The following is a 144,179-nucleotide window of genomic DNA, read 5'->3' as shown; positions in this document are numbered from 1 at the left end:
TTCTACTTCCTTGAGGGTTATGCTGGTAACTCTTCCTCTAGCTATGGCTATGTGACGGCCTCTGGTCGTTATGGAACTTGCTTTGGTGTTCATTCTATCCGAGTTTTGGGCATCTCCTTTGGATGTGGCTAGGTTCATTACAATAATAGCACCTGAAAGTATCCTTATCACCACCAGTAAAGTTCTCTGCCACCATGACATCTTAGTCTTGTCGCTATTAGCAGATTGAAATTGACCTTGGGCTCTTTTTGCATAGCCCCTAGTTATATTTCTATTTTAGAACTTATTATTCCAAGGCTTATTGTTTCTTGGTTTGGACTAGAGTTCCTAGATGCATTGCTTCAAGCCATGTGTTTTAGGGGATTATCCAATCCGTGGCAAAACTTGGATACTTGCTGCACAATATCCAAAGACAGTGCATACTTGAGAAGTGTTACATCATGATAGAGTTTTCTGAATTAACTTAAGGAATCTAATGATGGATTTCAGATATATCTACTAACTCGTAATTCTTAATTGCTAGAATGGTAACCAATTTCATATTCAATGGATAGACAAAATAATTTCTTATGCTGTAGGAAAAAAATACATGATTTATTTTGGGATGGCTAGTTATTTGGGAGAGAATATTTCCCTAACACAATCTAAGCATGGCATTTCGATACATCCATTGGGTAATAGTCGGGCTTTGAAGAATGGATATCTAAAAATTGATACTTTAAAGGAAGATCAAGAAGTCCATCTTTGATGTAGTTGCGACGTTTAGAGTGACCAACAACTATAATTTGGTCTGCTCAGATGACCTTTGTCACTTCCTTGTAAATATATCGATTTAGTTTAACCTCTCGGCCTCTAGTGAATAAAGTTGAATTCACTCTAGCTTCGTGGAATAAATAAACCTTCACAACTTTAAGGTTTTCCATCCATCTTCGGTATAGTGAAGAAGGATCATAGATGTGATCCAGAATCCGCATTACTTGCATTCTCCATCCATAATCTGTAGAAGGCATTGCCAATGTAAACATTGTTCGAAAGACAAGGAATTGCTCCTAATCTTCATCTCTCTGGGTAAGATTTAAAAAAACACATATCAACAAGAGAAAGGGAAAAATATCTCACATCTCAGGCCACAATTACTAAGTTTTTTCTTTTCTTTTGGCTTTGATACCACTTGCAACGTACATGTCTTGATTACATGACAAGTAACATTTTAGTAGTCACCCAGAGTTTACCTTCCAATCGTCGTCATCCGTACTCTAACCAGAATGATCGGATTTTGTCTGGCTAGTTAACCCTAAGTCTACCCTGTAGGGCAAGCGTCTTGTCGTTACCCACAGAGGACCGATCTAAAGATTCCTACTTGATCTAAAAGTCACCTATCAATAATTAGCTCACATCCAAATGTGTCCTTCGACAGGCTTCTTGTCTGGAAGGAGCAAATGCTATTACCCTTGGTTCATGGAGTACAACACTATTTTCTAATCGTAGACTAAGGATTTATGAAATCCCTCATAGTGCTCTGGCAGCCATCATAGCTTTCCCTTAAGATAATTTACAGTTCAGGTTCTAAGACCAAACCCTAGGTAAGTCAACGAATCAGACCTTCTTGGAGTTTCTCCCTAGCTTTTTTTTTTTTTGGAAACCTCTCCGCTAACCAAGACTACCCTACTATAGGACTGGATTCATGGGGAATCCATCTATCTATTTCCCTCTATGGAAGTTATTAGTTATCTAATTACCTACCACATTACATGAAACATATTGAAAAAACTTTATTAATTAAAATTACTTTATGCACAGTTGTTCGTTTACGTAATTTACTCACAGACATTAAATGAGAATAAATAAAATTTATTAATTTTGTTCCCTAATGTGTGTTCTACCATCCATACAAGAGAAAAATTACAATTTCACATGCTTCCTCATTCGGCACATCTACACTTTACCAAGATCAAATCCACCTATAGCTAGTGTTTATAGGTGTCCGAAGTAGGACTCGGGTCATACAAGGGACCAAATAGTTTCTAGGTGCGTAAAGGATTTACTAGCCAAAGCCCCCTCGCATCTTTCCACCTCCTACTTAATATGATCCCTGCTAGGAGATCTCTCGCCATTGGAGCCGGTCCATGCTTCTGCGGTGGTAAAAACATCCCCACTTGGTATGGGGATTCGACACCTTTCCTTGGGGGAGGCATAGGAATCCTCAATTTTTATATGTTCCAATACTTAATTCAATTAAGATCTAATCTAGAAAATCACAAACAAGATTGATGTCTTTAAGCAGTTATGACTTCAATCAAGCATGGAGCTTTCAAGTGATGATTAATCTAGTAGCAATCGATACTTGAGTTTCACATAATGAACTCTTCCCCTTGGAATTTAACTAAGGGTATCTAGATTTTGGGGTCTCTAACTTCCTAGTTCTTGTAACCAAGTTTCTTGGCCTTAAGTCAGTTTCTTCAACTTAGAGATATTTTCAGTCTTTAAATTCTTCTATCAGAGCTTCTAGATTAAAACTATATCCTTTGCTAGTTTCTTCAAGATTTCTTTCTTAGTAAATTGTCTTGAATTCACTATTTTTCTTTCTTACGGGGTTAACCATAAAATTCCTCATGATTTCTCTTGAGTTTTAGGTTTTCATAGTTCCCCTAACAGTTTCTAGCCTATGAGATGTTCTTATCTTATTCCTATTGAATTTGAATATAATTTTTTAAAGAAAAACCTGTGGTATCGTGATTGGTAAAGGGTTGTTATCTGCACCCGTGACTCTATTAGTGACTCCCATGCTCACAACTCTAACTATTGCTTCCACATTAGTAGGGTCATTTGCGATTTCTACTTTTCAATTCTTTTTCTTTGGGGCCATCATGGAATTATGATTCTAGAAGAAGAACACAATAATAATACCGACTAGCAAAGGCATAAGACTCATGATGATGATGATGGTTATTGTGAGATTAGATGATGTAGGCCTCACAGATGGTTCTTCTTGATTCGTGGAGAGCAATACTTCTCTCTCTCTCACCTTGGCAAGCAAGGGTAAGAACAAGGGTAGCTCTTTCTCTAGTATAGAGCAAGGGCGAGAGAATAGGTATGATCTCTCTCTCTCTAGTAGACGGAATAGGGACGAGAATAGAGGTATGACTTCTAACTGGATTGATAGAATAGAATAGAGTTCTTCAATGTCTCCTCTCCTCGAATTAGAGTAGAAGAGAATGAGAGATCTTCAGCATATGCCCTTCCTTGGGTTGAATGGAATGATGTCTCTTTGTCTCATTAGGGATGAAAAACGTTAAAAATGATACTTTTGTTAATCTGTGGATTAAGAAAAGGGCCAAAGAGATTTTTCCACGTGGACAAAAATATGGTATTCTTGTCTCCTCTTCTTTTGAGATAGTAGAGTTCATTTTGTGGTTATCCCCTCCTATTTAGCTGAAATCTTCAAACCCTGACAAGTTTTGGCCTAATGTCATAGAATAGAGTCTCCTCCTTCTCCATCAACATCTCATTCACATCAAGATTGCTCTTGTCCCTCTCTCTTGGTATAGAGCCAGATGTCACACAAAATTCGTATCGGGGTTCGTGAAGTCACTCGTCGAAGGGATGGAAATCTGTTGTCAATCTTCAAAAATAGGAGAGAATCTTTAAGCTCAACTCATGGAAATCTCCATAGTGACTCCTGATGTTGGAACTTTGATGTAGGCGAGGGGCTTAAAGCACATCCTCAATCTCAAATCTTACACACACTTGTGATTTTGATGGCCCTTTTTCCCTCCTTGTCCTCCCTTTTATAGTTTTTCTCCACTCCCTCTCACGTGTGTTTTTGTTTTTCTTTCTCATAAAAGCTTAAGGCGTTTAGCTTTAAAGCTTATGTTTTTTTCACTATTTTCGTTTTTCCTACATTGTGCATGTCTGCAACTTGTTTGGATCATAACTTCATTATATGAACTTCAAATATAGTCATCTGAGTACTCAAAACGATCGGAACACACTTGGTCAATAAGTTAATGCAAGCAAAATTGCAAAAAATCATTAAAAAGAGGTAAAAATGATGATTTTTATAAATTGTGTTATTTTTCTTCATCTTTTATCTTGGACCACTTTTTTTCTTCAAAGTAAGTCACGGTATATGTTTGTATCTATCTAAAGTGGAAATTAAGTCATCTAAACATGATACTAGAGATTTCAGACTATTCTAATAAACCAATCTTGCTTTCCATAAATCCTAGAGAGATTCTAGAGTTTTTTCATGTGTGAAAAACACCATGTATACGCACATTAAAGTAAACTAATTAATGGGGACATTACACCTGCAGTATCCCTATCTTTAAAAAATCGGCTAAGGAGGGAGTTGAGCGTAGAGTGACCCAAGGAGAATAGGGCATCCGTCTCACATCTTGACTCGGTACCCAAGAACCTACCAAGCTCTCGCGAGGTTACACTTAATCCTTTATTAATGCTCACTTTTATTTTTGCTCCAACCTTCCTTTCCTTTTCTTCTTGTAGCAAGAGGTCACCCCAAGGAAGGGCAATGCATCTCATCCCTAGGAACCTACCAGGCCTTTGCAAAGGTGATATACACTGCACTAGTAATTTTTCCCTATTCTTTTGTATTTTTAGAGGCATTAGAAACCCTTTTTACACACCTCTATGAATATTTCCTTTCAGACATTCATGGTTTTTCTTGTTTGTATATGTTTTTCTTGACAGGCTTTTTTAACTACATTACAACTAACAGAAACTCCTAGAAGGGTTGCCTAGCAAGTTAGTAGAACAAGGTCACTAGAACTACCTTCTAAAACAAGTCTTTTAAGGCTTGACCACTTCTTTGAGAGGAGGCAATGACTACTCAGACCTTCCTCAAACATACCTAACCTAAACCTAGGACTTCATGCCTTAATTGTCAATCTCCAACAAGAAAAGAAATCCCTCACAAGTACACAAACACATGCAGCATAAAACAAGGTACTCGTAAAATAAAAGATATCACATAGATTGAGTCACAAGAAGCTCGTCATGACATCCATCCCCTTCCAAACTTGTACATCCTCCGGATGGGCCATAGCTACCCATCCTCATTACCGCCAAGTTGAAAGATCAATGCAATCTCCTCATATTCTGCAAATTCATCTATAAAATCCACATCCTCATCAATATCATCTCTTAGTTTAGGTTCATCATAAATCTCATCATCCAACTCCTCAACTACATAGGCTGTTTCATCTCTTCTCTTCTTGAATAATTTGATTCTCTTTCTTGCAATCAGAATCTGCAAGGTGTGCCATCAAGCTCTTCCAAGGAATACATAGCATTGTCATGGACATGCTGCACCAAATAAGGCCCAAACCACCATCTCGAAACCTTGCAGATAGCACTATATTGATTGTTTAGACTATTTTCATACACCAACACCCAATCTCCTTCCTCAATCTCTCTAGGTCTCAACCTATATCTTCAGTTCTCCTCTCCAACAACTAATGAATACGAAGAGCTAAAAGATCCTCTCTAGTCATCTCTTTTTGCTGCCATGAATATGCACTTCAAGTGTACAAATCTCTGTAGGCACGACTAGATTCTGCCCATACATCAACTCGACTGGCATATATATTGTAGTCACACTGTGAGTACTACGATCAAAACCCCATAAGGCATAAGACAACAACCTAGGCTACTCTTTGACCTGCCCGTCCACCACAGCATGCTTTGGCTAAGGCTTTCACAATTCGACAAATGGCCTCTTTTGCTATTTTCGTTGCCTTTTGGATTATATGCTAAAGTCAAATCAAGTTTAATGCCAATGCGAGATACAAAATCCCTAGCCTCATCAACATCCAACTCACCTCTATTTGCAGTAATTTTTCCAATGCATTCATACTTGCAAATAACATCCTCCAATAGAAACTTACAAACCATTGAAGTTGTCTTCTTCCTCAATGCTCTTGCTTCCACTTGATTTGTGAGATCTTCTCCTGCCAATATAATGTAGCGCATATGCCATAATCCAGCATGCATAGTAATCAAATTAAGAACCCACTTGTAGTGAATATATAGCAGGTAGGTAGGATGAAGCTCATTTCTATCCCTCATTGAAGAAAACAACTGACAATCAGTGCATGTCTCAACAAACTGTGAGATATCTCTATACATGCCTCTCCCCACTAGTAGCGTTCTTTATTATTCTCATAGGTTGCCCAAACAACTCTATGTCCAAACCAAAGACTTTCATGAAAATCTTTCATGATCTGCACCTGTGAAGCTCTTTCACACACAACTCTCAATGGATGTCCTCCTCGCTTTCCTAGATGCTTTCAAAGTAGCCCACTTTGTAAGAAGAAACCATAAGGTTTTCTACTAATATTCTTGAAGTCTGCATCAGTCCACCCATTTTGTCTAGACAAGGTACTCAAATAATGACCAATCTATAAATACTCTCCTATATACAAAGACTCATCAAAGCTCTCCAAAGCAGATACATGGCAAATATGATCAGCATGCATGGCTAAAAGATTAGCCCCATCATCAACATTATCAATACAAGAAAAATTCATATCATCATACATCGCTGGTGAAAGCATATTACCTATTGGGTTTTCTTTACCTGCTATGTGCCTCAACTCAGAATTCATGGATTTTATGTATCCAATCCACCTAAGCATGGCAATATCTAGAGTAGAACAACTCGTGATGATACCTAGAAGAGGAAAAAAATTAGTCTCAACCACCACAGTAGCACCAATGAAGTACTCTTTTTCATTCTTGAGAGCCGTGACAACTCCCTAGAGCTCCCTCTTAATCTATGGATACCTGCACTACCGCTCATTTAGGATTTTCGCCCCAAACCAAACAGCATACATAATTCCATCAGCATTGTCTTGGCCAACATCCCATCCAATGCCGATAGGACTAATATCAAACAGTAAGAACAATAGGTCTCCCACACTCATAATCTGCTTTCTGAAGAGTCGGAGCACCTCTCAAGAATCTCTTCAGCTTCTGCATAGATTTAGTATGCCTCATCTCCTAAGAAAAACATTGCCCTTTACTCGAGCTAGTAGAGATCATCTGCAATATGAGAAAAATGAGGAATCAAGATAAGATAAAACACACAAGATCCAAGAAACCTGCAAACCTCCAAAGTAGAAGAGTAAGTCTCCGCAATCTTCTCTATGGCATCAACCTTTGTAGGGGAAGGCTTCCTGCCATGATATCCACACATATGGCACCAAAAATAGACTTTAACCCTAAAAGGTCAAATTCACTTCCTCTAGCCTGCAAAGAATCCTCTCAACATCTCTGATATATGCCACCACAAAGAACCTTCATCCATGATCATTTAAAGTCTCCTCCCTCTCTTTCTCCAAACAACCTTTAATAGGTAGATCATATGAAAGGCATGATAAGCTCTGGAGTAAAATATTGTAAGACCTTGTTCAACCCATTCATCATATGAGCAACCTAATTAGCAGCTCCTTGCAAAAACGTACACATTTAGGCAACGCCTAAAGGTGTCTTCATCATAGTCAAATCTCTACTCTCAAGAGCAAGCTAGAACTGGTCATAATCGGAATAAAGATCACCAAGTGAATAGATAGCACGTGCGCGCTACAAGATATAGACCTTATAGCGACGTTTAAAGCGACGAAAATACAAACAACAAAATTTGCCCCCGTCGTCGCAAAAAGCGTCGTTATTGACGACGCCATAGAATCGTCGCTATATGCGTCGCTATATACGTCGCAAATAGCGACGCATATAGCGACGGTTACAGAGAATTTGCGACGCTAATAGCGACGACAATAGCGACGCGTGCAGTAAATTTGCGACGCAAATAGCGACGGTAACAGAGAAAAAAAAATTTTGTGGCAGGGCAAATGTGCTGTATGAGAGCCATACAAAATAGTTTCTGCACTGCTGCATACAAAGCGTTTGCAAACAAAAAGAATGTATATTGAAATCATAAAACTGATAGATGAAATAAATACATGATATCGCATAAAATGCGATTGGTACAATCATAGAACAATATCACTAATACATAGAAAATGTCTACATAGATCGGGCGACTAAAAACTAAAGGTATGTGAGCTCTAAGGATCCAAGGGCGAGCTACAAATCGTCGTCCCCCGAAAGCTCTTCCCGCTGTAAAGGAGCATCAAACGGATTCTGCAGAAAAAGAAACAACATATCAATCCACCATACAATAATGCATTCAAATATCTCATGGTAACTACGGACAAGAAAGATGAGTGACTTACTGGGCCGCCGCGTCTATACAATCGGTCGATCAATGATCTGAGACCGTGCCTCTCTGCATATCAAGTCTCAAGGCCTTGCGGATCGCGATTTGTAATGGAGTGCTGCAAAGAAAACAAAATGCTAACTGTTAGAAACATGATTGTCAGTACAAAGAATATCTCAAAAAAACAAATAAGCAAAATGAAAGAGAAACTTACAAAGTCCTCCAAATATGTCCTGTGGCCGCCACTCCCAAGATGATGTACCGATCTGGCCTCAATTCGTGCCCTCGCCGCCTCCTGCTGCTGACTCCAACGTCCTGGCGAATTTGTAGCCTCCTCCCTCAGTCGGCGCCAGTTGTCTGCATCTAACCACTCGGGCTTTGGAGCCCCACTCTTGATTGCCTTGCGTACGTCGGATCGTCTATGTGACATGTATGCACGCATGCAATCCATCATCCATCCCGTAGAGAATCTATCCACTGCGGCTGGCACCGGGAACTCCTCGTGCAAGGATGCTACTATGTACTCCTTGCTCCCCTCCGGTATGTTCCTCCAATGATCCAGGACGTTGTGCCGAAAAACTTGTTGGCACAACTCCCTCATGCGAGCCATCACCCTCCTCCCCTCATCATTCATGATGATGGCTCCTGACCTGCCATCCACTAGGTATCCATAATCCCTAGGAGTGTGCCCTGTATGGGCCCTCTCCCATCTCCGTCCACGCTCCTGGGCATATCCAGGAGACCCCTGAATATCCGGTGTACCGACTGGGGTACCCTCTCCCGGAGTGCCACTCAAAGGGGTGCCACCAAAAGGAGTGCCACCAAAAGGCGTGACATCTGCCGACGGCTGCGCAAAAGCCGGAGTAACTGGAGTGGACGTCCCCACAGGTGTGACAAATCCTAGAGGTGACCGAGCTCCAGCTGAACGACGAGACGGAGACACCGCATCCGTGTCTCCACAACAACACCCCCCTGATCCTCCTGCAATCGCAGTCCCTTCCTCTGGCCCAAGTCGCGAGCATCGAGATCGTCTGCTCGAAGCTGAAGCATCTGATCGCGCTGAAGCTAATCTAGCAGAGCGCCCTGACGAAGAACGAGACAGCTCCTGATCTGCCATCTCTCTGAATCTCGCGAGCTGATCTGGAGACATACGTGCCATCATCTCCTGAAACTCCTCATCGCTCATCCCTCGACTCATCCTGAAAATGTCGATACCTGCACAGATAAAAAATAATGTTAGAATAATCAATTTAAACTATACAAAGCACATTAATATAAATCATTTTTGAAAAATCCCTCTTAAAATGCATATCTTATCTACCTTTATGGAAGATCTAAACAACGAATTGAGTAATACAATTCTCCAAGAATGAAGTATTCTATGGTTCCATGTTAATCTCCTGACACAACTCTGCATACACTGGAAGGTCGATAGACATGTCACCACAAAAGAACGAGTCTGCCTCGTTCTCAAAAAATTCTACGACTTCTATATTTCCATCATTGTTAGCCAATGCGGGCTCCAAGCTTGCGGTGGCCTCCACCCCTTGTAATTTCGATCCCTCTATTTGCATATTTTCTTCATCTATACCTAGAACATCGCTTTGATCGTATACTCTCGCACCTCGAGGAGTTGAAGGTATAACATACCACCATCAAGGTTGTCGGGGATTTGGATAGAAGATTACCTGTTCACAAACACTTACAAATCGTCTTCAAACCATTGTGACATAAACCATATCGTATTACAATTAGCAAGCAAATGACTAGTTGTACCTGTTCACAATGGGCCAGCAACACAAAGGTGTCGCGCAAATCCATCCATATTTTTTCGGAATCTATTTCGAGAAATCCAGATGGGCCTCGTTGAACTGTTGCGCCAGCTCCTCCAAGTACCACTTTGAACCACTGCACATCGAATATTATCATGGAGAAGCTACGGTAATCCACCGTAATAATACTTTGCAAATTCCCAAAATACTCCATCTCATCCACAACCGTGTTCGGATCCGTTGCTTGTCACCGGCTCTCTTGCTAAAACCTTGCCATGACACCACAGTCCATTGTGGAGCGCATTTTGTCAATACGCTGTCGTATTGCTGCGCATTCGAGGTGTGAAAACCACCCAAAAGTCGTGTGTGTGATTTGATACTTTGTACATACTTAGTTGTTATGTTTGCTCTTTTATTCTATGCTGAAGACGGAGAAGAATAAGGAGTTTTGGTAGAGTGGCAACTCAAGATGCAATCTCATGGGCTACACTTATTTCAAGATATGTCGATTATGGGCTTCGTGAGGATGTTTCTAACATCTACAACTGGATGGGCACAGAACCAATTGATCATGATGAGTCTGGAGAGCTTATCAAAGCGTATCTTAGCAAGATGTGCGAATGTCTTCCGAATCTGAATGGAGAGAGTGTTGTGGAGTGTGATTAAGTTTCTTCCATGCTCACAGTGACCTTTATGATAGGAGGGAACATTTTGATCTTACGCTTGAGTAGTATATCTTGAAAGTTGGAGAGCGTAATGAAATGTAATGTGTTAGTGGGTTTATGGGTCTGGATGTTTCTTCAAGGCCTCTATGGATTCTTGGAGATGTTTTCATGGGCCTTTTTGGGAGGTTTTGAAATGCTTTTATGCAATGCAATTGGAGGAATTCTCTCCAGATAATTACACATTCTCTTGCATCTTGAAAAGTGGCAGCCAACTAAGAGCAAAAGACCAGGGCAAAGAAATGCACGTAGAAGTAGTAGAACAAGCATGTTGAGTTTTCCAGAACTGTGTCTAACTTTCTGCAAATGTTGATCTGTGAAGATATGTTTACTACGACAAAGACTTGATACTTATGTTGAGAATGCTCAGATGTTTGGGTCGTATGACATTTGTGGTTACAAATAGTCTGTGGGATTACACGTATGTGGTAATGAACTTTCTTTGTGGCAAGTGTCGTTGGCACAGTCTGTTTTTTTTTGACATACCAGTTCAGGAAGCTTTTCGGGGACTGCTTGATTAGGCGGAAGGCGAATTTAGGAGGCGACTACTATTTTGGGGGGGAAAACGCAGCAAAGGAGTCGGACGGCTAATGCTTTGAAAGGGGCGGAGCCCTGTTCTCTCGAGCAGTTCTGCTTTAAGCCTGGTGAACAGTAATGTTTCGACTATCCAGCTCCTTCTCATTCATGGATTCGATTTCATCTATCACAGACTGTTCCTCAGCAAATGTTACAAAGCCAAAACCACGAGATCTACCGGTCTCTCTACCATTGATAACCTTGGACTCGACCACTTCACCAAAAGGATAGAAGGCATCTCTGAGGCTACGATCATCAGTGGACCAAGCGAGGTCTCCAACGAAACACCGGTACTCGACAATAGTGGATATTGGACAATGATGATTGAAGCGAAAAGTGGTGGCTAATGTAAGCTTTGGGGGATTCAAGATCGAAGGTACTCGAGGACGGCTGAACTTGTGGACTCTGTGGCTTAACAGGGAACTGGTTTTCTGGACGTCTTCGAGGAGCAGTGGGTTTTTACCGAGAGGAGGAAGGGACCTCGATTGAAGACGTAGGCTGAGAGTGTGGCTCTGAAGGAATTCAATGAAACAAAGATAAACCAAAGAGGACTGTACAGGCGTCTGTGCTCGCATAAGTCCTGCAGAGGACTGCGCAGGACTTTGTTCAGCTTTGAACGATTACATGTTAGATTAGTTCTCAAGCGACTAGAGATTTGCAGCATGATCGCAGGTCGATGGCCGTACGCACCTTACTCTAGTGTCCTTGACAGAGCAGAACCCTTGTCAAGAACATGAAAGCAGCGTCAGCAGACAGCATAGAGGAGGATATGCCGAAGTCCAGTACTAGCAATGTACCCAGCAATGCCGATGAAGCTGTGGTTATGGAAAGCTGTAGTCTGAACCATTAAAGGAAAGTTTTCCAATCGTTGTGAAGACTCCATGGATGAACTATTGCGGCATTCCTGTAAACAGTGTTACATTGAAGAAGACATCTGAGGATTGTGATTCCTTGTGAGGTCTACGAACAATTTCTGCTACTGGGATCTTGGAATGTTGCAAGGCGAGGATCACCAGTGAACAGATTGAAAGCAACACCACACCACTGTTGTTCTAAATGCATCAGAAACATGTGGAAGCATTGATTTTGATGATCTCTTGGAGCACCTTAAAAATGATGTTCAACAATCTGAAGAGAAATCCAAATCTGTCTTCATTGATTGAGTCTTAATATATCTGAATGACAAAGAATACTTTCATAATCACTTTTTCTTTGGATATCCATACTCTTGCTAAAATTGGGAATTGATTAGGTTGTTTCCTTTCTTTCTTCATGCAAAGCCTCGTATCTATGATAGTGAAGACAGTAATATCAAGTCAGAGCTTGTATCACATACCCCAAAGAAACTTAAACAGTCTATGATTGAGGAGTCAGATTTGTGACCTTATGAGGATGTTTGTGATAAACAAGAAGGATTGAATTCATAAGAGATCATTGACAATTCAGAGATTGATCCATCGAGCCACTATAATTAAAACTTGTGGAAAAAGCAACTCTCCTTTTTGTTCTTATAGACTTTATTGAAGCAACTATGGAGCTGAACAAAAGGGTGGAGTCCCTTTTAAATGCTCAAAAGAATGCAGGGTGTCCTGAAATTATAACAGATTTGACTTCATTTTTCTTGCTTGATCTTCTAGCCTGAAATTATCAAGGACTTCTGAAGTTGCGACATTGCTTTCCAAACCCTTCGACATCTTTGGTTAACCCGACGTGAAAGTGTCGCAGAAATTTCAGGATGGGAGATACTTCAGCCTCTATTTCAGCTTCTTCTACAATTCCAGCCGCCTCTACTTCAGCTCCATCAATGATTGCTGCGTCAAGTACTTCAACGGAGGATCTAAAGTATATTTTGCAGAATATGTCCATGTATATGCAGCTCCAAAATCAGCAAACACAATTGTATATGCAGCAGCAGCAACAATTGCATCAACAGCAGTTGTCTTAGCAAAGGCAACTCTATTCGGAACAGGAGAATGCAAACAGCACGACTAAGGCTATTGAAGCAGTTGAGAATGAGAAGAAGCTATTTGATGGGCGTAATGTTTCAGCATATTTGAAGACATATGAGATCAAGATGGGGTTTTTTGGAGTTCCTGCTGGACTTATGAGAAGTACTTCCTTCGTCTTGTCACACCTGCTTTGAGGACAAAAGTGACTGATCTTTTTATTCAAAATACACATTGGCAAGATTTTAAGAAGGCCTTGAAAGAAGAATACTTCCTTGAGGACTTTGGTATGGCTACTCGGCGATCATTCCGAGAGTGGGTCTACATGCCAAACAAAGGTCTTGCTGCTTCGGAGTTGATTCAAGAATTTGAAGAGAGGTATAGTCAGCTTGATGCCATTGAACAAAGAGCATTGGATGTTGAAAAAGTTGAGCTTTTCTTGCAAGCTGCAGATCCTGCTCTTCAAGAAGAATTGGGTGAGCTTCTTGAAGATCGCACGAAGCCTATGGGTCTTAAAACTGATTGGCAGGATGCTCAGGATGCAGTCTCGACTTTGAGGTCCAAGAGGAGGATATGGAAGACTCGCCTACAGAATGGTTCCATGCCACCTACACCATCATCAGCTCCTATGCCTACTTCTATCCCTGTTATTTCTTCTCCTCCTCAGCCAGTTTCTTGGCCTATGCCAGTGCCTACTGTTTCCACTCCACCTATTCCTCCTGTTCCACGACCGATGCCTACACCTTCTGCTCCAAAACCATATGCTCCATCGGTGCCTACCTCTCTTGATGACATAATCAAAGGCATCACAGATTTAACACTGGAGTCAGTCAAAGCGGAGTTGGTGGGAAAGTTGAAGGAGCAGTTTGCTTCAATTGCGCCTACTACTTCTTCTAGTGCTCCTACTGCACCTAGGAGTACTCCTAGTGCACCTAGGAGAGATCGGAGATGTATTTGGTGTGATAGTACGGACCATCAGCATTGCAGGGATTGTGAGTCTTTTCAGGATGCAAGGAGGAAGAATTTAGTCTATTGGGGGCAAGATGGTAAGATTTGGTTGACTGAGATAGGAGCTCCACTTGCTACCAACTTTGGTAAAGGTGGAATGAAGAAGTTAGTGGAGGACATGGCTGCGCGTACTTCTTATGTGGCAGCTAGAGGTGATGCTTCTGCATATGGAGTCCAGATTGAGAAGGGATCAGAGACTCAGTCTGCACTATGGACTTATGCTATGGAGACTGCAAACAAGGGGAAAATTCAGCAAACTGTTTTGACTAGTGCAGGCTCTAGCATCAGATCAGAGACAGGATGGGACTCGCCTGTTGACAGGTATTCTATTTATGCTTATTTGGCTAAATCTCATGGTGCAGATGTATTTGTTGAGGAGAAGTGTAAGAGGGATGAAGAAAATCCAAGTGCAGCTAAGAAGACTAGAGGGGGTGAGTTTGTTACTCCACCTAGTGCAGGATCGTCTTCAAGACCATGGCCAGATCGACAGATGGAGGATGCTCAAAAGAGAGAAAAGAGGCAAGAGTCTAGAGAGAGAAAGCAGCCAGGATTCAGATTGATGTCCGATATTGAGACATCTACGGGCATGAAGAAAATCTTTAATGATAAGATACTTGGCAGTGAGGTGACTTTCACTATTTCTGAGATTTTGGGCATCTCAAAAAGAGAGTTTCAGGATCAGTTTCAGGAGGTCTTGAAGAGAAAAAGACATGCATTGTCTACTACTGATACACAGGGAGTTTTGATTGGGGAGTTGGATGAGGATGATGATGAGGTTATGGTTGATAATGCTTCTTTTTATCCACAGGTAGAGAAGAGGGTTCAGCCTATGCATTATGCTGAAATTGATGAGCCTGTCATGATACCGCGTAGTCACTTTTCGCGGAGCCATTAGGCTAGGGCAACTATAGAGACGATGGTAAAGATTGGAGAGAAACAGGTGCCTTATGTTGCATTGGTTGATCATGGTTCAGAGATTAATCTCATAGTTCGTGGAGTTTATGAGAGTAACAGATGGCCTATGGATGTAGATCATGGGTGGCGTATGAGAGCCGCCAATAACACTGCAGGTGATTTGTATGCTGCATGTCCTAGTGTCAAGGTTTCTATTGGTGATGTAGAGGAGGATTTTCATTTCTTTGTGCAGGATTCATGCTCTTATCCTATAATTCTTGGTCAGCCATTCATTACAGAGATGCGCATGGAAATAAAGGTCATGGATGATGGATCTGCTTATGCACGGATTCGCAGTAAAGATGGTATGAGAGCAGTTCAGTTTATGACTGTATGTGTGAACCATGTTAGAAACAGAGATACTCTTAGAGATGCACCTTTGCCCATTGTGAGGGATTCGGGTTTTCATTAGGTACCGCCGTTTCGCGAGACGACGGTGGTACAGAGGAGAGGAGATTGGAGTTCTCGCCTCCTATCAGCAGTGTTTTCTCCTCCGGTTTTGTTGCGATTTCAACAAACAGTTCGATGAATTATCAGAAGACTTCTAGGTTGCCTAGAGCTGCCAGGCAGTATATATGCAGGAAGGAGAAAAATTTGAAAAATGCAGGAATTTTGGAGGATGATGAGCACATAGATGGGATGTATGACAGTGTGATTTGTGCAGATACGATGACAGAGATGGGAGATATGCTGAAAACTGATATGCTGAATTGTCATGGTAATGTATTAGTGCAGTCCCTGGACATGTTTCATGAAATTGCAGATTTTATGTCACAGATTGAGTCAGAGGCTGAGGTAACTCAGCAAAGAGTATTGAGTGCTAAAGAAATTCAGCAAACAGAGTTTCCAGTTGGTTATGATCAGCTTTCAGAGAGAAAGAGGGCTGAAAACTTTCAGCCAACAGAGTTTACTGCTGAAATATTTCAGCATTCAGAGTTTGGAGCTGTTTCTATGCAGTCCATAGAGCAGAGGGCTGAGAATATTCATCCATTGGAGTGCAGAATTGCTGATTTACAGCAAGGTTTATGTAATGTAGAAGAGAATAATGAAGCCAGGGTTGACACGAAATACAAAACTGTGGATAAGAAGGTGAAGCCGGTTGCTGTACCGCTTCCATCTGACAGTGATCAGCAAATAGAGAGGGCTGCTAAACAGCAAATTTTGAGGAATCTGAAGCATATTGGTCATAAATTTTCTGCAGAGACTCTTGCTGAATTGAAAATTGGAAATGGTGATTTCTTGTTACCCATAGAGAAGCAATGCTTTCAGGAGATGCTTGAGCGTCATGGAAGGGGATTTGCTTTTTTCCCACATGAGATTGGATGTGTGAATCCTGATATTGTTGCTCCTATGGTCATTTTTACTATTCCTCATATCCCATGGAATCTCCGACCTATTCCAGTGCCTAAAGCACACTTGCCAAAGCTGATTGATTTATTGAATGAGAAAATCAGGATGGGAATCCTTGAGCCTTCATCTGCACCATACTCAAACAGGTGGTTTACAGTTCCAAAGAAGAATGGTACTCTCCGATTTATTCAGGACATGCAGCCAGTGAACAGAGTTACTATTAGGAATGTTGGTATAGGTCCAGTTGTGGATGAGTTTACAGAGGCATTTTCTAGACGTGCCATCTATTCTTTGGGTGATTTGTATTCAGGGTATGATCAGTTTCAGCTGGCTTTGGAAAGCAGGGACATAACCACCATGAGAACTCCTATTGGGCTTGTCAGGATGTGTACCTTGCCTCAAGGTGCCACTAATTCTGTTGCGCATATGATGAATGCCATGCATAAGGTCCTTCGTGATTACATACCTCAGCTTACTATGCCTTTCTTAGATGATGTGCCCATTAAGGGGTGTGCAGAAGAAGAGAAGAATGAGAGTCTAAATGAGCAGGGATGTAGATACTTTGTGGCTGATCATATTTCAACATGTGAGAAGATTTTAGCCAGGTTAGAAGAAGTGAACTTGACACTTTCAGGGCAAAAATCTATTTTTGGAGTGAATGAGGTTGTCATTGTTGGACATATGTGTGGATATTATGGCAGGAAACCCTCACCTGATAAGGTGAATGCTATAGGCAAGATTGCAGAGTATTGTTCTACTACTTCGGAGGTACGGAGATTCATTGGTGCTTGTGTATTTTATATGATTTGGATACCTCATTTTGCACACATAGCAGATTATTTGTATCAGCTGCTTCGAAAGGGGCAGAAATTTTATTGGGATGAGAGCCACACTAGAGCTATGCGGAAATTGAAGAAGTTATTACAGAATGCTCCTACTCTTGGAAATAGGTATGCTATTCGGTTTGGGGCGAAAGTCCTAAACGAGAGACAGAGAAGATATCCGCAAATCAAGAGGGAGTTATTGGGGATTGTCACGGCTCTCAAATGTGACAAGGAGTACTTTATTGGAGCTTCTGTTGTGGTAGAGACAGATTGCTTGCCATTGATTGGTATGATTACGAGTTGCTCTACTCCGGATATAGCTATGTTGAGATGGATTGCATACATCAAGTCATTAAATCCAGAATTTAAACACATAGCAGGGAAGGATAATCCAGTGGCAGATATGTTGTCTAGAGCCAAATATGATGATGAGGAGACTCTACTTGCAGAAGAGGATGATGCAGAAATTTCAGCCACTATGGTTGATCATGTTTGTCATGTCTATGATATTGTGGCTTTCACAAAAGAACTCTATGTTGGAGATTGGTTGCAAATTGGTAGGTACCTTAGTACACTAAGCAAAAGAGATGAATGGACAGATGAAGAGTTCAAGAAGATCAGAAGGAAAGCCTATGGTTATTTTCTCAAGGACAGATTTCTTTGGAAGCATCCAAAGAAAAGAGGCGGATTACCTTTGCGGGTTGTCTGCGATAGAGAGACACAGTTACAGGTGATGAGGGAGTTTCATGAGAGTCCTTGGGCTGGTCATAGAGGAGTGTGGGCTACTTATGAGAAAATCAAGGAGAAATATTGGTGGAAAGGCATGTATAGAGATGTTTCTCACTTTGTTGAGACTTACAGAGACTGCCAGATGTATTCAGTAGTGCATCATAGAGATGAGCTTCATCCGACCTATCCTCTATGCATTCATTATAAGTGGGTAGTTGATTTGGTTACCATGCCTATGGGTCTATGGCAGATGAGATACATTGTTTTGGCTAGAGAGGATCTTACCAATCATGTTGAGGGCAGATCTTTGAGAACGAAGACCACTAGTGCAGTGTGTAAGTTCTTATTGGAGGAAATTTTCTGCAGGTATGGTTGTGTGGGTAAGATCACTGCGGATCGTGGTGAATTGGATGCAGATGAAGCTAGGGAGTTTTTCTCTCAGCTAGGAATCAAGTTGGCTCTAACCACAGCATACAATCCAGAGGGAAATGGAAAGAGTGAAAGAGGGCATCCGCCGATAGTGAAAGCATTAGCCAAAGCATGCAGAGGACGGATTGGAGAATGGCCAAGACTTCTACCATTTGCTTTATGGGCTGATCGTACGACTCATAGTGTTACCACAGGATATATGCCTGCAGAGTTGATGTATGGTCAGAAACCTGTTATGCTGATTGAGACTTGTGCTTTGACTTGGTCAGTTTTACCTTGGCAGGAGGATTTGACGAGAGAAGAGCTCTTAGCTCTTCGGATTCGACAGTTGAAGAGGAGACCAGAGGATATTCAGCTAGCTATTGATAGGTTGAAAGTTGCTAGACTAAGGAACAAGGACAGGTTTGACAGCAGGCATCGCTTACATCCTAGAGCAATAGAAGAGGGAGACTGGGTATTGGTCTTTGATAGCAGCCTTGAAAATCAGCATACTGCACTTCGGAAGATGGTGAAAAGATGGTTTGGGCTGTACATAGTTAGACATGTCTTTGATAATGCAACATATGAGCTGACTGAATTGGATGGAACAGTGCTTAGAGTGCCTATTGCTGGAAAAAGAATCAAGATTTTCAAGAAAATGGATGACGAGGACTATGCATTGGAAGAATTTGCAAGAGAAGAGCAACGAGAAGAAACTCCAATGGAAGAAACAGATGATATGACAGATAATCTTGTTGATCTACCGGAAATGCATAACGAAGAGATTGATCTATTTGTGGATCTTGATGATAATGATCATGGGTAGTTGGCCCATCCGGAGGATGCGCAGGATTAGAGGGGGTGGATGTCGTATTGCTGCGCATTCGAGGTGTGAAAACCACCCAAAAGTCGTGTGTGTGATTTGATACTTTGTACATACTTAGTTGTTATGTTTGCTCTTTTATTCTATGCTGAAGACGGAGAAGAATAAGGAGTTTTGGTAGAGTGGTAACTCAAGATGCAATCTCATGGGCTACACTTATTTCAAGATATGTCGATTATGGGCTTCGTGAGGATGTTTCTAACATCTACAACTGGATGGGCACAGAACCAATTGATCATGATGAGTCTGGAGAGCTTATCAAAGCGTATCTTAGCAAGATGTGCGAATGTCTTCCGAATCTGAATGGAGAGAGTTTTGTGGAGTGTGATTAAGTTTCTTCCATGCTCACAGTGACCTTTATGATAGGAGGGAACATTTTGATCTTACGCTTGAGTAGTATATCTTGAAAGTTGGAGAGCGTAATGAAATGTAATGTGTTAGTGGGTTTATGGGTCTGGATGTTTCTTCAAGGCCTCTATGGATTCTTGGAGATGTTTTCATGGGCCTTTTTGGGAGGTTTTGAAATGCTTTTATGCAATGTAATTGGAGGAATTCTCTCCAGATAATTACACATTCTCTTGCATCTTGAAAAGTGGCAGCCAACTAAGAGCAAAAGACCAGGGCAAAGAAATGCACGTAGAAGTAGTAGAACAAGCAAGCTGAGTTTTCTAGAACTGTGTCTAACTTTCTGCAAATGTTGATCTGTGAAGATATGTTTACTACGACAAAGACTTGATACTTATGTTGAGAATGCTCAGATGTTTGGGTCGTATGACATTTGTGGTTACAAATAGTCTGTGGGATTACACGTATGTGGTAATGAACTTTCTTTGTGGCAAGTGTCATTGGCACAGTCTGTTTTTTTTTTACATACCAGTTCAGGAAGCTTTTCGGGGGCTGCTTGATTAGGCGGAAGGCGAATTTAGGAGGCGATTGCTATTTTGGGAGGGAAAACGCAGCAAAGGAGTCGGACGGCTAATGCGTTGAAAGGGGCGGAGCCCTGTTCTCTCGAGCAGTTCTGCTTTAAGCCTGGTGAACAGTAATGTTTCGACTATCCAGCTCCTTCTCATTCATGGATTCGATTTCATCTATCACAGACTGTTCCTCAGCAAATGTTACAAAGCCAAAACCACGAGATCTACCGGTCTCTCTACCATTGATAACCTTGGACTCAACCACTTCACCAAAAGGATAGAAGGCATCTCTGAGACTACGATCATCAGTGGACCAAGCGAGGTCTCCAACGAAACAGCGGTACTCGACAATAGTGGATATTGGACAATGATGATTTAAGCGAAAAGTGGTGGCTAATGTAAGCTTTGGGGGATTCAAGATCGAAGGTACTCGAGGACGGCTGAACTTGTGGACTCTGTGGCTTAACAGGGAACTGGTTTTCTGGACGTCTTCGAGGAGCAGTGTGTTTTTACCGAGAGGAGGAAGGGACCTCGATTGAAGACGTAGGCTGAGAGTGTGGCTCTGAAGGAATTCAATGAAACAAAGATAAACCAAAGAGGACTGTACAGGCGTCTGTGCTCGCATAACTCCTACAGAGGACTGCACAGGACTTTGTTCAGCTTTGAACGATTACATGTTAGGTTAGTTCTCAAGCGACTAGAGATTTGCAGCATGATCGCAAGTCGATGGCCGTACGCACCTTACTCTAGTGTCCTTGAAAGAGCAGAACCCTTGTCAAGAACATGAAAGCAGCGTCAGCAGACGGCATAGAGGAGGATATGCCGAAGTCCAGTACTGGCAACGTACCCAGCAATGCCAATGAAGCTGTGGTTATGGAAAGCTGTAGTCTGAACCATTAAAGGAAAGTTTTCCAATCGTTGTGAAGACTCCATGGATGAACTATTGGGGCATTCCTGTAAACAGTGTTACATTGAAGAAGACATCTGAGGACTGTGATTCCTTGTGAGGTCTACGAACAATTTCTGCTACTGGGATCTTGGAATGTTGCAAGGCGAGGATCACCAGTGAACAGATTGAAAGCAACACCACACCACTGTTATTCTAAATGCATCAGAAACATGTGGAAGCATTGATTTTGATGATCTCTTGGAGCACCTTAAAAATGATGTTCAACAATCTGAAGAGAAATCCAAATCTGTCTTCATTGATTGAGTCTTAATATATCTGAATGACAAAGAATACTTTCATAATCACTTTTTCTTTGGATATCCATACTCTTGCTCAAATTGGGAATTGATTAGGTTGTTTCCTTTCTTTCTTCATGCAAAGCCTCGTATCTATGATAGTGAAGACAGTAATATCAAGTCAGAGCTTGTATCACATACCCCAAAGAAACTTAAACAGTCTATGATTGAAGAGTCAGATTTGTGACCTTATGAGGATGTTTGTGATAAACAAGAAGGATTGAATTCATAAGAGATCATTGACAATTTAGAGATTGATCCATCGAGCCACTATAATTAAAACTTGTGGAAAAAGCAACTCTCCTTTTTGTTCTTATAGACTTTATTGAAGCAACTATGGAGCTGAACAAAAGGGTGGAGTCCCTTTTAAATGCTCAAAAGAATGCAGGGTGTCCTGAAATTATAACAGATTTGACTTCATTTTTCTTGCTTGATCTTCTAGCTTGAAATTATCAAGGACTTCTGAAGTTGCAACATTGCTTTCCAAACCCTTCGACAACGCTCCACCCGAAAATGCCGTCCGCGCGACCACGCTGCACTATATATTTTGTACTGCACATTGAAATACTCAAATTAGATGTAGCAAGAAAATTTAGATACGACACATTCTAAACCCCTCACTACCTTTGGACTACATCCCCTCGAGAACTCCCACTCCTCCATTGAGACCTCTGTCCCTTCGCTGGATGCTGCGGTCAAGGCTCCATGCAACCATCGTGTTGACATAAACCACGGCATCTCCTCCATGCCTTCGGGATATCGAATCGGTCGGTGACGCGTACTGCATCGGAATTCAGCTTGCGCTTCCTCTCGATCTTGCCTTGCAATCTGGTACTTGGCGAGCCACATCTCCATGGAGGCATGGTGCAACATACAAAAGCGATTCACCTTCTCTTCCATTGAGGCATCCATTCTTTTTTCTACCCCATTTCCAACCACCACATCTCCAGTCAGCCTGTCATCGTCCTTCAGCGTCCATAGCATTTCATTGTCTGGTTCCACCGTTGGTAGCCATTGTGAGATATGCACTAACGCCTCTGACACCAACCAACCTTCCGCCATGCTACCTTCCGGACGAGCTCGTTGTCGCACAAAGCCTTTCAGGGTTTTCATGAAGCGCTCCAGGAAGAACATCCATCGCGTATGGACAGGTCCAGCAATCTCCACTTCATCCATAAGATGCACAAGAAGGTGAACTTGTATCGTGAGCATGCTAGTGGGCAGGTATTTCTCAAAGAGACAGACCGTCTCAACTGCTCCCCGCCTTGCAGATTCAATAGAGGACGTCTTAATCTCTTTCTGTGAGATCCATTGCACCAAAGTCGACAGCTTGTAAATGGCCCCGCGAATTTCTGGAGTTAGGCATCCCGCGATCGCGATCGGTAGGACAAATTGCCACAAATGAGAAAGCATTAAGAATAATGGTCACTTTTCAAATTTCAAAATGTCCACGCTAATTAAAATCCATTCTGTTCACAAACCTGACATATCTTATGCCAATCATGGGATTTTAGCCCAGACATTTGGTCATCTTTAGAAAATGCGGACCTAAGAGAACGCATCATACCCGTCGGAGTGCGGATAGACTTGATTACTCGCTTCACAATGCGCTCTTCTTTGGTAGACAAAACCCAGGGAGCGCGAGGAAGCTGCACTCCCCCTTCAGCACTCGACTGCGGCCAAAGCGCCTCCATCTTACCTACCTCCTTTAAATCCATTCGTGACCCTATAGTGTCTCTCTTTCCTGTGATGTGGTCCCATAGCAAGCTGCCCACATTTTTGAAAATATGCATGGGATCCAACAAGTGGTCGACCTGTAAGTGGGTCCAATATGGCAACTCGTAGAAAACTGAGAACCGTCGCATTCCATTTGGATGTGATTCCGGGTTTACCATTTTCAGCTCGTACCAGCTTGCAACGTTCATACGTGCTAGAGGTCATCCAAGAAAACCTTCCCTGAGTTCATGATCCTCCGGAAAGAAAGTGGCGTGTCCTTGATATACCATCTTCTTCATGGTTCGTGACCTTCGGGAGTCTAACTGTGGCCCACACAATGGACATGCATGATAACCTGAGGTAACGAGACCTGCAAGGCAATCCACGACCTAGTGAATACTTGATTGAATGAAATAAAATATAGATATTACCGGCGAGAACAAAGGTCTGCTCACCTGAGCACTCTCCCAATCCCGGAAAGTCATGCATCATCCACATGAGAATGGCTCGAATGTTGGCTGACCGCTGACCATTGCGCCTGCTCATATCTTGCACCGTGAGCCCCTCCTCCCACAAAATCTTAAGCTCGTCGACTAATGGACGAAGATACACGTCCATATTTTTTACTTTGTAGCGGCCCGGGACGAGCAAGCTAAGGATGAGATGTCCTTTCTTCGTAGAAATCCATGGAGGAATGTTGTAGTTGACAAGCACTATAGGCCACACACTGTAAGAAGTCGAGTGCAGACCGAATGGGTTCACACCATCCATGGCGAGACCGAGCCGAAGATTCCTTGGCTCTCGCATAAAGCCTGGGAAGGTAGAGTCAATGTGGCTCCATGCACGTGAATCTGCTGATATTCGTTGCACTCCATCCGTGGACCAATTCATCACATGCCACGTTGTCAAGCTTGCCATGGCAGACGTGCGAAACATGTGGTTTATGCGGGGGATGAGCGGAAAGTGTCTGAGGACTTTTTGAGGGATGGTCTGCCCTTGCAAGTCCTGTCGATACCTATGAGCACCACACTTTGGACATGTCTCCATAGTCTCGTATTCATCTCGAAACAATATGCAGTCGTTGATACATGCATGGATGTTATTGTAGTCCATGCCAAGCTTCCGTAAAACATGTCGTGCATCATCACGAGACTCAGGCATGGTGTTTGCAGGTGGCAATATATGATATTTCAATAACCTAAAAAAATCATAAAACACCTTGAAAAATCCATCCATGTTTGCAATAATACTATTTTTTAAAAAAAACAATGAAGTCTATGTGCAAGGTACCTGAATAACTCAGTCACACTCGTATCGCTCCAACCGTATTTTGCTTGCACACTTAAGAGTGCAAGCAATGTCTTCAACCGAGATACTCGGCACCCATCATATAATGGTATGGATGCTTCCTCTCTAAGCGGGTCAGATGTCTCAACATCCATGGGAATCAATGCATCGATCATTGCCTCCATCTCAGGCTCCAAGATTGTAGGCAAGTCGGGAAGGTTGTCAGTCTCCTCTGGCATTGATGGTATAGATGGGCCTTGCGAGTGGTCGATTGGCTCCTGCAATCCATCCATCGCACGTCCACGAACTCTTCTAATTGGCCGCAAAGGGTGCATTCCCCCTTGGGTCGAGACATCACCCCCCTGGATACAAAATTTGTCAACAAGACCCAATCTTATTGTGTATGGTTTTCAATTAGCTTGAGAGTACAATGCATGAAAAATGCTAACTTCAAATTACCGTTTGCTGAAAATCTGCAATCGCCTGATCAATGATCTCAGATTGAAACTCGCCAAATCGTTGTACGTGTTCTATAGACAATCGGCGTTTTCGTCTAATTGCCAACTTGCATTGAGAGCAAGGACATGGGACACGTTGATTAAGATACGACTCGCGGTCTTGAACAATAGGACCTTCTTCGTTTGCCATCTTATCTACATTACAGCAAACGAGGCTTAAATGGATAGCTTTATGGAGATGTACGTCAAGTTGCAAGTTGACCATAGACCTTGCATTGTATATAGTAGTCGAGAGATTTTCCGACGTTATATCTCGGCCTTGTATCATGCTCAACGATTGTTTGTCCCGGTAGATAATTTTTTGTTATATCTCGGCTTTGAGTATAAGTAATCCATTTTAAAATTAATGCGCGCCATCTATGAAATTTTATAACTATAGTAATAAAATTTATTTCAATCAATTCTACTCATAGTCATAAGACCTGAGAGAAATTATCCTATACTCAATTTAAGGGTTTCTTCTTCTATAACAATAATTTTGGGTTCATTTTGATGAAGTACGTGGCCGTATGCAAAGCACATTGCATACCATTATCAATACGTATATTATCTTAAATTTCCTTCCCTTCCCTCTCCCTCTCTTTCTCTCCCTCTCCCTCTCTTCCTCTCTTTCTCTCACCCTCTCCCTCTCCCTCTCCCTCTCGTTCTCTTTCTCTCCCTCTCTCATTTCCTCCCTCCCCCTCCCTCTCCCTCCCCCTCCCTCTTTCTCCCTCTCCCTCTCCCTCGCTCCCTCTCCCTCCCCCTCCCTCTTTCTCTCCCTCTCTCATTTCCTTCCCCTCCCCCTCCCCCTCCCTCTCCCTCTCCCTCTCCCTCTCCCTCTCCCTCTCTTTCTCTTTTTCTCCCTCTCCCTCTCTATCTCTCTTTCTCTCTCATTTCCTAAACAAGCAAAAAATAAAGTGATTTAAACATCCTCAAAGCAAAAGGGAGAGGGAGAGATACAATGCACTCTCCCTCTCTTTCTCTTTCTATCCCTCTCTCATTTCCTTCCCCTTCCTCTCCCTCTCACTCTCTTTCTCTCTCATTTCCTCTCCTAAACAAGAAAAAAATAAAGTGATTCAAACATTAAACAAGCAAAAGGGAGAGGAAGGGAGAGAGAGAATGCATTCTCCCTCCTTCTCCCTCTCTTTCTCTTTCTCTCCCTCTCCTATTTCCTCCCCCTCCATCTCCCTCTCCCTCTATTTCTCTTTCTCTTTCTTTCTCTTTCTCTTTCTTTCCCTCTCCCTCTCCCTCTCCCTCTCTTTCTCTCTTACTCTCTCGTTTCCTCTCCTAAGCAAGCAAAAAAGAAAGCAATTTAAACATTAAACAAGCAAAAGGGAGGGAGAGAGAGAGAATGCACTCTCCCTCTCTTTCTCTTTCTCTCCCTCTCCCTCTCCCTCTCTTTCTCTCCCTCTCTCTCCCTCTCCCTCTCCTTCTCTTTCATTTCCTCTCCTAAACAAACAAAAGAGAACGATTTAAACCTTCAACAAGTAAAAGAAAGAGAGAGGGAGACTCACCAATGAGATATGGCGAGCGTGGGCGGCTTCTCTTTGCAACGAGGGCTCCTCCTCTCCTTCGCGAACAACGACGGTGGCGGTGGTGGCGGCGGCGGCGGCAGCAAGTCTCTTCCTCCTCTTCTCTGACAAAGCCTTGGCTCTCTCCCTTGCTCTCTCCCTCACTCTCGCTCTCAAAAGGCGAAGAAAAGAAAATGAAAACGGCGCTCTGGTTTCGGGCGCGCTTTTTTTCCCTGCGGCATCGCAATTGGCGTCGCTATATGCGTCGCAAATGCGACACAAATAGCGACGCCAATTGCGACGCCAATAGCGACGCCTATAGCGACGCCGATATCCGCCGTCGCTAATCGGCGTCGCTATTGCCCCATTCCCTTGTAGCACATCCAACAAAAGTCTCTACAAACTCATCCACAATAGGTCGTGCACCAACATTTCGAATATTGACCCTGTTCACTGGCTATAAGTCTTGTATGAATCTAGTGTCCCATTCTTCTTAGGAACTGTGAACCATCTATTATAAAATGGAGCTTAAGATGGTTCTCAAATTCCCATCATGATTCGCTCATTCAAAAGCTCTAACAATTTGGGAAAGTGAGCCTTAGCACAGGAATAGGCCATAGATTCCAAGGGACATGTGGAATGGTAAAAGTAACCATAGGCGTCACAACCCTAGGATCAACATATCCAATCTCATGTGGGAAAAAAGTAAAAGCTTTCCCATGTCTATACAACATCTCTTCAAAATATCTCACCTCTTTTGGAAGTAGAAAATCTTCAGTCCCAATCTTCATCTCTTTCAATGTCTCAGGTGAAAACTTGTGTCCAATACTTATAGGATCTTGTAAAGGAGACTACATAGTGGCTCTTCTAATTATCTCATCATTGTCCAAAGGTAATGGTCCTGCAATTGGTCTAACCTTCTTGTCAACTATCTTATATTTTGTTTTTACTCTGGCCTCTTTGCTAGAAGCTGAAAATTTCAGTCCTTGTTGTAAATACCCTAGTAAACACAAATCTTCCTATTTATAAATAATAGCATTCAGCTCTTTTTATTGAAATGTAATAAAAATAATACTTTTTTCTAAGAAATCTCAGCACCTAAATTTTCTTGAAGCAAAAGTTAGCAATTTCACAATACATTGCCATAGAATGGACCTGTAAGACATGCGACAACTCTTGATTATCAATTTTCAACAATGCTGAAAGATCTTCCATAGTATCTGAGCATAAAAGCCCATCATAGAGACCATCTACCCTGTCTTCTTCTTGTAAACACCTACAAGCTTGAATTCTTTCTCTTTTCTCATCACATATTGCCTGGTAGCTATAGGCATATCAGAAATATGTTGAAAACACAAAGTACTTTCAGTAGATATACCATAAACACATGAGGAAAAACTGTCCCTTCTTGGAGGCGAGAGCTTCCCTTATCTTGTACCACCATCGTCTCGTAAGACAGTGGTACCTAACAAAAATTGGCCTCTCCTGTTGGAGGAGGGGATTTCCTCAAGGAATCCTTATTCCACTAATGGTTAATACAAATGATCATGAACTAGACAACCCTCTTTCCATCGTTGCGTCGGATCCGTGCATAAGCAAACCCATTGTCGAGAACCTTAGTCTCCATCTGAGACCTAGAAATAAATGGATACCCCAAAATAATAGGATAGGAACAAGATTTCTGCACAAAGAAATGATAAGACTCATCCACATCTCCAATAGAAATCTTCAAGCAGCATACAAATCTCATGCAGTGTTATTGGCCGCATGCATGCGCCAACCATGATCCACATCAACTGACCATCTACCAGTATCATATAACTCTCATACTACGGCATTAATCTCAGAGCCATGATCCAAAAGAGCAACACAAGGGGTCTTTGTCTCACCAAGATTGACTACAATCTCCGTAGTCACATGAGCCCAAAGGCTATAAGAAAAATGGCTACGAGGCACCAATCTAGGCACATCATCACTTTGAGCCTATTGTACAGGCTGAAGTAAAGGCTAAAGAGTCTTCTTGGATTGCATACATAAATCTCCATCTATAGACTCCTCAATAATCTCCTCTCATCATAATCAATCTCCTCAATCTGCAACCCATAGATAATAGCCTCAGCAAATGCTAAAGCCTCTCGTTGGATCATATCTTGTGTCGGCTCTTCAATAAGCTACTGTTTTCTTTTAGTGATGTCGATGATAACATCATGAGATTCTCTTTTGGCAATCCCTAAGACTTCTCCAAGAGTAAATTCAATTTTACAGTTAAGAATCTGATCCTCAAGTATCTTTTTCGAGTTTGTAGTCGTCTCAATGTCAGAAAGCAGCTGGAATCTAGGTTGCTTTTTCAGCTTTGGATCCTTTGTCTTTGGGACTTTCTGATCTTCGTGTACTTTCAGCTTCTGAACATCATCCATACTTTACTCTGGGCCTAAAGAAGAAGTTTGAAGAACTGGATCACTTCTCCTAGTCACTCTCTTTGATCCTTTAGGCTGATCATTATCTCTTTTTCGCTTCTCCTCAACAAGCGCTTCAAATCCTTGAGATTTTTCCATACAAGCATAGATGGAAAAGACACCAACTCAATCATCCCAACCAGTTCCTTTTCTGATCGCTTCACTTATGGCTGTAAGTTCAGAGATGATGAAGCTTTTTCCATCTTCTCTGCGTGCAGTGCATAGGACCATAAATGAGATTTGTCCTTTAGAAAACTTCTCTAACTGAAGGCCATAGGCAACAACTTGTCCTTCCACCTCTCGCATCACATAAGAAGAGTGCAAAAGAGACTCCTCCAACAATTTCTTCATACCACCCTTACCAAAATTTGGTTTAATCGGCTATGCTATATCCCCAAAACATATCATCTTGTCCGTCTAGGCCACCAACTTCAGCCTTTTTGCCTCTTCAAAATCTTCACAGTCCTTCCACTCCTGGTTTGGACTATCATACTACATGCAATGTCAAATATGATCATTCCTAGATGAATTTGTAGGAGTAGAAGAAATTGAGGCTGAAATTGAAGCTAGACTAAGTGGTTATTGCTCCATTCTGGTCATTTGGATTTGTAGGTCTTTTAAGTTCTTTGAAATTTCCTCCACCATATCTTTGACATTGGTTTTGTAGATGTTCTGATGACCACAACAGGAATAGGCATTGGCATAGGCATAGAAGTAGGCATAGACACAGGCTGAGAAATAGGAGTAGTGGATGGAGCAACAGGAGAAGTAGGAGAAGTCAAGGTAGGAGAAGACATTGCTGGTGGTGATTGCATGCCATTCTGCAAGCTAGCCTTCCATCTTTGCCTCTTTGTCAATGTTGACAGCATCCTGCCAATCCATCTTCAATCCCATAGACTGCGTATGATCTTCAAGAAGCTCTCCCAACTTGTCCTGAAGTGCAAGATCAGCTACCTGCAAGAATAACTCCACTTTCTCTGAGTTTAGAGCTCTTTGCTCTAGTGCATCCAACTGGTTCTATTGCTCTTCAAACTCCCACAACAACTCAGAAGCAACAAGTCTTTTGTTGGACTGATAGACCCACTCTTTGAATGTCTTCCACATAGCAATACCTTAATCCTCCAAAAAATATTCATCTTTGAGCACTTTCTTGAAAACATTCTAGTTAGAGTCTTGCACAAATAAATCTATCACTCTAACCCGTAAAGCAAGTGTGACAAGTCGTAAAAAATAATTACTCCACTTTGTCGGAACTTGGAAGAAGCGTATCTGTGATGCCAGGAGGCATATTCCACGGTGGATTCCGTGAGGTTTTACGGTGGATTCCGTAAACTTAGATGACCGGGGCTCATACGCAAAGAGGATTCTTTGTGCGAGAAGTTGATGGGGACGCCTGTCCTTTTCGGGCGTTTCATTAATTTAGTGTGTACATGGGTGATTCCATAGCGGGTGATTCCGCAAAATGCATATTAAATTAATAAACGTTTATGAGTTTAGAGTGCGCACTCGTAATAAATTAAGGTTAGGATTTATTTCTAACCAGTTGATTTATTTATGTAGCTGAAGACTGCTAGGTATTCACTTTTGTCGGTTTAATTGTGTTATTTTACTAACGATTGTGAATGCTTCAGTTGATGTGTAGAGATAGCAGGAGTGGCGGAGGAAAGCATTGGAGTCTAGCGGGTTTCCGACCTTTGGATATATTTTGATAGGCGCCACGCCTATATTTTGATTATGTCTATAGAGACATCGATTATTTATTATTATTTTGTATGCGCTTATGCGCCTGGATATGTTATTTTTATTTGGACATTGAGATTGGGCGTGCCAGACTCTTTGGGCACCGTCCATTAGCTTTATTTTCCTATTTTTGGTAGAAAGCAAACTCAAAAGCTAAAAGCTTGTATATTTTTGTAATTGGGCTATTTTTGAGCAAAAAGATTGAAAATATATATTAAATACATGCTTTGTGAAGCGCTCACACAAGGCATGGGGGAGATTCAACCCAATTTGTCTCTTGTCTCATGTCGTGCTTGCTTTCACATTGATTTTTGTGCTAAAAAGTAGAGTGCTTTGTTCTTGAGGACCTTTGGGAATTCACTACGGGAGCTACCTGCGTCCGATCTGCGCACCAGTGGTATCAGAGCGGAGCAGAGATCAAGGGCTTCCAATCGCTACCAATCTCGGGCGAAGGCGGAGCTCCAGGAACAAACGACCTCTACAGTCAATCTCGTCGCGAACCGTCGATACAGGCAGACTTCTGGCGATCAAGAACCCCTGTTTCCACTCTCAGATCGCGAAGGACCACTCTCTGTCGGCGGAGGACCACGCAAACATCTTCTTCACTAAAATCGTGGATAATACAGTAAGAAGCCATAACTTTTGCTTCAAAAAGCTTAGCCTTGAAGTTTAAAAGCTTAAGGAATTAAAGAAGTCCCCAAAACTTGTCGACGTGCTGTCTGAGGATGTCCGAAATTTGCGCGACGTCATCAAAGACATACTCTTGTCCTCCACGATTTGCGCCGTTTTCTGACGGCTCTTCATCTCCCCAAAGCTTAAGTTATTAAGCTTATTAAACTTAAGCTTAATTCCTTAAGCTAAGTCACACAATCCTCTGCAAGTCACACTGGGCAGACAAGTTCAGTAACTCCGGGTCCTGCGCATCAGAAGTCAAGTTTCGCAAGTCGACACTAATCAAGTACTGCAAGTCCTGCAAGTCAGCTAAGTTCAGCAAGTTCACAACCCTGCAAGTCTGTTAAGTCTGCAACTCTGCAAGTCAGACTAAATCAGAACTGACTAACGCTTGAAACTCCTAGAAGACTTGTTCGTTTGCAAAAACTCTGAACTGGAAAGTTGTTCGCAGCAAGCTGTTTTACCTATCTGCAACTTCGTTGAAGTACTTTCAGCAAACAGAGACAGAAATATTTCAGAATTTCTGAAAATTGAAGAAGAAAATACCCAAAAATACATAGCCTTGTAACCCCAAATTTGAGCTACGCTCATCCCGCTAACTGATTTTGAGTGAGAAAGGTTTGTTGAGTTTTACAGGATGACTTCCCCACATATGGATGATCCTATGGCTGAAGACGATCTACCCGAGCCTACCATGGAGCAAAAGCTGGATCTTATCATGTTGCAATTGGACGAAGAGCGAAGAGCTAGGCAAGCCTTGCAAGCGCAATTGACAAAGCTACAAGGAGCGTCCACTGATAAAGAAGAACCTCAAGCTGAAGATTTGATACGCCGTACCATCGACGCCACTCTTGAAGCACAAACCATTCGCAAGGAATCCAAGATAAGTAAACGAAGTTTCAAGTTTCGCACTTTCAATGGCATAAGAGAAGGAAAGACTGTTTTATCATTCATTAGCCAGTTTGATGACTATTTCTATGAGGAAACTTATCCTGAGAAAGATAAAATCAAGTGTGTTACTAATCATCTGATAGATAGAGCATCACTTTGGTGGACTGTCGTCCGCAAGAGCATAGAATGTCCTGCTACATGGAAAGATTTCAAGAAGAAGTTTATGCAAAATTTCCTACCACCGCAATTTCATGAGAAGGCAATCAAGCAATGGGATTTACTGCAACAACGCGACCGTGAGCCTATTCCACAGTATACAGAGCGTTTTTGGAATGCACTCCTACAGCTACGCATGCTTGAAGACGTACCAGAGACGACACATAAGCGGAAGTATATGTCTGGACTTCTTGGACATTACTACGCTGAGGTGAATATGTTCAAGCCTGCTACCCTTGAAGATGCCATCTCCTTAGCTCACGACACTGAAGATAAGTTACGTGGAAGAGATCGACGACCACAGCCATTCCAAGCAAACGGTAATTATGGATCTAAACAATTCAATTCCAATTTCAGAAGGTTTAATCCAGGTCGTTTTTCATCACCATCTTTCCGCAAGAATTGGCCTAAACCACCTGCATTACCATCCACTGTCAATCCAAATCCTAAGCCTATCCAACAAGCAAATCCAAATATACCCAGACTCCCAGCCATTGCAAATAATGTGACCAAAGCCAAGCCCATCGTATGCTACAAGTGTCACCAGCCAGGCCATCTCGCAGCAAATTGTCATTCAAAGAAGCCATCAGCACATATCAACTACCTTGGAGCTATGGACGAAGAAGAGCATGAGGATATGCCGGACTTCACTGAAGAAGAAGATGATCCTACTACTATTTCCGACACTTTACCAGGTATGCCTACTTTACATTCATTGTTGACTATGAAATGTATGGTGCATGGAAAAGAAAGAACTTTATTGCATGATGACGGTAGTACGCATGACTTTATTTCAGCAAAATTGGTAAAGGAATTGAAATTGCATACAGTACCTACGCACTATCGCATAAAAGCTGCATTTTTAGGCACTAGGTACAATGGCACACAAGAAGTTCAAAGTTTAGAAATTCAAATTGGTCCATATATTGAAAGAAGAAATTTCTTAGTTGTCCCATTACAGTCTAGCGACATTATTCTAGGAATGCCATGGAGACACCAACATAATCCCAATATAGATTATTCCACGCACACAATGAATATTAATTTTCAGGGAAAATCTATTACATTATTTGGTATGCATGCATCTCATATGTTTCCACTGCTTTCGCATACTCAAGCAAAACGTGCACTACGAAAGAATACTAAATCATATCTCATTTGGGTGAATGAATTGCACGCAAAAGAAACTCATATACACCCTAGGCATAAGGAATTTCTTGCATATTTTAAGGATTGTTTCGCAGAAGACCTACCACCAGGTTTACCTCCATCACGTCCAGAAGACCATAAAATTGACCTAATACCTGGCACACAACCACCTTGCAAAGCCCCATATAGGCACAATCAAATAGAGCAAAAAGAAATCCAGAGTCAAGTAGAAGAATTACTAAATAGAGGTTTAATTCGACCTAGCAGTTCCCCATTCGGTGCACCTGTGCTCTTAGTCAAGAAAAAGAATAATACTTATCGGATGTGTATTGACTACCGAGCATTAAATAAGATCACTGTAAAGAATAGGTATCCTATACCTAGAGTTGACGACCTTATGGACAAACTGCAAGGATCTTCTATATTTAGTAAAATCGACCTTAAATCTGGATATCATCAGGTGAGGTTAGATAGATCCGACATATTTAAGACTGCATTCAGGACACAGTTTGGCCATTACGAATTCTTAGTTATGCCATTCGGATTAACTAATGCACCTGCTACTTTCAGTAGAATGATGAACCGTATTTTTCTAAAATATCAATATTGTGTGATTGTTTTCTTTGATGATATTTTAGTATTCAGTCAAAGTGAAAAAGAGCATTACGAGCATTTATCAATAGTTTTTCAATTACTGAAAGAAAATCAATTGTTTGCAAATCCTGACAAGAGTGAATTCTTTAAGACAGAAATAGAATATCTAGGTCATATTGTATCAGAAGAAGGAATAAAAGTTGATCCTAAGAAAATTGACGCAATATTGCATTGGCCTATTCCTAAAAATGTACATGACTTACGCTCATTCCTTGGTCTTGCTAGTTTCTATAGGAAGTTTGTACGTAATTTCTCATTACTTGCTTTACCATTGACCAAACTTCTTAAGAAAGGCATTGTTTATCAATGGACTGAAAACCAGCAGAAATCCTTTGATTTACTTAAACGTGCATTGACCAATGCCCCTGTTCTACAATTGCCTGACTTTAACCGACCATTCTTTTTAGTTGTGACTGATGCTAGCGGATCAGGAATAGGAGCCGTGTTAATGCAAGACAACCATCCAATAGCATATTCTAGTTCTAAGCTGAAACCCTCTGAGCTCAAATATTCCACTTATGACAAGGAACTCTTAGCAGTTGTCCAAGCATTGAAACAATGGAAGCATTATTTAATGGGTTCAGAATTCATGATAAAGACTGACCAGCAAAGCATTAGACATCTACTTAGCCAACCCCAAATTTCTGACCGCCATATCAAATGGGCTTCATTCATTCAAAGTTTCCATCCTATCATTCAATACCAACCTGGAAAAGAAAATGTAGTTGCCGATGCATTAAGTAGAAGACCTACAATTTATAACATTTCTATCATATCTTTTGATTCTTTGATTGCTATGAAAGACACATATCACGAGGATATTACTTTTCATTCTGATTGGCAAAAATTAGTTCAAAATAATTTCATTCCTGTTGATTCATTGTCATATAATGATGGATTCATGTTCTTTGAAAAGAGACTGTGTGTTACTATTCCATTCCGATCTTTTATCTTGAATGAAATTCATTGTCCCCCATATCAAGGTCATAGAGGTATCATTTCTACATTACGCATGTTAACTGAAGATTTTTATTGGCCGCATATGGATGCAGATGTGTCTAATTTTGTTTCTGAATGTCTGATTTGTCAAAGAATAAAGAGACATCATGGTAAACAGTATGGGTTATTAATGCCTTTATCTATTCCATCTAAACCTTGGGAACATATATCTATGGATTTCATTACTGGCTTACCAAATACTAAATCTAACCATGACATGATTTGGACAATTGTAGATAGATTTAGTAAGCAAGCATATTTCATTGCATGTAAGAAAACTTTAACAGCATCACAAGCAGCACAGTTATTTTTGAAAACTATTTTTACTAACCATGGATTGCCGAAAGTGATTATTTCAGATAGAGATTCTAGATTTTGTAATAATTTCTGGATTACACTGTTTGCAAATCTAGGCACAAAGATTGATTTCTCATCTGCATTTCATCCAGAAACAAATGGACAAACAGAAGCCACAAATAGCACTATTTTAGATCTTTTACGTGCATACACTATTTCTAAACCTCAGACATGGGATACTCATTTACATTTATTACAGTTTGCATATAATAATACACCTCACACATCTACAAAGAAAGCACCTTTTGAAGTTATTTATGGACATAGATTATCTACACCTGTTGCATCTTTGTCTAATAGAATACAGAGTGCCGATGATATTGCTGTTATGCATAACACTATTTTTGATGAGGTCAAGGATATGATTGCTAAAGCCCAACAATCATATACCAAACAAGCCAACAAGAAAAGACAAGCCATGAATTTCAAAGTTGATGATTATGTTTGGCTTAGAATAGAGAAACGTAGACTGCAAAGTGTAGATAGACATCCAGTTGTCAAATTAGCCCCTAGATTCTACGGACCATTTAGAATCATTTATAAGATTAATGACAATGCATTCAAATTAGAACTGCCATCACATTGGAAAATTCATAATACATTTCATATTAGTTTGTTGAGACCATTTAGAGGACAATTACCTATCCACCCTGTCTATGAAAACCCACCTTTACTAGAAGAAGAGACTGAAATCCTTGAACCAGAAGCCATCATAGACACTGACTACATGACCACTAGAACTGGCCGAAGGTACTCTAGATATCTCGTGAAATTTAAGAACCATCCTGTAGAAGAAGCACAATGGATGCACGCTAGAGACCTAAATGCTTTCCCCACTCTGTTAGCTCCACATTGAGCTAATAGCAATTGAGGTCAATTGCTATCCCACCCCGGGGGTATGATGCCAGGAGGCATATTCCACGGTGGATTCCGTGAGGTTTTACGGTGGATTCCGTAAACTTAGATGACCGGGGCTCATACGCAAAGAGGATTCTTTGTGCGAGAAGTTGATGGGGACGCCTGTCCTTTTCGGGCGTTTCATTAATTTAGTGTGTACATGGGTGATTCCATAGCGGGTGATTCCGCAAAATGCATATTAAATTAATAAACGTTTATGAGTTTAGAGTGCGCACTCGTAATAAATTAAGGTTAGGATTTATTTCTAACCAGTTGATTTATTTATGTAGCTGAAGACTGCTAGGTATTCACTTTTGTCGGTTTAATTGTGTTATTTTACTAACGATTGTGAATGCTTCAGTTGATGTGTAGAGATAGCAGGAGTGGCGGAGGAAAGCATTGGAGTCTAGCGGGTTTCCGACCTTTGGATATATTTTGATAGGCGCCACGCCTATATTTTGATTATGTCTATAGAGACATCGATTATTTATTATTATTTTGTATGCGCTTATGCGCCTGGATATGTTATTTTTATTTGGACATTGAGATTGGGCGTGCCAGACTCTTTGGGCACCGTCCATTAGCTTTATTTTCCTATTTTTGGTAGAAAGCAAACTCAAAAGCTAAAAGCTTGTATATTTTTGTAATTGGGCTATTTTTGAGCAAAAAGATTGAAAATATATATTAAATACATGCTTTGTGAAGCGCTCACACAAGGCATGGGGGAGATTCAACCCAATTTGTCTCTTGTCTCATGTCGTGCTTGCTTTCACATTGATTTTTGTGCTAAAAAGTAGAGTGCTTTGTTCTTGAGGACCTTTGGGAATTCACTACGGGAGCTACCTGCGTCCGATCTGCGCACCAATCTGGCTTTCAAAGGCTTTGATGTAGGTTGAAACATTCCGACCATCAAATAATTTGCACTCACTAACCATAGCCTCGATTGCCTTGGTTGCACCTTCCCGTCACTATCAACGTTGTTATTTCCGTCACTAGCGATGGTTTGCATTGCTAATAGCGATGCATGCAGTAAATTCGCGATGCTAATAGTGACGATTATAGAGAAAAAAAATTATGGCAGGGCAACACATGTAGCACTATGTGTTGTATTTAGGCCATACAAAAGGGTTACAATAAGGTGTACAATGGTCATCGAAATGAAGGCAAAGTATACTTGAATCCACAAGACTAATACATAAAATAAATACAATATCTCTTAATGAAAGAACTCATGGAATCATGGCAAGATATAAAGTATGATAATAATATAGTGCATAGAAAATGCCTACATAAATCACAATACCAAAAAAGAAGAAAATGGGCACTCCACAGATCCAAGTGCGAGCTATAGATCCTCGCCATCCGAAAGCTCGTTCCACCACAAAGAAGCATCAAACAAACTCTGTAAAAAAAGAAACAACTATACATCAGTCCACCATACAATAATGCATTTTCATTAGAATTAGTAACTACGGACAAGAAAGATAAGTGAATTACTGGGCCACCGTGTGCATACAATTTATCGATCAATATAGTGAGACTGTGTCTCTCTGCATATTAAGTCTCTATGTTGGTGGAATTGCGGTTTGTAATGGAGTGCTGCAAAGAAAACAAAATACAACTGTTAGAAACATGATTGTCAATATAAGAGATATTGCAAAAAATAAGTGAGAAGAATAAAAGAAAAACTTACAAAGTCCTCCAGATAAGTCTTGTGGCTACCACTCTCAAGATGATGGACCACTCCTACCTCGAATCGTGCCCTCGCTGCCTCGCGTTACTGTCTCCAACATCGTGGAGAATCTATAGCCTCCTCGTTGAGTCAGTGCTAGTCATCTGCATCTAGCTACTCCCGCTTTGAGGCCCCACTCTTAAGTTCCTTGGATGTATCCAATCATCTGTGTGACATGTACGCATGCATACACTCCATCATCCAGCTTGTGCAAAACCTATCTGCTATGATGGGTACCGGAAACTCCTCAGGCAAGGATGATACTATGTAGTCCTTTCTCCCCTTTGGTATGTTCTTCCAATGATCCAAGATGTTGTGCCGAAAAACTTGTTGGCACAACTCTCTCATACGAGCCATCGGCCTTCTCTCCTCATCATTCATGATGACGACTTTTGTCCTATCATCTATAAGGTATCCATACCTCTCTGGGGTATGTCTAAGATGTGTCCTCTCCTATTTGTAACCGCACTCTTGGGCATATCCAAGAGACCTCTGTATATTTGGTGTATCTAGATGGGTGGTATCTCTCAGAGTAGCACCCATAGGGATGCTACCGACGGACCGCTGACTAGAGTGAGTGGAATAGACGTCCCCACAGGTGTGAAAAATTCCACATGTGACACAACTCTAGCAGAATGAAAAGACAAAGACATTGCACTGGTACCTCCACAACAACCGCGTGAGCCACCCTCTCTTGAGCATGAGAGCGAGGAGTAGCACCTCTATCTTGAGTCAACCGCCAGCTCACCGCATCCACATCTCTGCAGCATCCCCCAGAACCACTCCCTTCATCCGACCCACTTTGGAGCATCGACCTCGTCTACTGGAAATAGAAGTATTAGAGCGTGCCAAAGTAGATTTTACAGAATGGCCTAATGGTGTCCGAGATAGCTCTTGGTATACCATATCTCTGAATCAATCCATCTGATTTGGAGATGTACATGTGAAGATCTCATGTAGCTCCTTGTCACTGATCCCTCGACTCATCGGGTTGTCAAAATATCCACAAAGGTCACCTACATAGACAAAATTTGATGTTAGCATAATCAATATAAAGATGCAAGAAAAGCACGGTAATATAACTCTTAAAAAAATGATCTTACTTAAAACGCATATTCTAGAGCACCCTTATAAGCGATTCATCAAAGAATTGAGTAGGTGGATGCTCCAAGTATGGTGTAGCCTATGGTCCCATGTTAATCTCCTGACACAACTCTGCATACACTGGAAGCTTAATGGAAAGGTAACCACAAAAGGATGAGTCCACCTTGTTCTCAAAGAATTCTTGGCCTCCTATCTTTCCATCATTATTCCCCAATTCTGCCTCCTCTACATGCTCCAAGCTTTGGGCAGACTCCACCCCTTCCCATATCGACCTCTCTATCTGCATAATGTCCTCATCTATATTGGGAACATTTCTTTCATCATATACTCTCGCGCTTCAAGGAGCTGAAGGTACAACATACCACCATCATGGTTGTCAGGGGTTTGGATAGAAAAATACATATTCAAAATCACATACACGAGAGATTTAACATTTGTGACATATACTATGTCGTAATAAAATTTTTAGAAAATGAGTTCATCACCTGTTCATAATGGATTGGAAATACAAATGTATCACGCAAATCCATCCATATTTTTTCAGAATCTATTTCAAGAAATCCTGATGGACCTCATCGAATAGTTGCTCCAGCTCCTTCTGGTACCACTTTGAACCACTGCACATCGAATAGGATAATGGAGAAGCTACGGTAATCCACCGTGATAATACTTTGCAAGTTCCCAAAATACTCCATCTATTCTATAACGGTGCTTGGATCCGTGGCTCATCGTCTCTCTTGCTCAAACTTTTCCATGATACCATAATCCATTCTGGAGTACATTTTATTGATACACTCCATGTGGAAATGTCGTCCATGCGACCATGCCGCACTGTATATTTTTACTATATTGAAATGGTTAATTAGTTGTCACATATAAAATCTAGATATGACAGCTTATAAAACATGTGGTTACCTTTGAACTACATCTCCTCAAGAATTCCCAAGTCTCAGTAGAGACCTCCACCCCTTCAGGAGAGGCTACGATCAAAGCTCCATGCAACCATTACATAGAAATAAACCGCGGCATCTCCTCCATGCCCTCGAGATATCGAATCCGTTGATGGCACATACTACATCAAAATTTGGATCCCGCTTCTTTCCTATCTTTCCTCACTTGCTCGTATCTAGCAAGTCTCGTCTCCATGGAGGCATGGTGTAACATACAAAAACGATTCACTTTCTCCTTTATTGCAACTTTCATCCTTTTTTCTACTCCATTTACAACCACTACATCTCCAGTTAGTCTATTATCATCCTTCAAAGACCATAGCATACTATTGTCTCAATCTATCATTGGTAGCCACTGTAAGATATGCACTAATGCCTCGAACACCAACCAACCTTTAGCTATGCAACCTTCTGATGAGCTCATTGTTGCACAAAGCCTTTCAGGGTTTTTATGAAGCACTCTAAGAAGAATATCCATCACATATAGAGGACAGGTCCTACAATCTCCACTTCATCTACAAGATGCACTAGGAGGTGGGTTTGTATCATGAGCATGCTAGTGGGCAAGTACTTCTCAAAGAGACAGTCCGTCTCCACAGCTCCCCGCCTTGTGGATTCAATACAGGATGTCTCGATCTCCTTCTATGAGATCCATTGCACTAAATTTGACAACCTGTAAATCACCCCACGTATTTCTAGAGTGAGGCATCCTGTGATCGCGATCGATAGTACAAACTTCCACAAATGAAGAAGCATTACGAATAATGACTACAATCCAAATAGCAAAATTCATAGGCCACTTACAATCCATTCGTAGTACAAACTTGACATATCTTATGCCAATTATGGGATTTTAGCCTAATAATTGGTTATTTGTAGAAAATGCAGATTTGAGAGAACGCATCATACCCGTTGGAGTCTGGATAGACTTGATAGTTTGCTTCACCAAGTGCTCTTCTTTAATGGACAAAACCCAAGGAGCACGAGGTAGTTGCAAGCGACCATCAACACTCAATTGAGACCAAAGCACCTCCATCTTGCCTTTCTCCTTCAAATCCATTTGTGCCCCTGCAGTGTCTCTCTTTCTTGTGATGTGGTCCCATAGTAAGCTGCCCACATTCTTGAAAATATGCATGGGATCCAAAAAGTGGTTGATCTATAAGTGGGTCCAATATGGTAACTTGTAGAAAACTGAGAACCATCGCATTCCGTTTGGATGCGACTCCGTGTGGACCATTTTCAGTTCGTACTAGCTTTGGGCATTCATTTACGCTAGAGGTCCTACAAGAAAATCTTTCCTTAGTTCATGACCCTCTGGCAAGAAAGCAGCGTGTCCTTGATATACCATCTTCTTCATGATTCATGACCTTTGGGAGTCTACTAACTGTGGCCCACACAATGGACATGCATGATAACCTAAAGTAACCAAACATGTCCCAATACCTCTATCCTATGAATACAAACTTGAACGAGCTATGATAGATATTGCTAGCAAGAACGGAAGCTTACTTGCCTGATCATTTTCCAAATCTTGGAAAGTCATACATGGTCCACATGAGAATTGCTCGTATATTGGCAGACCATCAACCATCGCACTTACTCATATCTTCCACGATGACTTCCTCCTCCCACAAGATCTTAAGCTCATCAACTAATGGATGCAGATAGCAGTCCATATTCCTAACTTTATAGCAGCTAGGAATGAGCAAGCTAGGAATGAGCAAGCTAAGGATCAGGTGTCCTTTCTTCATAGAAACCATGGTGGGATGTTGTAGTTAACAAGGACTACATGCCACACACTGTAAGAAGTTGAGCGGAGACTAAATGGGTTCATGCCATCCATAACTAGATCGAGCTAAAGATTCATTGGCTCTTGTGCAAAGCTTGGAAAGGTAGGGTCAATGTGTCTCCATGTGCATGAATCCACTGATATTTGTTGGAATCCATCTATGGATCTATTCTGCGCATGCCATGTTGTCAAGCTCGCCAAGCCTGATGTATGAAACATGTGATGTATACAGGGGATAAGTGGAAAGTGTCTAAGAACTTTCAAAGGGATGGTTTGCCCTTGCAAGTCCTGTTGATATCTATGAGCACCAAACTTTTAACATGTCTCCATAGTCTCATACTCTCCTCAAAACAACACACAATCGTTGACACATGCATGGGTGAAGACAGTGAGATAGCCATAAAAAAGCTAAAGACTGTAAGGATCAAGAATAAGAAGAGGTTTGTTGGCAAGTGACACAGACTTTGACCCCGAGCTATATAAGAAGGGGATTGGGTGCTGGTTTATGACAACAGCTTGGAAAATCACATAATGCTAGTTGAAAGATGGCAAAACAGTGGTTTGGTCCACATGTGGTAAGGCTTGTTTTTTATAATGCTACCTATGCATTAAATGAGATGGATGGGATAGCTCTAAGTATTCTAGTGGTGGGGCTGAAAAATGTATAAAGCTCTTTAAACTTAGGGATTTGGATACTGAGCATAAACATGAGAATATGGAAGAAGAAGAAGAGGTAGAATGTGAAGACATTGACATGGCAGAAGATACTTCTTCTTACACAACAGATCCGTAAGACTTTGGCACATGCCAGAGGATGTGCAGGTTAGGAAGGGATGGATGTCTTGTCACTACATGCACATTGTGTGAAAAACTCTAGAGTGCGGCTTTCTTATTAATCTAGAGAGCCAATGCCATTTTATACATTAGTGTTAGTGTCTGCTGTGTGGATGGTTCAAAGATATTAGAGTTTTGGACAAGTTCAACCAATTTTTTATATTATCTCTTGTAAAAAAAAATCCAAAAAACTTTAGACAGCTTCTAGATTAGGATGACATGTAAAAGAAATCATGTAGCTTTTAACTATTTTGTGAGAATTTTATGTAAAAAGAGGGATTGTCAAAATTGTGCGGCGCATGATCGCAGTTTTTAGGCAGTGAATAGCACTTCGAATGGGGAGAAGAAGGAGTGATATGGGAGTATTCTGGTCAAGTGTATTGGTATTTTACCCCTCTTTTAGAACCAATGGAAGCATCAAATTGGTGATTTGAGCAGCATAGATGAATGTATTATTTTATGTATGTTTTTTTCTACAAGAGATTTATTTTCTCATAATGCAAAAATAAATTGGCATGCTTCACCTTTGTGAGTATTCTTCTACATCTTCTATTTCTTTTTGTGAGTATTCTTCTACATCTTTTATTTCTTTAAATCCCTTCTCTTTCATCTACACCTCTCCCTGAATCTCTCTTCATCTTGTTGTCTCTTACCCCCACGATAGACTTTCAACCCTAAACGCTCCCACAATGTCCACACATGGAAACACTACAGAATCTCTACAGGATTTATAAGAAGCAAGATTGGTTCACTAGAATAGTCTGAAATCTTTAGTATTATGTTTAGATGACTTAATTTTCACTTTAGATGGATCCAAACATATACTATGACTTATTTTAAAGGCAATAGATTGTCCAAGATAAAAGATGGAGAAAAATAATAAAATTTATAAAAATTGTCATTTCCACCTATTTTTTATGGATTTTTGTAATTTTGTTCGTGCTAGCTTGTTGACCACATGTGTTCCGATCATTTTGAGTACCCAGACTACTATATTGGGAGTTCATATGGAAAAGTTATGATCATGATATGGACAAGCACAGTGCAGAAAAAATGAAAAAAGTGAAAAAAGCATAAGCTTTAAAGGTAAACACCTTAAGCTTTTATGAAAAAAGCAAACAAAAAACACATGTGAGAGGCAGTGGAGAATAACTATAAAAGGGAGGAGAAGGAGGGCAGAAGGGCCATCAAAATCACAAGTCTGTGTAAGGCTTGAGGTTAAGAATGTGCTTTAAGCCCCTTGCCTACATCAAAGTTCCAACATCCCAAGTCACTATGGACATTGGCTTGAGTTGAGATTAAAACTTCTCATCTATTTTTGAAGATCGACAACAAATTTCAATCCCTACAATGAGCAACTTCACGAATTCCTGCATGAATTCCATGCGACATCAGGCTCCATACCAAGAGAGAGGGACAAGAGCAATCTGGACAAGAATGAGATGTTGATCAAGAAGGAGGAGACTCTATTCCACGAGATGAAGAGACATCATTCTATTAAACCCAAGGAAGGGCATACGCTGAAGATTTCTCACCCTCTTCTACTCTGATCTGAGGAGAGGAGACACTGAAGAACTCTATCCTATTCTATCAATTTGGTTAGAAGTCATACATGGACTCTTATCCCTCTTTCATCTACCAGAGAGAGAGAGAGATCATACCTATTTTCTCACCCTTGCTCTATACTAGAGAAAGAGATATCCTTGTTCTTACCCTTGCTTGCCAAGGTGAGAGAGAGATAAGTATTTCTCTCCACGAAGCAAGAAGAACCATCCTGAGGCCTACATCATCCAATCCCGCAATAACCATCATCATAATCGTTAGTCTTATGCCTTTGCTAGCAGATAATATTGTCATGTTCTTCTTCTTCTACAAATCATAATTCCGTCATGGACCTGAAGAAAAGAATTCAAAAGCAGAGATCGCGAATGACCCTACTTATGTGGAAGCAATAGTTGGAGTTGCAAGCACGGGAATCACTAACGGAATCATGGGAGTGGATAACAACCCTTTACCAATCGCGATACCACATGTTTTTCTAAAAAAAATTATATTCAAATTCAATAGGAACCAGATAAGACCATCTTATAGGCTAAAAATAGTAAGGGGAACCATGAAAACCTATAACTGAAGAGAAATCATGAGGAGTTTTATGGTTAACCCGAAGACTAGTGAATTCAAGACGAATTTACTAAGAATGAAACTGTGAAGAAACTAGCCAAGGATATAGTTTTAATCTAAAAGCTCTGATAGAAGATTTTAAAGACTAGAAATATCTCTAAGTTGAAGAAACACACTTAAGGCCAAGAATCTTGGTTACAAGAACTAGGAATTTAGAGACCCCAAAATCTAGATATCCTTAGTTAAATTCCAAGGGGAAGAGTTCATTATGTGAAATTCAAGTGTCGATTGCTACTAGATTAATCATCGCTTGAAAGTGGCATGATTGATTAAAGTCATAACTATTTGAAGACATCAATCTTGTTTGTGATTTTCTAGATTAGATCCTGCTTGAATTAAGTATTGGAACATATAAAAATTGAGAAGCCCTATGCCTCCCGTAAGGATAGGTGCTGAATCCCCATACCAAGAGGGAATGTTTTTATCCCCGTGGAAGCATCGACCGGCAGCTCCCAAGGCAAGAGGTCTCTCAGTAGGGATTGTATTAAGTAGGAGGTGGGAAGGTGCTATGGGGCTTTAGCTAGTAAATCCTTTATGCACCTAGAAACTACTTAGTCCTCTATATGGCCTAAGTATTACTTGGAAAACCTATAAATGCTAGCCATACGTGGATTTGATCTTGGTAAAGTGCACATGTGCCGAATGAGGCAACATGTGAAATTGTAATTTCTCTTGTATGGGTGGGAGAACACACATTATGGAACATAATCAATGAATTTACTTTATTTTGATCGTATATCTGTGAGTAAATTACATAAACGAACAATTGTGTATAAATGGATTTTAATTAATGAAGTTATTTTTATATGTTTCACATAATGTGGTAGGTAATTAGATAAGTAAGAACTTCCATAGAGGGAAGCAGGTGGATGGATTCCCGATAAATCCAATCCTATGGCAAGGTGGTCTCGATTAGCCAAGTGGTTTTCCCAAAAACAAACACTAGAAAGAAACTCTAGGAAGGGTGATTTGTTGAATTACCTAGGGTTTGGTCTTAGAACCCAAACTATAAATTTTCTTAGGGGAAGGTATGGTAGCTATGCAAGAGCACTGCGAGGGATTCATATATCCTTAGTTTGCTACTGGAAAAAAGTGTTGTACTCCATGAACCAAGGGTAATGGTAGTCGCTCCTTTCGAACAAGAAGCCTCTCAAAGGACACCTCTGGATTTGAGCTAGTTGTTTATAGGTGGCTATTAGATCAATTAGGAACCTTCAATTCCATCCTCCATGGGTGTAACAGCAGGAGGCTTCCCCTGTGGGGTAGACCTAGGGTTAACTAGTTAATCATTGTGGTTAGAGTATGGATAGCAACGACTAGAAAATAAACTCTGGGTGACTACTAAAACATTACTCGTCACGTAATCAAGGCGAGTACATTACAGCAGGACTCCACTACTATGGCAAGTCATAAGAGAAAGAGTAAGGCCAGGATGAGCATGCTCAGCAAATTAGAGATTCCATGCTAGAAAATACACCTCAAGAGGGCCCTAAAGATCCTCAAACGCAAGGAGAAATCATTGCAGTAAATAATACCATGTGTGAGCATGAGAATGTACAAGCTCAAAGGCATTTTGAGCTATTATCTAGAGTGGAACACATGGTATCGTTTACTAATCAAATGAAGTCTTCCATTGAGAAGTTGGTGGATTCCACTACCCAAACGAAGGCTTCAATTGATAAATTAGTAGAATCCAATGCTCAAATAATGGCTCAATTCTCCCAATGGATGCAAATGGAAATGGGAACCGAGGAAGCTAATGAGAAAGCTCATTCAAACAATGAACCTTTAGTCCCACTTCATCCACCTAGCCAAATTGATCAAGGTCATGGTATCATTAGACGAATGGATATTCCCAATAGTCAATATAAAGTAAATGAGATTTCACAAAGGCATGATGACTATTTGTGTAGTTTTAATGATGCTAATTTCCAAGATTATGGCCTGAATTCCCAACCTCCTAGAGGTCCTCTACCAACGGGAAGGTTTCACACTAGTTCTCAGCCACCTATTGGAAAAGTACCATCTTATTTTGGAGGTTCAATGTTTACTCACCATGAGCAGTCCATTTTGGGATAGAAACCCTTTCGTGAGAGGAAGTTGAAGGAGATCATTTTGACAAAGTACAATGGGCAATCATCTTCACCATCTGGTCTAGTGAAATGGATTTCAAAATTGGAATCCTATTTTGATATATTTCCTAGGACAGATGATATGAAGATTCATTTTGCATCTTTACATTTGGAAGGATTTGCAAATATACTTGGTGGAGATACATCAATAAAGAGAACATACTTGTAGAGAATTGGGATGCATTCAAGACACTTATGGTTGAAGTCATTGTATCACCTCTTGAAAACTAGAAATTGGCATGGAGATGGTATGGATTAGAGCAAAGAGGTCTAAGTGTACTAGATTATACAAACCAATTCCTCAATATTACTATGTATGTAGAGATTATTACTGATGAAGCTAAATTCCACAAGTATATGTATGGTTTAGAATCTTCTTTATCAACAACTAATGTTATGGTGTAAAACCATACAAATCTTTTCAAAGCTAATGTGCTTGTGGAGGGTTGAAATGAAGTATAGAAGGGAGTCTTCATTTCAGCCTAGTTATGGATAGCCAAGGATTGTTTTAAAAAAAGGACAAGTTGGCAATGTTTGTGGAATTATTCATGCACCAAATGGGAGCTTAAGAGTGTCAACTTATCCATCATTCAATGCTTCAAGACCTCAAAACAATTTCAGGGTAGCAAACAGTCCAAGAGTAGATTTTAAACAAGGGGATAGTAAGTCTAAATCTACTTTAGCTAATATGAATCCAAAGTGTATTCCCATGGATCTCTACAAAGAAAGGAAGGAAAAAGGCCTATACTTTAAATGTGGGGAAAAGTATACAGTTGATCATGCAACAAAGTATGTATACAAAAATACAAAGGCTAAGGTTCATAGTATGTTAGTCTTTGAAGATTCACAGGATGACATTGATGAGGTTAATGCATTTGTAACTACCATTAAAAATGAGGATCTTGAGGAAGAAGTTGGGCAATAACATTTTTAGAATCCTATCAATACTTTTCCTTTTTGATCTAGGTGGTAGCATTCCTTTTGATGCGAGAGGAACTCATGATGATCCACTTGTTGCTACTAATTGTTCCATTTCCATGGATTATTGGACATGATCTAAGAGCCCTAATACACTTCGTATGAAGGGTAATATTCATGGTGGGAGGGATGTGTTTATCCAAATAGATAGTGGTAGAATGCACAATTTTGTGAATTAGTCCATTCTGGATAAATTGAATTTTCTTCCCACTGATTTACAACAACCCATAAGAGTTCAAGTAGCCAATGGTAAACAAGAAATCAACACTCAAATATACCCATAGGTTTCTTTACATTTGGCTGAAACTTATGAAGCAAAAGTAAACTTGATAACTTTGAAAATGGGGCCCATAGATGTTATACTCGGGTGTGATTGGCTTAATATGACATTGGGAAAAATTAATATGGATTTCTCATAACTATATATGGAGTTTATCTTTGATGGTGGATAGATCATCTATTTACAATCAGATTTTCACCTTATCAACATTCAACAACTCAAGGAGGAGTACAAGAGGCCCTCACGTATTTTTTTTTGCACTTGAATGAAGAAGTTGAAGATAAGTCCACAAATTCAGCAAATCATCCAACTTTGAAAGCTCTTCTTGAGGAGTACAAGGATTTGTTTGAAGTACCTACTTCATTGCCTCCTAAGAGAGTAGCAGATCACCTAATTGATTTTGACCCCAACTCAAAGCCAATTAATAAGACACCCTATGGATTGTCCAAGTGTGAGATATATGTGGTGGTGAATAGACTCACCAAGAGAGCCCATTTCATTCCAATTAACTACTTCTCAAGTGGCCAGTCAGTTTATGAAGCATATTTTTAGATTACATGGATTACCAAAGGTGATTGTTCATGATAGGGATTCAAAGTTCATGAGTAACTTTTGGCACGCAATATTCACATCCTATCATCCACAAATTGGACACTAAATTGGCTCCTTCTACATCCTATCATCCACAAATGGATGGATAGAGAGAAAGAGTAAACAAGTGCTGGAGACTTATCTTTGACATTTTTATCATGATGTGCAGAATTCATGGGATTCTTGGTTTCACTTGGCTAATTTTGCCTACAATAACTCATATTTTGCTAGCATTGGAGTTTCACCCTATATATGTTTATAAGGTGCCCTTACCCACAATCGTTTTCAATGAGAAAATCAATCCTCATGGAAAAGAAGAATTAGAAAGAATGTAAATCATTCTTCAACAATGTAAGATGAATCTTAGGAAAGTCCAAGTTTAGATGAAGATGTATCCAGATGGGAAGAGGCGACCCTTAGAGTTCCAAGAAAGAGAATTAGTTTTGCCAAAAGTGCCCAAGTCTTGTTATTCTACCTTGAAGTATGAATCTAGTAACAAGCTTGCTCACACATTTTATGGATGCTACAAGATCCTAAAGTGCATTGGAAACTTCGCATATAGATTGGAACTACCCTCTTCTACTAATATTCTTAATGTATTCCATGTTAGTTAGCTCAAGCCTTTCTATGGTGCTCCTGATATGCTTGATGAGCTTCCACCTATTGATGATGAAGAAGGTCTTATTTAGTACATCCCTGAGGCTGTCATAGATTTGAGTGAGAAGAAAATTTTCTCCCACTCTATCATTGAATATTTGATTAAATGGGGTTGTTTGCCACTTGAAGAAGCTTCTTGGAGGCCTGATTCTATACTAGATGAGTTTTCTTACCTATGGGACACATTGATGGGGCTGAAGCATATTGGCTATGGAACCAGTTATAGTGCAGAAGACAAAGTCCCAACACGAGATTATTTTAGAACAATTTTTATTCTACCCAGTTTTTAGAATTATTATGCCATCTACATAAGTTCAAAGTACTTTTGAAGAGCTACATTTTGACATGTGGCACACTTTTTTTTGATACTTCTACAAGAAGTTATGGCAGATTTGGTTTAGCAGGGTTTGTTCTTACAGTAAGCTGTCTTCTTCATTTTGAGTCCATCTCTTGAAGACTTTAAGACCCCAAATACTTTTGAAGCACTCCTGATCATGTATATAGCTGAGGCTTGCTCTCATTCCTTCATTTCAATCCATATGTCTTTAATCTTTCATTCATTTTCCTACTTGTATAGTTGAAAATAGAGTAGTATTATGTTTCATCCATCCTTTTCAACTTTTGTAAGTTTTTTTTTGAGGGAAAAAACCTTTAGGATGGGATAGATTATAAGAAGTTGGGAAGAAGAGATGTTTAGTGTAGAAATAATAGTAATATCATGTCACACTAACATAGGTTTAAAAGGAAAGACATGTCATTTTTCACATCTTTTTGAAACACTAATACATTACTGTCTCTTTCCTCATCACCTTACTCAACAACTTCTATGGCTTCTCACCTCTTTCTATCTTTCTCTCCTTTTCTAGTATTTCTCTCTCCTATTCACTCTCTTTCTCTATTCTACAGTCTTCTCTCCCCTCTTTCTCTCTCTCCAGTCTAGTTCTTGATAGTGGTAGCCGATCTATGGTGAAAAGCGATCATAGGATCCTTAAATAGTTTGTATGCCAGTTACTCCAAATCAATGCAGATGGATAGCTACATTACAAAATTATGACTTTGATATCACACACACTAGGGGCAAGGATAATATAGTTATTGATTCCTTATCCAAGATGTAGGCACATATGATTTTAGCCATCTTAGAACTTCATAGTGATTGGATAGAGGAGATCCAAGAGGCCTATCTTTTGACTATGAATTGAACCCTACATTTCATAAATTACAACAAGGCATTATGGATGAGAAATCCTATTTCTAGTTGAGAAATAGTCTCATATGGTATCATGGCAGGATTTTCATTCCACATACTTGCCCATGGACGCAAAAATTTATCTAGGAGATGCATTCCTTTCCTATATTTGATCATTTTGATGTCTTCAATACTTATGATAGGATTGCTAAAAGTTTTCATTAGAAGGGCCTTTGGAAGGATGTGAAGGCTTTTGTCTCTATTTGTGTACCATGCCAACAAACCAAGGACAAAAAATTGAAGCAAAGAGGTTTATTGCAACCATTGCCTGTCCTTAAGGGTAAATGGATTTATATTACAATGAATTCTATCACTGGCTTATCTTTGTCCAAGAAAGGATGGAAAACATTTATATGTTGGAAAATAAAATCACCAAGGTAGCCTTCTTTATTCCCACAAAAATTCAATCAACAACATTTCAAGTAGCTAGTCAATTCATGGAGCATGTTTTCAAGTTATATGGGTTATGGTAGGTTATAGTGTATAAAAAGATAGCAAGTTTATATTCCATGTGAGTTAGTTGAATCCTTTTATTGAGTCCAATGTGAATCATGTAGAGAAGCTTCTACCCATGGATGAGAAGGGCATCACTGAATATTTGCTTGAGGATGTCATTGGCTAGTGAGACAAGAATCTTAGATTAGGAAAAATAAATAAATATTTGATTAAATGGTGATGATTAAACTTTTAAGAAGCTTCTTAAATATCAACATCACTTATGGAAGACTTTCCTTATGTCAAGGAAGTAATCATGGCTAAATACTTGTCATTTATGGACGTGTTTTAGCTTTGATAGACTATAGATAGCTCTTTGCTTTAAGCTAGGTTTTATTTTATGTTAAGCATAGCAAACAACAACTTACATGGCTAAAAGTATCCAAAAAGAGCTTCGTCTGATATCTAGCACAGCACTCGATTGAAGCTTTCTATAGAAAGTTATTTCAGATTTACTACACTCGGGTACTACAGTAGACAACATACTATTCCATATCTATAGCTCTCATTTGGCCAAAGATTTGTGATCAAGTTTTGGGTTTTCTCATTCTCCATATATGTATATATAGTATACTTGATTTTAATCCTTTATTATTTTCAAATTCTTGAAATGTTCATTGATTCATCCTTTGTAATTGCCAAAATAAAGTAGTTCTCTATTTTGCTTTATCCCATACTTTGTAATGAGTTACAATTTTGTTTTTGGGGGACATAAACATTTTGGTGGGGATATAATACAAGAGATTGAAAATAATATTCTAGGAAAATAATACTACACTAGCTTGTATATAAGATATAATAGACTTTTATTTTTCACCATTTAGTTAATACAAAAGTTTCTTCATCTTACATCTCCTTCTCTCCCCTTCCATGAGTTCCTTCCCTCTTCCTATCTTTCTCTCTCCATTTTCAATATTTCTCTCTCCTTGACTAGTCTTTCTCTCTCCTCTGCACTCATCTTCTCTCTCTTGTGCCTTTATCCCTCTCCTTTATCTCTCTCTTGTCTCACCTCTTTACACTCCCTAGTCTCCTTCATGTGACAATTGGTATCAGAGCATTGGTCTTTTGCCTCACTTACTCACAATTCAACCAAGCTTTTCCTATTTCTAGTCACACAATCCAAGGTCACTCAATTACACGAGATGTAGGTCTTGAAGAGAGTGGTGTAGTGATTAGTGGTCCTTCAAGTAAAGAAGATAGCCTATTTGAAGACTCTTGCAAGATATGTTGCAAAGGTGGAGACCTTATGGATAGAAGAGAAGGTCATCATCAAATTGCAAGTCATTCTAGTGGTCTTTTCCCAAGAGTTAGTAATGGTCTAAATTCCAGTTACTTTTTTGATAAATTCCTTCTTTTCTTTTTCTTCAAGTTTTTTCTTCAATACTTTCTCCTGCTTCAAAGATGACTTCTCTCCTTCCCTAACATATTTCAAAGCATTCCTTTGATCATGGCCAATGAGTAAAGTAGCCATTGGAAGCACTTTAAACATTACATGTGTGTCGGGGTTTAAATGCCACATGTCTCTAGTTACCTACATTTATTTGTACTTACTAACTGTACACCTATACACTATAGGTGGTGGCCACCCATCACTATCACTTTATCCTTTATTCTTTACATGAGAATATAATAAGGGAAGGTAGGTAATATGTTATGATTGTCAGCGTTTCCACATGTCTCTTACTCTCTCTTGCTTAAAACTCCATGGATTTCGCTTCTCTCTTGCTTATGTTCATACTTCCACTTCCAATCCACCTTTGAATTGGTATTTCGGTAGGCATTTGAGGGTCTTCGCTAGCAAGCTTTCTTGAAGCTTTCATGGCTTCCCCAATCCTACACTTCCAAGGTATGCATTAACATTTCCTTTGCTTCAAGTTACTCTAGGTATAATCCAAAGCTTTTTTGAAGGACTCATTCAACCTCTCTAAGTGGCCAATAATGCTAGGAGAAGCCCCTAATCTAGCAATAGTAACCCACACGATTGTGGTTGCTATCTACAACCCTTGTCCTAACTTCCACAAGTCACCTACAACTCATGCTTTGTCGTTGATGCTTGGACAAACACTTGGGCATTGTTATGGCATTTGAAAGCTTGTACTTGAGTTCTATTTGGAGTCATTTAGCTCAGCCATTTTATTGTGGATACGTGGAAGTTTTGATGTATACTATTTATGCTATGTTCATTTAAATTCCTATGGCCTATATGATGCTTATGGGACTAGTTTTGAACACCCAGATGTTGGTTTCATGCTTAGGTAATCTTCTTGGATCAATTATAGACCAAATAGCTCAACATTTGAAGAGCTCTTTGCTATAAACAAATTTTGGATATCAAGTATTCATAGTGAATGTCTATGTATTGAATGCCTACATGAGATTTGAGTATGCTATAGTTATGTTGATGCTTTTGGTATTGATCATTGTGCCCAAATATGCATATCATTAGGAAGAATATGGACTCGAAAAGATCCCTATAAGAAATCGATTAGAACCTTTAATCTTGGATTAGTCCCTCTTCAATGGTCATCATTGCGTGTCTTTTGTCTCTTGGCCCCCCTACATTCCTAGGCTCCACCCCACTTTTTGTGGTAGACCCTACCAAGAAAGGAGGGGGCCCTTGGGAGATGCATTATAAAGAAATATCTATATAATATATTTTTCAAAGGGTATTAAACAAGATCATTTCTTTATATACTATCAAGCCATAAAATGACCCCTTTTACTTTACTAAACTTAATTTTTTCAAATTGTAAGTAACATTTTTGATTTTGTTAATATAATCTTGTATATTTCACTAAATAAAATATTATTTCTTTTGAACTCATATGGTATCTTACATTTCTATAAGGTGCACCCTATGAGAGGAGGGCTTTCCTTTCTTTTCACCTTTGTAACTAGCATTTTTCATCCTCCAAGTAGTTGAGACTACCACTCTCCCAAAAGTACCACATCATCAACTTGTATTTCTTCTTTGCCTTGAAAAATGAATTAAAATTTTAACAAAAAATATCTTCTCTTTTTCTCAAAAGCTACACAATGATTTTACGAGTGAAAATTATGTGTGTGTGTGTGTGTGTGTGTGTGTGTGTTAAATGCCCTCTAAATTAGTTCATTCTCTAATATGGAACCACCACTCTTTCAAAAGTATTACATTAGCAACTTGAAAAAATTTAATCAAAAAATAAATTTTTAAATTTTTCATTAAAAATAGATTTCTTTTTCCTCAAAAGGTATCCAATCATATTGCAAGTAAAAATACTCATTTTCTATACACTTGTATCATACGGTATGTGGGACCCTAGGGACGTAGTTTCATACCCATGTTATGCTCCACTACTCCTCCTAAGTACCACACTAGCCAAATAGGCTAATTATAATCCCAAAGTGTAAACATTTTTAAACCCTCTCAAAACATGGTATTTTCCATCTCTAGCGATGCCTAACCACACTATCTATGGATCCAAGAAATTTTCATGCTCTCTCTTGTCCTCTAACCCTTATAAATCATTGTTAGACTGAAAGCTTAATCTAATTCATTTTCTCTCATGCGTTGCATTTCCTAATGAAACCACTCAAGGACATAAGCAATTGTAAGAGGTAGGTGGATTTGTATATTGTTCGTGTAAATAAAGAGTATGCTATTCCAAAGTCCCCTTATAGCAAACATAGCCTAGATGCAACAATTGCCTACCAATATCATTTAGAACGATAGAAAAATATTGATCTTTGGATAGATGGTTCCTTGTATCCTAATGACCCCAGCACTAAGCTAAATCCACCTTTCCATTTCACTTCTTCATTGCTCACTTTTGTCCAGATGGTGAAAATGTTCTAGTAGGTTATTGTAAATGCTTAGGTAAAAATATTTTTATGCATCAATATAATCAATCAATGTCATATAGCACTCATAACTGTCTATTACAATCCCAAGGTTCTTCAAATGTATTGTAAAAAGCTCTACATGCTCAAGAAATCAAAGTGTAGAAGCTTGAAGAAGAATTGAAGTAGTGTAGAGACAAGGGACAAGAGATGGTAGAGGAGACACAAAGAAACGGAACCTTGGAAGAAGAGAATGCTTCACTAAATCTAAGTTTGGAGCAAACAAAGAGGGATAAGAATATTATAAAAGTAAAGTTGTAAAAGTGCAAGAAAACTCTTATTGGTTATAAGAAAATGAAACATCAATTACTATCATTATCCTTGAATAGTGGAGCATGAAAAAGATATTTTCAAGCACCAAGGTTTGTCGTTTTGTATTGAAATAAAATTGAAATTTACTACATCTCTTAGAAATGTCTATTTCTTAAAGAAACATTTTCAATGATATTAGAGGCCAAGATGAGTGTCAATAGATGGAGCTTGTAAAGGAATTCTTAAAAACTAAGCACTGAGTTGGAATTTTGAGGGACCTCTAAAATCTAGCCCTCGGATTTGGGTGCTTTAAATAAGATTTTACAAATATTCTTAATACTTTATCCATGGAAGAAGTTCAAATAAAATGTGATACAACTAGGATTGATCAATAAGGCCATGAGGCCATATAGAGTATAATAGAAAATGCATTGGCTCATAGCAAAATAAATCATTTGATTTTTTCTCATCTATTCTAGCTTAGAGGTATAAGACAAGCACAAAATATATCCATTGTTGAGCCAATAGGAGACCATTTTTTTATTGACTAACAAAATAGAAGTGAAGGAGACTAAAGCTAGAAAGATTTCTTATGACTATGATAAACTTAATAATTTTTTTATTGACCTATTTAAGTTGCAATGTACCATGGCTTGCTATTAGAAGGTGCAATGCTAAGAAGGTATTGAGTTATCCAAAGATAATAGTATAGATTCAATATAGTATACTTATTTCTACTAATCGTATCAATTATATTTGTAGGTTTTGTTTCAACCTTAGACTTTATTATCAAGATTTAAGAATACCAAATCATAAAGAGATGAAAATTGGAGAGGGTAGATCTTACATTGATGAATTATGCTATGGTCTACAAAAGATAGTAAGCTTGTTCCACCATTTAGTCTGCAATTTAAAAACATAAGCTAGTGGCTAGTAGCAACTAAAGTGCCCAAAAGACCCGTAATGTTCTCTCTTAAATCTTCCAACATACTCCATATTTGCATATAATTTCCAAGAAAGTAACTTGCGAGAAGCTTTATGTGGAAGGAATTAGAGAATTCAATAATGTTTGACACTTGGTTGACATTATCACTACTTTCAAGTATATGTTCAATTATGATGCTAACACATCAACGTCATTGCCTTGTCCATTTTGCATGAAAACAAACAATTCTATCGAGGTTGTGGATAATGTGGTATGGAAGGGAGGAGCACTTGCCTAGAATAGAAATACGCCTCCAAATAGGTGATGTCTTGATGAGAATTGGAAAGGCAGATTTCCAATGAACATTGAGAATTTCCATTTTTGCACTTTGCATTGCCTCATGTGCACATTTCACAAGATATTGAAGTCATGTGTCAATTATGTATACACAATGAATCCTCCCTTGAGATGTGAAGTGGCCAAGGAGCTATTCAACTCATTAAGTGTACATATAGACAAGATGAAGATTAAAAAAGACCATAAAACATTAGGCCTACTTATGACATACCATAGAAAATATCAATGATTGGGACGAAAGTGAAGAGATTCCTAAGAAATATGACAGGCAAGGCATCAAAGTTAAAGTGGGAGAGCTATGAAAATATTTATGCAAATGTAGTACAAATTTGGAAAGAGGCCTTAGTCTTAAGAATCCTCAAGTGAAAGTTAGACATTCTTTTGATAATCTAGTTTCTATAACTCTAAAATCCTCAATGAATTGTTCCACTCAACTTGAATTCCATACAGTGGTCAATGATTTTACAAAGCTAGTTGTCAATGCATGGGGAGAAACTAACATCACCCACTACATGATTCATATTCAACTCTACTACTTGCATGTTCTTTTATATATCTATAATTTGGTATTCCAAATCTAATATCAATGATCTATACCTTTGTAACACATATAATATGCTCATCGATCATATTTTTAGGAGAACCATGGCTCTTTGAAAATGTGGAGCTCCAAAGTTATAGAGAAGTCTCATTACTGAGCTCGTGGTACATATTTCAAAAACACTTGCCATGGAGGTGGTCGTGTCAAGAAAAGCTACCTTGTAGAAATCTTTGATTGGTTTTATAAATGTACATTTTCTTGCTTCATCACATTGGAGAATGCTAAGGCTACCACATTGGCCAAATTTCTCAATCAAGAAATTGAAATATGTGATATGTAAAGGTGGCAAAACACATTTTTAGTGAATACACATGTAGCATGGTGCATCACAAGGTGAAGAAAAGGGTCATAATGGGCACATATATAAAAACCACATGTGAACCCTCCTTAAACCCTAATACTAGGTTTCATATAAATAGAGCTCTTTTACTTTAGTTCTTATGTCATGCTTCTATTCTTGTCTTCTCTTTTTCTCATCTAATTCACTTCATGGCCCACACTAAGAAAATTATGCAGTGATATCCACTATCACTCCAAGGCCAAGGGCAGGTATTCAAATGTCCACCATAGCAAGGCAAGGAGATCCCCAATTTTAACTGATAGGATGACTCCAACAATAGCGCAACCTTGTCACCTTGTAGTCCCCCCCCTCCCCACTTTGATCCATCTAAAGGCTTGAAGATACTCCCTAGATTAGTCTTAGAGACCTTCAAAAGACCTCATGAGCAAGAACACCACTCTTATGACAACAAAGCAAGGGAAGATGTGAAAGGTCACAACAACCTGTCAATGAACAGTGATGATGACACTTCTACAGATGAAGAAGATGACAATAATGATGCGGAGGGCAGCATTGACTACAATATCAATAGGCCCTAGAATAGGATTGATTGGCCTAAATCTAGTATAGATGTAACTGAGGGGCATTCAACAAGTGGCAAGGGCCCTATCCAATGTTCCAAGCTACTAACAAAGTTACCCAGAGCAATTGTCTCCTCCTCTAACACCCCTCCTCTCCACTCCTTCGAAACTAGCAGCACCAAGCAAACTGCACCTAAGCCCCAACAACAAGCATAGATTTGAAACCTATAGGGAGGTCCAAATGGATGAGTCCTAGGGTAAATATTAAAGTGGCAAAAGAAATATCACTTGGAAACCCTTAGGGAGATTTGTAAGTATGAGAAGAGCACAAAGTTGTTCATTAGGAAAGTGCGCTTTGCATGTTTAGTGAAGAAAATCCTTCACTCTTCTGGAGATGGATTGTGTATGCAAGGGGTTGCATTGGAGGCTATCTAGGAAGAGATAAAAGTATACCTTCTTAAACTTTTTGAGGACACATATCTATGTGCAACTCATGCCAAGCGGCCTAGATTTTGTGAAATACACACTGTAATGCAATGTACTTTATAAACTTTGATATGTAATAATTTTTTTTTGCTTTTTATCCTATCTTGAATAACTCATACTATATTTGTGTATGATGGTATAATCATTAAAATTTCAATGTCAATTCAAAACTTGATAACTAAGTAGAATGAGCACTCCATTATTGAGGCAATGAAGCACTTAGCCTTTCTCCTTTACTTAAATGATGATGACTTAGCATTTTTTATACAAGTGATGAAGCACGAGAAAAAATTATTAAAATTTAAACTTTGAAAAAAATATTATTTGATATGTGGGGCAACTTAATTTTGTCTTTAAATGCCAAAAATAGGGAAATTTTGCAAAAAAAATCTTGCCAATAATTCATCAATGATACTGTGTATGAATGGTCAAATGACATTATCCATCATGTGTTGTAGCATCCAAGGCTTCCTAGTACCTCATTTGGTATTTTTTTTCCATTTTTTGGCATTTTAAGATAAAATAAGTTGTCTCACATGTCAAATAGCAACTTTTAAGTTATAAAATTTTAAATATATTTTTATAATCTTTCATACTTTAAAAATATTAAGAATGTATCACATAACATCGATTCATAATAGACTTCAATATTATGATTGTTAAATACAAAAATACAAAATATGTTTGAAAGATAGATTACAAAAAAGATATATTTGTAACAATTTGGATAGTATAATGGGGATTTTTAAAAACAAGGCTTTGCTTGGAGTCCTAGGGCTCATTACAAAATTTAGGCCATTTTAAGACACTTGATTTTCTTGTGTGCCAGCTCGCATCTCTTAGTAACTCAATCTTGTGGATGGCCAACCTAGAATGATGCCCTAGCTGCATTCTAAACTAGATTTGAATTGGATTGAATCAATGCACAAAAGCTTAAAAGGCTTTGTAGCTTAAAGCAAGGAGATAAATTAGCCCACACTTACATAGCCAAGTTCACAATCCTAAAATGTAGAATTGATCCACACCCAACCACAAGACGAAATATTAAATACCCTATATGTCCAAGGCTTCAATAATCCAATGTAAAAGAAATTTTCCTCCTCTAATGAGTTTTCTGGCAATGTCATAGGTCCTTTTTACAAGAAAGCACTTAGATTAGAGAAATTTTTGTCGAAAGAAGAGTTTGAAAAAGAAAAAATCCACAAAGTTTGTTCAAAAGAACTAGAGTGATGACACTAGAGATTTGAACTTTGATTCAGATCTTGACGTAGGAACTACCAGTGAAGAAGATAACTCCAAGGATGAGAAGGAGAACAAGTCCAAGAAGAAAGAAAAGGAAAATAAACGCACGCAGGGCACTCAAAAAAATGAGACCAAGAATTTATGTTGTACACAATGCAATAATCTAGGCCATGTCTAGGTTGAATGCAATATGAATTAGCAGTGGCGTAGTATTTGCAATATGGCCACTCATAACATAGACTACTTCTTGTACAATGGCAGATATCAAATGGCCAGCCTAGGAGGATGGAGAGGTACCCCCCGACCATCCCTATCCACTGTGGCCAATGGAACACCATTCCAAGCAATCGGGCTCAAACACCCACAGTAGGTTATACAATTTGGGAATATTAGCTAGCCGATGGTGGCCATGATATGTGTGGTAGGGGAGGAAGAGACCGATAAAAATTTCGAACATTTTCTAAACATTATTTCTTATGTATGTAGGAAGGACAGTACAAATCAGAGTGTCATGAAGCTCAAGTATATGATGCCCAAAAATCATAAAGGAAAGGCTCGACTGCCATGTCTAGAGCCAACAACGCAATGGAAATTGAAGAGCTATGAGAGCCATATGTCAATGTAGTAACATTGTCTAAAAAAACTTATAAGGGAATAGCATTAAAACCCATAGACCCTTCATGGGTAGAACAAGAGAGAGTTTCCTACCAAGTGGTAGGATGGACAAGAGGAACTAGCCATGATGAAATTTATGCCACTGCAACTATTAATATGAAATATGGTCAAGAAATTCAAGCATGAGGAACAATTCTACATAGTGCAATGATGGTCTAATTGATGAAGCCTTGAAATGAATGCATGGAAGCCACATTGCGATGCCCTCTCATTAGTAGTATAGCTAGTAGTGGGAGGCACAAACTCTATTGGTTCATGGACTATAGCTAGGTGTGAAAATGAGTCCACATCCGAGTAAAGACAAAATGAGAAAAACCAAAGAATGGCCATTGGCCTAGAAACTACAAAGTCTAAGCTATGGAAGGAGAATATTTGGGGTGTACCATCCATGCAGCAAGATAAAAACAAGCAAGTTACAAAGGAGGATTTGCTACCAAGTGGGGTCATCAAAGTTTAATCCCTGAAGGAAGGAACTCCACACATTGCAAGGAGTAATCCACTATTTACACATCGAGAGCTTTATCCTAGAATAGCACTAAACCAATATCCAAATGTTCAACTTGGTATTAATAAAGGCAATCATCCCAAGGGCTGTCCTAGTAAATAGAAAAGAAATATGCCGATTTTGTGGTGGTTGTCCTGGACTCATCTAAGGAATCAAATGCATGGGGACTTGTTAATATCATTATCCCATTAGGTGATCTTTAAATATTGTATCAACTTTCAAGGATCACCTCTATTGAGGCTTATCTATCCCAATCGACCAATGTTAATAGAACCCCAAGTAGTAACAATGATTATGACCTCTCTAAAGGAGATAGTTTAAAGGATCTAGTAGGACTTAGTGCCACTAGGCCCATTGTCTCATCCAACAATTTTGATCATCCCTAATTTCTACAAGGACAAATCATCCAAAACATCATGCTTGATAGTGGATATGGTATAAACATCATCATTTTGGGAACCTACAAAGAATTGGCCCGATTGATGGATTGAAAACCAATCCCATTCTTGCTAAGAATGGAAAATCAACAAAGTATAAGACCGCTTGGTATTATATGCTCAGTGCTTCTAAAAATTGTTACAAGTTAATTCTTTGTTACTTTAGTCATCATGAATGTGGAGCATGCATGCAAAGATTACCACCTATTATTAGGATGACCTTGGTTGCCAAGCAAGAGTAATGCATAGTTAGGATAAAGATGCAATCTCACTATTCACTAGAATCAACATAAAGTTATTGTGTTTTTTAAAAATGTTGCCCCTCCCTCATTGCAATGCAGACCACGACTGTGTGGTAGAAAAAGTCAACATGGTGGAAGGATTGACCAATCATGAGAAATAGGAGTTTCTAAAGGCCAATGCATATTTACACAGCCCTGGTGCCTAATTAATGTTTTGTGGACTAATAAATTGTGTGTGTAGCTGCAAAGTCTTCTAGATAAACTGTGTGTGTAGCTGTAAAGTCTTCTAGATAAACCCTTGGAGAATGTAACATTCCCCCCCCCTCCCGTGACCCCCATGCCTCCCCCCCTTTAGATTTTTTTAAAATTAATTTTTATGAAAAAATTTTACCCCCTCTCTCTCCCCCTGCCATGAGCATGTCCAGGAGAGAGAGAGAGAGGGAGTGAGGTGTCCAATGGGGGGGCATGCAGCCCCCCAGTTGGCGGCGGACAGCTGCGCCCCCTATAAAGCCTTTCCCCCCTGGCCCTGGGCAATCGGCAGCCCCTCCTCCCTGGATCATCATGTCCCCACCCCCCGTCATCAGCCAGGACACCCTCCCCCATGGTCTGTAGTAATTGCATGCCAAGCTCCTCCCCCTACTCCATTAGGACTCCAGGACGCCCCCCGGCTGTGATATATATATATATATATATATATATATATATATATATATAGAGAGAGAGAGAGAGAGAGAGAGAGAGAGGGAGGGAGAGGGAGAGAGAGAAGGAGAAGAAGAAGGAAGAGAGGAAAGGAGAAGAAGAGAAAAAGAAGAAGAGAGAGAAGGAGAAGAGAGAAGAAGAAGAGGAAGAAGCAGAGAAGAGAGGAGGAGAAGAAAAATAAGGAGAAGAGGGAGAGAGAGAAGGAGAAGAAGAAGGGAGAGAGGGAAGGAGAGGAATAGGAGAGAGAAAGAAGGAGAGAAGAGAGGGAAGGAGAGAAAGAAGGAGAGAAGAAGGGAGAGAGAAGAGGAAGAAGGAGAGAAGAGAGGAGGAGAAGAAAAAGAAGGAAAAGAGGGAGAGAGAGAAGGAGAAGAAGAAGGGAGAGAGAGAAGGAGAGGAAGAGGAGAGAGAAAGAAGGAGAGAAGAGAGGGAAGGAGAGGAAGATGAGAGAGAAAGAAGAAGAGAAGGAGAGGGAGAGAGAGAAGGAGAAGAAGAAGACAAGAAGACGCATCCCATTAAAGCTCTCTACCGAAGTTCGTGTGTAGGATACACGGCTCCCAATAGGCGCTCCCTATTTGTACATTGTCTCTTGGCCAAGGTTCTTACAGACTTTATCCCCACGACTCAGAGAGTCTCATTATTGAGGATGGCCTCGAAGCAGAGGTCTTCCCAAGTGAATGGGAATCCCACAACCATGGACAGAGGTTCGGGTCAAGATGCCACCACCCATGCAAACACACTACCAAGGGTAAACACTAAAGTTCCTCCCCACAATCAGGTACTGCTTCGAAGTTTTGCTTATCTCATGAGAATAGGGGATCATACTAAAATTCTTCATTGCATGGTTTGATAGGTAAAGAACCTAGGCATGAATCTAGTTACGACAGTTGTAATAATCATAAGATATTTCATCCTTATCGTTGATGAAATGATAGGTAAAATCGATTAAGGGAAATGCATTATAAGATGCCAAAATGACTGACACAAACACTTGCACGAAGAACATTCTACTAGTTAATAATAGAAGTTATTTTTGTATTATACACTAAATGGATTACCCTAGCTTGCATTTAGAAAGAGTTAGAATCTTGCAATATTTTCATGAAAAGGATGGGAGCCTCGCATCGAAAGAGATAAAAGTACGCCGTTATAAAAAAAATGCAATAGCATCCTAAGATTGCAAACCAATTTTTCATGCGCAAGGATGATAGAGTACATTAAAGTAATAGTTAGATCATGTACATGTCGATATATGTTAATTTGAGAGATCCTTGTCTGAACTCTAGCCGATAGATGAGGATTGGATAACCTATGGTTAATCAGGTTGGAATCTCGTTAATGTACTCTTGGTGATGTGCTAGCAATATGGGTTAGCACTTGGTGACCTGTGATATTAGATAGCTACTCTAGGAATTGGGTTGATCTTCTACCCTAAATAGGTAGCTAGGATTAATAAAGGTCAAGATGAAATCACTTAGTTCATTTAAAGGTTCTGGAAGGAACTTGTTAAACCGACGTTGCGAAGCCCTAACCCAAGGGGGAGAGCAAACTTAGGGGTAGTTGATTCATGCTAAGCATGTTGCTTGGAATTGTTGAAATGGTTTTAATGAGGGTTGATCTTGTTAAAGATGGATTGTTGACCCAAGTTAAGCTTGGTTGTTTGAAAAGGTTGTAACAGTGTTTGATACATCTAAGTTAAATTCTGGTTGTGCATGCAATGGGATTGTGATGCCTTGAAGCAAGAGGATGTGCATTCAACAGTTTGTTAATGTGGTTTTGGATGCTAACCCAAGTGGGATGTGATTGATGATTGCATGGGGCCGTGTCTGAGATGATTGATTGCCATGGAAACAAAAGGGATGTTTTCCCTAGTAATTGTTTTTATGCTGGTTGCTTTAGTTGTGGATGATTTCCTAAATGGATAATTAAGGAAGGATGGCGCTAGCTACCCCCCCGCAAACTGCCAAACCCTAACCAAGGGGGTTGTGAATCCGTGCTGGGAATGTGGGCCGAACCCACCGCGCCAGAGGTCTCTTCGTGGAAATTACTTGGCGTAGGAGGACGCTTGGGTGCGAGTGGGGGCTCTAGCTATAAATCCCAATGCCTTCGGTCCCTACACAAGTGTTCTACGACAGAGAGCGAAATTTAGGTGCCGAGAAGTACTTAAAAATAGCTAAAAATTATGAATATCAAGGGAAAAATATTCAATGTCAAAGGCGGCGGCTCGTTTAAGCACCAAAGTGCTTTAAAGGTGCCCGAGCGACACTTGTTAATTTTTCATAATTTTTCAGATAGTCGTGCGGGTTGACACAAGCTACTAGCCAATGCGGGATGCTAAGCCGGACGCCCAGGATTTTTCAGAGCTCAATTCCGAGTCCGGACGGGAAAATGGCCAAGGAAACGGTCAAGATGCGAAGAGGTGGACATTAGAGTGGCCAAAGTGGGCATGACTTTTGGGAGCCCAAGAAATTTAAATGTCACATGAAAGTTTGATGCAAGAAAAGCATGAAATCGTGGAGAGAGGAGGCGCCAGGATGCGCCCGAAAAATGCGCCTCCTCCTCCTTCATCATGGCATGGAGGTTGCATACAACCTATCAAGCAGATCATTGGCCCTCATTCCCCTCTGTATGGTGGTCATTTCGCCACCCTTCGCTCCTCAATTGATGGCCTGAATGCTGAGATGGAAATCTAGTCTTTCTCTCTCCTTCCCCCTCTCTCCTCTAAGAGGGAGTTCATGTGGGAAGAAGAAGGAAGAAGAAAGAATGGTGGAGGTTTGTCCGGCATGGATCGGATTGCTCCACGGGCTGGAAATGGTGATTTGTGATTGTGCTGGACATGAAGTGCTGCTGATTTTCAGATTTGCAGCCATGGACATGAAACCCGAAACACGCAAATAAGCGGTAATTCAATTTTTTTCAAAGGAATTTTGAGATTTCATGGCTTTTGATTGATAAAATGTTGTTTATGTGGGCTAAAAATTGTTTATGTTGCTGTTTTCCATGAGTACTTGTTGATCATAATCAGAAAATCAGAAAAATATGCATCTTGTGGCTCAAAATAATACACTAAAATACGTAAAATATGGAAAATCAAGGGAAAATTATGGTTTTGAGCATAAAAATGGGAAAATGAATAGGAACACCAACTAAATTTTCATTTTTGCTGCAAGAAGGAACTAAGGGCCACAGCCCATAACCTATTTTGAATTTTCAGTAATTAAAGAATGTAAAAAATAAGGGAAAATACAAGGAGAATAGAGAAAAATCACTAAAAATAGGGGAAAAATGCATTTTGGGTGTGAAAAATTAATGAAAATTAAGAACAATGTTTGTGAATGTTTGGGGGGACTGAAGCATGAGGATTTGCCTCAGTTCATCCCCACCTTCCTGTTCTAGTGCGTCCTTTTTTGCTTTTTACACATGAAATGATGGCAAAATGCCCTATAAATCCATACAACAATACAACATTTGATCAATGGGAGGGTAGAGTGGCTAGAATGTGTCTAAATGTGGAGTCAAATGATAAAAAGATTGCTGTTTTTGTTTGCATGCCACATAGGTCGGTGAATAATTATAAAATAAGAGCCTAGTAACACGAGGGTTTCCTCGGTGCTAGGTTCGTGCAACGCCGCATAAGAACGGTAGTTGAAAATCATTGAACGGATGTTTTCTGCATGTGCACAATATTGATTTTATAATTGTTTGAGCACTTAGCATCCACACTATGCATAAATCATGGAAATATTTAAAGGTATCAGAAATCCTGGATGCACAGCAATTGCTTTCATTAGGACCTTGACCCACGTTGAGTGAGAGACAGGACACCCTAAGCCATAGGCTAGTCGTGGGGTCTAGGGGAAAGAGAAGTAAGGACAATGGTACATTCCTGTATACGATTAAATGGTACCTTGAGTGGATTTTGTGTGAAATGTTTATATGTTGAGCGACGCATCGAGGGGCCAATCCCCAAGGTGTAGGAGAGTTGCAGAGAGGTGGCGGCACTCAGCCATTGGAGGACCCCCTATGTTTGTGCTTCGTGCCATTAGGCAATGTGTAAGGGACTCCCTCTGAGGAGTAGTGGGTGAGAGAAGAGTGGACTACAAATGACGTAATACAAATGCAAGATGTCTAGGAAGGCAATGTATGTGTCATCAATGCTCCTGGCCGCGAGGCCGTTGGGTTGTTGAGCGCGTGTGATAGAGGTCCGGCTAGTGCACGAGCCAGTGCCGGCCCGTTCTAGGTTCCATCAGTGGTGCGTCTGCCAGGAGCCGCTTAAAAGTGGTGGTCCTCGAATCCTGGTTGTCTAGGGACCAACTAGCAGTTTATGCCAAAGGACACTATGATTGATCCGTTATGTAGCGATAAGCATCGTCTAGCAGAAATCCAAAAGCAAGAAAGAGACGAAAGAGCTAGGCGACGTGCTAAAATGTTTAGGAGATATTTCCCTAAGCGTAGCGGGGCTGAACCCTTACGAGGGAGTGGATCTAGTGGTCTTGGGGCCACAAGCAGTAAGTTAGGAGAAGGTGGGAGCTCTAGTGCTCCCCTTTCTGCCATAAGCCAGTCTACATCAAGTGCGGGAGGTGTAACCCCACCATCCCCTATTCCTAGTGCAAATCCAATCCTCGTCATGGTGCAGCCTATTGCAATTCCAACAAGAACGACAGATTTTCCGTCTCTAGGTTACCCGCTACCCATTTTTAATGGGCTAGTTGAGGAAGATGCGGAACTCCACATTAGGGAGTTTCAAAAGCTGATGTTTAACTGTCGCATTCAAGAAGAAGGACATTTAATGATGTTCTTCAACATGACTCTCAAAGGAAGAGCCGCTATATGGTATCATGGTTTAGAAGCCGGAACCATATTGAATATTGATTCATTTTATGGAGCTTTTCGAAGGGAGTTTGCCCCTGAAAGGGGTGGGCAATATTGGTTGCGTGTACTCAACGTGACCCGCCAAGAACCACATGAGGATATTCGGGCTTATGCGAAGAAGATAAAAGAGGTTTTCCGTAAGTTGGACACCTCTATTCCTATCCCCGCAGCTGCCCAATTGCAATATTTCCTACATGGTTTGGACTTTAATATCAAATTGCAGTTGAGCAGTGTCCCCTTGGGGGATATAGATACTGCCATTACACGAGCACAAGAGGTGGAATCCCGACTACAAGCAGCCTATGCTTCTTGAGGCAATTCGAATATGGGTTTAGTATTGAGAAACAATATGGCAATGGCCAATGGCAGTAGTGGCCAAGGGATAGCGATGGCTAACCCTAATGGGAGAGGGAACATGATGCAGAATGTCCCTTTATTACCAGCTCCCCCTAGCATGTCGATGCCTACGGGCAGTCAAATGACTCCAAATGGTGGAGGCCAGGCAGTTAATTCTAATACCATGCCTGTGGCTCAACAACCAGTGCCTAATCGAATTGTTAGGCCGATGGAACGACATGGTAATGACCAAGGCTATGAGTCGAGCGCTTCTAATGTTCTTGGCGAGGTTAAGGACATGATGAAGCATTATATCGACATGATTACGGAGCAGTATCGACAAATAGCCGTTGATGTCAACTTCCTTAAAAAACAATAAAATTTGATAGGAAGTAGATACCTAGATGAGGGTGCACCTTCGAGGTTTAGTTGCAAATGGTGTGGTGGGCAGCACTATCCAAGAAATTGCCCAAATGTTAAGTGCGACATCTGTGGGAAATCTGGCCATTTAGCACCTACTTGCTGGAGTAAGATCAGTTCCCTCCAACGTGGTAGTCGGCAACCAGGGCCTGTTAATCATCGTGCGCAAGGAAATGATTCCCAGCGAGAAGATGGGCCTAAACAAATACTTCAACGACCAAAGACTACAGTGGAGGAGCTACCTAGTGGTAGTGGGGTTAGTTTGATTGAGGCTGTATGCATTAATGATGCTGAAACCTCTAATCTGCGAGCTGTCCTTACAAGAGGTCAAAAGGGTAGAGAAGCCGACAAGGATAAGCCTGTCGAGACGGAAACCCTAAACAAGGTGACAAAGGAACGCAAGTTTTGGATCCTACCATGAAAGGGGGGACCTTTGAAGCCCGTGGAAAGTAAAGCCGATAAGGAACCACCAAAGAAGAAGGTGAAAGTTAAAAAAGAGGCAATAAAGCCGGTTCAGCGACCTAAAGAGCAGATGGTTTGGCGTGAAAAGCGAGCTCTATCGAACTATCATGAATTTGATTTGGCGAGCTCTCTTTGCGAAGTCAAGCCAGATGTGAATCTTTTACAGCTTATTAAGCTTTCCCCAGGAGTACGCAAGGAATTTAGAAATATCCTACATACCGGGTATATCATAGAATCTTTGGGTATTGCGCGAGTTGGTGATGACTAGTTCGAGCATACTGAGAAGCATTGCCCAAGGATTGCAGCCTATGTCGATGGGATATTAGTAGATTATGCCATTGTCGACACAGGATCATCTGTTAACATTATGAGTTCTAAACTGATGGAAAGGTTGGGTCTTGCCATCCAGAAAGATACCTCCACAATTTTCAGAATGGCAGATGATAGTTTGAGACAGTCGGAAGGCTGCATTACTAAGGTCCATGTCACTGTTGCAAATGTAGAATGCCTGTTGGACTTTAGGGTGATTCGTTTTGCAGGGCGTCCAAGTTACCAAGTATTATTCGGACAACCTTGGATCTTGCAAGCAGACTGCCAAGTAGATATACCCGCCGGCCGACTAATATTCGGCAGGGGTGCCCAGCGTGTGGTGGTTGATGCTTATCCTAAGTCCCCGCAGAGTGAGAGAGCTCCTCTATCTTCTACAGAATTGGAGACATTAGAAGATTTATCGGCCAGTGAGACATCATTGAGTGATGAGTCCAAAGAGGGATCTACCACGGAAGACATCTATCAGATTACTTTGAATGAGCCGATAGAGGGCCAAGATCGTATAAGAGATGCAGATGTTATCGAGCTAGACCTTGGTACGCCTGATGATTCACGGCCAATCAAATTAGGTTCTATGCTCAGCACAGCAGAAAGGCAGGACTATGTGGCCCTGATCCAGGAATTCCGTGATATCTTTGCCTGGAGTTATGATGAGTTGAGAGGCATTCCTCCTAGTCTTGCTGTTCATACAATTCCGTTGAAAGAGGGCAGTCGTCCTGTACGACAGAAAGTAAGGCGTATGCCTTTCGAACTGAGGGACGGTCTGTTTGAAGAGTTACAGAAGATTCGGAAAGTGGGTTTGATTTTTCCTGTGCAACACACGGAATGGTGTTCGCCGGTTGTGATAAGAAAGAAGAAGAATAATAAAATCCGATTATGTGTAGACTTTAGGGAGCTGAATAAGCAGACAATTAAGGACTACTACCCGTTGCCATTTATTGACCAGATTTTGGATCAATTAGCGGGTAGGGAGATATATTCGTTTATGGATTGCTTTGCAGGATATAACCAGATGGCAATTGCAGAAGAGGACAAGTTGAAAACAACTTTTATTACTGTCTTTGGTACTTTTGCGTACCATGTGATGGCCTTTGGTTTATGCAATGCGCCTGGTTCATGGCAATGAACAGCAGATAAGACATTCGGTGACATATTCCCTGAAGAGTTGAAGGTGTTTATTGATGACTTAGGGGCCGCCACCGTGAGAGGAAGGCAGTTGATCATTTTAAGAAAATGCTTATGGGCTATTGCTGGGTTTTTGGAGTACCTTATGGGCTATTGCTGGGTCATGTGGTCAGTTCGGTAGGAATTGTGACAGACCCCAAGAAGGTCAAAGGTATAGTTGCCATGGGTCCACCACGCACTCCGAAAGAAGTTCATAGCTTTCTGTCTTCGGTTGGTTACTACCGTAGATTCATCAACGCCTTGGCAGAAATAACATTGCTGCTTACAAATTTATTGTCCTTTAGAAGTTAGTTTGTATGGGGTGACCCTTGTAAGGTAGCATTCGAGGATGTGAAACAAGAGCTAGCAAGAGTGCCCATTTTAAAAGCACCTAAAAGAGGTGAGGTGTTCTATATATTCTCAGCAGCCACCATGTATAGTATCAGTTGCTGTTTAGCCCAAATTTGGGAAGAGAAGTGGTACCACCCGATAGCTTTTGCTAGTCGGAAATTGGGTATTTCAGAGATCAATTATACCTACATGGAGAAGTTGTGTCTAGCGATGGTCTTTGGGACCAAGAAATTCAGGCATTATATTCTCTATGAGAAAGTCGTGCTTTATACGAAGGCGGAGGGACTTCGATTATTGATGAATAAGCTACAGTCGCCTGATCGTCTAGCAAAGTGGTTAATCACTTTGCAGGAATTTGATTATGAAATCAGGAGTAAGCCACAAAGGTTGCAAGGCATCGTGGAATGTCTTGTGGATTTTGGGGAGCCGAAAGAATCTGTGGCTGAAGGCAGTGACATGGAGTTGTTATTTAAAATAGATACGGCATCTATTCCCTCCTGGTATGCTGCAATAACGCATTATTTATCAACGGGAGAGGCAGGATCCGAACTATCTAAAGCTGAGAGAAGAAAAATTAAGCAGCAAGCGTTAAAGTTTGCCTTGATCGCAGGTATATTATATCGGCAAGGGGTTGATGACATCTATCGCCGATGTGTGATGCCTGATGAGGTGCCATTCATTTTGGAAGAGTGCGATGATTCTGCTTGCGGTGGCCATTTTGCTGGACGGCTTACAACACAAAAGGCTTTAAGAGCAGGTTATTGGTGGCCTGCCATCTTCCAGGATGCGTTTGTGTATGTCAAGAGATGTGATATTTGTCAAAGACATGATAGTCGAGAGAATAGGAAACGACCACTCACCCCTATTATGGCGATACTACCATTTGAGAAGTGGGGAATAGACTTTGTGGGTCCTATTACTCCGTCGTCGACTAGGCAAAAGAGGTATATCATTGTAGCAACTGACTACTTCACAAAGTGGTCAGAAGCACGTGCAACAAGGAAAGATGATGCTAAAGAAACTGCTAGTTTCCTTTTAGAGCATATAATCTGCCGTTTTGGTCCGCCGAAAGAATTAGTGTCGGACCGCGGAACCCATTTCCTAAATAAGGTGATCAAAGGTCTGACAGAAATTTGGCAAATCAAGCATAACAAGACAACCCCATATAACCCGCAAGCCAATGGGCAAGTTGAAAGCACCAACGAGCAGCTTGTGGGCATCCTGCCCAAAATTGTATCGGAAAAGAAACGGGATTGGGATAAAAAGTTATACGTGGCAGTGTGGGCCTATAATACGACCTTCAAACGAGCCACCGGCCATACCCCGTTCAAGTTAGTATATGGGGAGGAGTGTGTCTTGCCTTTAGAGATTGAGCTGCCGACTATTCGGTTTGCCATCAATCATTCTTTGAGTGATGAAAACACACTTTTTGAGCGCTTGACGACACTGGCACATTTAGATGAGCTTAAGATACAGAGCTTATTGCACCAAGAAGTGGCGAAGCGCCGAATGAAGCAGCTACACGACCTTAAAGCCAAGAAATACACCTTCAAGAAAGGACAGCTTGTTCTGTATTATGACGCACGACGTGAATTTTTTCCAGGCAAGCTAGAGCCCAAATGGGACGGGCCCTATAGGATCGTTAGAATAGGAAAGAATAAATCCACAATCTTGTTAGCTGACCTTGAGGGGATAGAATTTAAAAATAAGGTTAATCTTAATAAGATTAAACCTTATTATTTCTGATTGCACTAATACTATGACTGCCTTGTAGGTCTAGGCGAGATCGATCAAACATCTGCAAGGAAATCGTGATAGAGGTTGATGGGTCGTCTGATCCCTTATTTAGAACACCCATATTTAGAACAGAGGTATCATCAGGGAAAGCTCATTTGGTGGAGCAAAGGATACAAGGTGATTGAGCAAGAAGGCGGGACATTTATTTGGGAGATCAAGGTCTTCTGCCATCACTACCTACAAATTTTGACGAGCATCCCTGTTGAATTCAATGAGGATGGAGGGATGGAGCCTACAGTCCACCCGTTGAGTATGCTGAATTTCGATTACCATAATTACGAGTAGAGTTCAGGATGGCGGGATATGTAAACCCTTTATGGACGTACACCTTGTACTTTGATGGGGCGTCCAGGGGTGCATGCAAAAAAGGAAGTGTAGGAGTTGTCATCCGAGACCCCCGACGACGCATTGTCATGAAGTTAGCTGCTTATCTCGGGGTGAATTTTACCAATAATATGGCAGAATACAAAGCCCTGATTATGGGTCTAAATATTGCAAAGAAGGGTGGTATCCGCCAATTATTGGTGAAAGGGGACTCTCAGTTGGTTTTAAATCAACTCAATGGGACGTACATGGTGTCTTTTCAGCTAATTCCACGAAATTGGAATCAGTTTGCCGATTCATTGGCTAACCTTGCGTATGAAGAAGACCTCTTCTTTAATTGTGGCCCTTGTCCCGACATATCTATTGATGGTGAGACAGGACCTGGTCGTTTGTGGGGTATGCTTTCTGAACATGCCCTCTTTGGCAGACGATGGTTGATCTGGGTGATGCAGAGGGTAGGCGAGACTCATCTGCCTTTATTATCTTGGACCCATAGACTGATTAGACGACATGTGATGCGAACACCTCTTGCGATATACGTAGGAGGGATGGGTCATAATTTAATGCACCTAGTTTAGGGCTACGAGCCTCTGTTCCCCTGGGAATGGTATGCTTTGATGTCTATCATAGTTGTTTCCAGGAGGATGTTATGCGTAGTATTGTTTGATTTCATTAGACCAAGAGGGCCAATCTATTGGCAAAGTCATGTTTGATTTCATTAGGCCAAGAGGACCATTTCCCTGTCTAGTGCGGGTGCGTTTAATCGGGTTTTTTGTTTTAAGTGTCGTGCTGGACAGGTTTCGTGATTCGTGGAATTTGGTGGAGCCTAGAGGAGCCTTTGCTGCGATGGAAGCTTCTTGTGGCCAATCCAGGTGATACCTCTCCTTTACGAGTACCTTTCTTTCCTGTTATATGTGTATTTGTACTTCTCGAGGGGATACATTTTTTGTTGGGGACTGGCAACCAAGGCATGAAGTCCTAGGTTTAGGCTAAGTATGTTTGAGGGAGGTCGGAGTAGTCATTGCCTCCTGTAAAGACATTGTCAGGCTCATCGAAAGACCTGTTTTAGAAGGAAGTTCTAGTGGCCCTGTTCTGCTAGCCTACTAGGCAGCCGTTTTAGGAGTTCTTGTTAGTAGTGAGGCAGTTAGAGAAGCCTGCCAGAAGATAATAATGATGATGCCAAGAAACCCTGTACATCCGACAAGATGAATATAAATACGAAGGTGTGTAAAAAGGGATTCTAACCCCTATCCCAAGAAAAGAAAAGAAATGAAAATGTATAAGCAGTTGATCATTGCCTTGCGAAGGCCTGGTAGGTTCTTGGGGACGAGTCAGATCCAGGGCCGATACCTTGTCTTCCTAGGGGTGGCTTCTTGTTGAAAAAAAAATAAATGATAAAACAAGGAAGGTTGGAGCGAAAATAAAAGTGAGCGTTAGAAAAGGATTAAGTGTCGCCTTGCGAGGGCTTGGTAGGTTCTTGGGTGCCGAGACAGGTCTTGAGGCCGATGCCGTGTTCTCCGTGGGTCACTACGCTCAGCTCCCTCCTTTTTACATACCCAAGTATGTTGACAAAATAAAAGCCCTAAAAGAAGAACTGTACTGAAAGAAAATACTCCTTGATCAGGCTATAGGAGTCCTCGCCTTGTAGGAGCTCCTAGTTGTGTTGTCTTTAGTTGGTAAGTAGTTCAGACTACCATCTAGGGCAACCGCTTTGATAGGTTTTTTAGTTTGGCTGTGTTGGAACAATTGGTTAGTGACTCGCTTCGGATCTTCTATTAGACGATGCTAGGCCTACTCCTTGTGGATGTCATGCCTTGGTTCTGCCCAGGGTTAGGCGGAGCATTGTGCTGAGTTTTATTATATATTTGTTTTGTATCAGTTTGATGCTTCTTTGGTTGTTTATGTGCAGATATGTTCGTGGATTCAACGGGCTGAGTCGCCCTATCCCGTGGTCACCAATGAGAGTGGAATTTAGATACCGGGAAGTGCTTAAAAATAGCTAAAAATTATGAATATCAAGGGAAAAATATTCAATGTGAAAGGCGGCGGCTCGATCTAGGACGATTTAAAGCACCAAAGTGCTTTAAAGGTGCCCGAGCGACACTTGTTGATTTTTCATAATTTTTCAGACAGTCGTGCAGGTTGACACAAGCTATTGGCCAATGCGGGATGCTAAGCCGGACGCCCAGGATTTTTCAGAGCTCAATTCCGAGTCCGGACGGGAAAATGGCCAAGGAAACGGTCAAGATGCGAAGAGGTGGACATTAGAGTGGCCAAAGTGGGCATGACTTTTGGGAGCCTAAGAAATTTAAATGTCACATGAAAGTTTGATGCAAGAAAAGCTTGAAATCGTGGAGAGAGGAGGCGCCAGGATGCGCCCGAAAAATGCGCCTCCTCCTCCTTCATCATGGCATGGAGGTTGCATACAACCTATCAAGCAGATCATTGGCCCTCATTCCCCTCTGTATGGTGGTCATTTCGCCGCCCTTCGCTCCTCAATTGATGGCCTGAATGCTGAGATGGAAATCTAGTCTTTCTCTCTCCTCCCCCCTCTCTCCTCTAAGAGGGAGTTCATGTGGGAAGAAGAAGGAAGAAGAAAGAATGGTGGAGGCTTGTCCAGCATGGATCAGATTGCTCCACGGGCTGGAAATGGTGATTTATGATTGTCCTGGACATGAAGTGCTGCTGATTTTCAGATTTGCAGCCATGGACATGAAACCCAAAACATGCAAATAAGCGGTAATTCAATTTTTTTCAAAGGAAATTTGAGATTACATGGCTTTTAATTGATAAAATGTTGTTCATGTGGGCTAAAAATTGTTTATGTTGCTGTTTTCCATGAGTACTTGTTGATCATAATCAGAAAATCAGAAAAATATGCATCTTGTGGCTCAAAATAATACACTAAAACACGTAAAATATGGAAAATCAAGGAAAAATGATGGTTTTGAGCATAAAAATGGGAAAATGAATAGAAACACCAACTAAATTTTCATTTTTGCTGCAAGAAGGAACTAAGGGCCACAACCCATAACATATTTTGAATTTTTAGTAATTAAATAATGCAAACAATAAGAGAAAATACAAGGAAAATAGAGAAAAATCACTAAAAATAGGAAAAAAATGCATTTTGGGTGCGGAAAATTAATGAAAATTAAGAACAATGTTTGTGAATGTTTGGGGGGACTGAAGCATGAGGATTTGCCTTAGTTCATCCCCACCTTTTTGTTCTAGTGCATCTTTTTCCTCTTTTTACACATAAAATGATGGCAAAATGCGCTATAAATCCATACAACAATACAACATTTGATCGATGGGAGGGTAGAGTGGTTAGAATGTGTCTAAATGTGGAGTGAAATGATAAAAATATTGCTATTTTTGTTTGCATACCACATAGGTCGGTGAATAATTATAAAATAAGAGCCTAATAGCACGAGGGTTTTCTCGGTGCTAGGTTCGTGCAACGCCACATAAGAACGGTAGTTGAAAATCATTGAAAGGATGTTTTTCGCATGTGCACAATATTGATTTTATAATTGTTTGAGCATTTAGCATCCACACTATGCATAAATCATGGAAATATTTAAAGGTACCAGAAATCCTGGATGCACAGCAATTGCTTTCATTAGGACCTTGACCCATGTTGAGTGAGAGACATGATACCCTAAGCCATAGGCTAGTCGTGGGGTCTAGGGGAAAGAGAAGTAAGGACAATGGTACATTCTTGTGTATGATTAAATGGTACCTTGAGTGGATTTTGTGCGAAATGTTTATATGTTGAGCGATGCATCGAGGGGCCAATCCCGAAGGTGTAGGAGAGTCGCAGAGGGGTGGCGGCACTCAGCCGTTGGAGGACCCCCTATGTTTGTGCTTCGTGCCATTAGGCAATGTGTAAGGGACTCCCTCTGAGGAGTAGTGGGTGAGAGAAGAGTGGACTACAAACAACGTAATACAAACGCAAGATGTCTAGGAAGGCAATGTATGTGTCATCAACGCTCCTGGCCGCGAGGCCGTGGGGTTGTTGAGCGCGTGTGATAGAGGTCGGGCTAGTGCACGAGCCTGTTCTAGGTTCCATCAACGACTCAAGATGGGATCTCGAGGCCTTGGTACTAGTTACAAGGTGGAATCTTGGTAGGATAAACCTTCGGGTTTTGTTACTGGGAGACGGAAGAATTTTTCTGCAGATGCAAAAATGAACACTTAATTCTCCTGTATGGGAGGGAGACAAACATTAATCTGAAGAGAAGTTAAGAAAGTGTTTGATCTTGTTTTATCTTGTCTTTGTGTCTGTGCCCTAAATTAAATAAAGGAACTTGTGACTAACGGGTTAATTAAAGAAGCTACTATTATGTGTCAAACATAACGTTGTAGGTAATTAGATAACTAAAACAACCCCCGAGGGAAGCGTGGTGGATGTGACCAATGGGTCTATCCTACAGAAGGATGGTCTTGGTTAGTCGAGAGCTTTCCTCAAAGGAAATGTTAATGAGAAATATTAGGAAAAAAGTCAATCTATGAGCTTAGACAATGTTGTTAGGAAAAGTCAGACTTCAGGTCGATCCTAGTGGGAACAGCCGGATAAGTTCTGTTGCAGGGCAGACTCGAGAGACCCTAGTTGGAAAACCCCATGGAGTGCCTAGCGGCATCTTCTAGATATATCTCTTGATGGACTGCTAAGACGTGTCCCGCGAATTGAGAAGCGGGCACATTATAGTTGGTATCAGAGCAAAACTTCTTAATGATACATGATTGATTAATGTTTGGTTCATGGATATATCCTAAACAAAAATAACCTAAGTGGTATGGCTTGATTGTCAAGCACCTTTTGCACCCACGAATCTTGACATGCAAGAGAAGAAGTTCCTTCTCAAGCAAATTAAGCCACCTGAGTTTGATGGCAAGGGAAGGACTATTCAAGGTGACGCCGAGATCTGGATTGAGTTGATGGAGGACTATTTTGAGGCATTAGGAACTGCACCTACTAACCAAGCCATTCTTGTCAAACTTAAGCTTACAGGCAAAGCGAGACTTTGGTGGAAATAGTGGTGCAAAGACCAAGCGACCTCGAAGGGGATAATCACTTGAAATAAGCTTAAGGAAGCTGTGCGAGGGAGGTATCTGCCACCTGCCTACAGCACACAAAAGATGAATGAATTCTATTACTTGTAGCTAGGTTTATCCCTTGAAGCATATTATTCAAAGTTTGTTTCACTCCTAAAGTATGCACCCTAATGGATATGACACAACAGGTGTCAAAGTTCTGTGTTGGGTTGAATCCACCCATAAACACTCGATTGGAATCAATGTGCCCAACGGACTTGCAAGACGCATTACTCCAAGCGAATCCAATCGTCCAAGAACTTAAATCAGGCAACTATGATGAAGATGACTCATGAGATCAAGACAAGAAGTGCCACAAGTGTGGAGAGATAGGACACATCCGTAAGAGATGCCCCAACCGCCGCTGATGTTTCCATTGCAATGAACTAGGACACATCCAAACAGATTGTCAGGAGTTGGACCCTGAGAATCAGAAACGTGCGGTCAAATGAAGCTGTCTAAACTCTACTTTTGGATCATATTATGAACCACATGATGATGAAGTCTTGGAGCCTGTTGTAACCTTTGAGGATGACTAGACATCCTATGAAGATCTTCTTGAGGCAATAAGTCTTGTACTTGGAATAAATCCTATTGAATCCTATGAGTTGTGACAAGTTGTTATTTTAAGTTGAGAATTTGAGTAATCAAAGTAGCGCAGTGAAAGCATGATGGGCCCTAACCCACAGGCTATAACCCCCAATTGTGCTTGTCTCCCCTAGTTTCTCTCGAGATGAGGACATCTCGATTCCTCTCAGGGGGAAAGGATGTAACATTCCCCCCTCCCCCCCCTGTGACCCCCTGTGACCCCCGTGCCTCCCCCCCATAGGAACTCCCCCACCTTTAGATTTTTTTAAATTAATTTTTCTAAAATTTCTTTACCCCCTCTCTCTCCCCCTGCCGTGAGCACATTGAGGAGAGAGAGAGAGGGAGTGAGGTGTCCAATGGGGGACATGCAGCCCCCTAGTTGGCGGCGGATAGCTGCGCCCCCCCTATAAAGCCTTCCCCCCTGGCCCTGAGTAGTCTTTCAGCAGCCCCCTCCTCCTTAGATCATGACTTCCCCCCCCCCTCGGTCATCAGCCAGAGGACACCCTCCCTTGTGGTCTGCAATAACTGCACACCCAGCTCCTCCCTTGCTCCGTCAGGCCGCCATGACACCCCCCCTAGCCATGATAGGGAGAGAGAGTGAGAGAGAGTGAGAGAGAGAGAGAGAGAGAGAGAGAGGGAGAAGAGAAGGAGAGTGAGAGAGAGAAGGAGAAGAAGAAGGAAGAGAGGGAAGGAGAAGAAGAGAGAGAAGAAAAAGAGAGAAGAAGAAGAGGAAGAAGGAGAGAAGAGAGGAGGAGAAGAAAAAGAAGGAGAAGAGGGAGAGAGAGAAGGAGAAGAAGAAGGGAGAGAGGGAAGGAGAGGAAGAGGAGAGAGAAAGAAGGAGAGAAGAGAGGGAAGGAGAGAAGAGAGAAGAAGAGAAGGAGAGGGAGAGAGAGAAGGAGAAGAAGAAGAGAAGGAGAAGAAGAAGAGAAGGAGAAGAAGAGAGAGAAGGAGAAGAGAGAAGAAGAAGAGGAAGAAAAAGAAGAAGAGGAGAGAAAGAGAAGAGAAGAAGGGAGAGAAAGAAGAAGAGGAAGAAGGAGAGAAGAGAGGAGGAGAAGAAAAAGGAGAAGAGAGAGAGAGAGAAGGAGAAGAAGAAGGGAGAGAGAAGGAGAGGAAGAGGAGAGAGAAAGGAGAGAAGAGAGGGAAGGAGAGGAAGAGGAGAGAGAAAGAAGAAGAGAAGGAGAGGGAGAGAGAGAAGGAGAAGAAGAAGACAAGAAGACGCATCCCATTAAAGCTCTATATCGAAGTTCGTGTGTAGGATACATGGCTCCCAATAGACTCTCCCTATTCATACATTGTCTCTTGACCAAGGTTCTTACAGACTTTCTCCCCACGACTCAGAGAGTCTCATAATTGAGGATGGCCCCGAAGCGGAGGTCTTCCCAAGTGAATGGGAATCCCACAACCATAGATGGAGGTTCGGGTCAAGATGCCACCACCCATGCAAACAAACTACCAAGGGTAAACACTAAAGTTCCTCCCCACAATCAGGTACTGCTTGGAAGTTTTGCTTATCTCATGAGAATAGGGGATCATACTAAAATTCTTCATTGCATGCTTTGATAGGTAAAGAACCTAGGCATGAATCTAGTTACAACAGTTGTAATAATCATAAGTTATTTCATGCTTATGGTTGATGAAATGATATGTAAAATCGATTAAAGGAAATTTATTATAAGATGCCAAAATGCCTGACACAAACACTTGCACGAAGAACATTCTACTAGTTAATAATAGAAGTTATTTTTGTATTATACACTGAATGGATTACACTAGCTTGCATTTAGAAAGAGCTAGAATCTTGCATTATTTTCATGAAAAGGATGGGAGCCTTGCATCGAAAGAGATAAAAAAATGCCCTTACAAAGAAAAATGCAATAGCATCCTAAGATTGCAAACCAGTTTTTCATGCTCAAGGATGATAGAGTACATTAAAGTAATAGCTAGATCATGTACATGTCGATATATGTTAACTTGAGAGATCCTTGTCTGAAATCTAGCCGATAGATGAGGATTGGATAACCTATGGTTAATCAGGTTGGAATCTCATTAACGTACTCTTGGTGATGTGCTAGCAAAATGGGTTAGCACTTGGTGACCTATGATATTAGATAGCTACTCTAGGAATTGGGTTGATCTTCTACCCTAAATAGGTAGCCAGGATTAATAAAGGTCAAGTTGAAATCACTTAGTTCATTTAAAGGTTCTGGAAGGAACTTGTTAAACCGACCTTGCGAAGCCCTAACCCAAGGGGGAGAGCAAACTTAGGGGTAGTTGATTCATGCTAAGCATGTTGCTTGGAATTGTTGAAATGGTTTTAATGAGGGTTGATCTTGTTAAAGATGGATTGTTGACCCAAGTTAAGCTTGGTTGTTTGAAAAGGTTGTAACAGTGTTTGATACATCTAAGTTAAATTCTGGTTGTGCATGCAATGGGATTGTGATGCCTTGAAGCAAGAGGATGTGCATTCAACTGTTTGTAAATATGGTTTTGGATGTTAACCCAAGTGGGGTGTGATTGATTATTGCATGGCCGGGTTTGAGATGACTGATTGCCATGGAAACAAAAGGGATGTTTTCCCTAGTAATTTTTTTTATGCTAGTTGCTTCAGTTGTGGTTTCCTAAAGGGATAATTAAGGAAGGATGGTGCTAGCTACCCCCCGCGAACCACCAAACCCTAACCAAGGGGGTTGTGAATACTTGTCGGGAATGTGGGCCGAACCCACCGCGAGAGGTCTCTCAGTGGAAATTACTTGGCATAGGAGGACGCTTGGGTGCCTGTGGGGGCTCTGGCCATAAATCCCAATGCCTCCCGTCCCTAGACAAGTGTTCTACGTGACTCGAGATGGGATCTTGAGGCCTTGATACTAGTTAACTTAGGCGGAATCTTGGTAGGATAAACCTTCAGGTTTTGTTGTCGGGAGATGGAAGGAATTTTCTGCGGAGGTAAAAAGGAACACTTAATTCTCCTGTATAGGCAGGAGACAAACATTAATGTGAAGATAAGTTAAGGAAGTGTTTGATCTTGTTTTATCTTGTCTTCGTGTCTGTGCCCTAAATTACGTAAAGGAACCTGTGACTAACGGGTTAATTAAAGAAGCTGCTTTTATGTGTCAAACATAACGTGGTAGGTAATTAGATAACTAAAACAACCCTCGAGGGAAGCATGCTAGATGTGACCAATGGGTCTATCCTACGAAAGGGTGGTCTCGGTTAGCCGAGAGCTTTCCTCAAAGGAAATGTTAACGAGAAATGTTAGGAAAAAATTTGATCTATGAACTTAGACGATGTTGTTAGGAAAAGTCGGACTTCAAGTTGATCCTAGTGGGAACAGCCGGATAAGTTCTATTGCAGGGCACACTGGAGAGACCCTAGTTGGTAAACCCCGTGTTATTCCTTGGGAGTGCCGGCCAGTGTCTTCTAGATATATCTCACGATGGACTGCTAAGACGTGTCCCGCAAATTGAGAAGCAGGCACGTTACAGAGAAAAAGGAGGATTGCAATATGAAGAGTTTTGAAACCTAGAATCCAAACTTTGTGAAATATTATGATGGCATTGAAGAGATTGTGAAATTTGAGATAACATAAATATTGAGACAAGAGAGAGAGTTTGAAGCTTAAATACAGAAAGTCACAAGAGTGAAGGAGGAGAAATTAGCTATAGTGTTTTTGCATCCGAAGAAAAACAACTTAATGAAAACTAGTGCTCAACTAGAGTAGGATTCCAAGAGCAACTCATCACTTGATTGAATGAGTTCAAAGATGTGTATGCCTAGGAAACTCAAAAATGAAATGATTGGCTCTAAGATTCTACCAGCACTAGCTAGCTATTTTTCCAGTCTAGATGTATAAATATAATGTGAATCCAAACATAGCCAAACAAGTAAATTGGACTGATCATTGCAAGTTGGCTTCATAGCCCCAGTAGATCATGTCCAATAGATCTCACCAATTGTCATGATCCTTAATAATAAGAAGAGAAAACTAAGGATTTGTATTGACTATAGAGAGCTCAATATCACCACTATTTTGGATCCATTTCATATTCCCTACCTAGATAGCATTCTAGATGAAGTGTCTAGTCACCAAATGTGTTCTCTTTAGGATGGATTCAATGGCTACAACCAAGTATGGCTTGCCTTGAAGGATCAATCCAAAACGAATTTTATTAAGGCATGGGAAGTCTCTGTGTATACTGTAATGTGGTTCAATTTAAAAAATTCCCCCATGGTTTTCCAATAGGACATGTAGTAGATATTTGTCCTCGATTTGATCAATTTGATGAGAGTCTTTTTAGATTACTTCAATGTCTTTGGACAATCATGCTCCACCACATGCACCTCCAATTATATTTGACAAGATATCAAGAGATAAGTTTGATTTTAAATCCTTTAAAATGTGTATTTGTTGTTCAGAAAGGTGTTTTTCTTGGACACATTATTTCCAAAGATGGCATTATTGTCAACCTCACAAAGGTGGCAACCATTATGCAGGGTGCCATACTGGATTCACCATTCAGAGTTCTTTGATTCTTAGAATAAATTTGGTGGCTTGGGTGCCACCTACAACTCTTGGCTCACTTAGTTATTCTCTTGAATTAGTTTGCACATGTGGCAAAATGTGTTTTTCAATGGAATGAGAAGGAAAAGCTAGCATTCTGATACCTCAAGCTATTATTATCCCAAGTCCCTATAGTGATTCCCCTAGATTGGAAAAAAATTATTTCATATATTTGTTGATGCTTATGATGGGACTATTGATAGTGTTCTCATGCAAGAAGATTCCAATGGTGGTTGTGCCTAGTCTCCTATGCCAAGTGAGGATTATCCAATGTGGAGAAGAATCCCTCCATCACTAAAAGAGAATGCTTGGACATTATCAATTCCATCAATAAATTTTAGTATTATTTGCTAGGACATGTTGTTATTTTCCACATGGATCACTCACCTGTGATTTATTTAATTAAGCAATCAAACGTGATGGGAAGATTAGCAAGGTGGACAATGTTGCTACAACAATTTGAGTACAAATCGATACATCAATCTCGGAAAATCAACATGTGATTGCTTACTTTTTTTTCCTCCCTAGATTCTAGAGAAGCATCAACATGTGTCAATGATGATTTCTTAGATGTTCACTTATTTGTAGTAGAAGGAGATGAGCTAAAGTGTGGTGCTAAACCACCTAATCCACCATGGACTTGGTATGAGGAAATGTTGATCTTCCTTGAGACTAGAGTGCCTCTAGTCTATCTCTAGAAGGATCAACAAAAGAAAATGGCTCTATGAAGTTAGTGTTTTGAGGCCATCATGGGCCAATTGCATCACCAAACGTCCCTATCTAGGGTGTTTTGGAGAGTAGTCTTATCAATGAAATAGTCCATCGTTCTCGAAAAATCTCACTAAGGGATTCTCGATGGCCATTTTCTTATTGATTTGAAATTTGAAAATTCCAACAAGCCACATTGTGTTGGCTTACTATGCATGTCAATGCATGTAAGTGGGTCCAGTAATGTGATTCTTGGGTCAACACAATGTTAAGGATTTCTTCCCACTTCAACCAATCTTCTTCTTATTAGAGCACTTGGGTAAGTTACTCATGAATATATGTGTACATCACGTGGGTTCAAAATAATGTATTTCTAAAATACCATTTTTATACATTTTTTATATACAAAGGGTGTAATAGAAAGGGGTTATTTGCATATTGAATAGAAAAGGGTTATGTTTTATTCAGGAAAAATTCATAGATAAGGATATTTATAAATAGGCCTTGAACACACGTGATGTAGAGGATATACATATAGTAACTTGCCGGACATCATCGTGTTGGGGGTTGAAGGTCTATCACCGGGGTTTAGAGAAAGCGAATGGTCTTTATACAAGAGAGATGAAGAAAATGAAAAAAAAATCAAATTTTATATTTTTTCTTATTTATTATTATTATTGTATATATATATTATATACACACCCATACACACACACATATATACACACATACACAGAGAAAAAAAACATAGAAGAAAGATATAAAAAGGGAGCTAGAGAGAGGAAAAGAGAGAAATAGAAATTTAAAAAAAAAAGAAGAAGAAAAAATAAAAGAGAAAGCAAGAGAGGTGGAGATAGAGAGAAGAAAGAAAGAGAGAGGGAGCTAGAGAAAGAGTGACGAATGATTTTTTATGCCGAGAAGTGCTTTCAAAAATTTTGAATTTCAAGGGAAAAATAACTTCGTCGAAGGCGGCAGCTACAATCAATACGATTTTAAGTGGCAAGTCCCTAAAGTGCTAGTGCTTATTTTCATGGAAAATCAAACGATGGTGGATGGCCAAGTTGGAGTTTTCCTAGTTGCAAAACGATGTCAGGAATCCAACACAAGTCTCGGATCTCCATTTCGAGGTCGTTTGATCCCCCAATTAATCCTCGCAAGGTTCGGGGTTATGAAGCGGCTACTAAATCTGGAAGTTGAGAAGAGTGGGACGGGGTCTAGCTTTGTAGATATCAACATCACAGAACCACCCGTCTAGACGGATCTTGATTCCGATGTCGTTTCCCCCCTCAAAACTGAAAAACCCACTTGCCGGAAGTGTGAAAGAAAAAGTCATGAACTAGAGACTTTGGGTTTAAAAGCTTAAGCTTGCTTAAGCTTGGAGAAAAACTCAAGAAATGAAATGCCATTGGGGGGGAGGGAGGGGGGCATCAGTTTTTCGGCGCCTCCCAAATCCCCATTTTTTTTGTGATTTCAGATCAGTTTGAGGCATGAGGAAACAAACCATTCTTTCTCTCTCCTATATAGAGGCACTTCATGTGGCAAGAATCAAGAAGAGAATTGGGAGATGGATGCTTATTCGAGAGGCACAAGAGGTTGAGGAGGCTAAAGGCTAAAGATCTATGCTTAAATCTATGGCTGGTTAGTCGATACATAGTCCCATATAAATATTCAAAACATCCAAAACACGCAAAAAGGCGGTATGCTCTATTTTATGAAAGAATTTTGCTTGTTTTAGATCGTTCATGGTCTAAATGGTATGCACATGAGCTGAAATTTTATTTGAATTTTCCTTGCATTATGTTTGAGGGTTGTAATCACTGTTATGTAGAACCCGTACTGATTTACAGCAACTATAAATTTTCAAAACCCGAAAAAACATAAAATTTGATGAAAATTGATAGTTTCTTTGATTTTGAGTAGGAGAAACGAGTGAAAATGGGGTAAAATAAAGAAAAATGCTGAGTTTTAGTTCCAATGATCAGTCATCAGAAAAAAACTAGAAAATACCTATTTTCTATTAAAAATAGATAGAAAAAATAGAGAAAAATGGGAAAATTTGAGTTTCTTACATTCGAAAAAAAAATGAAAAAATGAGATCTATGTATGCGAATGTCTGACAGGACTAAAGCATAAGGTTAAGCCTCAATTTGGCCCTTGTCCTTTGTGTTAAAGTGAGTATTTATTGCTTTTACATACAAAAAATAACATAAAAGAACCTCTACACCTATGCAACACAGCAAAATTTAAACGGTGAGGGGGAGAATGATATTATACAACAGTTTAAGCATTGAAATAATACAAATTCTGATTGTTCTCTTTATGCATAACATTTAGGATGCTGTTTATTTGGAAATAATGTATCTAGCAGCACGAGGTTCACCCTGGTGCTAGGTTCTTGCAACGAAGCATTGCGTATTAGTGAAAATTCATTAAAAGGATTGTTTTTGCACGACACATAGCCCAATTTCAAACCATAACTGTGTAAAATATTATACGGCGCAGCGAACAGAATCTGAAAAAGAGATAGAGAGTACACAATAGATAAGAGGAGAATCAGTAAATTCTTTAACTCCAAACAACTGATATAAAGATGGCTCTGTCCACCCGTGTGCTTCCACTGTGTGAAGCTTAGATGGCGATCTAGACAGAAGATAGGTGAAGAGCTTAAGGCTAGCTGGAACAACAACTCTGACTAGGTGAAAGATGAGTGAGTGATGGCTGCGAAGGGGTTTAGCTTTTATAGCCCCGAAGGTCGTTAGGTCGGCCTACTGACCGACCTACCATATGAGCCTCCACTAGTCGGCTAGGGAATATTCTAGGGAATATTCCCTTTACCATCGGGCTGAGGGCGCTGCCCCCGGACTCCCGCCAGGGGGGCCGCTGGCCCCCCTGGGACCCTCCAGCCAGGGGCCGCTTCCGCGGCCCCCGGACCCCACAATAGGGGCCCCTTTTAACTCCCTTACCACGCAACTCAATGCAATGTGCCTTGAGTTGCTACCAGCTTAACCACTCCGTCTAACCCAAAGATTAGACCCACAACAGTCACCTTTTTGCCATCCGGTCACATAGACCTCATCTGATATACAAGTCAGGACTCAACCAATGTCCGGGCTCACATTTGGCTTCTCCTCATAATGGGGGCCTTACAACTTTGAGCACCATGGATCATTGGTAGCACCTAATGAGGGTGGGGCATTGATCATATCTAACACCCCCCCTCAATGTCCACCCATAGGTGAACTATCTCCTCGGCCCAATGCCAAGTCTCTGAAGATGAACTTGAAGCAGATCCTTCGTAAGTGCTTTGGTGAAGATATCTGCTCCATTCTCCTCTGTTGGACAGTAGACCAATTCCACTATCCCATCCTCCATCAAATCATGCACATAGTGATACTGGATCTCTATATGTTTGGTGCGTGCATGAAACACTGGATTTTTGGCAATGGCGATGCAACTCTGATTGTCACATCTCAGCACAGTTGGTTCTTCATCCTGCACTCCCATATGCCATAGAATCCTTCTCAACCATACGGCCTCACATGCAACAAAACAAGCTGCCTTGTACTCTGCTTCGGTAGAAGACAATGCCACTGTTGGTTGCTTCTTACTAATCCAAGAGAAAATTCCTGAACCCAAAGAGAAACAATAACCAGAAACTGACTTCCTGGAATCAATGTCTCCTGCCCAATCTGAGTCACAATTTCCCACAAGAGAAGTTCTGAAACTGTATGTGATACCATAGTCAAGAGTTTTCTTCAAGTATCTGAGCACCCGCATCCCAGCCTTCCAATGACTCTCATGAGGTTTGTTTGAGAACCTGCTCAAAACACCAACAGCAAAACTGATATCTGGTCTGGTGTTACACAAGTAGATCAGATTGCCAACCAACCTCCTATACCTCCCAATGTCTGCTAGTGCTGATGTATCCTCGACGGATAACTTTGCATTCACCTCCATAGGTGTAGCTATCTCCTTGCACTCGGTCATGCCAAATGCCTTCAAGATCTCCCATGCATACTTCTTCTGAGAGATGAAGATCTTTCCTTGATCTTGCCAGACTTCAATCCCCAAACAATAGTGTAGCAAGCCCAAGTCTGTCATTTCAAACTCAGAACTCAAAGCCTTTCGAGTTTGGTTGATCATATCTTCATAGTCACCTGTAATAAGAAGGTCGTCCACATATAGGACAATCACTACAGACTTTTTACCATCCCTGTAAACATACAAGTTAGCATCTGAGGCACATCTTTTGAAGTTTAGGTTTAAAAAGAACCTATCTATCCGCTGGTACCATGCTTTGGGGGCTTGTTTCAGCCCATACAATGCCTTCTTCAGTTTACACACTTTGTTCTCAGAATGGGGGGCCTCAAACCCTGGTGGCTGAGCCACATACACCTCCTCCTTGAGGTCACCATTTAAGAACGCTGACTTAACATCCATTTGGTACACTGGCCACTTCTTATGGGCAGCTACTGCAAGTACCGTGCGAATAGTGGTCATTCTGGCAATTGGGGCAAATGACTCTTGAAAATCAAACCCTTCAACTTGTGAAAATCCTTGGGCAACCAGTCTAGCTTTGTACTTTTCTAAGGTACAATCAACCTTGTACTTTACCTTCTAGATCCACTTGGTGCCAATAACCTTCCGCTTTGCTGGTCGATCCACTAGCTCCCAAGTGTCATTCTTCATTATGCTGTCATACTCCGCCTGCATAGCAGCCTTCCATGATGGATCTGCAAGTGCTTCTTCTAAGTCAGTTGGCTCCTTTACTTCTCTCATAATCTCAACCATCAAGGCCATATTGACTATGTGAGCAGAAGCCCTCCTTTGCTCCTCTATTCTCTAAGACCTCCTTGGTCTGTCTGCCTTCTCCTCAACAGATGCAGGCATAGGATTATTGTGGTCATAGAGCTGCTTCACCCAGCGCGGCAATGGCTTTTCCGGTGGGGTGATGTCAGGTTGGTGAACTTTTTCCTCATCATCTGAAGATGATGCTTCCTCCTCCTTAAGGATAGGGATAGCTCTCGGGACAGGTTCATAGTGGACTACTTCTTCGCTTGATGATAAAGTGGAAGAACTTGCCTTCTCCTCCTCCACTGTATGCGGCTCCTCCTTGAACACCACATCACGGCTCGCGATGATCTTCTTTGCCTCTTGATCATATAATTTGTAAGCCTTCTGCTCATCACTATAACCCAAGAAGATACATTTTCTACTTTTTGGTTGTAACTTGTTTCTCTTCTCATTTGGAACATGTGCATAACATTCACATCCAAAAATTTTGAAATGTGAGACAGATGGTTTCTTACCAGTGTAAGCCTCATGAGGTGTTTTTGTATAGCTCCGATTTAGAATGTAGACTACAGTATTAACAGCTTCAGCCCAAAAATGGTTAGGCAATCCCTTGCCCTTTAGCATGCATCTTGCCATCTCCACAATGGTGCGATTCCTGCGTTCCACAACACCGTTCTACTGAGGTGTGTGAGGCGTCATCAATTGACGCTTGATCCCTTTGCTCTTGCAAAAGCCTTCAAACTCCTTTCAGTTGAACTCACCACCACCATCTGTTCTAAATTTCTTCACACTTTTCCCTATTTCATTCTCAACAAGTATTAGCCATTCTTTAAACTTACCAAAATCTTGAGCCTTATCACGAAGGAAGTACACCCACATCTTCCTACAGTAGTCATCAACAATCAACATAAAATAAGAAGATCCCCCCAAGGCCTGTGTAGGCATCTTACCACACAAGTCAGCATGCACCAAATCTAGAGGAGCCTGTGCTCTATTCTTGCTTTCTTGTGGAAATGCCTTTCTTTGTTGCTTGCCCATCATACAAGCTTCACATGGTTCCTTCAATTCAGTTATTATAGGTAGATGAGCAACCATACCTTGCTTTTGCATCTCCTTCAATACTGCAAATCCGATGTGTCCAAATCTTTCATGCCAAAGCTTACTTGTGCCCACTCCAGCGGTGGCTGTAAGAGCACTTAGCTCATATAGGTTGTTCCTTCTTTCTCCTTTGCCAACAATTGTGCTAGCACTATCAATAATTTCTGCAGGTGTCTTCTTGAACCTCACTTCATGACCAAGATCAGTTATGGCAGCAACAACTGATAAGAGATTTCTCCTGATTTCGGGAACATACAACATATTTGAAAGCTTTTTGACTTCACTATTTGCAGCAATAAAAGAAATAGTACCTGTGCCCGCAGCAGGGCATTTAGCATCATTTCCAACCGTCACAGTGATGGATTCTTGTAGAGGCTCAGCGTCAGCCATCTGGTCGCGCAGATTCTTAATCCGAGTGATGAATGCTTCAACCGTCTCTCCTTCAGCAAACTTCTCCGCTGCTAGTTGATTCTCCAAGTTTTGAATCCTTGTTTGGTTTCGTGTTTCATACTGACGCTTTGGTTGTATGCTAAATTAGAGTCAAAACACTGTCAGAACAGCTTGTAACTAAGGCACACAATGCATCTGCATTCCTTCGTTTCCAAGCTCGTAGAAGATCTGCATTTGGAGGAATCATCACACTAGGATTTGATGGGTCGGGGGTAGGCTGTGGTTCTGCGTCAGCCCCCAGCACAGTCTCCAGAAGCTCATAAGAATCAAGGATAGTTGTAATTTTGAACTTCCACAAGGTGTAGTTTGTACCATCTAACTTGCCTTCGCTGAAGGTTGGTGGACGAATCCTCAGTCTTTGAATAGCCGGTACAGCAGCACCACCTCCTGCACTGCTTCCTGATGCGCCAGAACCGCTTCCCGGAGTTGACATCGTTTCTCTTTGCTGTTGAAGCCTTTGCCTCTTACATGCTCTCCGATCTCTAGAGCCCCTTGGGCTCTGATACCATGTAAAATATTACACGGCGTAGTGAACAGAATCTGAGAAAGAGATAGAGAGTACACAATAGATAAGAGGAGAATCAGTAAATTCTTTAACTCCAAACAACTGATACAAAGATGGCTCTGTCCACCCGTGCACTTCCACTGTGTGAAGCTTTGATGGCGATCTAGAAAGAAGATAGGTGAAGAGCTTAAGGCTAGCTGGAACAACAACTCTGACTGGGTGAAAGATGAGTGAGTGATGGTTGCGAAGGGGTTTAGCTTTTATAGCCCGTGAAGGTCGTTAGGTCGGCCTGCTGACCGACCTACCATATGAGTCTCCACTAGTCGGCCAGGGAATATTCCCTTTACCATTGGGCTGGGGGCGCTGCCCCCGGACCCCGGCCAGGGGGGCCGCTGGCCCCCCTGGGACCCCCCAGCCAGGGGCCACTTCCGCGGCCCCCGGACCCCACAATAGGGGCCCCTTTTAACTCCCTTACCACGCAACTCAATGCAATGTGCCTCGAGTTGCTACTAGCTGAACCACTCCGTCTAACCCAAAGATTAGACCCACAACAGTCACCTTTTTGCCATCTGGTCACATAGACCTCATCTGATATACAAGTTAGGACTCAACCAATGTCCGGGCTCACATTTGGCTTCTCCTCATAATGGGGGCCTTACAACTTTGAGCACCATGGATCATTGGTAGCACCTAATGAGGGTGGAGCATTGATCATATCTAACAAACTGTTTGTGCACAATAAGGCATCCACTATTGCATGAATCATACACATGGTATCTATTCCTGGCATGCATAGCAATTGGTTGAATTATAAATGACCCACACTAGAGAGAGTAAGGCACCCAAGTTGTAGGTCTAGACGGTGGGTCTAAGGGGACAAATAAGTGAGGACTGGCACATTCTTGGAACGATATAATATTGGTATCAAGAGCAGAGTCTGTTTTGTATGTGTTATATGTGTTAGCGACCATCGAGGGGCCAATCCCCAAGGTGTAGGAGGGTCGCAATGGGACTGCAACAATTAGCCGAGGGGTGCCTCCTATGTTGTTCTATGTGGTGAATTACACCAAAAAGTGTAGGGTCTCCCTCTGAGGAGTCTGAGAAGGTTAAGGGGTGGACTACAAACACGATACAAACACAAAATGTACGTATGATGGCACGGCAATGTGTCCTGTAAACGCTCCTGGTCGTGAGGCCGTGGGTTCTTGTGCATGTTAGAGGTCTAGCTAGTGCTAGCCCATTTTAGATCCTATCAAAGGTGCATCTGCCAGGAGCCACCAACAAGTGGTGGTTCTCAAATCTAGGGTTTTTAGGGACTAAATATTCGGTTTATGTCCTATGACAAGGATCGTTAAGTCGAAATACAAAAAGAGAAACATGCTGAGAGGGCTAGATGGCGGTTGGAGATTGTAAGGCACTATTTTTCTCAAAGAAGTAGCCCACTACGAATAAGTGGCAGTGGTTTTAGTAACCTAAGTGTTACGAGTAGCTCTTCGAGTGCAAGTGGAAGTCTTGGTACTTCCCTACTTCTAGTTAATCAATCCACAACAAATGGGGTTGTAGTTGCACCTACATAAGCTCCCGTTGTCAATCCGGTTGTAGCCATGGCACAACCCATCACAATTCCAGCAGGGACATAGGATTTACCGACAGTAGCAGCACAGCTACCCATTTTCCATGGGTTAGCAGAAGAAGATGGAGACCTCCATATTAAGGAGTTCCAAACACTCATGTTCTTCAACATGACATTAAAAGGAGGAGCGACAGTATGGTATCACGGTCTAAAAGCCAGAACCATTACTAGCAGTGCCCAATTCCTCAAAGATTTCCGTAGAGATTTTCCTCTCGAGAAGGGTAGATAGTGTTGGTTGCGTGTCTTGAATGTAACATGCCAAGAGACAAATGAGAATGTCCATGCTTATGCCAAGAAACTAAAGCAAGTTCTTCGCAAACTTAGTACTTATATCCCCATTCCAGCGACTGCACAATTGTAATATTTGCTACATGGATTGGATTTTAGTATCCAGGTGCAGCTTAGTAGTGTCGCTTTGGCCGACATTGACACTGCTATTATCCAAGCAGAAGGAGTGGAGTCACGCTTGCAAGCAGCTTATGCAGCAAGGATAAATAGGAATGGTAATAATTTGGCCTTGACCAATGGGAGTCAAGGTGATCCCATGTCAAATGCAAATGGAAGGGGGATTATCATGCCAAATTTGCCTATGTTACCTGCTCGTCCTAGCATGACTATGCCTATGGCTAGTCAGACAAGCCCATTAGGTGGTGGAAGCCAAACAATGAATCCTAATGTTGTCCGAGTGGGTCAACGGCCAATTCCTAATCAAGTGGTTAGGCTGATGGGACGATAGACATATGATCACAGCTATGAGTCGAGTTCCTCTAATGTCCTTGGCAAAGTTAAGGACATGATGAAGCACTATACCGATATGATTTCTGAACAATATAGAAAAATAGCTGTGGACGTCAATTTTCTTAAGAAGCAGTGGAATTTGATAGGGAGTCGACACCCTAAAGAGGGTGCCCTCTCAAGATTCAGCTGTAAGTGGTGTGGTGGCCAACATTTCCCTAGGAATTTTCCAAATATTAAATGCAATATTTGCGAAAAGTCTGGCCACTTAGCTGCTACCTATTGGAGTAAGATCAGTTGTCTCCAATAATGGAGTAAACAGCCAGGTCCCGTTAACCATCGCACATAAGGGAATAATCTCAGCAAGATGAGGGACCAAGACAAATACTGCAACGAGGAAAGGCTACTATAGAGCAGTTGCCTCATGGCAGTGGAGTCAGCCTTATTGAGGCTGTATGTGTCAATGATGCTGAAACTTCTAATCTACGAGCCGTAACAAGAGGTCAAAAGATCAAAGAGGGTGACAAAGGAATTGTAAAACCTGTCGAGGGAAGCCCTAAGAAAGATGCCAAGGAAAAATGAGTCTTGAATCCTGATATGGAAGGTGGACCTTCAAGACCTGTTGCTAGTAAAGTTGATCCCGAGAAGGATAAAGGATTGCCAAGAAAGAAGGTAAAGGCTAAAAAAGAGGTATCAGAGCCGATTGAAAGACCAAAGGAGAGGGTTAACTACCACGACATTGACCTAGAAAGTTCTCCTTGCAAAGTTAAACCAGACGTAAATCTCCTACAACTGTTTAAACTTTCTCCAGGAGTACGCAAGGAATTCAAGAAAATCCTACGTTGTCGTATTGCTGCGCATTCGAGGTGTGTAAACCACCCAAAAGTCATGTGTGTGATTTGATACTTTGTACATACTTAGTTGTTATGTTTGCTCTTTCATTCTATGCCGAAGACGGAGAAGAATAAGGAATTTTGATAGACTGGTAACTCGAGATGTAATCTCATGGGCTACACTTATTTCAAGATATGCCGATTATGGGCTTTGTGAGGATGTTTCCAATAACTACAAATGGATGAGGCTTATCAAGTATTTGACAGACTTTCAGAACAAGGGAACGAAGCCAGTTTGGTTTTGAATGCCATACATGTAGGTAAACTTAATGAAGTTGGGACATCATCCCTGTATCTGTTCCTCCCTACTTGTCATGGTGCGCCCCTAATTGCATGAAGAGGGAACTATGCAAGCTTGTGTTGTTTGGTTGGACTGTATTTGAGCCAGACTCCACCATTTCCAATGGGCTAGCTGGTAGTCCGAGGAAGATATAGAAGAAAACCTCACTTGTGACCCAATTGGTCATATCGTGGTTCTGCTGCTTCTTGTCAAAGTTCATTGGTATATGCTGTTGTGACTAAGAAATTGCATTGATGCAAAGGATAATGATTTGATTAACGACTGGCACTTTGGTCACCATCTTGTGATGTAATGACAATCCAAAAAGATTGGTTTGGACCGTGCTCATATGACAGTGCTTGCTTTCTTTTATCCTTCAACCTATATTTCGGAGGAGGAACAGGGTCTAAAAAAGGAAGAAAAGCAAAAGGCTAATTTTGGGAGGGAAAAAGCAGATTCGAAAAAAGATGAGAGATTGAATTGGGGGAAAGAAAAAAGGAACGCTGGCGTCAGATGAAGAAGGACAGAAGAGCATAGGAGAAGTGCAGAAACAGAGGATTGGAAGGGGAGCTACGAGAGGTGAGAGAGAGGATTGGAAGGGAAGCTTTTGAGGGGGGGGGAAATTGGCATTTGGAACAGGACGGTATACCGTGAAGCTGCTGCACGAAGTTGAATGCCATAACGTCTCCATCGAGCTCAAGAGCGGGAAGCTCTATCAGGGATTCCTTATCAAATCTGAGGATAACTAGAATTACTAGCTCGTGAACATCACTTACACTGCAAAGAATAGCAGAGTCTCACAAGGCTAATTCGAGTATCTCTCTCTTGTCACAGTTAGAAAAACCAGAAAATGGGATCATCGAACAGGCATGGCCAGAAAAAGAGACGAAGAAGACAAGTCGACGAAGCCTAAAGAAGACTACAACGATAACAACAACGAAGTAAGCTGAGAAGACGTAGATCGAATGGAGGAATGAACAGGATTGAAGAAGAGAGCCGAAGGTGCTGAAGATGAAGTGGACAAGGACATCAGAAGAGAAGATGAAGCGTCGAAGCAAGCTAGAAGAAAGGGCAAACTCTGGATGGTTATACTAAAGCTTTTGACTTATTCGAGCTACATTAGGAACTCTGCAAAGTGATGAAAGAGAAGTCGACGGAACGAAAGATGGGTGACAATAAAATCCGAAGGTGATAAACTTGAAGGCTGCAACTTGTGATGATAGCTGTTATGCGGCTTCTGCGGCGCTGTGGTCTACATATTCAGGGAGAAAGCAAATTCTATAATCGCTGCGGTGCACAAGACCTATGGAAGTAGAATAAGGTGATGACATAGAGGGGTGAGGAAGACGAAGATGAAGAGAACAGATGAAAGGCTCGTGGTGATAGGCTGTGGAGAGGGCGGTTACACACTTTGACAGAATAAAATTGAAGGCTGAGAGTCAGAACTTTCACACCCCTGGTTGAAATTCGATGAAGTCGTTTCCTCCATTTGTTGTTCAAGGACTCTTTTTGGTCTATCCATCTTGAGTTGTCACTCTGGTTTTTCTCAACACACAGATTATAGAGAGTATCCAAATTGCCATCATTAGTTTCCTGGCAAGATCTGAGTTGCAGTAATCACAATAGTTGCCACTCTGTAACACAGAAGAAACAACCTTTAAGTAAAATTGACGATGGTAGAACTGTGAGATGCAAAGAGGAGTCGATGAGTGGTGAAACAAGATTGCAGAGTTTCACACAGAGCTGGGCTTCTTTCTTCTGAAGCGTTAGATAACTGGGAAAAGGCATGTGACTTTCTCTCTCTTGCTGATGCAAAGAGGATGTTGATGTTCTCCTCAGATCAAGAACTTCTGACCTATGTTGCAGAGGATTAACCAGAGTGGGAGGTCCACAATGATTGTGTGTACTTCCAGAAAGTGACAGATATAGTGTACAAGGAAATATCTTCCTTATAATTCATCAATCAAACTCTGGGCTATGTCAAAGAACTAGAGCGGATAGTTTAAGCTTACACCCTGATCATGTCTTAAATGTACATCCAGTATAGCAGATTACCAGTGTTTCTTTCCCATTTAATACAGCCAAGAAGTCAGTAACCAACTCTAGCTTGTTTCTCACAGATGCTCAGCTGAAAACCTGCTTTTAGTCTTATCATTGCTATAAAGATGAGGTCTCATTGAAAGCTTGGTGGTCACAAATCCTTACATCTTGCTTATTCATTTGTTTGATCTTATATCCTGAAATTTATCAAGGTCTTCTGAAGACGTGACTTTGCTTTCATAAATCCTTCGACATCTTTGGTGAACCTGACATGAAAGCGTTGCAGAAATTTCAGGATGGGAGATACTTCAGCCTCTATTTCAGCTTCCTCTACAACTCCAGCTGCGTCTACTTCAGCTCCATCAATGACTGCTGCGTCAAGTACTTCAACGGAGGATCTAAAACAGATTTTGCAGAATATGTCCATGTATATGCAGCTCCAAAATCAGCAAACACAAATGTATATGCAGCAGCAACAACAATTGCATCAACAGCAGTTGTCTCAGCAAAGGCAACTCTATTCGGAGCAGGAGAATGCAAACAGAGCGACTAAGGCTATTGAAGCAGTTGAGAGTGAGAAGAAGCTATTTGACGGGCGTAATGTTTCAGCATATTTGAAGACATATGAGATCAAGATGGGGTTTTTTGGAGTTCCTGCTGGACTTATGAGTAAGTACTTCCTTCGTCTTGTCACACCTGCTTTGAGGACAAAGGTGACTGATCTTTTTATTCAAAATACACATTGGCAAGATTTTAAGAAGGCTCTAAAAGAAGAATACTTCCTTGAGGACTTTGGTATGGCTACTCGGCGGTCATTCCGAGAGAGGGTCTACATGCCAAACAAGGGTCTTGCTGCTTCGGAGTTGATTCGAGAATTCGAAGAGAGGTATATTCAGCTTGATGCTATTGAACAAAGAGCATTGGATGTTGAAAAAGTTGAGCTTTTCTTGCAAGCTGCAGATCCTGCTCTTCAAGAAGAATTGGGTGAGCTTCTTGAAGATCGCACGAAGCCTATGGGTCTTAAAACTGATTGGCAGGATGCTCAGGATGCAGTCTCAACTTTGACCAAGAGGAGGATATGGAAGACTCGCCTACAGAATGGTTCCATGACACCTACACCATCATCTGCTCCTATGCCTACTTCTATCCCTGTTATTTCTTCTCCTTCTCAGCCAGTTTCTTGGCCTATGCCAGTGCCTACTATTTCCACTCCACCTATTCCTCCTGTTCCATGACCGATGCCTACACCTTCTGCTCCAAAACCATCCGCTCCATCGGTGCCTACCTCTATTGATGACATAATCAAAGGCATCACAGATTTGACACTTGAGTCAGTCAAAGCGGAGTTGGTGGGTAAGTTGAAGGAGCAGTTTGCTTCAACTGTGCCTACTACTTCTTCTAGTGCTCCTATTGCACCTAGGAGTGCTCCTAGTGCACCTAGGAGAGATCGGAGATGTATTTGGTGTGATAGTACGGAGCATCAGCATTGCAGGGATTGTGACTCTTTCCAGGATGCAAGGAGGCAGAATTTGGTATATTGGGGGCAAGATGGTAAGATTTGGTTGACTGAGACAGGAGCTCCACTTGCTACCAACTTTGGTAAAGGTGGAATGAAGAAGTTAGTGGAGGACATGGCTGCGCGTACTTCTTATGTGACAGCTAGAGGTGATGCTTCTGCATATGGAGTACAGATTGAGAAGGGATCAGAGACTCAGTCTGCACTATGGACTTATGCTATGGAGACTGCAAACAAGGGAAAAATTCAGCAAACTGTTTTGACTAGTGCAGGCTCTAGCATCAGATCAGAGACAGGTTGGGACTCGCCTGTTGACAGGTATTCTATTTATGCTTATTTGGCTAAATCTCATGGTGCAGATGTATTTGTTGAGGACAAGCGTAAGAGGGATGAAGAAAATCCAAGTGCAGCTAAGAAGACTAGAGGGGGTGAGTTTGTTTCTCCACCTACTGCAGGACCGTCTTCAAGACCAGGGCCACATCGACAGATGGAGGATGCTCAAAAGAGAGAAAAGAGGCAAGAGCCTAGAGAGAGAAAGCAGCCAGGATTCAGATTGATGTCCGATATTGAGACATCTACAGATATGAAGAAAATATTTAATGATAAGATACTTGGCAGTGAGGTGACTTTCACTATTTCTGAGATTTTGGGCATCTCAAAAAGAGAGTTTCAGGATCAGTTTCAGGAGGTCCTGAAGAGGAAGAGACATGCATTGGCTACCACTGATACACAGGGAGTTTTGATTGGGGAGTTGGATGAGGATGATGATGAGGTTATGGTTGATAATGCTTCTGTTTTGCCGCAGGTAGAGAAGAGGGTTCAGCCTATGCATTATGCTGAAATTGATGAGCCTGTTTTGATACCGCGTAGTCACTTTTCGTAGAGCCATTGGGCTAGGGCAACTACAGAGACGATGGTAAAGATTGGAGAGAAACAGGTGCCTTATGTTGCATTGGTTGATCATGGTTCAGAGATTAATCTCATAGTTCGTGGAGTTTATGAGAGTAACATATGGCCTATGGATGTAGAGCATGGGTGGCGTATGAGAGCCACCAATAACACTGCATGTGATTTATATGCTGCTTGCCCTAGTGTCAGGGTTTCTATTGGTGATGTAGAGGAGGATTTTCATTTCTTTGTGCAGGATTCATGCTCTTATCCCATAATTCTTGGTCAGCCATTCATTACAGAGATGCACATGGAGACAAAGGTCATGGATGATGGATCTGCTTATGCACGGATTCGCAGTAAAGATGGTATGAGAGCAGTTCAGTTTATGACTGTATGTGTGAACCATGTTAGAAACAGGGATACTCTCAGAGATGCACCCTTGCCCACTGTGAGGGATTCGGGTTTTCATTAGGTACCGCCGTTTCGCGAGACGACGGTGGTACAGAGGAGAGGAGATTGGAGTTCTTGCCTCCTGGCAGCAGCAGTGTTTTCTCCTCCGGTTATGTTGGGATTTCAGCAAACAGTTCAATGAGTTATCAGAAGACTTCTAGGTTGCCTAGAGCTGCCAGGCAGTATATATGCAGGAAGGAGAAAAATTTGAAAAATGTAGGAATTTTGGAGGATGATGAGCACATAGATGGTATGTATGACAGTGTGATTTGTGCAGATACGATGACAGAGATGGGAGATATGCTGAAAACTGATATGCTAAATTGTCATGGTAATGTATTAGTGTAATCCCTGGACATGTTTTATGAAATTGCAGATTTTGTGTCACAAATTGAGTCAGAGGCTGAGGTAACTCAGCAAAAAGTGTTGAGTGCTGAAGAAATTTAGCAAACAGAGTTTCCAACTGGTTATAATCAGCTTTCAGAGAGACAGAGGGCTGAAAATTTTCAGCCAACAGAGTTTATTGCTGAAATATTTCAGCATTCAGAGTTTGGGGCTGTTTCTATGCAGTCCATAGAGCAAAGGGCTGAGAATATTCAGCCATTGGTGTGCAGAATTGCTGATTTACAGCAAGGTTTATGTAATGCAGAAGAGCATAATGAAGCCAGGGTTGACACGAAATACAAAACTGTGGATAAGAAGGTGAAGCCGGTTGCTGTATCGCTTCCATCTGACAGTGATCAGCAAATAGAGAGGGCTGCTAAACAGCAAATTTTGAGGAATCCGGAGCATATTGGTCATAAATTTTCAGCAGAGACACTTGCTGAATTGAAAATTGGAAATGGTGATTTCTTGTTACCCATAGAGAAGCAATGCTTTCAGGATATGCTTGAGCGTCATGGAAGGGGATTTGCTTTTGTCTCACATGAGATTGGATGTGTGAATCCTGATATTGTTGCTCCTATGGTCATTTTTACTATTCCTCATATCCCATGGAATCTCCGACCTATTCCAGTGCCTAAAGCACATTTGCCAAAGCTGATTGATTTATTGAATGAGAAAATCAGGATGGGAATCCTTGAGCCTTCATCTGCACCATACTCAAACAGGTGGTTTACAGTTCCAAAGAAGAATGGTACTCTCTGATTTATTCAGGATATGCAGCCAGCGAACAGAGTTACTATCAGGAATGTTGGTATAGGTCCAGTTGTGGATGAGTTTGCAGAGGCATTTGCTGGACGTGCCATCTATTCTTTGGGTGATTTGTATTCTGGATATGATCAGTTTCAGCTGGCTTTGGAAAGCAGGGACATAACCACCATGAGAACTCCTATTGGGCTTGTCAGGATGTGTACCTTGCCTCAAGGTGCCACTAATTTTGTTGCGCATATGATGAATGCCATGCATAAGGTCCTTCGTGATTACATACCTCAGCTTACTATGCCTTTCTTGGATGATGTGCCCATTAAGGGGTGTGCAGAAGAAGATAAGAATGAGAGCCTAAATGAGCAGGGATGTAGATACTTTGTGGCTGATCATATTTCAGCATGTGAGAAGATTTTGGCCAGGTTAGAAGAAGTGAACTTGACACTTTCAGGGCAAAAATCTATTTTTGGAGTGAATGAGGTTGTCATTGTTGGGCATATGTGTGGATATTATGGCAGGAAACCCTCACCTGATAAGGTGAATGCTATAGGCAAGATTGCAGAGTATTGTTCTACTACTTCAGAGGTACGGAGATTCATTGGTGCTTGTGTGTTTTATATGATTTGGATACCTCATTTTGCACACATAGCAGATTGTTTGTATCAGCTGCTTTGAAAGGGGCAGAAATTCTATTGGGATGAGAGCCACACTAAAGCCATGCGGAAATTGAAGTTATTGCAGAATGCTCCTACTCTCAGGAAAGCGGATTATAATTGTGATAGGCCTATTGTATTGACAGTTGACACTAGTCCAATTGGCATAGGTTGGGCTGTGGGTCAAGATGATGCAGATGGAAATAGGTATGCTATTCGGTTTGGGGCGAAAGTCCTAAACGAGAGACAGAGGAGATATCCGCAAATCAAGAGGGAGTTATTGGGGATTGTCACGGCTCTCAAATGTGACAAGGAGTACTTTATTGGAGCTTCAGTTGTGGTAGAGACAAATTGCTTGCCATTGATTAGTATGATCACGAGTTGCTCTACTCCGGATATAGCCATGTTGAGATGGATTGCATACATCAAGTCATTAAATCCAGAATTTAAACACATAGCAGGGAAGGATAATCCAGTGGCAGATATGTTGTCTAGAGCCAGATATGATGATGAGGAGACACTACTTGTAGAAGAGGATGATGCAGAAATTTCAGCCACTATGGTTGATCATGTTTGTCATGTCTATGATATTGTGGCTTTCATAGAAGAACTTTATGTTGGAGATTGGTTACAGATTGGCAGGTATCTTAGTACACTAAGAAAAAGAGATGAATGGACAGATGAAGAGTTCAAGAAGATCAGAAGGAAAGCCTATGGTTATTTTCTCAAGGACGGATTTCTTTGGAAGCATTCGAAGAAAAGAGGCGGATTACCTTTGCGGGTTGTCTGCGATAGAGAGACACAGTTACAGGTGATGAGGGAGTTTCATGAGAGTCCTTGGGCTAGTCATAGAGGAGTATGGGCTACTTATGAGAAAATCAGGGAGAAATTTTGGTGGAAAGGCATGTACAGAGATGTTTCTCACTTTGTTGAGACTTGCAGAGATTGCCAGATGTATTCAGTAGTGCGTCATAGAGATGAGCTTCATCCGACCTATCCGCTATGCATTCATTATAAGTGGGTAGTTGATTTGGTTACCATGCCTATGGGTCTATGGCAGATGAGATACATTGTTTTGGCTAGAGAGGATCTTACTAATCATGTTGAGGGCAGATCTTTGAGAACGAAGACCACTAGTGCAGTGTGTAAGTTCTTATTGGAGGAAATTTTCTGCAGGTATGGTTGTGTGGGTAAGATCACTGCGGATCGTGGTGAATTGGATGTAGATGAAGCTAGGGAGTTTTTCTCTCAGCTAGGAATCAAATTGGCTCTAACTACAGCATACAATCCAGAGGGAAATGGAAAGAGTGAAAGAGGACATCCACTGATAGTGAAAGCATTAGCCAAAGCATGTAGAGGACGAATTGGAGAATGGCCAAGACTTCTACCATTTGCTTTATGGGCTGATCGTACGACTCATAGTGTTACCACAGGATATATGCCTGCAGAGTTGATGTATGGTCAGAAACCTGTTATGCCGATTGAGACTTGTGCTTTGACTTGGTCAGTTTTACCTTGGCAGGAGGATTTGACGAGAGAGGAGCTCTTAGCTCTTCGGATTCGACAGTTGGAGAGGAGACCTGAGGATATTCAGCTAGCTATTGATAGGTTGAAAGTTGCTAGACTAAGGAATAAGGACAGGTTTGATAGCAGGCATCGCTTGCAGCCTAGAGCAATAGAAGAGGGAGATTGGGTATTGGTGTTTGATAGCAGTCTTGAAAATCAGCATACTGCACTTCGGAAGATGGTGAAAAGATGGTTTGGGCCATATATAGTCAGACATGTCTTTGATAATGCAACATATGAGCTGACAGAATTGGATGGAACAGTGCTTAGAGTGCCTATTGCTGGAAAAAGAATCAAGATTTTCAAGAAAAGAGATGATGAGGATTATGCATTGGAAGAATTTTCAAGAGAAGAGCAACGACAAGAAACTCCAATGGAAGAGACAGATGATATGGCTGATAATCTTGTTGATCTACCGGAAATGCATAACGAAGAGATTGATTTGTTTGTGGATCTTGATGATAATGATCATGGGTAGTTGGCCCATCCGGAGGATGCGCAGGATTAGAGGGGGTGGATGTCATATTGCTGCGCATTCGAGGTGTGTAAACCACCCAAAAGTCATGTGTGTGATTTGATACTTTGTACATACTTAGTTGTTATGTTTGCTCTTTCATTCTATGCCGAAGACGGAGAAGAATAAGGAATTTTGATAGACTGGTAACTCGAGATGTAATCTCATGGGCTACACTTATTTCAAGATATGCCGATTATGGGCTTTGTGAGGATGTTTCCAATAACTACAAATGGATGAGGCTTATCAAGTATTTGACAGACTTTCAGAACAAGGGAACGAAGCCAGTTTGGTTTTGAATGCCATACATGTAGGTAAACTTAATGAAGTTGGAACATCATCCCTGTATCTGTTCCTCCCTACTTGTCATGGTGCGCCCCTAATTGGATGAAGAGGGAACTATGCAAGCTTGTGCTGTTTGGTTGGACTGTATTTGAGCCAGACTCCACCATTTCCAATGGGCTAGCTGGTAGTCCGAGGAAGATATAGAAGAAAACCTCACTTGTGACCCAATTGGTCATATCGTGGTTCTGCTGCTTCTTGTCAAAGTTCATTGGTATATGCTGTTGTGACTAAGAAATTGCTTTGATGCAAAGGATAATGATTTGATTAACGACTGGCACTTTGGTCACCATCTTGTGATGTAATGACAATCCAAAAAGATTGGTTTGGACCGTGCTCATATGACAGTGCTTGCTTTCTTTTATCCTTCAACCTATATTTCGGAGGAGGAACAGGGTCTAAAAAAGGAAGAAAAGAAAAAGACTAATTTTGGGAGGGAAAAAGCAGATTCGAAAAAAGATGAGAGATTGAATTGGGGGAAAGAAAAAAGGAACGCTGGCGTCAGATGAAGAAGGACAGAAGAGCATAGGAGAAGTGCAGAAACAGAGGATTGGAAGGGGAGCTACGAGAGGTGAGAGAGAGGATTGGAAGGGAAGCTTTTGAGGGGGGGGAAATTGGCATTTGGAACAGGACAGTATACCGTGAAGCTACTGCACGAAGCTGAATGCCATAACGTCTCCATCGAGCTCAAGAGCGGGAAGCTCTATCAGGGATTCCTTATCAAATCTGAGGATAACAGGAATTACTAGCTCGAGAACATCACTTACACTGCAAAGAATAGCAGAGTCTCGCAAGGCTGATTCGAGTATCTCTCTCTTGTCACAGTTAGAAAAACCAGAAAATGGGATCATCGAACAAGCATGGCCAGAAAAATATAGTCTAAGACAACTGGAAGGTTGCATCACTAAAGTCTACGTTACAGTTGCGAGTGTGGAATGCTATATGGACTTTATGGTGATAAGGTTTGCAGGACATCCTAGCTATCGAGTTTTGCTAGGCAGGCCATGGATTCTACAGATAGACTGTCAAGTCGATATACCCGTTGGTCGAGTGATTCTAGGTCAAGGTGCCCATCGTGAAATAGTGGATGCTTACCTTGAGTCTCCTCAAAGTGAGAGAGCTCCATTATCCTCCACTTAACTAGAAACAGTAGATGATCTATCTGGTAGTGAGACATCATGGAGCGATGGATCTAAAGAAGGGTCCATTACAAAGGATATTTATTAGATAACCTTGAATGAGCCGATAGAGCCTCAAGATTGAATAAGAGATGTGGAGGTTATTGAGTTGAACCTTGGCACGCCTAATGATTCATGGACAATCAAATTAGGCTCCATGTTTAGTTCAAAAGAGAGAGAGGACTATATGTCCCAGATTCAGAAGTTCCGTGACATCTTTGCTTGGAGCTATGATGAACTTAGGGGCATTTCTCCCAGTCTGGCTATGTATACCATTCTTGTAAATGAAGGTACCTGCCCTGTACGTCAGAAAGTAAGGCATATGCCTATTGAACTAAGGGATGGGCTATTTGAAGAGCTTCAAAAGTTGTGGAAGGAGGGTTTGATCTTCCCAGTTTAGCATACTGAATGGTGTTTGCGAGTTCTGATTAGAAAGAAGAAGAATAATCAAATCCATCTTTGTGTAGACTTTGGAGAGCTAAATAAATAGACTGTTAAAGATTACTACCCATTGCTGTTTATTTACAAAATTTTGGATCAATTAGTAGGTAGGGAAATATATTCATTCATGGATTGCTTTGTAGGGTATAACCAAATGGTAATTGCTAAGCAAGACAAGCTAAAAATGACATTTATCACTATCTTCGGTATCTTTGCGTACCATGTGATGGCATTTGGGTTATGTAATTCACCTGGTTCGTGGCAAAGAATAGCCAATGAGACCTTTGGTGACACCTCCCCAGAGGAGTTGAAAATATTCATTGATGACCTGGGGGCAGCCACTGTAAGAGAAAGGCAATTGATTATTTTGCGAAAGTGTTTCAAACATTGTAGACAATTTTGCATAACTCTCAACCTATGGAAGTGCATCTTTGGAGTGCCTTATGGGCTATTGCTAGGCCATGTGCTTAGTTCCATAGGGATTGTGACTGACCCTGAAAAAATCAAGGTCATAGTCGCCATGAGTCCACCATGTACTCCAAAGGAAGTGCATAGCTTTCTATCATCGGTAGGATATTATCAGAGGTTTATCAATGCCCTGGCTGAAAGAACGTTGCCACTAACGAACCTATTGTCCTTTAACTGTCAGTTTGCATTGAGTGATGCTTGCAAAGTATCTTTTGACGATGTGAAGCAGGAGCTTGCCAAAGTACCTATTTTAAAAGCACCTAAAAGGGGCAAAATGTTCTATATATTTTCAGCAGCAACCATATATAGTATTAGCTACTGCTTATCCCAAATTTGGGAGAAGAAGTTGTACCATCCGATAGCTTTTGCTAGTCGAAAGTTGGGCATATCGGAAATTAACCACACCTATATGGAGAAGTTGTGCCTTGCGATGGTATTTCTGACCAAAAAGTTCAGGCACTACATTCTTTAAGAGAAGGTGGTTTTTTATACGAAGGCGGAAGGGCTTCGATTGTTGTTGAATAAGTTACAACTGCTTAATCGTTTAGCAAAGTGATTAATCACTTTGTAGGAATTTAATTATGAGATTAAGAGCAAGCTGTCGAAGCTATAGGGCATTGTCGAGTGTCTTGTGGATTTTAGAGAGCCAAAAGAGATCTCAGCTGAAGGAAGTGACATGGAAACTTTGTTCAAGATTGATACGGCGTCTATTCTCTCTTGGTATGCTGCTATAACGCACTATCTTTCTACCGGAGAGACTGGAGCAACTTTATCAAAATCCGAGAAGAGAAAAATTAAATAGCATGCATTGAAATTATCCTTAATCGTAGGAACACTATATCGGCATGGTGTTGATGATATCTATCGTCGATGTGTGATGTCTGACAAGGTTCTATTTATACTAGAAGAGTGCCATGACTCTACTTGCGGAGGGCACTTTGTTGGGTGGTTAACAACACAAAAGGCTTTAAGAGATGGATATTGGTGGCCGTCCATCTTCCAAGACTCATTTGACTATGTCAAGAGATGTGATACATGTCAAAGACATGACAGTAGAGAGAATAGGAAGCGTTCACTTACACCGGTTATGGCTACCCTTCCATTTGAGAAGTGGGGCATGGATTTTGTGGGACCTATTACCCCGTCGTCTACTACTAAAAAAAGATACATTATAGTAGCAACTGATTACTTTACAAAGTGGTCAAAAGCATAGGTGACGAGGCAGGACAATGCAAAAGAGACTGCTAGTTTTCCACTTGAGCAGATCATCTACTGATTTGGTCCACCAAAGGAAATAGTATCAGACCGTGGAATCCATTTTTTGAACAAGGTAATTAAAAGCCTGACTAAAGCATGGAAAATTAAGCATAACAAGATGACCCCCTATAATCTGTAAGAAAATGGACAAGTTAAAAGTACTAATAAATAGCTCGTGGGTATCTTGTCCAAGGTTGTATCGGAAAAGAAACATAATTGGGATAAGAAACTGTACATGGCAGTGTGGGCATACAATACGACGTTCAAAAGAGCCACTGGCCACAACCCATTTAGTTTATGGGGAAGAGTGTTTCTTGCCCTTAGAAATTGAGTTGCCAACCAAAAGATTTGCAATTAATCGTTTTTTGGGTGATGAAGATGCCCTATTTGAGCGGTTTATAACTATAGTCCACTTGGATGAGCTTAAATTGTAGAGTCTGTTGCACCAAGAGGAGGCTAAATATTGGATGAAGTGGTTGGATGATCTAAAAGCAAAGAAATATACCTTTAAGAAAGGGCAGTTGGTTCTATACTACAATGTGCGTAGGGAGCTATTTCCAGGAAAGCTAGAACCTAGATGGGATGGCCCTTACAAGATAGTTTGGTTAGGTAAAATAATTCCACGGCTTTATTATTTGATCTACAGGGAGTGGAATTTAAGAATAAGGTTAATCTTAATAATATTAAACATTATTATTTCTAAATATGCTAATGCACTAAATGTATTGCAAGTCTATGTTGGGGTTGATTTGAGACCTGCAGGAGAGCTTAAACTAGTTGATGGGGTTGTTAATCCCTTATTTGGAGCACCCATATCTTGAGCAAAGACATCATCATGGGAAGCTTATGCAAGGGATACAAAGTGATTGAGCAAGAAGACTGTACCTTTGTGTGGGAGATCAAAGTTTTTTTCCATCACTCTTTGCAAATTTTGATAAGCATCCCTGTTGAGTTTAATGAAGAAGGTGGGATGGAGTCATCAGTTCATCCTCTCAATATGTTGAATTTTGACTATCATAATTACTAATAGGGAAGTTCTTGATGGCTGGCTATGTAAACCCATTATGGATGTACACGTTATACTTTGATGGAGCATCTCGGGGGCCTAATAAAAAAGGGAGTGTTGGAGTAGTTATCCAAGATCCCCTATGTAGAGTTGCAATGAAATTAGCGGTTTATCTCGGGGTAGGATTCACTAACAACATGGTAGAGTATAAAGCCTTGATTATGGGACTGAATACTGCCAAGACAAGTGGTATTCGATGATTGTTGGTAAAGAGGGATTCCCAGCTTATCTCAAATCAACTTAATAAAACACGTACAGTCCGGAATCCCATCCTTTGTATGTATCATCAAACTGCTATAACCCTACTTGAGGAATTTGAGAGCCTATATCTTCAGCTCATTCCACGTTATTGGAATCAGTTTGCGGATTCCTTAGCTAATTTTTCTTATGAAGAGGACCTCTTCTTCAATTGTGGTCCTAGTTCGGATGTCGCTCTTGATAATGAGACGGGACCTGGTTGCTTGTGGGGAATATTATCAGACCACACGTTATATGGCAGGCGATGGTTGATATGGGTAGTGCGAAGAGTGGCCGAGACCCATCTACCACTATTATCCTGGACCCACAGGTTGATCAGATCACATGTTATGCATACGCCTCTTGCTATATATACAGGAGGTATGGGTCACAAATTGATGCATTTAGTTTAGGGCTGAGAGCCCTATTTTCCCCTTGGAATGGAGCGTATTTTCGTATATCCGCCTTCTTCCAAGGAGGGATCTATATGAGCTGGTTTGCTTGATTTCCTTAGACCAAGAGGGCCAGTTATTTTAAGGTTTTAATGATCTATTTCCTTAGGGTAGGGGCCAGTTAGTTTTGTCGTGTCATGTTTGATTTCTTTAGGCCAAGAGGGCTAGCTAGTTTGTAGTGAAATGTGTTATTTCTTTAGGCCAAGAGGGCCCTATGTCTGTTTGGTGCAGGTACAGTTAATAGTTTTTTGTTGTAGTGATTGCATCATATAGGTTGACGAAGTCACAGGAGGGAGCCTTTGCTACGAAGGAGCTTCTTGTGGCCATTCGAGGTGGTTTCGTTCCCTTTTCGAGTCTTTTCCCTTAAGCAATTAATGATATATGTGTGTGTAAGGATTTCTTTCTTTTGTTTGTTGGGGACCGGCACTTGAGGCATGAAGTCCCAGGTTTAGGCTCTGTATGTCTAGGGGAGGTCTGAGTAGTCATTGCCTCTTGCAAAGGGATTGTCAGGCATTGGAAGACCTGTTTTAGAAGGCAATTCTAGTGACCTTGTTCTACTGACCTGCTGGACGGCCATTTTAGGAGTTCCTGTTAGTTGTTGTGAGGCAGTTAGAGAAGCCTACTAAAATAATGATGGAAAGAGAAAAAACCCTAAATATCTGAAAGACAATATATGAATATACGAAGGTGTGTAAAAAGGGGTTCTAATCCCTATAAAAATAGAAAAGGAAAGAAAGAAAAATCCTTGAGCTGTTGTTTATCCCCTTACGAAGGCCTAGTAGGCTCTTGGGGATGAGACAAGACCTTGGGCCGATGCCTTGACTTCCGAGGGGTGGCATCTAGCTGAAAAACAAAGAATACAAGAAGGTTGAAGTGAAAATAAAAGTGAGCATTAGAAAAGGATTAAGTGTCGCCTTGCGCGGGCTTGGTAGGTTCTTGGTTACCAAGATAGGACTTGAGCACGATGCCTTGTTTCTCCTTGGGTCACTATGCTTAGCTCCCTTCTTTTTACATGATCGAGTATGGAAAATGCACGCCTACAAAAGCCAATGTGCTACAAGATAATATTTGTTGATCAGGCTATAGGAGTCCTCACCTAGGAGGAGCTCCTGGTTGAGCTATCTTTAGTTCGGTAGATAGTTGAGACCACCACTTAGGATGACCTCTTTGATAGTTCTTTTTACCTTAGTTGTGTTGCAGCAGTTGGTTAGTGACTAGCTTCAGACTTTCTGTTAGATTATGCTAGACCTACTCCTCATGGAATCAAGCCTTGGTTTTGACAAGGGGTAGGGTGAGAGCTATGATGTGTTTTGTTGTGTATCTATTTTGTATCAGCTTGATACTCTTTGTGGTTGTGTTTATGTGCAGATCTATTCGTGGGATTCGACGGGCTGAGTCGCCCTATCTTGTGGTCGCCAATAATGGATGATTTTTTATGCCTAGAAGTGCTAGAAAATAGCCAAAATTTTTGAATTTCAAGGAAAAAATAACTTCGTCGAAGGTGGCAGCTGCAATTAGTACGATTTTAAGCGGCAAGTCTCTAAAGCGCTAGTGCTTATTTTCATGGAAAATAAAACAATGGTAGATGGTCGAGTTGGAGTTTTCCTAGATGCAAAACGACGTTGTTACACGACGGTGATTGAGAGCAAGTGTCACTCACAACCCGAAAATGAGACGTTAAGGAGTGCCGGTTGGGGTAGTTGACTTTGTCGAATGCACAACTCAATTTGAAAAATATAGGAGTCACACAAAAAACAAGACTAAAAATAACGCCTCTTATAGCTCAAAAAATTTAAAACCCGTATGTGGGTAGAGCATCACACAACCACAACATAACGAAAATACCAATAATTCGAAAACAAACCAAGTGAGATTTATTTTTGTACCTTAACAACCTTGAGCCGATGCTCGGTGCTTTGACACCCAAAAGCTCAAACTTTCAAATTGGCATGACAAGTGCTCACTCTAGCATGTGACCCTCCACTCTCATCTCTCACAAAATACAATTGTAATCAAGAGGGAAGGCCCTTAACTCTCCATTCTCATCTCCTTATATAGTTTTCTATCCATACTCACACACATTAGGCTTTTTGCTTTTAGCTTTTGGCTTTTGCTTTTCTACTGCTTTTCACTATTTTCGTTTTTTTTGCTCTATGCCTGTTTACAACTTGTTTGGATCATAACTTCGTCATTTGAACTTCGAATATAGTTGTTTGGGTACTCAAAACGATTGGAATACATCTGGTCGACAAGCCTGGAAGAATTACGAAAATCTATCAAAAATGGGCAAAAATATTGATTTCGTAAATCGCATCATTTTTCTCCATCTTTTATCTTGGATGACTTATTCCCTTCCTTGGCCTATTGTTCTTGTAATTGCACATACTTTAAGCACACATGTCCTCTTTTCCTTCAAGAAATAATCGTTGACGATATAAAACGTACGGTCTTTTTCTTTGATCCTTGAGTCTTCAAAATAAACATTCTCTAGATATGAACCTGTTTTTTATGCAGTGTACCCTAGTAGGAATATGGTTTTTTGAAATGAACTCCGTGTCCAATCATTCATGATTTGGAAACATATGCAATGTTGGATCCATGATATGCAATCAATCAATCCATGCTCACACAAAAATAATGTATGCATTTGAATAATTGTGCCTAGTCTATCTAGATGTGATCGTGCATCATGCAAAATGCAAACAAAATTCCTTGTTAATTTAAAATTCCTTATCCTCACCTCTCAACGCTCTTCAATAAAATATCAATCTCCACTCCACCCATCCAAAATCTGACAATCAGTCAAGAATTTGATGGTCCTCAAGATGTTGACCAAATATGAACAACCCTTCTCACAATTGGTGGCATCCTTCACGACCCTCGAACTCACCCAACCACCTTACACTCTCAACCAGAGGTTCCTAACTTTGTGATGAACATCCCAAATGGTGCGTGCAAGAAATGTGCATGCTCAATGGCAGGTGCTCTCTCATGTGCGCGTGTATCTAAGATTTATTGCATATAGTTGCAGCGGATCTCATGCTATGCTAGTGCTTAATGATGGTACAAAACGTGCATAATCCCAACCCATGGCATGGAAGTATTTGATAAGAACAGGAGACGACCCCCGAGTGCAGTGTATCAACAAGTGCAATGTGAAGTGCTCGTGAACCCATTATCCCCGTGATGTGCAAAAGTCTCAACAAGAAAACATACCTAGCTCCTCAATGTTCAGTAGCTATTGACAAACACAAGCTTCATCCTATTCAAAAAAATACCAAGCTCGACCAAGGCTATCAACTTTCACACTCAACAAATCAAACAAATCGACAAAAACAAATCTTATGCTAGACAAACACAAGAAATCCAATCACAAAACAACAAAACAAACTATCATGCAAACAACTAAGCTAGCAGAAATCAAATCTAACTACAATTTTGACTAGGGTTTTTAGTTTTTGGAAAAATGCTTGACAACGTCAGAAATCCAACGCAAGTCTCGGATCTCCATTCTGAGGTTGTTTGATCCCCCATTTAATCCTCGCAAGATTCGAGGTTTTGAAGAAACTACAGGATCTGGAAGCCAAGAAGAGTGGGATGAGGCCCAGCTTTGTAGATTTCAACGTCATGAAACCACCCGTCTAGACGGATCTCGATTCCGATGTCGTTTGCCCCCTCAAAACTGAAAAATCCATTTGCCAGAAGTGTGAAAGCAAAAGTCATGAACTAGATACTTTGGGTTTTAAATCTTAAGCTTGCTTAAGCTTGGAGAAAAACTCAAGAAATGAAATGCCATGGGGGGAGGGGGGGGCGTCAATTTTTCGGCGCCTCCCAAATCCCCATTTTTTTTGTGATTTCTGATTAGTCTAAGGCATGAGGAATCCTCTTGGACCTGAGATGCCTCTATTCTTCACCCTCCATCGCCATAAACGGATCAAGAATTGATGCACTGAGCAAAGAGATAAAAAACCATTCTTTCTCTCTCCTCTTTCTCTCTCCTGCATAGAGGCACTTCATGTGGCAAGAATCAAGAAGAGAATCGGGAGATGGATGCTTGTTCGGGAGGCACCAGATTGTTCCAAGAGGCTGAGGAGGTTGAAAGCTAAAGATCTATGTTGAAATCTATGGCTGGTTTGTCAATACATAGTCCCAATTAAATATTCAAAAAACCCAAAACACGCAAAAAGGCGGTATGCTCTATTTTATGAAAGAATTTTGCTTGTTTTTTATCGTTCATGGTCTAAATACTATGCACATGAGCTGAAATTTTATTTGAATGTTCCTTGCATTATGTTTGAGGGTCGCAATCACTGTTATGTAGAACTCGTATTTATTTACAGCAATGATAAATTTTCAAACCTGAAAAAACACAAATTTTGATGGAAATTGATAGTTTCTTTGATTTTGAGTGGGGAAAATGAGTGGACATGGGATAAAATAAGGGAAAATGCTGAGTTTTAGTTCCAACGATCAATCATTAAAAAAAACCAGAAAATACCTATTTTCTATAAAAGATAAATAGAAAAAATAGAGAAAAAATGGAAAAAACGGGTTTCTTGCATTCGAAAAAAATGGAAAAATGAGATCTATGTATGTGAATGTCTGACGGGGCTGAAGCATGAGGTAAAATTAATTCTTTTTAAAAAATCATTTTCTTTCTCTTTCATTGAGTCCCTTTTCTTGGTGCTTTACACTGGTAGGCAGCATTCATGACAGTTCCTTTCCATGCTAAATAGAATAATTAAGAATGCCACGAGTAGGGATCATATGGTGTGATTTACTACAAATTAGATAAGCTACGACTATGGAAATTTTAAGAAGAAGCTTAAAATTTTATATGGACAATTAAAAACCATATCATTCCACTAGTCTTGTGTTACACAATGTAAAAAATTGAATTCTCATAGAAATTAGCCATCAGTTTCACATTGTTATGGCTGGTTTTTTTTTTTGGCCTACTAAAAGAGATTCACACTCTTAAGCATCAATAGTTTCTTTTCTTACTAAGCTATTGTGTGGGTGGAAGGATCTCCTTGGCAATGGGAAGGGGTCCTCCCTTCAAGTATAGAATCACTACTACAAATAAGGACTGTGGGAGCTATAGTAGGCCATTCTATCTATGGCTGAAATGGTATTTCTAGCATGATACATACATTGTCACTAAGTTGGTTATTTGGTGTAACCATTAGTGCAGTATCAAAATCATTTGTCTTGCACATTAAATCTATAATACAAAATTCTAAGGTCTCTCTTTCATAGGACTTATATTTACTTTCCATAGTTTCAGTAGTTTAAGCCTAGTTATGAGACATGTTATTCTTGTATGTAAAGAAAGATTTGGTTTTTGTGCCTCTACTTCATGAGAAATGATGGGATCTAATAATTGAACAAAGGTAGACAAGCCTATCCTCAAAAAAGAAACTATCAAATATATCAATTTCCTAAGGAATCATTATAGCACTTATATCAAAGTCTTAAAAAAATAAACCCCTATGGTCAACCATATTTTGCATATATTGCCAATCTAGCATACTAATTGGAAACAAACCTATATGTGATAACATGGTTTGATTTCGTTATTTTAATGATGCAGCAATTCTTTGGTAGATTTTCTTCTACTTATTCACCTAATTGCTTTTAGTCTTTGACAATCTCAAGTATATGTGGTTTGATCATATTGGGAAGCTCTTTCTCATACTAATCAATCTATATCAAAGGGATCTAGTCCAAAAACCCATTGGCCATCACAAACATGACCAAAATTTGTCATGTGATAGAAATGAAGGTATATTATGGTTATTTAAGCACCTTGGTATGCCTAGCACCACAATATGGCAAATAATAGGTAGTAGGATCAAGGTTTAACCCAAATTATGCAAAAGCGACAACTTCATGATGTTGTGCTAGCTCCAATTTCAGGGTTCCACAAAGTGCTTTCATCACTTTAATTTCAGCTAAGCAATAAACCCAATGCGACAAACAAATAACCCTGCATTAATGACAAGCTAGACCCCATGATAAAGTAGTTCAGTTTCCAAAAACATATGTTGAAAATCCCTTGTTTTGAACCCATGTGATATACACATGTATAATGAGTGACCCCCCTCGAGATATGCTTCTATAAACATTCCTAATGTGTTGGAAAGGGATCTTCCTTAAATAGAAAACTTATAGACTTTTGAGAGGATTGTACCTCCCTTTTAGCTTGCATAACCCACTTTAGTGCTTCTTGTTTTGTTTTGTAGCAATCCTCTACTTTGACCCTTGGAGGGTTTTCCCTATATGTTTCTAGCATGGCATGCTACGTTATGCTTCTCTTTTTTCAATAATTGAAGACTCTTAAGTACATAGATTTTATTGTAAATTCAATATTCAATTATGATTTGGATGCACTACATTTGAGAAGATAGAAAAGACTTGAGAACTATGTAAGGACAAGGTCTCGTAGTGTGCTTTGCACATTTTTTAAAAGAGAGAGCATGTTATAGTATAGTTTTGAGATTCCAATCTAAGTCTCATTAGAATTTGAAAACCTTAAGATTTCATTTCAAAGTTAAAGTACAATATATGTTATTTCAAAGTTAAAAGTGGCATGCATACCCTAATACCCAAGTCATCTACTTTTGACAATAGCTTATCCTGTAAAGTCACATGGATAAAGTCTATCATCCTTTGACTTCAAGGCAACCTTATAATCTTCAAAGTCCTTCTCGATATGATCTCCTCAATCTAAACTAGTGGTTACTTGTGTGGTTATGCATGATCTATTTGTAAGTCGTGTTGTCAAAAGCAAATCTTAGGTGGCAATCACAATGGAAGAAAATGAGAGAACTCCTAATAATAAAGATACTAAAACCTAATGAGATTATAGTTACTCTAATGGGTACCTATCATTAGTCTTGGTGTCTTAGTATAATTGCTCTTGGTATAATCACTACTCTTGTTAACTATCTTTCCTTAGTCTAGAAAGAACCCTAAAAAGTCTCACATGTGAACAATTTGCATCGTCATGATCATCTTATCATCTGATCGTACGAGGGATCTCATTGACTGCAGCAGGATCAGAAAATCCTTCGTGAAGTTTAAGAAGAGCCGAGTTTATCGAACGGAGAGCTTTGAGCTGAGATTCCTGAAGATACCGCATCCTCTCTGCAGCTGGAGGGATACGAACATAGCCATAGCTACGAAGAAGACGATCAAGAAGACGAAGCGCATATATATATATATATAATGACCAGCTGCAGGCATGAAAGCCCCACAGATTTGGCCCTTAACTATAGTCTGATAAGGCTTTCAACTGAATGATCACAAGAAATCAAACACTGTTAAACTATAGTCTGATAAGGCCTAATTCTCTCTCATCATCTTGATAACCCATACTCCTCTGCAGTATAACCTCTGATCATATTATCTGATGCGTGCTCTTCTTCTCTTGCTACTACGAGAACTGTGATACTATTGAACTCTTGATCGGATTTGTCTAAGTATAAGTTGACCATCTCCTCTTCCCTCGGCTCAGTTTTTCTCAAGGTCTAACTCGGTCCACCTCCTCTAACATATTCAGTGCACACGACTACCAAAAATCCTCCATTGATTAAGGCTTTGTGAGAGTTGACATCCATATTCTCCCAAAGGCAACATTCAAGCATATATGTGGCATATAAACCTTTGTGAGAGTTCATTCTCTCTTGTTTATGACATATCACATCATCTTAAGGCTCATTCTCTTTGCTCTAACTACTTCAAAGACTTTCCACCACTTCCGTCTCCGAAAGGCCACACACATCAAAGCATGTGGCTTGCAGAACTCAACTTATAATAATACATTGCATCATTTGAAAGTGCATGATTCCTTGTGATTCCATAGCTTTAACTACATCAAAGACTCAATCACTCATTTGCAATCAAATCATAATGGTAACAAATATCAAGAACCAACATGTCACTCATTGTGCATGTATCATGCATATAATACCAACTCAAGACTGCCATCACATAATCATTTTGTACGTCTTTTGTTTTTTTTTGTAACTAACTACAAAAGGCTTTCTATCACATAGCAAATTTGTGAATCTCATGTTGTCAATGAAATCCATTCTCCTGGCAACGACGCTAGTTGTAAGGAAGTCCATTTGGCACATGCATTTAGCACAAGCTACTTCTATTATCTATATGTATAAATGTTTCTGTCAAGAAACTAATGATTGCTCCTCACTCTAAGCTTGATATTGCTTTTATTATGGTGGCTCAAGAACTCCTTTTGTGATTGACTTTCATATTCTCATTTTTCTTGAGCTTTAGAGGGTAGTACCTATAGTGAATAGTCTTATGCTTGACACACATATCATGGGATTTTATAAAAATATACACATATATTTAATAAGTACTTGCTAGCACTAACTAGTTTCTGTGAGTTTTTCTTTGCATTTCAAGGTTCCTTAGAGGAATGTTTTCAAGGGCCAACTATAACAAATAAAAATTTATTGTGGAGCAAACTTTCCAAGTGTCATTGCTTCCCTGATCCCAAGAAATGTATACATTCCTACAAGGGTCCTCTAAATAAAATAGATACTTTAAGTTCATTGTGTCTTTACAAAGTTTTAGGAATGCAAGTTAAGCATTGTGAATTAGAACTCTATTGACAAGAGTATTCAATAGAAGGTCATGTTTGTTTCTGTGGCACATTTTTATGGCTACAAATATATATACTCCTCATTGTCAAGATTCCCTCTTTATATTCCTTACTTCACTAAATTATAATAATCTCCATTTGACATTGAATAAAAAATACCATTTTCATAGGAATTATGGAATCAAAGGATGAAATAGTGGATTTGTAAGTTGCCAACTTAAAATTAAGGCTAGCACCAAACTATATGTAGGCACACCCTTGTATGTGTGTGTACACACACATGCACACATATACACATTGGTGTTGATATCGATGACTACCTTGTTGTATATTTTGCTAAGGAGAGGATCAACAATGCCATTGTCATGATCACTTGGAATAATCAAGCCATCAATATAGATGACTATAACAACTAAACTTGCATCATCATTCCTCAAATGAAGCGAGTGTTCTAGATTAGAAACATAAAAGCCAATGTTGACAAGATACTCTCTACACTTGTAAAACCATGCTCTAGGTGCTTGCTTCAACACATAGAATGCCTACTTCAACTTGTGCACATATGTGGGTTTTTCTAAATCCTCATAACCTATCGAATACTCCATATACACTTCTTCTTGCACATCACCATGTAAAAATTCATTCTTTGCATCCATGTACTACAAACTCCAACCTTTGGGTGTTGCTAAAGTAATCACACATTTAACAGTTGCCATTCTAGCAATTGGACTAAATGTATCTTTATAGCCTATGCCAGTTTTTCATGCTTAGCCTTTCACAACCAACCGGCCTTATACTTGCTGATAGAACCATCTGGATTATGCTTTATTTTATAGGCCCACTTTCAATCAATAGCTTTCTTACCCTTGGGCAATGGTACTAGATCTTAATTTGTGTTGGCCTCTAATGCAACCATCTCCTCATCCATTGCTACATCCTAATAAACATGACCAATAACCTCCTCAAAACATATGGACTTAATATCCTCAACCATCTCAACCATTTAAGTATAATGGTGAGTTGCATAGTCCTCAAACCAAGACTTGTAATAGCGTATTTCACCCTACTTGAGTTGTGTACCACTAGATCAATCAATAAAGCCTTGACATTATCATATGCTCTCTAGTATACACTTATTGTCCTAATAGAAGGAATACTAGGTTCATCATCCAAACTCTCTAATCCAATTACCTACAATGCTACTAGATGTACTTAAAGATGAGAGGCTTCTTGTTAGTCTCCTAGCCCAAGGAGGATTGATTGCTAATCTATTGCTAGATGATATCTCTAGAGGAATACTAAACGTTTTTAATTCTTGCTTTGTGGTCTACACATGGCTGATCATCATCATTGTAATCAAATGCATTTGCACTAGATCCATACCAACTCCTCATCTCATAAAAATTAACATCTATGCTTACTCTAAACTCACTAGTGACATGGTTATAATGAGGGTACCCTTTCTTCTCTATAGAGTATCCAATGAAGTAACATATTTGAAGAGAGAAAGAGATTCATAATCATAATTATTAGATTTGGTGGGTATATTTGATGATTTAAAGGGATGCTGGATTAAGAATAAATCATGAATAATTTGAAGTTAATAATAACTCACATTAGAGAAAGAATGGGATAACGCTCTAATAAAGATAATCTATAAGTTTGTTTTTTATCTTTTGAAGAAATCTATGGAGGGTTTTCATTGTTGTCGTTTTGCCTCAATATTTCTTAACACCTTAATACCACCAGCCTCAATATTATGGTGTCTCAATGTAACTTGTTAATGCAGTTCATCTACTATATGGATCCATGGGCCAAGGAACAATGAGAAAGCATTAAATCAATAAAAACCAAAGCACACAAGGATGACAATTAACATTGGAAGGTCATATATATGTCTGTATCAATAAAAGCCTACCAACTACAAGGATGACTAAATATATGTGTGCATCACGTGGGTTCAAAATAAGGTATTTTTAAAATACCATTGCTATACATTTTTTACATATAGAAGGGTGTAATATAAGGGGGTTATTTATAGATTGAATAGAAAAGGGCTATGTTTTATTCATGAGAAATTCACAAACAAGGATATTTATAAATAGGCCTTGAATGCACATGATGTAGAGGACATACATATAGTAACTTCCTTGAGGTCATAGCATTGAAGGCTTCAAAGTCTAAGGTGGGATCACTATTTAGGAACGGAAATAAACAAGAAATGAATGAGATGCTACAAAATGGATTATAGCTAATATTAGTAATATTAGTGGGAGTAATAGTAACAATAGGACTAGAAGTATTTGTAGGAGTAGCATTAGCAACAACAAGACCAAGAGGCACAACAATAGTAGCATTAGCAATGGTAGTAGTAGTGCGTGTACGAGTAGCAATAGCAATAGTAATGAAAACAAACGAAAACAACCACAATAATAGTAGTAATAACAAGATCAATGGGAGTAGCACTAGTAATAACAGTGGTAGTAATATGCCAATAGTAGGAGTAGCAATAGTAGCAACAACAACAACAATAGTAGTAGCAGTACCAATAATAGTAATAGCATGGTAGGATATTATTTAGTTTAAAAAATACTACCTTATTAGGTTTAGGATCTAGTAGGCTTGTAATTTTTGAAGGTTAGTAGTTGTAGCTTAACAAGTGAGGAGTGGAATATTGGTCCTAAGGTAGGGATGCAAAATGAGAAAAGAGAAAGAGGATGATAAGCTAAGAACAAACAAAGTAAAAGGAGAACAGAAAAAGGATAAAGAAGCACAAATATTGACAATGGTAGATGGTATTTCTTCCATGAGCACTTGCTTAGTACGAAAGCCATGCTTTATCTTTTCATTTAATTATGTAAAATACATAATAGTTTTTTCTTTACTTTGTAGATGCACTCCATTGATCACCATGTAACCAAATAGGAGGGAAAACATATGCTTTAGCATGGAAAATTTGCGCTTCTCATAGACCTCAAGATGTGAGGCATATGTGTAGCCTTGCACGAAGGCATATTATAGTGGGCTCTCTCACTGATATTTTAGTAGGGTGTAAAGAACTATGCATAATAATATGTTATCAATTTCACCATAGCTTAAACACTTGATCAACAATAAATTATCAACACTAACCCAAAAAACAAAGCAAGAAAGTAAGAGAGAGTGCATGACATGTGATTAAATTTTGCCCAAATAGCCCTTTACAAACATATTGTAACAATTGTTTCTAGATTTTGACTACATAATTGAGATAATGTATAAGAAGATTCATAATTAAAATGAATATTTTGGTTCTAAGGCTAGGCAACTAATACTAATGAAAATAATATTCCACATTTAAGGCACCCATCTATAATAATCAGATAGCCAGCATTTCTATAAAGATGAATCTAAGAGTGTACCTTCAAAACAAATAATCTTGATGGCATTACAAAATAAGAATATATAATCCAAAATATCATGAATGCTCACTTCAACATTGCAAATATATTTGTTGCCTATCTCTAAATATAAATTGAGTTTAATTATAAATAGGATTAGTGTGAGAATAAATAGAAATAAATAATTTTTATTAATAAAAATATAAATTACCAAAAATTATTTTCATTAAAATAAATAGTTAAGGGATACTCCAAGGGCACTTGACTATGAAAAAGAGTACCATAAGAACTTTGTACACATAAAATTTGTAGTAATGGTGGCTGGTGTGTATATTGCAAAATCACCTATTAGTGGAATCATCCAGGGACATAAGAAAGAGTGTCACACATTAAAATGACATATATCTAAAGTCAACTTTCCATTTAAGGAAGAACCATCTAAGCCTTGAGAACATGCCCCAACACATAGAGAAGAACCATATATGGCCATTAACCCTATAGCTACTAGTGCCTCCTTGTAACACACCATTAGACTCGAGAAGCAACTACCCTCTCTTGCTAGTGACAAGATGTGTAGACAAGAAGATAAGATAAGAGCATACATGATATCATCCCTTCGAATTCATCAAATACACGATTCTTCAATTTCATTAGTATCCAAAATAGGTTTTCTTGACCTTATTAGTAATTGGGTCAGAATACCACTTAGAGCTTCAGGTTCAAAAATCTCAATGTCTTCCTTTAGCAAAGAAGAAGGGTCATAAATAGGTGATTTGTTTCTTTAAAAGGTTAAAGAAAACTAAATGAAAGGTTTTATGAAAGTTTCAATGGGAGGATATGTCAAGTTTGAAGGAATTGCCATTAAAATTTCCAAATATTTTGAAAGAGCCATAAAAACTACAAGAAAACTTAACATTGGGGTCCTCCTCAACACTCTTTAAGCTATGTTTCTCAACTTGACAAATCGAAATCTCCTTCTTTGATCTCCATAACTTTCTTTCCCTTATTGCATTGAGCCATGCATGATTATTGGGTTCTAGGAATCATTTCTTTTACTTTTGCAAAAATAATAGAGTAGTCTTAAACTAAATGGTGAGCAAACTGAAATATAATCAGACAAATCAAGTGTAGGTATAGGTATTTTTCTACCATAAATGATTTCAAATTGTGCCTTTTTAGTAGCTATGTGAGATACATTATTGTATGAAAATTCAAACAAATGAAATTATGTGGTTCAAGAGCTAGGATGTGTAGTGTATGCATAGAGAAAATCATGAATTTCGTTCAATTTGACTAATTGTGTCAATGTGAAATGCAAAAATAACACCAATTTTAGTACTCAAATTAGCAAAAAATATAGCCCAAAATTCATTTAAAAAATAAGAATCATGATAAAATAATAATAAATTTAGATAAGCATGATACACAAAAAATGGTTTTAAGAAAAAGACGAGTAAATTGGGAGACATTTAAAGTTTTCCTACAAGGAAGAATAAAATATTATTTATTGAATTGGTCCATAATCATCCAAAATCATACTATTTTGAGAAGGATAGTTGGAAAAATCATAATCAAATCCATTATATTTTTTTCCTTAAGTATATTAGAAATTGAAAGAGGTATAAGCAAAGCATATTGTTTAACATGGTGTTGTTTTAACCTTTGATAGATTTGACATTGGGAAAAAAAAGTAGCAACATTTTTATCTATAGGAGGCAAATAAAAATCATCTTGAATTTTGCAAAGAGTCAAAATAATATCACCATGGCCCATATAAGGATGCATATGAACTTCTTCAAGAAAAAGAGATTAAAACGGATGAGTTGCACAAATTTTTTTTTCAAAGAAAAGAACAAATTTTGTTAAGAATCCAATTATTACTAGAAATGCAAAGCTTTGGGAAAATCACCAAGAAACATATATGAGAGTTTCACACATAAGGTCTTAGTTAACCAAAAAAATTACAAAATTATAGTTAAATAAAATAAAAACTTAGAAATTTGGCACAATTTAGTTTATTGCTAATAGCCTTACTTCCAATTAAAAAGGGTGAATAATATGATAGATATGTAGATACTTTATGGCTTATTTTAATCTTTAAATGGAAATTTTGGCATATTATACTTGACTTTCACTTCCAAGGTTATGCTTTTTTTTTTAAAAAATGTGATTGTTGTTCTATTGCATGCAAGTTATAATATTTTAAGATGAAAATATTGTTGCAATTATTAGAAACTTCAAGCTCTACCTACTAAAATATAAGTTTAAGCCAACATGTTTATTGAATGATCATAATTTTAGCCTCATTTCAAGTAGTTTTAAGGATTAATGTTTAGTGAGAACCTTATAACCATATTGTAGAGGTTTTAATTCCTTGATGATATTGATCAGATAGTGAACCTCATGTCTCGTTATAAATAAATCAAGATGTTGCATAAGGCCCTATCTTAAGTTTGAGCCTCTTGTAAAGAGATTTTAATTTTTGAGCTCTAAGTCAATCTTAGTTAAAATTTTATTCACTTCAAATTCCTATTCAAATGTTTGCTATACTGTGAGCCTCATCTAAACTGGCATTAATTTAGATGTAGCTAACACACAATACCTCATTTAAATTGTCACCCATATAGATGTAGATGAGAAATGCTTGATCAAATAGGTACAGATTTCCATGTAGATGAGAACCCATGCCTAGGTGAAGTAGTTATCAATTTAGATTTGGGTGAGGCTCAATACTTGGTGGGTGCTCAATCTTAAGATTGAGCATCATCTAAATAGATACCTTTTTAGATGAGGCTTAATCTTAAGATTGAATATCATCTATGTACTTCTATAGTATGACTATCATTGATGGAGCTTGTTCCACCTTCAAAATCCCCTATTCCTTTGACTAATCAACCAATTCTTTCTTCTTCTATTCCTTCTAAAATTGATGGAATGGATGTACTCATTAAAAGCATGTGTGATCTTCATCTGAATCTTACAGAATTTTTTTCCAAAGTAGAGAATGTGGATGTCAAAGTCGAAGAGTAAGGATGAGCATCAACTCAAAGACCCATGAGAGAAGGCTTTAAGAGGCGTTGTATTTGGTGTGACAGAGCCAATAACATGACAAGAGGGAGTGTTCTGCCTTCCATGAGGCTAAAGCACAGAAGCTCGTCTTTTGGAAAGACAGAAAAATTCATGCGGCTGAAACTGGTCTTCCACTGGAGCCAAATTTTGGCAATGGTGGAATGAAGAAAAGATTAGAAGATTTAGCTGTAAAGAATGCCTATGCAACAATTGATACAACTACCTATGGGCTGCAAATTGATCCAATTAAATCAAGTTTGAAAGCATGTAAAGCTAATGTGCAATCTAAAGTATGGATGCAGGCACTAGATCAAATGGAACATGGTAAAGCAGTCAAAGAAGATTTGGCTAATGCTGGTCAATATATTCGATGAATAACTGGTTGGAAAAAACTAGTAGATTCTTTTTCTGCCTTTGTACATTTGGGTGACGTCAATCATAAAGAAGTCTTGATTGAAGAAAAGAGAAGAAGAGAAGATGAACTAGGGCCTTCCTCTTCTGGCCCTCCGAAATGGGTAACTAGAAGAATGTCTAAACAACCAAAGCTTACTGAAAATATAACCCTAGATCAAGAGATGGAAGATGTGCCACAAACAAAGAAGACCGAAGGAAAGAAGAAAGGCAAGTAGCCACGCTACAAATTGCAGTCTGACATAAAATCTACAACCGATCTCAAACGAGTCCTAAAATAACGAATTCTACAAAGTAAAATTGAATTCACCTTAGGCAAAATTCTTGGAATTGCCAAACATGAATTCCATGATGTAATTATTAATGTAATCAAAAGGAAAAGACAATATGTTGGTGATGCAGCTGAAGAAACAATGCATGCTTTTTTGCAAGTTCTTCGAGTTTTTGTGTAGGATGAAGAGAAACTGACTTCATAAGGAATTCAACTTCAAGCAGTTAAAGAATTAATTGCAGCAATTGAAGCTGAAGATAAAGAAAACATGAATGCAAAAATTAAAGAAGTGAAAGCTGAAAATGTAATGGTCGTCTAGTCCAAACTAGTTGGGCAGCCCACCTCTCAAAAAGAAGGCCGTCTACAGCACCTACATGAGGAAGAAGAGGCTTGGTTCATTCCAAGCAGTCGCTACTCCCGTACGCATTGGGCAAGAGCAACAACGGAGACAGTCATCAAAATTGGAGAAAAAGAAACACAATGTATTGCACTCTTAGACCATGGCTCGGAGATAAACGTCATGGCAAGGAGTCTCTATGAAAGTGGCAGATGGCCCATAGATGTTGATCCAAGTTGGCGAATGGGAGCTGCAAACAACTCTTATGGAGAGTTATATGCTGTATGTCCTAATGTGCAGGTAACTATTGGAGACATAAAAGACAATTTTCACTTTTTTGTTCAAGACTCTTGTAGTTACCCTATCATTCTTGGGCAACCTTACATTTCTAAAGCCCACTTGGAAACAAAATCTCTTGATGATGGTTCTTTCTGTGCTCGAATTCGAAGCAAGGATAATGAACGAGCTGTCCAATTTCTTACTGTGTGTGTTAACCATCATCAAAACAAAGATCGACTACGTGATTATCATGTGCCTCCTAATGCTCGAGAATTCAAGGGTTTTCAGGCTGCACTATTATAAAGGGAGGCTATGGTAGTGCATCATGTAAAAATATTGAACCTCCTTATGCTAAAGAAACTGTGTCTCTAGCAAATTTGTATGTATGTACAACTAATAGTATGGGCTGTTATATGTCTCTTCCGGCCATGACTAAGGCTGAAAGAAAATATTTATATCATGTAAAAAGGGAGCTGAAAACTTATGACATGATGGCTGAAAATGAAGATATTTTGAGTATTTTTTTTGGATTGATTACTACTAACACATTGACTGAAATATATGCAGCTGCTCATGCAAAAAATCAGTCCATAAAAGTACGTACATTGGATTTCTATCAAACAATTCAAGAATTTGTTGAGCAGGGAGACAATGGTTTACTCAACAAGGTTGAAGCGCAAGTGGAGACAAAATACAAGACAGTGGATAAGAAAGTCAAACCTATGGCAGTCCCATTGCCTCCTGGAAGAAGTGAAGGGCTGGCTGATAGGGCAACAAATCAGTCAAGTCTTCGTGATCCTTCCAACATTGGTCACAACTCACATCTGAAAGTATAAAAGAGCTCAAAATAGGTGAAAATTCTTTCCTTTCGCCGGTTGAAAAACACTCTTTTATGCAAATGCTAATGAAACATAGAAAAGCTTTTGCATTTCAACCAAGTGAAATAGGCTGTGTGGATCCAAATATTGTGGCTCCTAGGATCATTTTTATGGTCCCACATGTGCCTTGGAACCTCAAGCCCATTCTCCTTCCAAGGGCGCATCTGCCCAAATTATTGGAACTTCTAAATGAGAAGATCAGAATGAAGATTTTAGAACCTTCTTTAGCACCTTACTCAAATCGATAGTTTACTGTACCTAAGTGTGGGAGCTTTCGCTTAACCGCCAATACCCATGGACCGCTTATTGTTTCAAGCGTTCCAAGCCGAGCACTAATGGCTAACTCTCACATAGCTGATGCGCCATCCATATCTATGGGTGTAGTGAGCTTACCTCCATGCCTATCGAGTTACATCCTCTTCCGCACACTTCGATAGCTCCACGATCCAAGTGCAAGCTTCAAGCAAGCTCCATCCTCAAGCTCCACGCTCCAAGCTCCATAGCCATGAGCAAGACAAGACAAGAGAAGAGAAGAGAAGAAGAGAGGAGAAAAAGAAGAAGAAGAAGAGGAGGAGAGCCACCTTTTGCCACACACAAGAATGAGCTTCTCATTCACTTTTCAACTTTATATACGAAAACCTAAATCCCTTTTGGGTGGTCATCCCCTTATCCCCTTTTTTACATGGTCGGCCGTAGTCTAGGCCATTTTCCCCATTGTCCTTCTATCTTCCTAGATTCCTTTCCACCGCCCATCTACATTTTTAAATTGCATGGGTGAGAGCCCGGCACTCCTTAAATTAAATCATGATGCGCTTGCGCTCTTTTACAAAAGTATTGACTTGCGCTTTTCCTTGTGCGCCTTTTTCCCTTATTTAGGACTTTTCTATGCTTCTTATGTTTCTAGATTTTTCTTGGCACGTCTTCATCTTCCGTTTCACTTTTGCCTTGGCCTTGTCTTCTGCTTCATCTTTTCCAGACTTTCTAGCTTTTTTGGATTTTCCACCTTTGTTCATTTGAGGGTTAACACTAAGAAAAATGAATCTTTACGATTCATTCAAGATCTACAGCGCCTGTCAATTGTGTCACAATCCAAAATGTTGGTTCGGGTCCAATTGTTGATGAGTTTGCTCAAGCTTTTACAGGTAGAGCAATTTATTCTATGGGCGACCTATATTCAGGATATGACCAATTTCACCTTTCATTAGAAAGCTGAGACATTACCACAATGAAGACACCTCTTGGATTGGTCCGCATGTGCACTCTACCACAAGGTGCCTATATGATGAATGCCATGCACAAAGTCTTAAGTGGCTTTATTCCACAACTTACTCTTCCATTCCTTGATGATGTATCTATCAAGGGATGTGAAGTCAATGAAAACAATGAGGAGCTTGATGAAGATGGTTGCAGGACATTTGTAGTTAACCATATTCATGATTGTGATAGGATTTTGACAAGGCTAGAAGAGGTATATCTTACCCTTTCTGGAGCTAAGTCGATTTTTGGAGTAGAAGAAGTCCTAGTGGTCAGTCATTTATGTGGCCCCTATAGACGCAAACCTTCTATAATCAAGATAGATGCCATTAGTAGAATGCAAGAAAAATGCACAAATGTTTCAGAGGTGAGAAGATTTCTTGGCGCATGTGTATTCTCTCTCATATGGATACCACATTTTGCTCATGTAGCCGAAAATTATCGATTATTAAGAAAAGGCCAAAGATTCTCTTGGAATAAAGAGCATACTCTCACTATTCGTAAATTAAAGAAGCTATTAATTTCAATCCCCACTCTCAAAAGGGCTGACTATTAAAATGGTCAATTTATCATCCTTACTCTGGATACAAGTCCCATTGGGATAGGATGGGTTGTTGGCCAAGAGGATCTTGAAGGTAACAGGTATGCAATTCATTTTGGAGCAAAAGTTCTCAATATTGAACATCAAAGAAGGTATGCACAAGTAAAAAGGGAATTGTGGGGAGTTGTAACAGCATTAAAGTATGATTGTGAATACTTTATAGGTGCTTCCATAGTGGTAGAAATTGATTGTCTTCCACTCTTGGGCATGATTGCCAACTCCTCTTTCTACACCGGACATTACTATGGTAAGATGGATTGCATATATTAAGTCTCTCAACCCCTAATTAAAGCATATTGCAGGAAAGGCGATTCTAGTTTCTGACATGCTATCACGTGCAAGATATGACAATGAAGAAGAACTGATGGAAGAAGATGAAATTGAAGAATCTATACTTGCTGAATTTCATTCCATCACTGTCGAAAATACCTTTTCAGTTACTGCATATACTGGTCCAAAGCTGAAAACAACAGGATGGTCAGCTAGAAGCCATCATGCTCATTGGATTGGTCAAGTTTTAGTTCATTTCCTTGAAGAATATTATGAAGAAGATTGGCTAAATATCGGCCAATATTTGAGCACAATGAAGAAGAAGGAGACTTGGACTGATGAGGAGTTCAAGCATATCAAGAGGAAAGCTTATGGATTTTTTCTTAAGAAGGACATCTATGGAAGCACACAAAGAAGAAGAAAGGAGCACATGTCCAAGTTTTAGGTAACAAAAGATTGCAACAAGAAGTAATGAAGGAATTTCATGAAAGCCTCTGGGCTGGCCATAGAGGCATATGGGGAACCTTTAGTAAAGTCAAAGAAAAATATTGGTGGCAAAACATGTATCCGGACATAGCACATTTTGATGAAACCTATTATGTGTGTCAAATGTATTCTGTGGTCAAGCATCGAGATCGGTTACAACCAACTTATCCTTTGTCTATACATTATAGATGGGTTATTGATCTTGTAACCATGCCTACAGGAATATGGAATATGTGGTATTTAGTGCTTGCAAGAGAGGATCTAACCAATCAAGTTGAAGGAAAAGCCTTAACAACCAAATCCACTCAAGCTGTTTGTCATTTTTTGCTTGAAGAAGTGTTTTGTAGATATGGTTGTGTGGGTAAAGTAACTGCAGATAGAGGAGAGTTGGATGTTGATGAGGCACACAACTTCTTTGCTCAATTGGGTATTAAGTTGGCTTTAACATCAACTTACGACCCTAAAGGAAATGGAAAGAGTGAGAGAGGTCATCAACCTATTCTCAAAGATCTAGCAAAGTCTTGTAGAGGAAAGATCAAAGAATGGCCTAAAATGCTACATTTTGCATTATGGGCTAACCGGACTACTCACAGTTCAATGACTTGCTATATGCTAGTTGAAATGAAGACATTGACATGGCAGAAGATATTTCTTCTGAGACTACAAGTCTGTTAGACTTTGGCACATGCCAAAGAATGTGCAAGTTAGGAGGGGGTGTATGTTGTGCCACTACGTGCAGACTATATAAAAAAATCTAGAGTGTGCCTTCCTTTTAGATTTGGAGAGCCAATGCCATTTTAGACATTAGCGTTAGTGTCCATGGTTCAAAAATATTAGATTTTAGTCAATTTTTAATATTTTAGAGATTATCTCTTGTAAAAAAAAACTAAAAAACTATAGACAAATTCCAGATTAGGATGACATGTAAAAGAAATCATGTAGCTTTCAACTAATTTAGAGGATTTTATGTAAAAAGAGAGATTAGCGAAATTGCGTGACGCGTGATTACTATTTTTAGGCAGTGAACAACACTTCGAAAGTGGGAGATGAAGAAGGAATGATCTGGCAGGATTCTGGCCAGGTGTTCTAGTATTTAACCCCCTTTTAGGAGCCATTGGAAGGATCAGATTGGCGATCTGAGCAGCATAGAGGAAGGTATTATTTTGTACACTTTTTTGTCTATCTTAGAGAAGATCTATCTTAGAGAAAATATTCACACCTTGAAGATGGTCAAGTAATTCATCTATTCTTGGAATGGGATATTTATTTTTGATGGTTGATTGATTCAACCCTTTGTAGTCAATTCATAGTCGAAGCGTTTCATCTTTGTTCTTTTGGAACAGTGCTGGAGCTCCCCATGGCGAACTTCTAGGACGGATGTAGCCTTGGTCTAATAGTTGCTTGAGTCACTCTTTCAGTTCAATAGCTTCCGGGATGGACATCCTATACGGCCTCTTTGCGATTGGTGTAGCTCCTGGTACCAATTTGATTTCGTGGTCGACTTCCCTTTGAGGAGGAAGTTCTATCAAACCTTCAGGAAATATGTCCGTGTATTCCTTTAACCATGAAGGTTCTTCTCCAAATTCCTGATTCTGATGTAGCTTACTAGGTTTAATCAGATAGACAGGTAGGCCCTTTCTAACTCCTTTTATTATCCATGTTGCTTTTGCCAGCTGTATTTTTGGCTTAACAGCCTCTCCTTGAGTTATAACTAGTTCCCCTTTAGAATTTTGAAAGGAGACTTGGCCCTTTCCACAGTGGATGTGGGCATCATTGGGTATTGGCCAATCCATTCCAAGTAAACATTCGTGGACACCTAGGTTCATTACCCTGAATCTCATCGAAGTTGGCTTCTCACCTAGTAGGAATTTCACCTTAGGAGTTTGCCTAGTACAAGAGACCTCACGACCATTTGCCGATTCCACAAGTAAAGTAGGTGCGTCTATTGTGGCTATCCTTAGCCTTTTTGCACAGATCCATGAAATGAAGGAATGTATACTGCCACAGTCAATTAGGGTTTTGAAGCTTTTACCTTCATAATCTAATGGATTTTGAATCACCGAGAATTGGCGATTCGGACCCTTATTGTGTAGAGCAGCATGAACCATTGCCCTCTCAATGTCAACATCCATGGATGGATCTTCTTCATCGCACCCAGCTCTTTGTTGGAAACACTGGAGGTTCTACCTCTAGCCATGACGGTGGTTCCCTAGCCATGGGCGACTCCATGGAATTGCCCTTGGTGATGTCCTCTACTAAGCTTGGGACACTGCCTCTTAAAGTGTCCGAGTTCGTTGCAATGGAATCAACATAGATTGTGGCCATTACCTTGTGTAGAAACAAAGTTGTTGACAGCATTGGCCCTAGCTTTCTTCCTTTGGCCCGGATTCTGACCCTGTGCTCTCTTAGTCTGAGCCCTGGACATACCCTTGTTCTAATCTCTCTAAGGCCAAGTCCTATTGTTCCTTGGTTTGGTCTGCACCTCCTATATCATTGGTGCAGCTCGAATGAGTGCATCTTGTAGGTCCATTGGGCGCATTGATTCCAAGCGTGTATTTATGGGTGGATTTAGCCCAACACAAAACTTTGACACATGTTGTGTCATATCCATTGGAGGCGCGTACTTTAAGAGAGAAATGAACTTTGAATAATATGCATGAAGGGATAGTCCAAGCTGCTTCAATTCATAGAATTCGTTCATCTTCTATGTGTGGTAGGCAGGTGGCAGATACCTCTCTCGCACAGCTTCCTTAAGCTTCTCCCAAGTGACTGTCCCTTTCGAGATCGCTTGGTCTCTGCATCACTGTTTCCACCAAAGTCTTGCTTTGCCTGTAAGCTTAATTTTGGCGAGCATGGCTTGGTTAGTGGGTGCAGTTCGTGCTGTCTCAAAATAGTCCTCCATGGACTCGATCTAGATCTCGGCATCAGCTTGAACAGTCCTTCCCTTGCCATCAAACTCAAGTGGCTTAATTTATTTGAGGAGGAACTTCTTCTCCTGAATCACAGCTGAACTTAGTGCAGGAGTCAGACTTGGAACTTGCCCTTGGGGTTGCGTCTGGACAATAAGATTCTTTATGTTAAAAACTTATCAAACGTTTCCCTTATTACGTTAATATGACTACCACAGCTTTTAGCCAAGTGACTTAATCACTTAACACCTTTGCCAACATTTACAATCAGGATAGACAATAGCAAAAAGTCTTATTTGTTCATGAGGGCATAACCCTTTGTGTACATTTTCTTTTGGAAATATAGGACAAGCTGATTGATACATCAGTTTGGGGAAAATAGGATTGTGTTACAATCGGCTACAGGGACTGAGTAATAATATGGAGTGGGGTCATGGATTTTCAGGAAACGATAAGTCATAGAAAGCTCGGGGTATCCCTTCCTTTGATACCCGTTCTTCTCATAGTGCCCTAGCACTTTGATCCTGTCGACAGGGATCACCCGGGTCACTTCTTCATAGATATACTTGTTCTGCTTGACTTGCCAACTACCAACATGCAAGGTTGCATTTGCATGAGCTTCGAACATCTTCATGATCTTTAAATCCTCCATCTACTTGATTCTTTTCAAGTTGGTCTGATGGTACGCGAGTCAGTGGGCTGCTATGTAGTATATTCCTGATTCTCCTATCCATCTCTATTCCGCATACAAGGGTTAAGGATTATAGATGCATAGCCTCTGACGATAATCCGAAGCATGCATTGCAGTTATGAACATGACCTGGAACACCAAGATCTTGCTCCATGCTTCATGACTCTGCAACCCAGCATCCATAAGTGAGTAAGGAAATGTTTTCAATAGAAAACACTGCTCTATTCCACTCACCTTTCCTTGGCTATCCCCTTATTTCCTTTATTTTCCTCCATTAAGTTCCCTTGTAAATCTTAGGTTCTCTGATACCAACTGTGACGTGTCCGCTTGTTCGCTTGTGGAACATGCCTTAGCAGCCCATCTAGAGGAGGGTCTGGAAGGCTCCACCTGGCACTCGCAAGGAATGACACAAGGTTTGTGATCTAGGTCTTCCCGAGTCTGCCCCCAGTGAAAGTGTCCGGCCGTTCCCACTTGGGATCGACCTGAGGTCAAGGTTCCTTTCCTATCAGCAAGGTCTCTAGGAAGAAGCTAACGTCGAGCTCCAGATGTACCCCTTTCCGTAGGAACAACAAAGTTGAAGCAGATTCATGCTGCACTTGGTTCATGGAGAATGGAAAATGAGAGGGATGTGAAGCTCAACCTCTCTGCTATACGGCATAGTCCCGTTCCGTTCCCCTAAAACATAATAAACCGGGATTCTATATCTACTTATACTAGGTCTTCATAGTCTTATTATCTCATCATTTGAGAAAAGTTCCCAGCTATGCGGGACCACCCTTTTGTAGGACTGACCTAAGTCACGTCCAGTGCACTTTCCTCAGTTTGCTTTAGTTATCTAATTACCTACCACATTATGTTTTGACATGCAAAAGCAGCTTCCTTAATTAATCAAATTAACCACGCGTTCCTTCACGCAACTTAGGCACTCACACAAAAATAATGTCAAGCAAGTTTCTTTTTCTCCAATATCTGCTATTTATTTATCATAATCCTGGAGTACATCCAATATCATGCCCGAAGGCTATCCCAGCAATCTACTGGATTGCTGCTTCAAGTTTCGCCCATTGACTAGTACACGGGCCTCGAGATCCCATCTTGAGTCAGGTGGATCTCTTGTGTGGGACCTGGAGGTAAGGGATTTACAACTAGAGACTCCCCTCGCACCCAAGCGTCCTCCTGCTCCAAGCAGCAGCCCCACGGAGAGACCTCTTGCGGCGGGTTAGGTCCATATACCCGATGCGGCTAACAACCCCCTTGGATACGGCCAAGTAGACAATCGGAGGTAATTGTTCCCACCTCTCCCTCCAGGATTTCAACCTGAAGCATTAAGTGTTTTCCTTGAATTAGTTCCTTGAGCAAAGAGATCAAATAATGTACCTAAGTACAAGCACAAACATTTTGAAGGTCGTTTGTACGACCGACTACTAAGGTGTGACTCCTTTTTTCCCGGATGCTCCCAACATCCGATCTTGGGTCTTTTCGCGACTTGGCGATCTCCTAGTAATCTCAAACAAGACTGCGCAAGCAAATGTTCTTGGTAAGTTAACTTATTTTGACTTGCCCTTTTCCCTTGGATTTTACCTTATGATTCTTAACCCTAACTCGAGTATTAGTTGGTCAGTCAAGGCAACGGACATGCCTTGTTCGCAACCCAACCCAAGTTTGGTTATTACACTTAGCAACACAGGACTCTTCATTTGGGCCTTCAAGATATAGTCTAGATGCATGCGTTTCCTCCATTTCTCTTAGTGCGGTTCCATTTCTCTTCATTTGGGCCTTCAAGATATAGTCCAGATGCATGCATTTCCTCCATTTCTCTTAGTGCGGTTCCATGTAGAATTTTCCATCAACCTTACCCATCATGCACATGGTGCACTTAGTAAAGTTGAACATCCTAAACAACCTTTATCTCTCATCATTCGTGGCAATTAGTACTTATTCCTAATGCACCGGATCACATGTGACTTGCATATATGAAAGTCTAGGGTTTTGTCCAACGGTGCAAGTGTATCTCATGAACAGAAACTAACATTTCATGTGTTTCTTTTAACCACGATTGCGAAACATGAATTCTAAATGACTATTCATGCACTGAACTGGTTAAAAAGCTATCATTTTATGTGAAGTAAGGTGAAAACCTTATCATTTTATGTGTGTAAAAGCTATCATTTCATGCATATAATCTTATGGGAATTCCAAACTCTACTGTTTCACGCATCCAACTTAGTGCTTAGAATAAATAAAACCCTAAGACTCATTCTTGTTCCATGCATGTCGCAAACCCTTTCATCTCTTCTAGGAGAAATAATACCTAATTAATTTTAAAGTTTAGAACCTGGGTTTGATTTGTGTTTGTTGCATTGGTCGCTCCGCTCACCTCTCCAGCATTACCGGTAGCTTTGGCACCTATGCTTCCTGCAACTTTCTTATTGGGAGCCATTCACCTTGCGGAGATTGGATAGCCCGGACCTTAACGGTTTTTGGGACGAAAGGTTCGAGTAGGAAAGATCGCTGGATGGGGTCCTTCACCGAGGGGGTGGTTTGAGGGTAGCTCCTTGAAGCTACTCACCAACTCTCACTTCCTCTCCTTCTCTCTCTCTCTCTCTCTCTCTCTCTCTTTTCTTCTTCTTTTCCTCCTCTTCTCCTTCTTCTCTTCCTCTCCTCTTCCTCTTCTTCTTCCTTTTCTCTTATTCTCCTACTCTCTCTCTCTCTCTCCTTCTCTTCTCCTTCTCCCTCTCCGACTTCTTTTCTCCTTCTTCTCCTTCCCTCTCTTTCTCTTCTTCTTCTCTTCTTCTCTTATTCTCTCCTTCTACCCCTTCTTCTTCTTCTTCTTCTACTACTACTTCTCTCCTCTCTCCTTCTACCTCTTCTTCTTCTTCTTCTGCCTCTCTCCTTCTCCTTCTTCTTCTCCTCTCCACTCTTCTACCCCTTCATTGTTTTTTCTCCTTCTTCTACTTCTCTCTCTCCTCTTCCCTCCTCCTTCTCTCCCTCTTCTTCTCTTCTCTCTCTCACTCCTTCTCTCCTTCCCCTTTTCTCCCTCTTCTTCTCTTCTCTCTCCCACTCCTTTTCTCTCCCTCTTCTTTTGTTCTCTCTCCCTCTCCTTATTCTTCTCTCCTTCTCCTTCTCTCCTTCCCCTTCTCTCCCTCTTCTTCTAATCTCTCTTCCACTCCTTTTCTCTCCTTCTCCTTCTCTCCCTCTTCTCCTCTTCTCTCTCCCTCTCCTTCTTCTTCTCTCCTTCCCCTTCTCTTGCCCTTCTCTTCCCCTTCTTCTCTTCTCTCTCCTACTTCTTCTTTTCTCTCCTTCTCCTTCTCTCCCTCTTCTCCTCTTCTCTCTCCCTCTCCTTATTCTTCTCTCCTTCTCCTTCTCTCCTTCCCTTTCTCTCCCTCTTCTTCTCTTCTCTCTCCCACTCCTTCTCCTTCTCTCCTCATGGGCTGAAGCTGGATCGCAATCGAGGGGGGTGGTTTAAATCATAGCCATGGTGTGAATTGTAGGCCCTAGGGCCCGCAGTCGCAGCAAGTCGAAGGGGGGGGGACTCTAGTGGAAGGCCCAAGGGGGGGTGCAGCTGCCGTATCAACGAGGAGGGGGGTATGAGACTCGACGGCCCAGGGCCCGCACAACAGCTGATGGAGGTGGCGAGGTATGGAAGGGGGGCATAGTCCCCTCTATAGGCCAAGGGAGGAGAGGGGCCTCCCCTTATATAGGGAGGGGAGGAGGTGGGTGGCATGGCCACCCCTCCCTACTTGGGGGGCTGCATGCCTCCCAGCACCACCACTCCCTCTCTCTCTCTCCCCGACATGTTGTAAGCGGAGAGAGAGGGGGGGGTTTAAAAAAATTTGAACTGCATATAATTTTCTTTTTTGAAATTAAAAAGTGGGGGGGGGGGGTTCCTATGGGAGGAAGCTTGGCATGTTACACTTTGAAAATTTCCCATAACTTGTCATAAAGAAGTCACATTGACATGAATGGGATATTCTTGTGAAGTAGAGACCATAAGAACCAACTTATTACATACAATTCAATATTTGTTGCCAAGGCACTAATCTAATTCATGACAAAAAATTCACACAGTAAGCTATATGTTGTGTAATTGTATCAAGTACACCAATTTGAAGGTTCCTTGTCTTCTTGGAAGAAGAGTTGAATACACTTTAGATCCAATATGAAATCTTCATTATAAACATGATAAAGTGACTATCATTGAAAGCAATTATCCCTAGGGTCAAATGATTAATCATAAAAGTAATCATCACATTTGTAATATCCATGCATACCATCCATGAAAACATGCACTCCATCACTAGTGCCCAAATCAAATGAAAAGCCATCCATTGGATCAAAGAATTCTTCATAATTTGCATCCTCAATTGTTTGATTGACTTCAATATTGGACAATTTGCCTTCATAAGATTCTTGGTCATCCACATCCTCAATGACTAAAATAGTTATCTCTGCATCTTAGGCTTTGCAACTTTTCTTATCATCTTGAGACCATTTTTCTCTATTTTTGAAACACAAAACCCTTGAATGCATTTCTCTAATCTTGTCATTGGTAAAATCTTTATTGTTAATACTATTTGTGATGGGTTTTATGCCAACTATAGCCTTGATAGAGTTGCCTTTTTTTTCAACTATAGATATTCCATAAGCTCACTATTTTGAAGCAAAAACAATGGGATAAGTAGGTGATTTTCTATGATTATTGTTGGATTACTTAATCCTCTATTTTCTTGACCAAAGGCTTCCCTTAAATGGCTAGATTTTTACCTTGACATTGTAGATTGATTGGATGAGATATTTTAGTGAGTTAAATGATCTCGTGAATAGTCTTGGGCTGCATGGCACCAACTTTTGATGAATAATGAATATAAATTCTATATGTACATTTTCATTTTCATGTTCATGTTGAATGTTTTGAGCATTAAGCATGTAGGGCCTTCATTCTCTTAGTGTTTACTTCTAGTTTCATTTAAACATTTTTTCTTAGAATGATATGGTCACACATCCTCACTAATAATCTCCATGATTTGATCCTTTCACTTATTTTTGGGCATGGATTCTAGCCTTTGTTTGTAGTGACCAACAACTAGTAAATTGACAATATCTTTTGATATTGGTGCCTAATTAAAAAGATCATTGGCTATAGATGACACTTGTAATGCTCTCTATCATGGTATAACTTTTTTTACGTTAGAATGTCTAAAAGCTATTGTGAATCCAATTTTTTTCCAACTCTCTTAGAATAGTTTAGAACCTTGTTTTACCCTTGTTTCCACTTGTAAACCCCTTCTAACTTGCAAGTAATCTAGAATGACCTCTGATAATTATGCAGTAAGGGCTTTAGGACCTTGTAGAGAAGGATTACAACTTGAAAACACCCCAAATAACTATTGTATTGCTCCTATAGGTATTTTGAAACCTCTTATAATGGGTATACACTTATAATGACTGTTACTATTAGGTGCTATTTTTATGAGGTAATTGCCTATCTATAAGTGATATAATTTCATAGCCCTCCTTGGGACGAGACATCACCTCCCTGGATAGAAAATTTGCCAGCCAGACCCAATCTTATTGTGTATGGTATTCAATTAGCTTGCAAGTACAATGCATGATTGATATTAACTTTTCTTATCGTTTGCTGAAAATCGGCAATCGCTTGATCAATGATCTCAGATTGAAACTCACCAAATCATTGTACGTGTTCTATAGACAATCAACGTTTTTGTCTAATTGCTAGCTTGCATTGAGAGTAAAGACATGGGACATGTTGATTAAGATACGCCTCGCGATCTTGAACAATAGAACCTTCATCATTTTCCATTTTGTCTACGTTACAACAAACAATTTGTTTTTGCTATCATTCTTTTTTTTCTTAAATTGTTATCCTCTCCTTCCATCTCTCTCTTTTTCTACGACCACGACCATGACCATGACCATGACCACGACCACGACCATGACCACGACGACTATGACCACGACCACGACCATGGCTACGACTATGACCACCACCACGACTACGACTACGACTATGACTACGACTACGACTAAGACTACGACTATGACCAGGACTACGACTACGACTACGACCACGGCCACGGCCACGACCACGACCACAACCACGACTATGACTACGATGACCACAACCACGACCCATGACCATGACTACGACTACGACGACCACGACCATGACTATGACCATGACCACGACCACGACTACGACCACCACAACCATGACCACGACCATGACCACGACTACGACCATGACCACGACCACGACCACGACTACGACTACGACTACGACTACGACTACGACTACGATGACCACGACCATGACTACGACCACAACCATGACCATGACCACGACCACGACCACGACGATCATGACTATAGGTAGGTTGCACTCACTAAGAATAGGATTGGCGATTCACCTCATCTTCTCTCCATCAACAATAGAATTCTCCTTTACCATTTACAACTCATCCATATTCTCTCCACACTATTGCACACTACAATCTCTATGAGGACATGAGATTGGGATCTCCACAGATACCAAAGCATGATCTCTAGCTTGATGGTTGCATATATACTACTACTACTCATGGAATAAACCTTAAAATAGTTATTATGCTCAAATATTTGTTTGTTAGAGCATAAATTTGTTCCTAAGACTATTCTAAGGAAGAAAGAGGGTTAATGATAAAAGAGTGTCCTTCCTTGCAAGTGATTTTATATTATATTTATCAATTAAAATTGATAGTTGAAGATGAGTTTCCTAAGAGATCTTGTGGTGATGCTGTTTTAGTTTTGCGAAGCATATATATGAATGATGCTGTTTTAGTTTTCTGTATTTTTCTTTTTAAGAAGAGATTGATTTTTATGGAATATCCAAAGTTATTTTTGGGATTACATTATGAAAAATGATTGTTTTTTATAATGATAGGCTAATTGCCTTCATTGTATATTTGCGTGGTGGAGGCTAGGACAAGCCCCATGTATGAGAGGTCTCTTTGCAAGAATAACATTATGCTAGGAGGCACAAGTATGCTAGGGCTCTCTAGCCATATATCCCTTAGGTTTGTTGAGAATCGATCTAACCCCTATGAGCCTAGGATGAGCTTATTGTAAGGTCCTATTTACTTTTGTCTCTTTCTCTCCCTCTCTCATTTCCTCTCCCACCCTCACCCTGACCCTCTCTTTCTCTCTTTCCCTATTAGGTTTAATGATTTTTCTCTCTCCTCTCTCTCTCTCTCATATATCTTTTTCTCTCTCCTCTCCATCTCTCATTTCCATTTCTCTCTTTCTCTCCCTCTCTCATTTCCTCTCCCTCTGTGACCCTCACCCTCTCAAAGCTCTATTAGGTTTAATGATTTTTTTCTCTTTTTCTCTCTCCTCTCTCTCTCTCTCATTTTTTTCTCTCCTCTCCCTCTCTCATTTCCCTTTCTCTCTTTCTCCCCCTCTCTCATTTCCTCTCCCTCCCTCACCTTGACCCTCTCTTTCTCTCTTTCCCTATTAGGTTTAATGATTTTTCTCTTTTTCTCTCTCCTCTCCCTCTCTCATTTCCCTTTCTCTCTTTATCTCCCTCTCTCATTTCCCTTTCTCTCTTTCTCCCCCTCTCTCATTTCCTCTCCCTCCCTCACCCTAACCCTCTCTTTCTCTCTTTCCCTATTAGATTCAATGATTTTTCTCTCTTTTTCTCTCTCTCCCTCTCTTATTTCCCTTTCTCTCTCTCTCTCTCCCTCTCTCATTTCCTCTCCCTCCCTCACCCTAACCCTCTCTTTCCCTATTAGATATAATGTTTTTCCTCTCTTTTTCTCTCATTATTTTTCTCTCTCCTCTCCCTCTCTCATTTCCCTTTCTCTCTTTCTCTCCCTCTCCCATTTCCTCTCCCTGCCTCACCCTGACGCTCTCTTTCTCTCTTTCCCCATTAGATCTAATGTTTTTTCTCTATTTTTCTCTCTCCTCTCCCTCTCTCATTTCCTTTTCTCTCTTCCTCTCCCTCCCTCACCCTCACCCTCACCCACACCCTCTCTTTCTCTCTTTTCCTATTATGTTTAACATCTTCTCTCTTTTTCTCTCTCCTCTCATTCTCTCTAATTTCTCTCTCTTCTCTCCCTCTCTCATTTCCTTTTGCACTCTTCCTCTCCTTCTCTCATTTCTTCTCCCTCCCTCTCCCTCTCTCATTTCCCTATTATGTTTTCGTCTCCCCCCCTCTCCCTCTCCCTCTCTCATTTTCATATTATGTTTAATGTCTCCCTCCCTCTTTGTCTCCCTCTCCCTCTCTCATTTCCCTATTATGTTTAATGTCTCCCTCTCCCTCTCTCATTTCCTCTCCCCCCCTCCCTCCCCCTCTCTTTCTCTCTCCCTCCCTCTTCATCTCCCTTCTGTCAAGAATCACATGGTGGGGGACTTGCTCAAGATGTTGCGCCGAACACACACAGAATGCATAAGGAGAAGCTCACTCAAGAGACAAGAAGAGAGATGGAGGCCAAAAAGTTTTCTTGCTGGTTTCTTCTTCTTCTTCCACACTCTTTACAATGTACACAAAGTATAGATAAGATACAACATAAAGGAAAGTGGCCTACTAAGTCAAACAATGCATACCGATTACACTAGTCGACTGGCGCTATAACTATGCCAGCTGTAAATAGGTGTAACAACCTGAATATAATAAGTAATGAGTCAATGGCCATGTGAGAGTCATAATGACCATCGATGTGCTATGTGTAGACGTGTGGACCCATCTAACCAGGCGGTCCATCATCAATGCCCGCATATGTTGAGCTTGTCATCTCAACACTCCCCCTCAAGCTCAACTGCATCTCTGCAACTCCAAGTAAGCTTCGAAACTTTTGAAGCTTCTCTATACCCAATGCCTTCGTGAAGATGTCAGCTATCTGATCCTGTGTGTTGACATACACCAAGTCAATCTCACATGCTAGTACCTTCTCTCTCACAAAGTGGTAGTGTACCTCAATATATTTTGTCCTGGCATGGAACACAGGGTTCCTAGCCAATTGTATACTGCTCATGTTGTCACAATAAATGACAACTGGACCTTCCACCTGCACATCCAAATCAACCATTAACTTTTGTAGCCATACTACCTCACATGCTGCAACAACATCACCTCTATACTTAGCCTCTATATTCGACAAAGCAACTGCAGATTGCTTTTTGCTGCTCCAAGCAACTACTGCACTACCAAGAGAGAACATGTATCTGCTGGTAGATCTTCCATCAAACATACTACCAGCCCAATCTGCATCTGTGTATCCAAACACCTGTACATCTCTACCTACCTCATAGAAAAGTCCATAATGTAATGTGGACTTCACATATCTCAATATGCGTCTGACTGCATCCAAATGTGGCTTTCTAGGTACTTGCATAAACTGACTCACAAGACCAACAGCATACCTCAAGTCTGGCCTTGTAATGGTCATGTAGTTCAATCTTCCCACTATCCTCCTGAATATAGTAGGGTCTTCTATCTCATCCCCAACATCAGCACTCAACTTTACATTCTGCTCCAACGGGACTGAAAGTGGTTTGCATGATGTCATACCATATTTCGACAACATATCCAAGCCATACTTTCTTTGGGATAGCCATATACCATCATCACATCTGATTACCTCAATGCCAAGGAAGTACCTTAGCTCACCTAAATCCTTCATCTCAAACTTCTTCTTCAAAAAATCCTTGACTTCAGCAATCCCACTATCACTATCACCTGTAATAATCAAGTCATCCACATAGATGACTATGATGACCAAACCTGCATCTCCCTTTCTCACATAAAGTGAGTGATCAGCATCAGAAACATAAAAGCCAATATTAACAAGATACTGTCTGATCTTGTCAGACCATGCTCTAGGTGCTTGCTTGAGCCCATAGAGCGCCTTCTTCAACCTACACACATACTTGGGATGCTCTAAATCTTCATAACCTGCTGGCTGATCTATATACACTTCTTCCTGCAAATCACCATGCAAGAAGACATTCTTCACATCCATTTGCTGCAACCTCCAACTTTTGGCTGCTGCCAAAGCAATCACACATCTGACAGTTGCCATCCTAGCAACTAGATTGAAGGTTTCATCATAATCTATGCCATATGTCTGGGCATAGGCTTTTGTAGCCAGCCTAGCTTTGTACCTACTAATAGAACCATCTGCATTGTGCTTAATCTTATAAACCCACTTACATCCAATAGCTTTCTTGCCCTTCTGCAAAGATACTAGATCCCAAGTCTTATTGGCCTCTAATGCAGCCTTCTCCTCATCCATTGCTGCATCCCAATGAGTATGACCAACAGCATCCTCAAAATAAGTGGGCTCAACATCCTCAACTAGTTTCACCATATAAGCATAATGGTGAGGTGCATAACCTTCAAAACCAAATCTTTTAACAGGGTATGTGACCTTGCTAGATATGTGTATCACCGGATCACTCAATGGAGCCTTTACATTATTATGAGCTCTCTGTACACCTGGTGTCCTCACTGAAGGAATGCCAAGCTCATCATCCAAGCTCTCTGAGCCACTGGAGTCTCCATCAAGAACTGCATCAATGCCTTCTGACACTTTACTTTTTCCTTTGTCTTTACATGTAGTGCTACTAGATGCACCTGAAGATATAGAGGTACTCCTTAGTCTCTTAGACCAAGGACTACCAGATGATGTCTCTGGTCCACTAAGAGTCCATGATTCTTGCTTTTCAGCCTGCACATGAGTATCATGATCATCATCATCATCGAATGCATCACCACTAGATGCATACCAACTGCTCATTTCATCAAAGATGACATCCCTGCTCACTCTGAACTTACATGTGACAGGGTTATAACAGCGATACCCTTTCTGCTCTAAAGAGTATCCAATAAAGACACACTTTTTAGCCTTTGGATCTAGTTTCTTCCGCAACTCATCTAGCACATGAACATACGCAATGCAGCGAAACACTTTCAAGTGTGAGACATCAGGCTTCTTACCTGTAAAACATTCTTCGGGGGTCATACCATGAACTGCAGCTGTGGGAGTTTTGTTCATAATATAAATAGCAGTATGAATAGCCTCAGACCAAAAATGCTTAGGCATATTCTTTTCAGCCAACCATCAAGGCACGTGCAACTTCTGCAATATGCCTGTTTTTCCTTTCTGCAACCCCATTTTGCTGTGGGGTATACCTGCATGTGAACTGTCTCTTTATCCCATGAGACCTCAGAAAATCACTGAACTCATTTGAGAGGTACTCTCCCCCTCCATCTAACCTTAAGCACTTTACTTTCAAGCATATTTCTCTTTCAACTGCAGCCTTGAAAGTTCTAAAGTGCTCAAACGCTTCACTCTTTTCCTTCATAAAATATACCCACAGCTTTCTAGAACAATCATCAATGAATGTGACAAAGTATGAACTGCCTCCAAGAGATACATTTTGTGTAGGCCCCCAAATGTCTGTATGCACAATATCAAGGATATTTTTGCTTACATCTCTGTCATGTGAAAAGGGTTGTCTTGCCTGCTTACCAAACTGACATGCTTCGCATACCTTATGAAATTCTGCAACTCTAAATGTAGGCAAACCTGTAACCAACCCTTTGGACTGCATTAACTTCAGCCTTTGTACATTTGCATGTCCAATGCATTTGTGCCAAATTTCAATATCTGCAACAACACCTTTTTCTTTTGCATACATAGCAGCATTCATAGTAGGAATTCCAGCATCCAGAGTAAACATACGTCCAACTCTACTTCCCTTTGCTACCAACCTGCACTTGTCATTGAAGTCTTCTACAAAGCAGCCCTTTGCATGAAATCTGACTTGCAGCCCTTGCTCTACCATTTGACCGACTGACACAAAGTTCTTTGTAATAGATGGCATATGTAATACATCTGAAAGACTCTTTGTCTTACCATCATGCAAGATCAAGGGAACTTTTCCAATATGTGAAATTGGGCGGCATGAATCATCACCCTTTGCACATAACCTGCATTTTACAAATCCTGCATCTCTCCAAACCATTCCACATGGCTGGTCATATGATTGGATGCACCTGAATCAACATACCAAACATCATCATGTGTTCCCTTTCCTGTAACAGCATTCAGTATGTACTGCATAACAAACAAATGTTCATTTTTGTCTTCATTCTGTCGTGAAGACGATGCATAGTTTCCTTGCTGCAACTTACTACTGCGAATATCATCTTTCTTAGCATAACATTGGGCTGCAATATGACCTGTTTTATCACAGTAGTGACACACAATACCAGAATTGTTAGAGCCTCTGTTCTGCCATCCACCTCTTCCTCTAAAGCTCCCCCTGCCTCTAAAGTTACCACGACCTCCTGAA

Source organism: Lygodium microphyllum, chromosome 13 (assembly GCF_053477565.2).
Source record: "Lygodium microphyllum isolate KBCC chromosome 13, Lygodium_microphyllum_v1.1.10, whole genome shotgun sequence".
Taxonomy (NCBI): Eukaryota; Viridiplantae; Streptophyta; class Polypodiopsida; order Schizaeales; family Lygodiaceae; genus Lygodium; species Lygodium microphyllum.
The sequence above is the reverse complement of the archived record's forward strand: the minus strand, read 5'-3'. Positions refer to the sequence as shown.